This window comes from Ascidiella aspersa, chromosome 1, assembly GCF_963924565.1.
Source record: "Ascidiella aspersa chromosome 1, kaAscAspe10.2, whole genome shotgun sequence".
Lineage (NCBI taxonomy): Eukaryota > Metazoa > Chordata > Ascidiacea > Phlebobranchia > Ascidiidae > Ascidiella > Ascidiella aspersa.
In genome coordinates this window covers 36,563,053-36,677,770 of record NC_139447.1, presented here as the reverse complement: position 1 = coordinate 36,677,770, position 114,718 = coordinate 36,563,053, and the positions used below count along the sequence as shown (strand labels likewise).

General features: G+C 38.3%; 5 protein-coding genes across 6 annotated transcripts; 1 reads left to right on the top strand and 4 right to left on the bottom strand.

Moving 5' to 3' along the window:
• Positions 1 to 32,951: 32,951 nt before the first annotated feature.
• LOC146170326 (ribosomal oxygenase 1-like) lies at positions 32,952 to 44,577 on the bottom strand. Its single transcript, XM_083388284.1, has 16 exons — positions 44,425 to 44,577; positions 42,376 to 42,577; positions 42,012 to 42,123; positions 41,862 to 41,929; positions 41,611 to 41,699; positions 40,699 to 40,917; positions 40,106 to 40,248; positions 39,226 to 39,439; positions 38,582 to 38,688; positions 38,064 to 38,206; positions 37,277 to 37,455; positions 36,607 to 36,711; positions 35,730 to 35,871; positions 34,873 to 35,074; positions 33,822 to 33,954; positions 32,952 to 33,038 (listed from the first exon to the last, which is right to left on the bottom strand). Exons 1-16 carry the CDS (start codon positions 44,518 to 44,520, stop codon positions 32,952 to 32,954), a joined length of 2,241 nt encoding a protein of 746 aa, XP_083244410.1. The 5' UTR covers positions 44,521 to 44,577.
• A 1,312-nt stretch (positions 44,578 to 45,889) lies between these two features.
• LOC146170325 (broad substrate specificity ATP-binding cassette transporter ABCG2-like) lies at positions 45,890 to 60,475 on the top strand. The gene is made up of 17 exons (XM_083388274.1): positions 45,890 to 46,284; positions 47,439 to 47,648; positions 48,390 to 48,449; positions 48,516 to 48,630; positions 49,391 to 49,543; positions 50,330 to 50,487; positions 51,211 to 51,362; positions 52,028 to 52,234; positions 54,317 to 54,500; positions 54,769 to 54,844; positions 55,375 to 55,457; positions 55,720 to 55,815; positions 56,508 to 56,629; positions 58,463 to 58,617; positions 58,909 to 58,998; positions 59,763 to 59,911; positions 60,325 to 60,475. The coding sequence occupies exons 1-17, from the start codon at positions 45,890 to 45,892 to the stop codon at positions 60,473 to 60,475; spliced, it is 2,556 nt and encodes an 851-aa protein (XP_083244400.1).
• Positions 60,476 to 61,051: 576 nt separating this feature from the next.
• LOC146170324 (zinc finger protein 711-like) lies at positions 61,052 to 66,098 on the bottom strand. 2 transcript variants are annotated; one of them, XM_083380668.1, is made up of 7 exons: positions 65,581 to 66,098; positions 65,391 to 65,433; positions 64,907 to 64,997; positions 64,392 to 64,476; positions 64,211 to 64,330; positions 62,873 to 63,079; positions 61,052 to 61,861 (listed from the first exon to the last, which is right to left on the bottom strand). In XM_083380668.1, the coding sequence occupies exons 3-7, from the start codon at positions 64,968 to 64,970 to the stop codon at positions 61,732 to 61,734; spliced, it is 606 nt and encodes a 201-aa protein (XP_083236794.1). In that variant the 5' UTR covers positions 64,971 to 64,997; positions 65,391 to 65,433; positions 65,581 to 66,098; the 3' UTR covers positions 61,052 to 61,731. The 2 variants fall into 2 exon arrangements, with proteins under 2 accessions (XP_083236794.1, XP_083236801.1); XM_083380675.1 differs by lacking the exons at positions 65,391 to 65,433; positions 65,581 to 66,098 and having other exon boundaries at positions 64,907 to 65,151.
• Positions 63,651 to 66,957, bottom strand: LOC146170323 (syntaxin-7-like). Its single transcript, XM_083380658.1, has 2 exons — positions 66,123 to 66,957; positions 63,651 to 63,676 (listed from the first exon to the last, which is right to left on the bottom strand). Exons 1-2 carry the CDS (start codon positions 66,925 to 66,927, stop codon positions 63,651 to 63,653), a joined length of 831 nt encoding a protein of 276 aa, XP_083236784.1. The 5' UTR covers positions 66,928 to 66,957.
• Positions 66,958 to 69,312: 2,355 nt separating this feature from the next.
• On the bottom strand, positions 69,313 to 92,742 carry LOC146170322 (atrial natriuretic peptide receptor 1-like). Its single transcript, XM_083388264.1, has 11 exons — positions 92,638 to 92,742; positions 88,246 to 88,391; positions 86,462 to 86,658; positions 83,923 to 84,078; positions 80,211 to 80,394; positions 75,847 to 76,018; positions 75,181 to 75,342; positions 72,186 to 72,316; positions 71,200 to 71,345; positions 70,336 to 70,430; positions 69,313 to 69,966 (listed from the first exon to the last, which is right to left on the bottom strand). Exons 1-11 carry the CDS (start codon positions 92,698 to 92,700, stop codon positions 69,313 to 69,315), a joined length of 2,106 nt encoding a protein of 701 aa, XP_083244390.1. The 5' UTR covers positions 92,701 to 92,742.
• Between the last annotated feature and the right edge of the window lie 21,976 nt (positions 92,743 to 114,718).

The following is a 114,718-nucleotide window of genomic DNA, read 5'->3' as shown; positions in this document are numbered from 1 at the left end:
CGGTGACACAACACGTAACGAAAATATGCCATTAACAGCAGCCGACGAATGCAAAAACACATTTGGTAGTGCGTACGTTAAGCAGCTGGTTGCCGATAATGAACACCTGCTTGTGCCCCTTTAACTAGAGATTGATCGACGTTTTCGACTAAGACCCCAAAGCGCCCACATTTTGGCCTACTTAAACATGACTGGTTGCCATTAATCTTCCAATCCTGGGGTCGGAAACCTTTTTATCTAAGGAAGCCATAAAAGCCAAAAATTCTTAATTGTATTTCCATGAAAGCCACATAGTACTTTTTGTCGCGAGCCATAGGTTCCCGACCCCTGTTCTAGTCAAAGAATTGAAGCAATCGGATTGGTAAATCAATGCACTGACAGCTGCTTCCTTTTCAAGCGCAATCTCTCCTGCATTGACAGCTCGCCTTCGAAATCTGGGACTTACCCGATCTCCGGGGTCGCTAGGGGGGGTCGGACCCCTTTTTTTTATTAGATGTAGCCAACTTATGTTTGATTGCGATCGACTGGTCAGTAAAAAAGTCACAAGAACACTATTAAACATTTTAAGGCGTTAATTGCATTCCAAGCCAGCGATGGAGGTTAATTTGCTACCTCAAAGAACGCTTAACAAGGCTTGTCCAGACAACAATTGGTAATTTTAATGTTCCGCTTTTGTGCGACAGCTACTGTGTAATGACGTAACACATATTCGACGCGATCGGCCAGTTAAAATGTGACAATCGGTTGGCTACCCCCATTGTTTATATCAAAGCTTTGTGTTTTTTAATCATAAACGATACTGAGGGAAACTAGTAAATACAGACAAAAGCAAACAAAGCGTTTATTTTGTTTTACTGACTGCGGTTACTGAGCCGTCACACCCAACGAAACCATCGCCCATTGTGATCGATCAGTTGCGCAACAATGCACCATTCTGACGTAACATCGGCGCGGATATTTTTTCGCCAGCTTATCACCGAACAGCCGTCGCCTTTCAGTTATTTAGTTAGCAAGGCAAGAAAAGAGGCTCTCTTAGCCCCTGTCGACCTAATGACAGCAGCCATCCGCTGCGCTAATTGAATATAAGGCGTCACTCTGACAGTACGACCCCGCAGAGTGCTGCAAAAGACCAGCGCTGGCCACGCAATGGGATCGACTTGCGTAGACAAACTGCCAAAAACGACCAGAACGAAATGTCACATCAACTCGGGACCCGCTTTGCGTCAGCGAATATTCGATTAGGTGACTGCTGTCGTTAACGCCTAAAGGGAAGAAAGAGCTGAATCACGCATTAGGATGTAAAATTGAGCGCCACCTTATAAATCAATCCCATATCTCGGCAATGGCTTGTTTCTACGACGTGTCGGCCTGTTTTTTTTCCCTGAGGAATCAGACCGACGTCATTCGACAAAGTGCAGTGCCATTTGCTTGACACATGACATAAACCACGTCGTTCTCAACGGTCGATTGAAAGGCGGCACATACTCCTAGACTCCCTTTTGCTACCAAGAGCCAATTTAGCTGGGCTAAGTTGCAGCCAAGGCCGCGACTGCGAGAAATTTTCGTTCAGCAAGCTGCAGCAGTTGTACCATTAAATCGAGTACAAACTAAAGGTTGGGAAAAGGGGTACTTTACCAAGAACCGGGCTGTTTCTTTTAACAATCCTTCCGCTCCATTATTTGATGTTCTTGGGAGTTTACAGAACCGCTTTTAAGCAGACGTTTCTTTTGCCCACCTTTTGTTAAATTTATGGTTGAGATTGTAAAGCAATTTTTTTCACCGCTGAATTGGGAAGTAAATCGTAGCCAGCTGATGTTAACTTGGCGTTTAACTGGTCTGGACAATCAAAAAACAGTCAAAAACTGGCGTTTAGACGGTTAAAAAAGAAAAATTTGGGTGTCAAAAATTCTTAGTGAGATTCTCATTGATGGCGCCGGTTGGCTGGTGCCGGGCGCACATTTCCACAATTCTAAGCGCAACTCAGTGATGTCTGTCGCTAACCCCGACCTACCGTGGCTTCCCAACTGACTTCCTATCGATTGTTGGAGTCGACGAAGTGCGCCGTGACGCGTAAGTCACGTGACGTGTGACGTCAAGCCAGCAAACACTCTCGAAATCTCATCAACCGCCCAGACACCGCCGCACTTAACTCACAGCTCTAGCGAGATTCCCATTTAAATCTATGCGCAAATACACTCACTGAGGTCGTCACTCTTTGTCGGTATTTCTTTAATTCATAAAGTTTTTTTTTTTTTGATCTCTTACATGAAGTTCCCTGTCTTGCAAATTATAACCTACAACTGTTGCGGTTTTAGCCTCAACATACGCCTAAAAGGTCGAGTCATATTACAGGTGTACAACGTTTTTAAGGTGATACAAGGTGATATTCCTTTCGAAGGTTATATTCGATCAATAAATTACTATTCTTTTAGTTGTCAATTGAACTGCCCCATAGACGTTTGCATCTTATACCTTTCCAATAAAATTTATCTTTAAAAGAGCAGATCTTCGTCGATTAATTATCGCTTAATATTCCACAGATGGCAATTTAGTTTTACGTGCGAAACCCCAGTCAATTATTTAATATCTCAAAAGCAAACTGATTTAATCCCCATTTGGAAAATTTTCACACCTTGACATTTGACATATAGTGCAACGTTTTTCACGACCTTTTTTATTTGATAAATCTCAATTCACAAATGATGATTCAAATCAAGTCACTTTTTATCTCTTTTTCCTCAACTTACATAACCATAACTAACACCAAAGCCCATACAGAAGTAGGTAGCATTTTGGACGTTTCGAATAAACCTTAAGATAATGGCTGGAGGTTGTAGTTAAACGTAGAATAAATATCAAAGCCCATACAGAAGTAGGTTATTCGAAACGTTCAAAATGACCCTACTTCTGTATGGTCTTTGATATTTCTATTATGTCTTATTGCAACCTCCACCCATTATGCTCCATAACATTACCCTTAAGGAAAACTGTTGCCATTTAAGGCACAAATTCTTTTTCTGGCCAATATACCTTTTATAAAAAAAACGATTAACTTTTCGCTAACTACTGGCTAAAACAGAAAAAACACCTTTCAAGTGGCTGTAAACTTAACCAGCGAATACACAACAACTCTGACTCTCCTACGGAGCCCTCAAGACGTTGACAAAACGCAAAGCTATTTGCACGGCAAAACCTATTTCGGCTCGACTATCCTTCATTAAAAAACTATCCTTCAGTAAAAGCTGACTACTGTTGACTAAAACAGAAAAAAAACACCCCTTTAAAGAGTCAGAGTTGTGGCTGGTCAAGTCCACGGCCATTGAAAGGAGCCTTCAAGACGTTGACAAGGCACAAAACAAAACTATTTGTACCGCAAATACCATTTCTGTCCCAACTTCCTAACATTTCGCTGACTAAAACAGAAAAAACACCTTTCAAGTGGCCGAGGACTTGGCCAGCGATTACACAATGACCCTGACGTTTCAACGGAGCCCTCAAGACGTTGGCAAAGCGTAAATTAAAGCTATTTACATGGCAAGCAAGCAAGAGCCGCCAACCACGCTGCCAGCAAGCTCGCCTGCCTCAGTCGACTGGTCGCGGCCAGCGCGAATTGCTTTCTTCCACCTAATATCGAATTACAACCCGCAGCCCCGGCTCTGACGCGTTCTGTCAATGCGCATGACGTCAGGCGCCGATTAGTGCGCGACGCGATAAGGCCGCGCGTCGCGTGGAAAGAGAACGACCGGAGGCGCGCGCACGGCCGCCGCACACACGCAACAAACGTCACGGGAGGAGTTGGCGTTTGGCAGGCTGAGCTGAGCTGAACTGGAGAGGGCTCGTCCACACAAGGGTTGCCAGTTGGGATTTTTTAGGCCAATTTTGGAAATTTAGGCTTTTTTTAACCCACTTTGGAGTTATTTTTTCAAAAAAAAATCAAAATGAAATACAATTTTGCGGCTTTTTTGAGGCTTTTGAGGCTTTCTTTTGTTGAGACTTTTATTGTTTTACTCACAAATTTATTGTAAGAGAGATCAAACTAACACAAAAAGAGAAAAATTGCCAAAAACATCACAAAAAGAGAGAAATTGCCAGTAAAAATTTACAAAAAGAGAAATTCAATGTACCAACATGACCATTCATTGCATTTTTGATGTATTTCAGGAAAAACATAGGCTTGTTAGAGTTTGTAGTAGATTTTGCTTTTTTGGAGGCAAGTTTGGCTGTTTTATTTTGGCCATCTGGCAACCCTGCCACTCGACACAGCACGCGAAGCCGCCCGCGCTCAGTGCACATATTTTTGCGATATTCCTGCCGCTATTTACTGCTGTAGCTGCTGCTTCCAGCGCGTAAACATCGCAGCGGTAGCAGTTTCTGCTTGTTGTGCTTTGTTGCAACAGGCGAAAAGCCTCAAGATGTTTTTTGTTTGGTTGAGTGAAAAACGCCCGGTTTGATCTCATTCGTAGGTCGGCCTTCTTCCTTTTTGGGACATGTGTGGTCGGTTGATGTAGAGAGGTTGTATCGGTACTTTTTCGAAGAATCAAAGTTTACCAAAAATTCCCAATGCAAAAACAAATTTTGACAAATAGCATGAAAAATATTTCCTTTCTACATTTCAATTTATCAATATTGCTTACTCTGCATTTTTCGCATCGAACGGGCCAACATTTTTCTCAAACTTAGGGTAGCGGTATAGGAATAAAACGCGATCACCCAACCCTATAATAGTATAGAAAGAAAAGTTTCGTTTTTCGTCATTAAATTGTTTTCGATCGCCTTTTGACTGTTAGAACCGCGTTTATCTATATGTTCCTACAACAAGCGCGATGTTTTGGGCTTTGAGTGGCTGCCCGATGAAATGCCAGCATATTAAAAGCGCCACATCAAAACATATTATAGGTCCGCGAATAACGACGTACAATAAGCAAGTTGAGATCGATTAACGAGCTGTAATTAATCTTAACCATTAGGTTCCAATTGGCTGCGAATGAGGGAAGACGGTGATTAGACTAAAATAACCTGCTAACTTTAAATCGTTGTTACTACTTAGCTGCTATCTTCACTGTCGAAATGTCGATTTTCGAGTTGTGGGCCAAACACGTGCACAACTGCGTATTTGCGCAGCATTTCACGATGATTAGCGCAGTCAAATTTGATCTCGCGTATCTCTATAACTAGCTATTGATCAAGATTCGCCAAATAATCATGACACAGTAATGAAAACATGTATAAGTACAAAAAAAACAGATTAGGCCACGTACATTAGGTGAGAAAAATGTTGGTAATTTTTATACTAATTCACAAAGTTTGTAATTAATTTAAAATGCGAACTCAGACTTAAAATTCTAATGCTTACCAACATAAGCTCTGTATGAAAATTTCGTGAAGAAAACACTGACCAAAGGACTTTATTAATATTGGGTGGTCATCGATGCTACATACTCACTCAATATCATGAGATCGGCTCCGACCCGATATTATCGAATACCTGTAGCAACGATGCCAGACTTTTCTGCAATCGCCTAATCACGTGTATCTTGGCGGATAAATACTGAAGGATTTTTCAATTAATTATTTATTGGGTATTTTATTTTTGCGCCCCAAAAATCCCCATTTAGTTCGCGATGACAAACAAATCAAACCGTTATAAATATTTACAGTTTTAAACAAGAGGCCCAATTGACATCTTGGCGAATAAATATTGATGGAATGTTTAATCACGGGCTTGAGACGAAGCGACGACTCGATGCAAAAAACATGTAACTCGAACCCAGATGACAACCCTCGTCATAATTGGCTGACGACATCTTGAAGACCTTGTTTACGAGGGTAAGTCTGTCATTTACGCAAAGGCAAAAGGGGTGTGTTGTGGGAGGGACACTATCGGTTGTGAATGGGAGTTGCTAAAAGCTTCTCACAGAATGAATCGAGTACTCAGACTGGGCACGAGTATTACACTATATCAATACTCGATTTATTTATGTTTTTTCTTGGATTTTTTAAACTTGGCCGAATTTTTTTATTTTATTTTTTTTGTCTCTTTTTTATACTTGGTCGACTTTTTTCGTAGTGGTGTAATGTTGCTGTCGTATCGCAGTTCTTTTATAACTTATAATTACATGTGAAAGAGCAACAGTATGGAATTGAACACCGAATAGTGACGTTATAGGAAGTTGTAAGAGGCAAATAATTATTCCTTGAATAGAGTCTTGATTTTTTTTCGTTTTACATTTTTATATAGCCAGCAGTGAGGCGGCTGGGCGAAACCTACACAGCACCCATTGCTATATGCCAGGAAAGAAAAATGCACGCGGTTTACATTTTTTGTACCAAGTGTAATTTTGACATAGAGTAAAAATGTACATCTGCGCTTTTTTTCGTTAAAGAATACACACTAAAAGCACAAAAACCAAACGAAAATTAAACGAACTTCAGCACGGAAATTCGTAGCGAAAAGTGAGTGGCCACGAAAAACACGCAAATAATTGTGTGCTTCCAGATGCTAGCAATCAGGGACCTCTCTGGTCTCTAGTTAAGGCATCGACGTGGCCTAGTTATCCGCTGATGAATGCCGTTTCACGAGAAACGACGTGTTTTTGCCGACATTCGCATTTTCTGCACAGGCAAGCGCGAATCACGTAGACACGCGAGCGAGGGTTCCGAATCTCGATCGCGTTTGTCATCGCATTTACACAAAGTGTATTGTGACGTCAATTGCGCCGAAAGTCGCGCGACGCCGCGTTGGCCGATGTTTTGTTTCACACTTCGCCCGCTGTTACGCAGCAGGAGAGCGCATACTCTCGGCTTCTTCCGACAACAACAGTCTACTCTCTCAGCAGCTGGCGGTTGTAAAACAGGGGATTACCCCAGGCGTCGCTTCGGTACAGGACCAACGCTTTTGTCGGCAAACTTCGCGCGAAAAAGCGCGACTTTTGCAAAGGACAATGGCACCGTTCTCGATTCGTTTGACGCAGGCACGACTTGATTGACCCTGCCGCGCGTAACTGGTTTTCCTGTCTTTTTAACGGCACATTTTTGTTTCTGACGTCTTTAGACCCGCACGTATGGTGTTACTGGGCGGCGACGCACAACAGATAATCAACCTATGAAGCCAATGCTTGCATAAAAGTAAAAAAAACTCGCACTGCTTAACAAGAAAGTCATATTTTTTTGTAAAGTTCGTTAAAATATGTTTTTATTTAAAACATAAAAAAACAGCATAATAAAATGTGTTATTGTTCGACAACTTGAAAATTTACCGGCGCCAGTTATTAAAGTAAACTCTGTAATTCGCAAGTGAAGGATAAAAAGAAGTGGTGTTAGTACACCAATACGCTAGTCTAGTGCTTTGGGGTGGTACGCGGATTAAAAAAATCGCTATGCGCATAACAAACGTCGTGCGGATAAATGTGCACATGAAAGTGGTGGATATTATTGTTTTTCATTATATGCAATACAATAATCGAATAATCAGGTGCGCCAACTTGTGCGTTACGGGTACAGTAATAGTAATACAGTCTCTCAGTGGTTCAATGCAGCTTAGGCGCTCCATTTGATATCGGACTCACGGTTGTAACACACAAACCCTTCAATTCTTATTTCACAAATAGGGAAAACTAGTGCGAACTTACTTTTCTTGTATCGTGCGGATGAAAATTTTTCGAAATAGAAAAGTGCCAACGGTTCTTTTAAAGGTTGAAAAGCACTGCGCAAGTCGGTTGCAGATGCATTGCTATCCTAGGGTAATGTAATCTTTGGCAAAAGGGCAAAGCCTTTGCTTGTGGATACATCAGACCGCAGTGCTCAGCGCAGCTGTTTGCAAATGCATTGCTGGACCAAGGGTTGCAATGCCCTTTGGTGTTAGAATGCAAAAATGCAAGTGCGAACGCGGTTGTCATTCGCTGCTGGCGACCTTTCAATGCGCGAGACAAAGTCGACGCACGATTCGTGACGTGACAATGCGGCGTTTGTGACGCAGCGGACGAGCGGCGCACGAAATGTAAATAAAACGATTGCGCCAAACGGAAGGTTGAAACGCACCGGAGACGAACCCTTAACCAACGACGCGATAGAGACGATTTAGAGCAGTGGTTCTCAACCGTTTTTCTTTCGTGGCCCATTTACGGTGCAAAAAAATTCTGTGGCCCAGTAGAATTTTTATGAAAGAAAAAACTTTATAATAGGTTTAGAACAAAAAACCCACCAGTGAGCCATGACCCATTGGTTGAGAACCGCTGATTTAGAGTGTAAAGGCCCGTTTACACTATAGCTGCGCTGAGCTAAGCAAGGCGTAATTTGCATTTGGATTCTATTGTGGCGAGCGTTTCACACACTTTGCTAAACTCAAGCCCCGTGCAGCTCCATAGTACAAAGGCAATTGCATCAAGCTTAGCTCAGCGCAGCTGTAGTGTAAATCGGCCTTAAGCAAGGGGTTCTTAAACTGGACCCCCCGTGAAATAGTTTTATGGGGTCCATGACGGCCTAATTGAAACGTTACAGTCTAGTACCGTGGTCCACGCGAAGCAAACAAAAAAAAAAGTTTAGGAACCCCTGACCCAAGCGATTGTTAAACTTTTTCAGCTGGCGAACCCCTTTTGCTTTCTTGAGGTAATGAAAGCACTATCAACTTTCAAAACATGAAATGTTAAGGATCAAGGTAATATGAAACCTGTTCTCAAAAGACACACACTCACACACATATAAAGAAGTATTTAACCATCACGGCATTTATCTTAATCTATACAAATCACTTTATACAACAAACCACACTTGCTGTAGGCCTACATAAGCTTTAAAATGAAAAAAAAATGTTGTTTAAAACTCCTTCCCAGACCCCAGTTTGAAGACAGCTAAATTTCTGGGTTCATAAATTGAAAATGAATAAATGTTTCTCATGCGGACAGATGCAGATTGATTATTTGATTAGTGCAATAAAATAAAACAGATAAGTTGAACTGCTTCTGCATCAAACTGTCTAAAAGCACACAAAAACGTCTTTCAGTGTTGTGATACTTAAAATACACGTTCTAATCTGAATTTTCACAAAAAATGTTTTATTGCTATTAATCATTTTTACTGCTCGTTGGCATTAATATGAGTTCGTTGCGTGGCAAAACGGAGTTTATGGGGGCGAATACGACCGCCGTCCAGCATCTACGCGTGCCATTTAAATATCACGCAATGACGCCGTTGTAAAACACGCACGTTTTTGATTAACTTCCTTTGCAAAGGTTAAAAGGCTTTGAAATGTAATAGACGAACGTGGAAAGGGCAACCAGACGCGGTCGTAAAATGCCCGACTGAGCTCATTTTTGTTTGACGAAGCTGTATAGCGATTTAGGCATTTACGCCAAATGTGTGATTTAGGGTCTGGGCCGGGGTTTTATCATTAGAATGACGCGTTTCCAGTTAGCTGCTGCGACCCTTTTTGCGGCGGATTTGTCAAATCGTTAAAAGGGATTTGGAGCATAAAGGTTAAAGGTTGCATTAGTAAAGATATCTAAGCCCATACAGAAGTATACGGGTATCATTTTGAACGTTTTGAATATCTCTTTTTTCTGATGTTGCAAATGAATAAAGAGATGTTAAAAATTAATGAAGAAATGTTGAAAATAAATAAAGAAATGTTGCAAATGAATAAAGACTTGATTCGAAACGTTCGGACCTTGCACACAATTACCTTTGACCTGATTTTAATGCATGCGCGTTTCATCCACGGATTTACAAATTCAAAAACTTTAGTGCAGAATTGGTAAATAGCTGGGATCAAATTTATGAAAACCCAAAATTGAAATTAAGCAACACGACTTTAAATAAATAAGAGAAAAATATAATCGATAAAGAATGCTGCAAAGTTTGGAAGATTCGATTAGACCCCCGTGTGAAATCTCGACTCAGCTATACAAGTATACATACTCAGAATGTGCGTTGATTTTATAATTATTTAAATGCTGGGAAAAAGCTCAAACTCGGGTGGGCACAATATAATTTCTCGTCCAGGGTATTTAGGATTGTTACGTCACACATTGATGTATCAGGACCTAAATCGTTTATATTTGGGTTAGGGTGCAGTTTAGTAAACGTAATCTTTTTATGCAGATTTGTTAAGTCAAATTAGTGCATTGTCCAAGACCTCAAGGTCTAAAAGTCAGACTCTCCTGCCCTTGGACGCACTTGTCGTAGACCTTTTTGCTTAGAGCTCCACTAATTTCTGACGGATCAGGTGCATACTCCCAGCTTTGTCTCGTCTACAGCGCCGACTGGCCGTGTAGAAGCGTGCAATATAAAAAGCTAAACCTCTAAGCTGCACACAACAATATTTGCTTTGCGGCAACCGCTACGCCGATCCGTTATCTCCTACGCAAAGAAAACGCACTAAAGCATCGCTCCGAAAACAGTGGCGCCAAGCAAGGTACCGCGAACTTGTCATCTTCCGTCACCATTGGCAGACTTGAACAACTATAGATACTTCTAGTTTTCTAATTTAATGAATTAGAGCAAAATGCATCTAATTCAAGTTTTAATCTAATTCGATGTTGAAAATGAATAAAGAGTTATTCGAAACGTTCAAAATGATACCTACTTTTGTATGGGCTTTGATATTCTTATTACGTCTTACTACAACCTCCAACCATTATGCTCCAAAATCTGATACGGATTTTATCAAAAATTCTACTTTATCCAACGGCATTTTTGGTCTCCTATAGTTAAAACAAAGAATTTCAATTAACACTCTTTGGTTGGAACGACTTGTATGTAATTTTTACAGTCTAAAAAGCATAGGAATTAGCACACACATATTTACCATTCACATTTTTTTTTGGAATGATTCGCGATTTAATTTAAATTGATTGTGAATAATTTAATGTAATTCTAGTTTAAATTTGATTTTTTAGGAATTCGGTAATTCTAATTCCGATCTAATTTGAATAAACTCAAAACGATCTAATTCTAATTCCAATCTTATTCGGAAAAACTAAATAGCTCTAATTTTAATTCTAATCAAATTTAAACAGATAAAATAAATCTAGTTGTCCAAGTCTGACAACTGGGGGGCAAGTCGGCGAAAGATTTAAAGCCATCCCGTTACGTCAGAGATCGTATCGCAAACGCGAAAATGCGCAGGAAAGTTCGAAGCGAGCGGAGGAAATACCGCTCGTCGTTTTCGCCCGACGGAAAACCTGCGCTTGACGTAACCGCGCGATCAGGTGCTTTTCGTAAAGTACGATACCTCCGCTGCGTTTCGCATCACGAGACCTAGGCGCTGGAAGTGGGCTAACTGCGGGGCGAAGCGGTCTCAGGTCAGCGCGCTGTGGCCAACACAAACAAGCCGCGTGCCTTAAAAGTGACGTGGGCGCCGCACGTAGGCAAAGAATTTTGCTGCGGTAACGGTAAAACGAAACGCGAGAAAAGGAACTATACGTTAAGGGATTAAGACGGTGTTTCTCAACCGGGGTGCCGCGGCACTCTAGGGTTACATTTTTAACGCTCAAGGGTGCCGATAGGTATTTGAGAATTTTTAGGAATCTGTTTTTTGCTCAATTGGTATAATCTTCTTGATACAACTATTTGTGTATCATTAAAGACCATTCTACCAAATGACGTTTTCCTACATGTTTTAAGATGATTGTGATGTTCCAGTTCCATTTATATAGTGAAATTTCGGTAAAATACTCAACAAAAAATCCATTCGGGGTGCTGAAAGTCTATTTAATATTTAAGAGGGTACCGTAAGCCATAAAAGGTTGCCAAACAATGGATTAGTGATGCGAAACCTAAAAATTATTCGAAAAAAGTCCTACAATTTCCTAAACGCCTGTTGGAGAAGGGGTCTTGAGCGGCAAAGGATAAAGGAAAGGTGAAACCCATTCTCAAAAGACACCTATAACTAAAAAGGTGAATGTAGAATTGATTTAATGCTGCATTTTATCACTAAGTAAAACTGTGCGCAAGCTTTTGACCATGCTTTGAAAAGAAAAAAAAAATATTATGTAAAATCTGTAGACCAATCTATGTGTTTGATAACGCTATATTTTACTACTGCCTGTAAACAATGTACTAAAATTTGGGAAAAGAGTCTGGGCATGTATCAGCACGGGATATAGGCTGTTTAGGGCTTAACGCCCTTTCTTAAAACTATAGAGATTTCAGTCCCATCCCCCACCTTATCCTACACGCAGGGCAAATAACGTGTTTGGTTGAAGCCCAGAACCACATAAATGTGACTACTAGCCTGTCCACGATCAGTTTTCGTGGGTATTTGGTCTGGGAAGAAACAAACAACAAATGTGTGGCACCTTTGTATTTCGCGGGTGTACTTTAGGATGGTTTACACATATATCTGATACACATTGAAAGGCCCTTGTCTTGGCAAAAAACTGCTACATAAATCTATTAAAAATATAGAAGAAGCGTACAACGTTACCAAACATATAAAGTATGTCAAAAATATTTCCAAAAAACTCATCGAAGAGATGACACGGTAATTTCCGAAAACATTTGAAGTGGATTGTTCTGTTTTTTACATCTTTAAAGCCCCTAATCATATTTCTTATAATGGAAAACACAATAAACGACCTGTCAGTAAAATTGAGGTGCACACTAACAATAATGTAATATGCACAACAGAGCGACTCGATTTGCTGCATTTTATAGGGGTGACGTTTATACACAAAGTTAAAGTGCTACAACAGTTCCAACTATCAATAGACAGGAATCGCTCTCGTGGTGTAAACGAAGTATAAACTGGTTTCGGCAGCTGATACCAGCTTCGTTTACATCAGAAGAGCGATTTTTATCTATTGATATGGTGGAGCTAACTCCACTTTTAAGTTTCAACTATGTTTAATGGCGCCGTAGACGGGAAGTGCCACTCACGACCCTAACGCACATTAACGCACGAGATATTTGTATAGGCAAAAACTTAGCCATAATGGAAAAAGAGTAATTTCACGCGTTGTGTTCCAATGCTGCCTAACAAGTCCGTCGGGAATTTAAGGTCAAGCTCAGCACTTACCGCAACATGCAGAATTTACGCTTAGCGCGAGCCGAAATGTCAACGCGTGGCCGTTCACCTTTCGGGAATAGATGCGAGCAAAGTTTCGCCGCCTCGTGACAAATATGCACCTGTGTCCTACTGCGCGTCACTGTAAACGTCGTCACGAGTGCTACTTTTAAACGGCCGTAAAATATGCGGTTACAACGGCGAGTGCGTTAGCGCGGCGACCGGTCTATCTTTAGACACCGGCGTCCTTAAAAATAGACGCGGCGCGCCTGACGAAAGTAAACCAGGCCCCAAAATAGACGCTCGCAACGTATCTATAACCGGACGCTTGATCGTCGGTTAAGACAATCTCTCTCCTTTCGAGATTTCGCAGCCGAAAGCGAACCACTGTTAAAGAGAAACTGCATTTCTATTTAAAGCCGAAATGCCGAATATACGTGCTGTTACTGTTAAACTGCGCTTTAGATAAAATTTGAACTTCCAGACAACGTTGACGTTACCAACTCTATAACACTAAACACACCCATATGCGACAATGGAGTTTGCAGGTACAGAACAGACTTGGACAACTATAGCTAATTCTAATTTTCTAATTTAAGAATTAGGGCAAAATGCGACTAATTCTAATTCTAATCTATTTTGTGAATTGCTTAAGGGCTCTAATTTTAGTTCTAATCTAATTCGGATTTTACCAAAAATGCTACTTTGTGCAACGGTTTCTTTAGTCTCTAGTTGTCCAAGTCTGGTGCAGTATACCTCTTCTTTATTACAAAAATTTAACACATTGCACCAAAAGCACAAAATATAAGCGTTAATCAAGCGAAACCATGTTTTAGTTGAAATTAAATCAACCACGGATTTTCATTGCAAAATACATCATAGTTAACTTGAAACATGACTTCGAAAAAACGGCTTAAAACTAACAGCGTATGGATACAGAAAAATCCCTCATTTAAAAAGAGTCCTAAATTTCTCGCACACACAATCAGCTCATTGTCGTGACCTGCAAGTTAAGATGGATTGAACAGAGAATACTTATGGCAATCCTTTAATTAAACAGACGTCAATTCTGGGTATCGTTAAACCAGAATATGACTCTGCGGTCACGTATGGGCTTAAACGGATTTACCCGAGGTTGGGAGTGCAAACAGTTTGAAAACTACTGATCCCAGAAATCCGCCGAACCATTCCTTTTAATTACTCAGCCATACGGAAAAGCCCCGCAGCAAGCCCTTTCCGACCTAAGTGACTTTCTTAACATTAACGTTATCAACTCTTCGGATGGTAAACACTTTAACTTGGTAAAACTGACAGTGGGAAAGACGAATTCATATGCCAATTTATATGTTAAAGTTGCTTAAAGCTTAACTAAAAGTTATTTTATTGTTATCATACCAGTAAATAAAAAATGTTTTAGCAGCAGTCTATGAATTTGTCTTCCCCAATTTTAGTTTTACCAAGTTAAAGTATTGACCGTTAAACGTGTGGGCTTAACGGCCTTACACGAGGTTGAGAGTGCAAACAGTTTGGAAACTACTGATCCCAGAAATCCTTTTAATTACTAAGCGATATGGCAAGCCCTCTTCCACCTAAGTGACTTACTTAACCTTAACGTTATGAGCTCTGTGGATGGTAAATACATTAACTTGGTAAAACTAAAAGCGAGAGAAGACACGTTCATAAAATGCTAAAAAAGATTTTAAGTTATTTGTCTGATAACATTAGGCACATAATATTTATTTAATATAATATTTATGCCAGTTTAAATGTTAAAATTGCTTAAAGCTTAACTAAAAGTTATTTTATTGTTATCATACCAGTAAATAAAAAATGTTTTAGCAGCAGTCTATGAATTTGTCTTCCCCAATTTTAGTTTTACCAAGTTAAAGTATTGACCGTTAAACGTGTGGGCTTAACGGCCTTACACGGGGTCAAGAGTGCAAACAGTTTGGAAACCAATAATCTCCGGAATCCGCCGAGCCATTTCTTTTCATTTCTAAGCGATACGGAAAGGCCCCGCATTAAAAGCAAGCCTTCTCCGACCTAAGTGACTTTCTTACTATATTTTTTACATGTTTGGAGTTGATTGTGATTTTTGTTGTTCTAGTTCCGTTTATGGTGTGACATTACAGAAAAACACTTACTGAAAAATCTATTATGGGTGCCACAACCTCATTATTATTTTGAGGGGCGTTGTAAGCCATAAAAGATGGGAAACCACTGCCTGAAGACAACCATAAAAAGTCTAGCGATTTTAATTTTGATGCAATAATGGTTGAACTCGTGGATTCCCTAATAAAGGGTTCCTACATTCAAAGGCCAAAGAAAATTTGTAGGCTTTCAAAGGTATTTCGCAACCTTTATTTGCAGAGTGGTTGACTGTAAGGTTACAACAAACGAGATTGAAACAGCACATTAACTGTACAACAAGGTTGAAAAAACCTTTCTAATTATTTGCACTTTGATCGTATATAAAAAATTAAATCAAGAAGCTTACCAACAGAGCAAAAATTGGAATCGTAAAAAATTTGAAATATCTCTCGGCACCCTTGAGCGTTAAAATGGCATGAGTGCCGCGGTACCCCGGTTGAGAAACATCTAAATCATGTAGGTTGAGAAACACTAAAGCATCTACCTAAAGCATGTAACAATGCCTGCTGTGGAACTGAGGTCGTTATCAGCTCTGTGGATGGCGATCAAAGTTAGGGAAGTTCCCTGTCGTGCCTAGCTTGCACTTAACGTGGCGATCGAGGGAGAAAGTCAAGCGAGATTAATAGATGGAATGTGTTCTCCCTGTTTTTAACCGTTGCCATGTGACAGGCGGTAATTTGTTTGGTGACTTGATCGCCATAATTACAAAGTGCGTTAACTCGCTGTAAATACAATGTTTACTCGTCTATTCTATTAAGAGGGATCTTTGTAAACCTGTTGGTAACCTTGACATGATGTAACACAATTTAAGAGGATTAAAATTTCCATTGTTTTTGCATTTTGATAAAAGTGCTCATGAACAAAAAGTATCTTGCACAAATCTACTATTTTGGAAAATTATATTATGTTGGTATTACGTCATCATAGTCCGTAATTATACTATTTTTGAAAAATTACGTGGCCGATACAGGAAAATCGACAATACATGGCGAATTAAAATTATCCAGATTTTTCTTTTCCGAGGTTTTTATTAAGATTCTCAACATTTTTTTAAATTTGGGTTCATTACGTTCAGGTTAGGATTTAAACAAAAATCAGTTTTTTTCGCACAACTCCGTTTTTGTGCTCCTTCATGTGTGTGAAGCGCTTGTTAAACCTCCCAGGAAAAATGCCCTCGCCCTGCTGCCCATTACATAGTAGCCTTGCTATCTGACCTAGTTGCTTTTATGTGCCAAATCGTGCCTTTGAAAAGAATAGACTGGCCCCTATCCAACCTGACTATGTAATGGGTCTTTCGCTAATTTGAATACGCACTCATAAGGAAACCATAAGTGTAGTTTTTCAATCCTACATTTTCAAAGCGATTTGATATGCATGTTTTGTGTAAAGGCAAAAAAGAACAATTGTTATCTTGCCGCAGTAGCGTATTTCTGTGTCTGTTATCAATTTTCTATCGAAAAGTAAGCCGAAGTTTAGGCAAGGCATTCACCAAGGCCAGTAGTTCTCAAAGTAAGGTTTATTCACCCCACCGAAGGGGCCTGGCAACGGTGGGGCTTTGATATTTTTGTAACGACAAAGCGAAAACATATTCTTACCGTGTTTAGTAGATTTGGTGGATACAGCCAAGTATCGGACGATACTATTATATGCTACATACCATAGGGTGTCGATCCGACACGGTATTATCGGACATCGCTACTGATGATATCTCAACAGCAAGTCTGCGGCGAAATTGTTCACGCACACACACGCACGCACGCACGCACGCACGCGCACGCACTTGCACACGCAAGCGCACGCACATGCACACACATGCACACACACACATACACACACATGCACACACACACATACACACACACACACACACACACACACACACACACACACACACAAACACACAAACACACAAACACACAAACACACAAACACACACTTCAATTTAAAAAAACAAGTAGTTCGAAAAGAATCACCGGTCGAGATATTTTATCATTATCGCATTTCCGAGCCGTGACGTTATCCGACCTTACACGTGCAGTATATGACACCTCGTTAAACGGCTCAATTAGGTTTGCCATACTTGACAGCAGGTCATTGAAATGACCGCGGTGTAAAATTGCGTTTCCGTTTTTCTGACGCTTTTGTGCACATCGTTATCTGTTGGTAGTTAGTTTAACAGATTTTGGTAATTAATTTTGCAAGATGGTCAACATTTGCTTGGTCACGTTTTATTACAGGGGATGATTACTTGTTTTACGTCACGTTTTAATGCAACAAGGTTACAAGGGTACGGCAGTCCTGTAGAAATACATATCATACCAACTTCGGTGTTAAAATTTTGACATAAAAATACTCACTCACAAATCATGAAATAATCCGTGCAACACTATACATGCCATCTCTTTGGTTGGCTTTAGTCTCGCAAAATTGGATTATTTTTCTCATGGGCCCTACTTTACGAATGACTGGGCCACTATATTTATTGCTAAATCCGGAAAAAAATGTTAAATGTGCTGGTTATCCCCCTTTTAAGGCATACGGCTTTCAACCAAAATCCAACTTTTTGCAGCACCTTTTGGTGCTTTTAGTTTTCCGTTTAAAAACGCTGATTTGTATTGTGAAAAATGACTATGAAAATGACAGGATTTGTACCAAAGTTTTCCATGCACAGGTGGAAATCTTCTGCACTTGAGTTACAACAGCACGTAGAATGAGAACTACTGGTCTTGAGCAACAAATTTCACGGGAGCGTGTTAGGCCATCCCTAGATACACACCAGCAATCCAGCATACTTTCATGCCCTTTCAATCATCATCGAAAAGTGCGTAGGCGTTAAGAAAGCAGCCCTGGTGTGCTGGACCCACAAGCGTGACGTTTTTGCCTTTTAATCCCAGTTGAATCATGCGTATTGGCTCGAGTGTGCTCCGATCACAGCTTGTCATTGGTGGTAAATGCGCCATTCACACTTTTACGCATTAAAATTTACGTAAACGCCAAATGAGAGAAAGTGGTCGCAAAAAGTCGTTTTGGGCAGATTAAAACATCGAACGCATTAGCTCTATGTCATCGGAAAATCACACATGCGTGACAAAAAATAGACCCGGCCAAAATTATCTGATTATTCAAAGTTCAGTTTACGCGTTAACTGTAAATTTAGCTGACTTGCCACAAATGGAAACGCCGCAAATACATTTTACGATGAACTTCGGTGAAACGTCAATGTAGTGCTGGCACAAAAGTTTAAATTTAATTAAAAAATATATATTTTTAATTATTAGGGCAAACTACCTAATTGCTGTCAAGTATATTTTTAGAGGTTTATAACAACAAATTTGGCTGAATGAAACATCGCTGCTATAGAATCATGAAAAATTTATATTACTTTTACTAAGTCTGCGAAATCAGCATATGTTTAGTCGAAAAGCAAATGATTTAGTCTTAACAGCAATATGCGTACATTTCTTGTCAGACTAATATTGATTTTTTAAACTTTTGATAAAAATCTTTGAGAGATTCGCGAGTCACAATGAAGGGTTTTATTCGTTAAAAAGACTATGACTGGCCTGGAATTTTCTATATTTAATATAATTTTATTAATATCTATAGTGTTTTGTGACACAGATCCTAAATCTTAGGTTTTAGGACTTGAAGCGCGTTATACACGGGTTTTCGTATGCTGGCCGTTTCTGTAAGAATTTAATCTTCAAAAAATGTGTAACGTTGCCTTTAGTTATTTTCCCGTATTGCAATTTTATCGATTTAATCTTCACCGCAAGTTACTGCCGATTCTTGTAAACGGTCGATTTTTTTGGGTCTTCTCGCTTTTATTATTTTATTGAAATTATAGTTTTAAGCCCCACAACAAATAGCACCCCGAATCACGGTATGTCTATACGATTACATTCTATTGACATTTAATACTCAAAAAATTGATGAAATCACAGTTTGTGACGACGATAAACTCACGTTAAACTCGCCCCCACAAAAAAAAACGTTTCTAACACGTTGCGTACACTTCAGGTCACCGCGCACCATAAATACCAAAGCCATCGTCAAACTGTTTTCCAGCAGGGATTTATTTAACCGGAGCCGGATTTTCTGCTTATTGGCGTGAATCACCTTACTGACGTTATTTTCCGATTTCGCATGCGAGCCAAAGGAGGGGGGGGGGCCCAACGTCGGTAAGGCTGAGTCACGCGACCGTGTCTGTGACGTCATAGTTGATGCGGGAGCGCGGCCGCTTGCTCTCGACTTAGTATGCAAATATCCGGGTGCAAAGAGGCGGCGATATGAATTATGCATGCGATCGCCTTGCCTTATCTTCGTCGCAGGCGATAAACGACAGGCAATGCAAGCCGTCTCTTGTTACTCTGCGTCGTCATCATAGAGCTTTGCCTTAATCGCCAAAGTTGCCCGCCCGCGCGTAGGTTTAATAAAGGAAATTCGCAACTTTAGACACTAAGTTTGCTATGGGCGCTTTGAACTGTATTAAATTGTTATAATAAGATTATCAAAGCCCATACTTTATTCATTTACAACATCAATGAATAAAGAGTTATTCGAAACGTTCAAGATGATACCTACTTCTGTCTGGGCTTTGATATTCTTATTACGTCTTACTACAACCTCCAACCATTATGCTTCAAATTACTATAAATTATGTAAAATAAAGGGCATTTTCTTACCCCATGGCGATGAAGCTGGGATTTTATAGGATAGGAAATTCGACCTTGATACGGAAAAACCTTTTAAAAAGGTAAATTGATTTGGAAATAACTGACCTTATTTTTTCGTTTGCAAACTAGTTCGCATTTTCTCTTTATAAAACGTTTAGTTAGGAAAATTTGATATTTTGCGAAAAAATCGTAATACTTTGCGTAAATTAACATTAGTCCACAACAAGTCTTTGATGGGTAAATTTTGCTACCTTCTGGCTCGACACTGTTTATAATTTTCCGTTCAACAATAAGCATTTTTTTCAAGTTTGTTTTTAGGGGTAATCTTTTTGTTGAAGGTGTTTTGGACCAATGAAGTAAAGACCCAGTAATAGCATTATAAAAATTGTTTCGTTATTTGTTGCCAAACCGGTGTAGTGACCCTAACCATTGCAATTCTTAAAATTTGTTTTTACAAGGCGCTTCAGTTTGACTGAAAATCAACAAAGTTTACCACATTATACCACAGGCTGCAAGAGATCGTATTTTTAACAAAGTCGGAAATAAATTGCCAAACAAACTATATTTGTGAAACCTATAGTGTTACGTACAAGCTTTTGCAAGAATGTAAATTTTTCAAAATTGACTTTAAACTTGCGCTAGAGAAAGAAAATTAACAAGAGATGAAAACTTTAAACTTGTGCTTGAGAAAGAATATGACACGAGATGAAGTCGTGTTGCAGTTTGCGAATAATAATTAACTTGACGGCGATAGTTTATAGCGTTTGTCACGATCAAACTGAAACCAAATGAAGCGCGTCGTAAAACTAATTTGATTTTTGATTGTTTTTCATGGAAAGTGAGACAATACGCGAAACGCGAGTTTAGTCATCTTAAAGCATTTGGCTTTGTCTAGACATGCTGTTATTCATTAGTCAAGTTCACTGTTTTAAGGGCGAGACAATATCTATTAATTACAATTCAGATCTGTACAATAATGTCGAATTTGGCGACGGATGCATCGTAAATTGGCGACTATGTTTACCTAACTGTCGTGCCTCGCTATGTAATATATGCATTATAATTTAATGTGGCTGGCATAAAAAATTTAAATATTCGAAATTCATTTTTCATTAATACTGTTGCACACCCCTGGTAAACGCAAATGTACATAAAGGATATTGATTAAACATGAATGAAGACAAATAATAAGAGATTAGGCTACAACAAGGTAAATTAAATGCTTTTTGGTTGTAGTGATATAGATCCGCAGATGTGGTGAGTCTGCGATGGCTTTGGTGTACTAATGATACGTAAGCCGTAATTGTGTCCCAAAAGCAGCTTTAGAAGGGCTAGATCACAGTTGTTACCACACTAATGTGTGCATCTTTCATTGAATATAGAGAAGGATTAAGCGTTTTGAAGAACTAGCTAACGGCGGCATTGTGTTGGTGAGTAGGGTATTTAAACCCCTGACCACAGATTTGGGCAACTCATTTTTTAACGTTTCTAACTAGGATAAAATTCGTGCTTAATTTTGACGTGTTTTCCCAAATTAATTAAGTATTAGCGAATACGTAAAGCTTAAAAATCAATAACAAGCTTAAATTACGCTGGACCATATGAAGTTTAATCACGTAGTTTATCCCCTCAAGAATTTTAATGGCGAAATGTTCGTATAAATCCATTTTCTACTCAAATTACAGAATTCAAAAAGCATATGTGAAATGAAGTTCAAGCTGAATACTAGAACACAAACTATACAACACTAAAACCACTTCAAAAGACGGCAGTTTACATTCTTAACATAAACAACAACATATGTAATTTTCAAATGCCTTGCGCGATTGCACATCTCTGCAAAGTCCCATCACGGTCCAATCGCCGCTAATGCGGTTTAGCGACAAAGTCTTAAAAATCGATGGACGGGCGTTAAAGCGTTGGCATTAACAGGGGAATGGAATGTTCCCGAACTTCGTCCCTCAGGCAAACCATAACCACGAAAAAATCGAAAGCAAAGGGTGAAACAGGGTCGCTGTTGACGTAGGATGCGGTCGTTGCGGCTGCTTTAGTGAACCTATAGCGATAGTGTGTTTTTGCTTTATGTAATCCTGCCTGTTAGGTCGGCGGAATTTCGGCTCTCCTTGCTTTAAAACAGGCCTAACCATCCGCTATACTTACTGCCTATTTATTTTGATGGATTAGTTTTGGTGAAAACGCCACGTTTTCTGAGTGGACCAACGTTTCACTGGGTATTTTAATTAGAGATTTGCCAATAATATCGGCCGATATTTGGCTTCTACCGATATATCGGTATCGGTAAATGTAGGCCGATACTTTTGCTGATGTTTTAGCACGAAAATATGACATAATTTTTCCGGTACAACAAACAATTTACCCTATTTTTTGATAAAAAAATTAGGTTTTAGCATCACACCAAGTAATATGCAAAATAATAGTTTAATAATTAATAAAGGTATATAAACTAAAACATTATGGGGTATCAGTATCGGTCCAAACAAGTGATATCGGTCGATCTCTAATTTTAATTGCTTTATTTCCAGTAAAAAATGCCGTGTGTTTAGCAAAGTTTTTAAAGTTGTCTCAAATGAGACGAATGCTGCAGTCTCATTGTATTGAAATCGCCATGAAAACTAAACTGCTGTCACGTAAATCACCGTCTTTGCGCGCCAAAGAGCCTGGATTTCGGCGGATTTAATTTCGCCCGAGTAAGTCGCGACCCCGATTGTTGACACAGCGCACCACAATGACGTCACAGACGACGCAGGCGCCCGTTACAAGGGATTCTGGTTTCTCGTCGAAAGTTCGGCGAAGTGGCGGCGGTTTTTGGGGGAAAGGGCGAAGCGACAATCGGAACGCCGTGTCATGTAAACCAGGCTATTGTGACGAAACAATAGCGGCCGCGCTTATCTAAAGCGTTGTTACGTCACGTCGCTGTCAATCTGCATTTACGGTCACTTGGCGAGTTGAGCGGTGAGAATCAGGCATTTTTGCCAGAATATTTGGTGTTGTTTTTCAAATTTCGATTTTAATTTCTTGTGAAAAAAAAATTATCGTACGGGTAGTGTAAAAATATATTTTTGGTTACTGAGTCAAGTTACCCGTATAGTCCAAACTTTAAACCTACAGCGTATTATCGGGGTCATTTACTAAGTTTTTCCACTTCCATGTATCTCGGGATTCTGGGATAATATTTAATTCAGTTCAATCTTGTTTTTTGGACAGACGTAGCCCTTTTTGGGGCCTGGTTTTTGCTAAGGTGGACCTTTGAAGGTGTCTTTAAGGGGCTTGTTTAAAGGGATGGGTTTTTTTGTAACTTGGGGCAACTTTATGGGGGTAGTGTGACCCATGATTTATTCCGCCGTGCGAATTTGAGGTCTTTAACACCTAAATCGGTTTAAACAATTGAAAGACGAAATCATGATTCTTTTTTATTGTAAGGATTTTTGTCGAAATTGAAGTTGTGGTAAATTGTGAACTCCAATATTGGGATCAGTGGCATTTTCCAATAAGGCTTAAAGCGCTGGAAAAACACCCTGGGAGAATAATTGGCTTTACCACTCTGCAAAGCCTCCCTTTTTAGGGGCACTGTTTTTTCTAAGGTGGAACTTTGAGTGTCCACGCAAAACTGACCAACGCGAAAAGTCACGGAAGCGTGAAACTAGAGCCCTAACGTTTTATCGAAATGAAACTGTAAACTCCAACATTGGGATAGGTGGCATTTTTCTATAAGGCTTTAAGAGCTGGAAAAACATCCAGGAAGAATGAGGCGCTGAACGACATGTATATAGGCTTTTCAATGTGTGCTGTTGTCGATGGTCAGTGTACGGCTTCATAGGAGCTTTATCACAGAATATACCCATTGCGTAGATAAAAAGTTAGATTTGAAATTACAAGCTGGATTGAATTTTGAACAAAAGTCGCGTTACTTTGTTTAGCCTACCCGTCGCGGCGCAGAGCGGCATGTAACACGGATTCTAGTGGACGGCACAATGTGTGCCGTTGTCGTTGGTAAGGATATGGCTTCATAGGGGCTTGATCACAGATTATACGCATTTTGTAAATTAATGTTTCAGTTTACAAACAAGCTATTCTTCACAAAGTATGATGGAAATTTAAACAATAGTCACGTTGCTTTGCCCCTACTAGCCGCGGCACAGAGCGGCGTGTTAGCGGAAAACACGGACTGGTGCATAACAGAACTTTCAGCTTTATGCACACGGGTGTGCGCGCGTCATCGCTACACTGTAGAACGGACGATTCTCGGAACAGCGGTAAAAACAACACCGACAGAGCTCCTTGTGTGTTTTCCACGCCGCAGGAACAAGCCGTTGACCCCCTTCCCCCTCCCCTTCCTCCCCACGCGCTAAACCGCATAAGATTTTCCCGCCCAACGCGATTTGACCGCTAACGTGGGCGTTTATCAACCTTTTGTTGCGGTTTGCTAAAGCTCATTGAGATTGCTCAGCTTTCCGTGCTTTCGCTATTTACCTTTGTTAACTAAACTTATGACGTAAATTCGACTTTCCAGGACTTTGTTAATTTAAATCAGCGGTTCCTAAACTGGGGTCCGCGGACCAACCGGGGTCCGTACAGCAGTTTCAGAGGGTCCGCAAGGAGAATTAGTCGTGAATTATTTTAAAATTGGGCTTTAGCGAATGTTTTCAAACATTAGTCTAGGTTTTAACCATCAGTCATCATTATTGTCTTTATATATGCTTTATTATTCGATCATATAGCGTGTTTTATGACGTCTTTTGTGAAATCATAAATCATCTATTAGGCTGTACTACCTGCAATCAGCGAATTTGTCGCATTAGTTAGAAAGTTGAAACATATGTACACACATATATGTGTGCTTGCATCATTGATCGACAGATTCGGTGAGTCTGCAATGGCTTTTCGGTGTAGTTAGAAAGTTGTTACATTACAAAAATCGTGACTGCAGTAGTGTACTACGAGAAACATGGGTCAAACTGACCTGTCTATTTTTTTAGGGACGCGAAATATCAAAATAATAGCAACGGGTCCACCAGGCCAATTTTTTAGAAAAGTTTGGGAACCGCTGATTTGAACCATGGCCCGCGACAAGAAAATATTTCGCACCTACGTCACCCCTTTTGTTAACCGAGATGACGTCACAATTCATGATCAGGTTTTGGGGGTGCATAGCGATGAAGCCTTGTACGATGCGATACCTGATATTTTTTTTATAGTTAACCCGATATTTTAGCTAGAAGGTACCGCGAGCCGATACCAAACGACATTTGTATCGTCGAATAGGCAAAATTTATCAAATTAAAACAAGCAAAGGTAATATTTTTCGAGTTTTTAAGCAAAAACAAATTTGCGTAGGTAATACTACTTCAAAAAAGTTGCCTTCTAAATGGAAAACAAGCAGTTTAACGCAAATCATGGAAGAAATTTTCCGATTTGGTGTCGAATCGGCACGAGTTTACTTTACTATCGGGCGTATATCGATATCACTACTTGGTATCGGACATCGGCTCCGATCTGATATTATCGTACATTTCTATTTTGTGTACGGGTTAACTGAACATAATGTACCGCCACTTTGTGCATACATAACAAAAACGACAAAATCGAGTTTAACTGGCTTATAACTAAAATTACGTATGCCCCCCGCACATTAATGTCGGCTGGTCTGTTGGCATATCCGGTGCTACGGGCCCGCCAGACCTTACGTAATATTCGCTGCAATACCTCCGAATCCCAATAAATAGTATGCTTATTTTCGAGCAAAAAAGGACCAATCTTGGAAAAAATTAGAAACAAGTGTTTCTCAACGGATTTGTATCTTTTGGGGTCTACATATCAACCAAAAAAAAGTACCTCCGAATCCGAAATAAATAAAACAATCCTCTTAAACACACAATCCTCGTGCCATACCTGTTTTATTTTGCAAACACAGACTCGCCTAACCTCACGTTACAATCGGTGCGTATGCCCCCCCCCCCCCCCCCCCCCCCCCCCACACACACACATCAAGGGTTACCACGGTTGAGAAACGCTGGTCTATTGGCATATCCGGTGCTACGGGCCAGCCAACCTTACGTTACTGCCAAACCTCCAATTCCCGACAACAAACCATTGACGCGGATTATTCACCACCGATCCACGCATCTCGCGTGCGTAACGCAGCGAACTTCCCTCAGTGTTTTGTTTCGCCGTTTCCGCCCCCTGGGTGATTATGACGTAGGGTGGGGTCGGGTGTACGTTCCCGTCTCGCCAAAGGTAGCTGGCGTCAGACGCACGTCCGTCCCTCCGTTACGCACGTGAGCGTCGAACACGCACGCAGAGAGAACGTGACGCAGCTGTGTACATTGAAGCGTAAAAGTTTCAGCACGCCGCCTCGTACGGGATACGCAAGAGTTAAAGCAGTGGTTCCGAACCAGGGTGCCTCGGCACTCTAGGGTGCCATTTTTAATGCTCAAGGGTGCCGAGAGATATTTCAAATTTTGTAGGATTTCAATTGTTTGTCTATTGATAGGCTTCATGTTACAATTTGTTGTGTACGATAAAAGTGTCAAAATTAAAAAAAAAAATTTCAACCTTGTTGCACAGTTAATGTGCTGTTTCAATCTCGTTTATTGTAATGCTATAGTAAACCACTCAGCAAATATACGAGCAAGGGTGCCTAGTTATAATTTCTGTAGGTGGCCGCAAGCCAAAAAAAAGATTGCGAACCACCGAGTTAACGCTATGCGAAATCAGTAGATCTTAAAGGTTTTATATACTTCAAACATAGTTCAAGATGTTTGATATTCGCTTTCTAGGTCAAAAAAACAACAAAAACGGGACAAAATTCACACAATTACCTAATTTTTACTAACTAATGACCTGCTGATAAACACCAAACACCAATTCGTTCATAAAGGTATGCTAACAAACTTGTTTTTGTTAGCTCTAATCATAAACAACCCTTTCATTTAATTTTAAGATAATGCCTTCATTTACATACAATTTAGTAATTACAGAATTTCACTGCTGCCTTTTGGTGTTAGACCATATGGTTACTGAACTGCCTGAAAATTAGATCCAGCTTCCCAGGGGATATGATGTCCCGGTTTCCTATTAGTTTTCACGCGAAAAGGCCATCTGTCCGTTTTAAGGGGAAAAAACTCTTTCAATCAGTGGACAGCCGTTTGAGTTTGGTGAAAACTATGGACAGAGAATGCTACTCTGTCAGCAAATAACATTGCTCGTCGGTTGAAGCGAAATTGTGTAACTCGATCATCCAAAACCCGATAAAACTCGGATCTGTGCCAGCAAAAGCGAGGGCTTATAGCTATAGTTTAAACTAGCACTTGGCGAAACCCCATTGTATTTCACTTAATCATCCGTTCAATATAATATATTTTTGCAAATATTCGTTCAAACTAAATCCCAAATACAGAAATGTCAAAACCATGGCTGTATCAATAGCAAAAGTTTTATGGTGGGCTATGGTGATTTTAGTACACATCGTTAGAGCAACACACATTCAAAGCCATAAATACAATTTATTGCAACGACGTTACTAGGTTGACCCCGCGTTAATTAAGTTTTTAAATCAATTAAAAAAATGCATTTGTTACAGCTGCTGATGTAATGGGCATAGTTAAAAGTGTTATAACAACAAGGGGTGGTTATCGTTATCTTTAAGCTAAAAAATTGTTCGATCCTTATAAAAAGCAAACCAATTTAATTTTGGATGTGTGACCTGACAAACAAAAAATCAGATTTACCACACTTGAGCGCGGAATAGGCTAATACGCCGGCTATAAGAATTTAACTTGACAAGAAAACTGTAAAATTCGTGTGAAACAAGTAACAAACACATCAAGTATAGGCGTAATTACGCCTAATAAACAACCTCCAACCATTATGCTCCAAAATCAGGTATAGTTTCACTTCTAACATATCGATATGTGACAGCCATTAAATAGCTGCGTTTTGGCTCATATCATTTTCGTGTTGTTTTTAGGTGATATATTTATACAAGTTCTGGACACTAACCTGAACCGATGGCCGCAGCTTTCTGCGACCTATTCACTCCTGTAGCTAAACACACGGCGTACTTAAAATACTGCCGATGTCATACGCCAAGCCTAGACTGAACTATCTTTGACCTTTCGGTGAAATCCTGACCTTTTCATTACTGAACATAAAACGGTCAATATTGTACGATTAACACAACTAAAGCCCACAATTATGCTTTGTTATTGTTCCATTCTATTGTTTTGTAAATAATCGTACTGGAGAAGTGTTTGTGACGTCACAAAACTCTCCTTCCGTCGTGTTATGATTCAAGTTGGACAAGCCCGGTTAAAAACGTTTCCGAGAAACGTCAAAATAAGCACGGATAGTGGTGGGCATTGTGCCTAAGTTTACTGGAAATTTCGTTTGACTAAGTCGATGAATACACCACGTTCCGCCAAATTTCCGAAAATTAGACCAAGGAAAAACACAGGGTTTAGCACTTTATATTTAGGCTTGATTTAGCTTGTCTATTTTTCTAACTTGGAAACTTGCGATATATGTAGAGGTGGAATAAATAGCGTTTCACTTAAAAAAACGTGACTTTAATTAATTTACGAGGTGTCATCTCCGGACACCACGAACAAATAAAATTTCGTGAACCAAAAACAACAAAAAACAGACAGACAGCCCAATCCAAGGATTCAACAAACATGCAATCCTTGGTGCACACCAGTCTATTCAAACAGCCAAAACGGCCAATTATCTTGTGTATCTTCAAGGCAATCTAGTTCAAAAAGTGATCGGTCACGTCATTCTTAAAACAGGCTCCCATGCTTTCCAAACCTCAATCAGTAAAAGCTGTCGATATGTCTTACTTTGAAAATGCGTAGAAACGTATAACATATAACTTGACATAGTACACTATATTAAGCAGAAATATACAAAAAAAAACAAGTTTAAACGGTAATTTATTAATGTAAACAACAGCCTGATTCAAGCTTGTTTGCCTAAAACGATGTTTGGCCGCAACTTGCTGCCTGTCTCTGCAACAATTCGACTGATACAGGAAATATTTAAAGCAGCTATAGACACTTTTAACCAGCACAATTTGACGATTACTATAGTAAAAAACAATAGCACCTGTAACACACTAAAATATCCCCTGCAAATATAGTACCAACCCTTTGGCATGCTATAGTACCAACCCTATGTGTTGAGCATGTCAAAATTCCCGACCAAACGTCTTCTACCACCAAACGTTAACAACTGTCATGGTCCTCCACAACAAATAAGTATAGTGGTAATGGTTGCGTTGAGGTGCATATTTTCTAGATTAAAAGTGGAGCACTATATATCACAGAGATGAAATAATAACACTTGATTTATAGAAAAAGCACGCCAGGCATTAAGTAACGTGAACACACAAATTGTGTGTATGCTTCGTTGTGTGTGCATCTAGTTATCATCTTAAAACATTGAAAAGTTTGCACGACGCATCTTATGTAAAGGTGGAACATTTGGGGCATGGGAACCAAAGGTGGGGCGGAAGGTTTGTGATTCCAATGCCATCATTATAACACTACTCGGGAGTCGGACTCGGGACTCGGGTTTATTTATTTGTTTAACCGGAGTCGGACTCGGGTTATTTTTAACCGACTTTGCAGCCCTTCTGCAAAGGCATCTCTTCTGCAAAGGCAACGCTTCTGCAAAGGCAACTCTTTGTGTTTTATCGTTTCCTTGCAGCCCAGTTGCACGTTGCCGCCATATGTAATGTGCGAATGGAACCGATGACACTCCATCGCTCGTCACTCGTTAAAAGACCCAGGCGCACCAAATCTCGCCTCCCGATCGATTTTCGCGCGCGTCATACCGATGTCCGTTGTCACTGGCAACCGACGTTTCCATGGCAACGCGTGCGTAGGCGGGCCTGTTGCGCAACGACGGTAATTGCACCCGGCCTTTCGATCGCTCGTCGTCGCCTTTGTTTTGTCGAATTTTCGCCCGTTTTTTTTGTCGAGTTCCGTTGAGGAAACTACGGCCCGGAAAGGATTCGCAATCGTTGCAAAACCGATGTTTTTAACCAGAGTTAACAAAACACAATTTTTTTTTAGTTTAAGCCCTTATTTACAAAAATCAAAACACGTTTTTTTAAGCCCTTGAAAAACGATCCTAAATATTTTTGGATTTCCCAATGTAAATTTTAATGCTTCAAAGAACCCTCTCCAACCGTTACCAAAAAATTGAAATAGATAAATATTGAGAAACAATGTGAATCCCCTTGTTATTTTCGAAAACGCTTTAAATTGCCACTGTTTATGATAATGATGAGACAGTGACTTATACGAAAAAAAATTAAATAAAAACAACTAAAAATACTCTTTTAGACTTAATTCTGAGTATTTTTAGATGAATCGAATATCGAGTGCAAAAACGTTCGTGATTTCAAACGTCGAATACACAGAACCATCAGCAATTCAAAACCTTACCGCCCTTGCTTCATTATGGAAACGCTAAGCACTAAGTACATTTGCTTTTGTATAGAAATCCTCTTATACACCACAGCTGCGCTGAGCTGAGCAAAGCGTAATTTGCATTTAAATTCTATTGTGGCGAGCATTTCACGCTTTGCTAAACTCAAGCCCCTTGCAGCTAAAAACGCAACGCTTTTAAGCGACTTTCACACTTTGCTCGACTGCCATCGAAGCGTGAAAGTAATTTTTCTCAGTCTGTTACGCAGCCATAGTACAAACGCAATTTCACGCCCAGCCCAGCTCAGCACAGCTGTAATGTAAACTGGTCTTTAAAATACGTTTATTTGGCAATTTGGATTTGCGTCATTGCAAAAAAATCCACCTCCCCAAACACGTTCTTTGTAGAAAACCTTGCTTTTGCACTCCCGCTTACCGCCATTGCTTTATTATGGAAATGCTAAGCACTGAGCATTTTATACAAGTACACATTTAAATGATTTTGTTGCTTTCAGTTCTAAGTATAAACCCAACGGTGTAAAACTCGTATACCAAGTTGGAATATTTCCGGCTATACACATTACCACAGTGGTTCTCAACCGGGGTGCCGCAGAACCATGGTGTGATATTTAATGCTCAAAGGCGCCAAGAGATATTTAAGAATCTTTAAGAATTTGATTTTTGGTCAACTCTTAACTTTTCTGTCAAGATTAGAGTGGAATAAATCCAATTGTAACTTCCTACGTTGTGTAGAGTTGATGTGTGTTGTTCCAGTTCCGATTATTGTGACACTATAGCTTGTAGGAGTGCCGCAAAAAAGTTATTTCTGAGAGGTGCCGCAAGCCATGAAATGTTGAGAGACACTATATTACCATATTAAAAATCAAATGTCGTCGGACTCACAAATCACCTTAATTCGTGGAAGAACCCCTTTTATTTTATATTTATGGTGACCCTTTTATTTGCGCAACAAAACACGTCATACAATTGGAATGGCGGGGTTTAGTAGGCCTCGATTAAGGTTCATAAAATTTAACGCCGTTTTGCAAACATCCATCGTGCACGTCATTCAAAATGTCACTTTCCTGTTTTGGTGATGGCTGTTTACCGAGGATAGATTGTTTTATCGGTGCGCACACGTTTATGTGGTTTCGACAGAAAGCGCTGAGGTAATTGCTGAAATAATTAATTGGCTCTGAATTTCGACATAATCAAATCCGTTTGGCAAGAGTTAAATCCTTACGAAACAGGTGTAAAAGTCGAATAATTTTCTTCTCACCGGAAAGATGATAGGTTTCTTTTCTATAATACTTGCGATGCACTTAGTCCTACTACCAAAACGGCGAAGTCAAAATGAATAGCGTGTCTGCGACGTTGTTTGCATTCTTTCCAAACACCTACTGACCATGCTTGTCCAAACCGCATGGGCGCCCAAACAGACATTACGCGTTGCAAATAGTAAATGCCTGACATTAAGCGACCATAGTATAATACTTAATCGACGCATCAAAATAAAATTTTATCATCCTTAATTGGTCGGTTGACTCGCTGTTGTGCCCATGCAATTGCCGGCGTTTTTATTATTATTTTTGCTGACTTTATTACGAGATAATAAGTTACACGGTGGAAGATAAAAAGCACCTAATAAGAAGCGACAGTTATACGTTTACAGACTGGCCCATTTTACTCGGAATGCTACGAGATTCTTAATTCCTAGCGAAATATGGTATTCTGATTGTGTCACCGTTTTTACCGTGTTTTGAACATCATCAAGGAAGGCAAAGTTTTGGCGTATTTACATCAACAATCACAAATCAGTAAACAGTAAGGAATTACAGGCTTTAATGAAATACGCACACCGGTATGGCAGTGACATCTAGCGGCGTTTTATGTCGATTTATTGCGTCCTTTAATTTGTTTACTCCACGCCAAGATATTTGGCAAATCAAATCGTTACTGTCAAACCGGGTCATATACAAGCGCCCAACAGTATTTAAATCGGGAGTTGGCCAATTATCCGACCGGCGTCTTTTTTATTTAAACTGGACACAAGGCCATTCCTTATATTTTGGGGCATTTCAACTACGTCAGTGCTTCTCAACCTATGGTTCGCTGTTTGATTTGGTTGGGTCGCCAACCGCAGTAGTTTATATGTTTATTAAGATTGGTTCTGAGAAATATTTCTGAATTAAGAAAATTTAAGGAAGCAATACAAATAATATCTTATAATAATGATTAAAATTCGAAATTCTTTATGCCAATGCCTATGTTTTGTTCGCTTACAAGAATAAACAATTGGGTCGCCAAAGCTTAGTCGCCATACTTACGCTTAATATTTTGGTCGCCGCGAAAAAAGGTTGAGAAGCACTTTTTTTTTTCAACTACGTAAACACAATTTTAATGCGCTTTAAACCTTGTTCCTGCATCGAGTGTAGCATGTAATAAGACACCTTTCAATTGCAAATTCGAGTTCGACTTCGACTCCGCAGCCCTGCTTTTAACTAACTGTCTATCAATCCTTTGTATATGTAATATAAGTGTTTAGTTTGTACTTTGATATGACAATATCAGCCGACGACTTTCACAATTGCATGCAGCGCATTTATTTCGTATTTTACAGCGGCGCGAAAAAAAAATCACAGTCGTCTTCGGTCCTAAGAAGCGTGTGTTACGTCACAGAAGCTGGTTTCGGTTCATCATTTTTGTTTTTGCTTCCGTCATAATGAGACCCTTCTCGAACAAGGAGCTGGCGAGAATTACCTGCGGATAAGGTTTGCAGCATTTACTGTGGATGCAGATTCCTTAAAAGCAGCGGTTCTTCAACTTTTTTTTACCGCGGACCACTAATTTTTTTTTTGCTTTGCGTGGACGACGGTAGGCGATAAATTTCCAGAGATAACGTTATAAATTTACGTAACAATACACTTAAAAAATCTGCTGATTTTGGTCCAAAACGTGTAAAAGTGAAATGGAGTCTAAATATATTCAGTGCAAAACCGTTTTATGTTTAATTAAACTCATTTCTTTAAAAATTGATAACTTCTTACATAACACAAATATTTCACTTTAGCCTTCATGGACCCCCTAAAACTAGTTCACTTACACCCAAGGGTTCCATGGACCTTACTTGAAGGATACCTGCCTTAAAGGTTATGTATTATAAACCTTTCTAATGTCCCAGGAGACCCAGAGCAATTTTCTGCACTGCACTTAAGTCACTGTTTTTAAACGACTTAACTTGACTTGGGTTAGAGTGAAGTTTATACATCAAGCATTTTTTGGTAAACTTGGGTGGGTTAATTATCTTAATTTTTGCACAGAAAACAATTTACTTATCTGTTTTTAACGGCTTATTCTCATGGCAAGGACTTAATAAAATTTGACTTGATCTAACTGTGATTTAAATAGTATTTGACTCAAAATGAAATTATTTTACGAATGATTTGTCGGACTTCAAAATGACTTAACAACACTGGCAAACTTTATACAATATGTTAAAACTATCACATTGTTTTTTGGTAGGTGTTTGTAATAAGGATCTACCTTTTCTTCGTCTGATTTCAGCGGCAGACTACCAACTGTGACGTAGTTTGGGTAGCTGTGGATGAGATACTCGACTGCTGGGGCACAATCAGGTTCCATCTCGAAGAACTTTTTCTCTTCCTGGTGATAAGTTCTGTCGAAAATAAGACGTAAGTTCTTTTTAGTTTTTTTTCAAATGAGATAAGAATTAACGAATTCTAAAAAAAACGAATTTCAAGTGTATAATTTTAATAAAATTACATTGAATTATTCACAGTTGATTTAGTTTGAATCGCAAATTATTCCAATAAGAATGTGTATTGTGTGTGGTTAATATATGTGTGCTATTTTTATACCGTTTAGTATAGATCAGGGGTCGGCAACCTACGACCCGATGCCCGCCAAAGTAATTCATCCGGCCCGCCGCCTCTTTGACAAATTAGACACGAGTCCATTTCACATACTTTTTAACTATTTGAAATACGTAAGTGCGAAAAATTTTTGCGCTTCGCGCGAATGTTTATTCTACGTCCGGTTTGTTTACGTTTGAAGCTGTATTTTCAACTAGATCAGCGCTTCTTTACCGTTGCGCCGTGGAAGGCTGCCAGGTGCGTTGCGGAAAAACGGCAAACGTGTTTTCACAGAACTTGTTCTACTATTTTAATAACAACACTCTTTGTTAAAATTTTGTGCGGCCCGCAGAGACCTTTCTGAGTTTCATTTTGAAAAAAAAGGTTGAAAAAAGGTTGCCGACCCCTGGTATAGATCATGCTTTTCAGACAGTAAAAATCACCTACAAGTCTTTTCGACCAAAGAGTTTTATTTTAAATTCTTTGTTTTAATTGAGAGACTAAAAATGTCAAAGTAGCATATTTCGTAAAACCAAGTTGGATTATAACTAGAATTGCACACAAGCAATTCACAAATTAGATCAGAATTTGTCGCATTTTGCTCTAATTCACTGAATTAAAAAACTACAATTATCTAGTTCTACAAGTCATGTTGTGTGTCACAAAACGACGTTAAGCTTACGTTCAAGTTAACTATATGTCAATCGTTTTACAAACCGTACCTCGGATTTTGTACGCTGTGGTAGACTCTTGTGCCCAAGTTGTCGTTGGCATCCGTCACCTGATTGGCTGCGAACAGTCGCAGGGCATTCTTACGTAACACTCGGATGCGCGTACTGGCGTCGACGTCACAGAGCCACGAGCCAGGACACCCTGGCGACACCATGCGGATATTGGCGCCGTTTATCGAACGGGCTAGCTCGTCTGTAAGAATATGTTGGTGTTAGGGTGCAATCCTTTTAATTTTGTTACCCGTATCGTTAGAAATATAATAAAGACTTAGACTCGACAGTGCTTCTCAATCTGCGGTCCGCAGGCCCCAGGGGTTTGGTGAGACTGTTTAAAGCAGGGTTTCTTAAACTGCTGGGGTCCATGGACCCCTTGGGGTTCCGTAAACTAGTTTTAGGGGGTCCATGATTGCCTTGAAATGTTGCAAAAACTTTTATTTATTTTTCAAAAACAAAATTTCATTAACAAAATAAAACGTTTGATTACTGAATGTATTTCGGCGTTTTTTACTGATCGCAAAAATCCAGAAAGTTTGTAATTATGTGTCGCCTTGAAACAAACTTTACAAGCTTTTTCTAACCTGCCCTGCTTTCATCATTGATCGACAGATTCGGAAAGTCTGCGATGGCTTTCGGTGTACTAAATATACCTAAGCCGTAATGGTTGCCCAAAAAGCAGCTTCAGAAGGGTAAGATCACAGTTGTTAACACACATACTTGTGTGCATCTTTCCCTTACTTGAAGGAAATGCGAGATTAACATGTTTTTACACTAGAAGTGTGTCGAATGACTTTAACGGGTCCATGAAGAAAAATAGTGATATGACACAGTCAAACAAATGGGGGTCTGACCTTCACTGAGCACCGGAGGCAGGGCATCGTGAAGGAACTCTATCGCCCTCTGGTCGACAGCGGCGTCGACGTCGATGTGGTCGGCCAACTTGCGGAGGTACTGGCTCACTTTACCCAGCATCTCGCTTCTCCTCGGAGCGTCCTATCAACAAAAATCGTGACTCTAACAGGATGAATGGTTCACCCCAGGGTGAATGAAATTTTTGCAGGGGTGAACCAACCAAAAGGGGTGAATAAGGGTGAACCGTCAGAAATTGATGATAGCCTGCGAAACAAGGCCATTTTGTGCTGTTATATATAGACGAGATAGTTTTCATGAGACAAGGGTGAATGAAATCTGGAGATAGATGCTAGGGGTAAACAAAACTAAAAAAGTTTGAGAAGAACTGCTTTAGACCAGGACGGATAACTACAAAGATCAACGATCGCTGGCCGGTTAACTGTGAATATTAAAGGTCGCGGGCTGGGTGTAAAATTTTGCATTGATCTTATTTGACTCAAAAAAATTATTATTAAACGAAGGAAAAACAAAAAATATATACCAAAATATACATGGAAGTTTTGTAAAAATTGTCGTTTAGTTGCAGTTTTATGGAAATTTATCTTAGTTTGGCATCCGACAAAATCATTGCTAGTAATAAACAATATATTTTATATATTAATAATATTTTTAGGAAATATCCCGCGGGCCAAAAGTATTAAGACGGCGGGTCGGATTTTCAGTCGTATACTACCCCCCAAAAATATTTAACCAATATTTTTGTCAAAACCCCTAAAAAAATGTTTTTTATTGTTACTTAAAGGTGAAATACTTACCTTGACAAGTTGCCTTAAGTTAAAAAGCTCCAGATCGCTACACGCCGTTATTCTACTTTACCTTGTCACAGTTCTGCACACCAAGAAACGTGAGGTAGTCGAGGGGAAGCCCCTTCCGAAATTCCACATCTTCGGCGATCGCTTTGTTGAGACCGTTCGAAATCAGCTGCGGAATTAAGTAACACCTTTAGGTATTCACTAATTTTTATTGACCAATGTAGTGTTGAAAAGTGAGTCTACGGAAAACTCTTAAACGGGAAAATGTCAGTACAACAATCAATATGGCTGTCATTTATATTTCTCGAATTAGTTTAAGATGTTTTTAAACCAGTGTTTTCATGTTTTGAAGCCGTAATTGTCGAATATCACATTTAATGGGGGATCTAAACGAAATCACCACAAAAACAATTTATGTGCATTTTAAATGATTGTGACTTTAAATAAATTTTTGCCTCCACAGATATTTTTTAAAATCTCCAAAGTTTATTGTCAGCTACATAATTATGTTTTTCAACTTTTGACGTCTATATTTTTAGCAAGCCACTAAAGCAGGGCTGCCGAATTGATTGAAAGAGTTTCATCAGCTATTGAAAGCGACCATCTTTTTCAGCCATAAGGCAACAGGTATATAGATCCGATACCTTAAAACCCTATTGCTGTCATGGCCTAATGATGCTTTTAAACTTTTGCCGACGACGGTGATGTTATATATCACTGAGGTTGTGACGTACCTCCTGCAGGAGGTCTCCCCAAGTGTTACGTTGGTAGGTGGAGATGGTGATGTGTAGGGAGTGCGAGTCGGGAAGCGATCTTGCCTGGTGGATGAAGCCACGAGGAAAATAGAGGAGGTCTCCTGGCTCCAGGGTCGTGGAGAAGATTTCAGAACCGATCTCGTCCGGGCTGAAGTTCTCTGTGGATTGGATGACGGGGTTGTGCGAGGTTAGTGTGAGTTACAAGTGTGCTTCAAAGGTCACACTGGGTGTGTGATATTGAAAAAAACACTATAACATTCACTGAAAAAAAACAAGGTCTTTGACCTTTTGGAGAAAGGCAGGTTTTTTATCAAAAATTTATCGCATATACTTCGAATTCAGTCGTATCGTTTTGTGTTATTTTTTGCAGTTTCAGCACAAAACAGGGCAACAGTGAGTTTAATAAAGTGATCTTTGAATTTTTCGAAAAAGCTTTTTACATCTACCATAACGTGATTAAGTAGAGAAGCATACCCAAAAACAGAAGACCTAGAGTTTTTTTTAGGGGCAATGTTACCTCGATAGAAGAGCCCCTTTCAAAAGTCTCTAACGTGCGGGATACGATGTAACCTGGTCCACCCGATAGTTTGTTAGGCTGGGAATTTCTGCTATGATAAAGATTCGACCTGTACTCACGTAAGTAACGAGGTATTGGTACAAAATTAATCTTTTTTTTTTCATTTCTGTCAGTAGGGTTATGTGAAATCGAGTCCACTACCTGCAGTAACTTAAATAATAAAAAAAACACAAGTAGCTGGAACATTACCGCTTGAAAATCGCGGCAGGGTTTCGTGCTTGTTTCTGGGGTTGTAAAGCGACCACTGCTTCTTTCCCTCTAGTTGCAGAACGAAGGCTTCTATGTCGTCATAATGGGGCGCGAAACCCTGGTTACCGGCGGGGGTGAGATATCTGGAGTTTGAAAATTTGAATTTCAGGAGTCACTATTCACTGGGAACGTAAAACCGCGATAGTTCTGACTACCAACCATTCATGAAACATGCTTGGCTCAATTAGATGTGCGTCAACGCGGTTTATCGATTGCGACATTCTTTATCGATCAAATCGATATTAATCTTTATCGATTGTGACGCTGTATTTGCTTTTAATTAGGAATGAAAGTTCATTTTGCTCACGTCATTCTTGTCTTAAATTTAATTCACTGCAGCACATTTGCAAAAAAAACAATATTCCAGCGGAATTGTTTAGCCTTACAATTATAACGGTCGGGCGAGCATATTTAACAAAATAACAACAGCATTCAATTTTTATAAACAGCAAACTTACATGTTGGCTCCCACCATGCTTTTAAAATATTCCTGCAATGTGGCGCAGAGCCTCCAGACTGGCTTCGAAAACGCCTGAGGATTCTTGATTCGCACAGAGCAACCATTCTGTTGAAAAACGAGTAAAGTCTTATTTAGAGTGGTAGATATGACACTTTACAGCAGGCCTGCGCACTTCAAATGGTACAAGGGTAGCAACAAGAAAAAAAACTTCGCGGGTGGCATACTGAAGTTTATACACCTATTGTAACGTGTTCTCGGGCGAATTGGTTCGCTGCTATTTGAAGCTGAAATCCTGTATAATCACGCATTTGGGCTATTTGACATGCATTGGTAAAAACAGGATGTGGCATGAAATGGTGTCATGTTTGTTTCGCTCCAGTGTGAGCCTGTATAGCTCAGTCGGTTGGGCGACGGTCGCAGTATGGCCGGAGGTCGCGAGTTCGAACCTCACTGCGGGCTTATTGTTTTTTTAGCCTGCCCTGCTTCGAAAAATCAAAACCATTATTAGCACAATTAAAAAGCAAAAAAACAGTAAAAATATTAAAACAACGCTCTTTGTAGTAATCCCAGACCACTTACGCGGCTTTGCCATTACTAGCACAACAAAAAAAGCAAAAAACAGGAAAAATAAACAAAACGCACTTTGTAGTAATCCCAGACCACTGGCGCGAAGGCCCGACCCTCTTCATTCAAGGTCTCCCTGATTCCGTTCTGATAAGTGGTCACGTCAAGGTTTACGGAAAACCGCACGTTGCACTCAGTAAGTATACGGTTGAGGTCCTCGGTGTTGAAAAGGCCGTCGGCATAGTGAGGGATGTGGCGTCGGATCAGGAGAGGTTTCGTCTCCCAGATCGTGCTGTGAGGATTGCAAGAAAACGGTTTGAAGAAAAAGTGTTACTTATATAGTAGAAATATACGTTTTAGGAATTATTAAAGGTCAGACAGAAGATGTCCTGCGAGGTTTGCAAAAAACGGTAGGACAATCGAAAAAAAAAATAAACTACCAACTCGTACAACTAGGCGTGTAACAGGCAGTAATGTAGTGTTTCGCAACCTTTTTTGGCTTGCGGCACCCTACAGAAATTATAAATAGTTCGCGACACCATTGCTCGTATATTTGCTGAGTGGTTTACTATAGCATTACAATAAACGAGATTGAAACAGCACGTTAACTGTGCATCAAGGTTAAAAGCACATTTTAATGTTTGGCATTTAATGTTTTTTATCGCACATAAAAAATGCATCAAGAAGATGGCCAATAGAGCAACAATCTCTCTCGGCACCCAGCGTTAACCCCCCCCCCTGGGTGCCGCGGCATCTCGGTTGAGAACCACTGCTGCAGTAATGCCTGAATTTACTAAAATGAAGAATAATCTGGAAATCAGATGGTCAGTGTTTTTTTTAAGGTGTTTTGGGGGACCGAAACGGTCCTGCAGATGGCACTCATTAACGACAAATTGTAGTAAAATCAATTGAGATGACTTTGACATGTACTTGTACAGTTTCAGCAAAAAACACGCACTTGAAGAACTTTTTGGTGGAAAAGGGGTGAACAAGCCACTCGAAAAGCGCATGTCCGTCCTTCTCGCAGTCGCCTGCTGGTTGCGGCATCTTGGGAATGCTCGAAGCCTTCTTCGATATCGTTGTGAACGAAGATGACGAAAGCTGAATATTAAAGGTTTTTATGATCTGCTGATGAAACTCAATTAGAAACAACAATTTTCGGTATATACATTTATTTCGCTCTCAATCAGGATTTTTAATGATGCATAACGCAACACCATTGTACGGTAACTGTTTATTTTAACAAAGTTTCTCAATGTGTTGTAATTAAGAACCTAATTGTTCAAATGCCCAGAAACAAATTATTTCTACAGAATAATTTAAGACCAGATTGGAACTGTTTGCGCGACTGTAATCATCTTTCTTCCCATTCAAATTTAAAGTTAGTTATTCTCATAAACCGAGATTGCAAAATAAGAAATGTAGTTTGTTTTTTTTGGTCATTTTTGTTTTACAAAGTGAAAACCTTTCATTTCTATATACACTTACTAACCTATTAAAATATTTTTAAGCCATAGTAAAGTCAAGTATAAATTGCAGCTGTAAACTTACTGTGCTTTTGTTTGGCGATTTTAGTTTCTTCTTTTTTTCCACGGTTGGGGGGTTGTGCGCTGAAGCGTGAAGCTGCATTTGTTCATCATCCTGTTCCAATGTTTTGCTGTCATCCGCATTAGTGGCAGTTAGCACTTCCATGTTGGAAACACGCACCTTTTTTTTCGGTGGGCGAGAAATTCCGCTTTGTATCACAAGATCAATGGCCATGCCTTCATTCTAAATTGTTTACAGAATTATTATTCAAATGGCAGTGTTAAAATGACCTAAGGCAGTGGTTCCCAAACTTTTTTATTCCGTGGCCCAATATTTTTTTACAAAAAAAGATCGTGGCCCATCGTATTTTTTCACCTTTAACAATGACTGTTGCATATTGATTAACAAAAGTTTGCCAATATTATAAGGAATATTATTCCCTTGCAACAAATGGAGCTTAAATAAGTTTCCAGTCTGTCAAAGTTAAACAACTCGCACGCAGAGTTTTCACAAGATATTTTCCATATGCCAAGAACTATTTTAGTAAGTCTTTTAGACAAATGACTTGGGTTAATATGATGTTTTTATTATTTATTTTATCGTAAAATTTGGTTATTTATTCTAATTTTTGCACATAGAACAATTTGCTTGCTATATATTGCGTTTGTGTTATTTTTTAGTTAAGTTATTGCTCACATTCGGACCAAAATTTAATAACTTACTGTGTAGTTTTTTTGACAAGTACTTGATTTGTAATTGACTTGCTCTAATTATGATTGGACTGGGACTTGACTCGGACTTAGTTGTTTTACAAGTGACTTGACTGGTCATTTCAAAATGACTTGTTTGCAACACAGTAAAATGGTAAACCTTAACAGCATTTTTATCGCCTCAAACATTAACAATATATTATTCTATGATTAGATTAAAGGTCACCTTTGCAGGTTTTCCTGCGGATTTGGTTTTGTCATCATCTTCTGCACCCTCATTTATACTTTGACTTGTCGACAACTCAATGCTGCGATCTTAAAACAATTTTTTTGCCAAAAGAGGACTTGAACAAGAGCAATGTCTACTCTTAATTAAATCAAAAAACAGGGGAACACTCTATAGTCAGTAAGACCCCTAGTTATATTCAAACTTAAATTGCAAATGCTTGCAAATATTGCCAACTAATTATACCCTACCTTCTTTGAAGAGCGGTTTCTTTGCCTTGAGTTTAGGCTTTGGATCCAACTGGCCATTTTCAAGTTTGCTGGAAATAAATAAAACAGAAAATTATTTTTTATCTTGATTGATAGAAAAGTTATACGAATGTATACAGTATACATTTTTACCTGGAAGCACCTGTAAAAGGCAAAGGTGACTTTTCACATGCAAAGTTTAGCATTGGGCTTTTACCATAAGCCTCATTGGGAATGCAAGACGGTCTCCAATGTGTTGCTGGTTCTATGAATATCCAAAAAAAATTAAAATACTTGAATTTTTTGGGTATAACTATACAATTTATAGGTATTGTGGACATTGCAACATATTTTTGTGTTACATTTTACTTTGGCAATGAGTTGTGTTGTCATTCTATCCTAAGTGGTCCTTAGTTATTTATAAAAAAATAATTTGGGTGCAAATATACAACCTATTACATTTATTTGGTCAAGGTAGGTTGAATTAAGTTATATTTAATCACTTTGAGTGACTTACGGTCGGTCGGTTTTCTATCTTTTTTCTTTCTCTTCATTGATTTTCTTTTAAACGAAAATGCAGCCTTGTTTGAAAAGTGCTTTATAAACGAGGTTGATGTACCAGAGCCCTTTGAGTCTGTGGTGCCTTCCAGTTCTGCATTATAAGGTGCAAAGGAGAAAGTTGGGTCTTGGATTGATGTTGAACTTTCAACACGCCCTCTCTGCAACATAAAATATTTTTTTAAACATTCCAAATTTTCGGTTACCTGTTGGCCTGATTACTTCCCTTTACCTTGACCGATATTTTAGTACGAGATATGATATAAATTTATCCTGTAGAACAAACATCTTACACATTTTTCATCAAAAAAATTTGGGTTTTAGCATCACGCCAAGTTAAAATACAAATTAAGAGTTATTAATTAATAAAGGTGTATAAAATAAAATGTTATTTGGATTTTATTTTTAATTAATTCAAGATTTAAACTTTTCCCACGTATATAAAAAATCATATCGGGTATCGGTTGACAAAATTGTAAAAAATTGGGTATAGGTATCGGTCCAAAAAAGTGATATCGGTCGATCTCTACTTCCCTTAATGCTAAATATCTTGGAAACTATTCCAAACCCCACTGGTAATAATAATAGGGGTGTGCATTTTCAAAATCTTTAATTAATTTAAGCTGCAAAACTTCCAAATTCGTCATTTTTGATGGCATTAAGTAGTGATTCTTAAACTGTGTGCAGTGGCACACTAATGTAGTTTAAGGGATTCTCAACTGAGCTGCATAAAGTTTTGCTGTTTCGGAAAATAGCCTATTTGAATTGCAAATAGACATGCAAGTAGATGGTGGTAAACAAGTCAAGTCTAAGTAAAGTAATTTGCAAATAATAAAAAGTCCCAGTCAAGTCATAATAAGACTAATCGTTAACTAAAAAATAAAATCTTAAACAATTAAAATCGGTAAACTCGTCTAAAAATGGCAAACATTGAGATAAATAACCCAATTTTGTTAAAACACATTTAATAAAAATATCTAATTTTAACCAAAGTTATTTGACACAATAACTTATGTCTAAGCTAAGGCAAGTCATTTTGTGCTTGTCAAGAATCCTTTCACTTTTTTAGGTACAGTAATTAACCCAGTCTTTAAAATTGAAATTGAAAACTTGGATAAATATAATAACACTTTACCCATCCGAACCCAAACGCTAACCCGCACCTTAACCCAAATAATGTGCATTGATTTTCTTTGCAAATCTAGACCAGCACCAATCGTTTTTCCCAAATGATTTAATTTATTTGCAAAAAGTTACTTAAGTCAAGTTCATTATTGGCTAAAGTCATTACAACACTGCAAGTAACCATGCAGGATTTATAAGCACACTAATTTAAAATATATATTATCACCGCATTGGCGTACTGCCTTGTAATAAATTAAGTGTCATTTTATCAGCTTGTGAAAGTATGGTTTTGCAAAAAGTGTGTCGGATTTTTTTTTGTTTTACTCCACAGCAGGCTGAAAAAGTTTGAAAACCACCTAAAGTCATTAAATAATACAGTCTGTTGTACGGCAATGCAAGTTAGGGCACTGGTCTAGAATCCCACCACATTTATTTTAACAGTAACGAATTGAGTTGTCAAAGGTAAAATTGCAATGAAGGCATAAATATGATTGTTGGCAATACAAGCCACTGGACGAAAATATGGTAGGATTTTAGACCAGCGCCCAAGTTAAAGTGCAAGGAAGGGAATATGTAAAAATAAATATAATAATATTACTTCACCTGCCCAAACCCTAACTCTCACCCTAACCCAAATACTGTTAGCAATAAAAACCCAGGAAAAAATATGGTAGGATTCTAGACCAGCGCCCGGGGTCGGAAAGTAAGGCATGCGCGGGGGATTTATATATTAATTTGCAGCTGCAAAATCGTCTCCCTCGCGCAAATTCCAATGTTTACAATGTGGTCAACGCCCCAGTTAGTCCTATTTTAAGCCACTTGTTTTCACGAACACTGGAATTAGGAATCATCAACCAACATGCGAAACATTAACACGTGTTACCTTTGTTTTTCCAACTGCAGATTCGTTGTTGTACACTGCAAACGCAGAAACTGTTGGTGCGTTTGGGTTTTTTGGGACGATAGGTCTCTTACCCATCTTTTTTTTAATTGTAAGCTCGTGTTTTTTTAATAAAGAACACAAGAAAAATCAGTCAAAAACATAAAACAGAATTTCACGTGCGTTGGTTAAGTCACGTACCTAAATAACAAACGAAGTCATGCGTAACCATAAATACAACCCGCGGAATGCCAACTCAACCTTGACTTAACGAAAAAATCAACCCATTTTATAAATATTGCTAACCTATTTTTGAAAAAATATTTTTCTAAACGTTAAACGCAAGATAAAATATAAAAGTTCGTTAGTTGCTTTTATGGTGTTGGTAAAGTCCGCTGCGAAACAACACAAATTTCGAATACGTGACTTGTTGATGTGCTTAGCGTTTTCCATTAGGGTAATTTGAACATTTGGCAAAGAATGTGTTTAAAAGAATAGAAAAATGCAACACTCGCTTGAGTCGTTAAAACTGCCCAACACGTGCAGAGCAGTGGTACACTTAGCATTGGAGCATATGCCTAAAGGAGTTCGCAATCAAATGGAGTTTTCGGAGCGTGTGTGCGCGAACTCACAGCACAACACAAACTGTAACTACACGACGCTGTTGTTTCACCGGATCTGCAGTTAGTTTTGTAGTTCAGCAGTCAGCCTTTTCCGGTAAGCTTCTATATTTCCTACACGGCGTAGGCTGTGCGTATGCTAGTAAAGGACGTTTTGGGTTTCAAGTTTAGGAATTAGATTTAAAATTAAAAATGCTAATTAGCTTAGAACGACAAATAAAATCACCGCATCATATCAGCATATTTAAAATAAAAAAAAATTTCACGTTTATAGCATCTCCTTCGTTTGAAACAATGATTTACAGTTACGTCTTGGCAGCTACTCGAATTAAGAGCTCAATTTGTGATATGTAAAGATATTATTTCTCTGCTTTTATTATAAGATTTTGCCTATATTAATGTGTACACAGAATTGGGAGGCACGCAGTTGTAGCAAGCAGACCTTAGTTGCAACGTTCATTTCATTGGGCCTACTTTATTTGTAGTAAAAAAGACAACGTGTAAGCTAAAATAAACTGACCAAAGTAATTACGGGTATTATTTTATTTAACCAGGGTTTTAATTTAAATCGATATATTTTAGTCATCAAGTGGTTTTATATTATATTTATAGATTACTTAACGGTTCGCAAAAGCATCATAGTTATACCCGAGGTAAAATGCATTTCAAATATAATCCACACAGATGCAGCCCCCGCCCTCGGGCATTCAACGTTCTTGTGGGAAAACCGCTTGCGTTTGCAAAGCTAGAACTTTACAGGTTTCGTACAATCTACCAAAACTATATTGTTCGCAGATTATTTACGTTCCTTTATTTTTCCATCCTTTATTTTTGTTTGTTTTGTCGAAATGTCGTCGGACCACACTCCCTCGGTCTACATAAGCCTCAACAGCAACCAATCTTGCTCGAATCTCGAAGGCAAACTCTCAAGTCACGACATCAGCAACAACAATCTCCCCGACAAAGTTTCGCCTCAGAAATACGTCAAATCTGATGACGTCACAGTCACAGCTCCTATGCAAGCCACGTCATCGAGCGTCGGCAATGACGCAATACTTACGTCGACGCCGCACGTGTTTGCCCACGTCATCGGTAGTGATGACGCACTAGATGGAAGTGTTCGCAAACGGGAGAAGCTGATGTCGGTCGGCGGAATATCGAATATACCTCCGAAAATATTAGTGACCTCAGCAACTAGGAGCATTAACAATCTGGCTTCTAAAAGTACATCGTCGTGCCCAAGGTAATAAATATTTCCCAAAACCTAAATAAACCTGATTAAGTTCCGGTTTAACTACATTGTAGCCTACTTTGTAAATAAAAGAGACTAAGAGACTTTCCAGGAAAACTGGCTCTATTATTTGTGACATTATCATTGCAGTTTGTCAATGCCATTAGCCTTTGACAATTTTTGAAAAGCATATAAATCCGCCAGAGATTTTTTTCGTGATTTTCGCTTTAATTATACTTTCTCGCTTTAATTATACTCTGTATAATTTGGGCGATATGGCTTAGGTTGTGAGTTCGAATCTCACCCTTTGCCTCAAAATTGCAGTTTTTGATTATGCGAAAATCTTGGATTCCTCTAAAATACTATCCAGGGAAAACTGGCTGTATTATTTGTGACATTATCAGTGTAGTTTGTAAATGCCATTTTCCTTGTAAATTTTTAAAAAGAGAGATTCTATTCTTGAAAGTTTATAAACCTTCTGTAGTGTTTGTTGCTCGCCTAATCAAACCAATACGAACCTTTGACAATCCTACACCAAAATTACGAAGCTATTATCAACATACACTAAAATCTTTCTTGAAACTCTGGCATAAATCGATATTAAGTTCGTTGTCGTTTAATTTGCCTTAACAAGGTTATGCTGGACCAAGAAAATGCATCATTGAGGACATTTAACCGCGACAGCGGCAGTAAAACACTTTCTCAAATTTCTTTGTCGATTACTTTGTATTTTGACCTGAAACCGATTAAAAACGGCGTGCCACTACGTCATAATTTTACTTAAGTTTGAAATAAAAAGACAAAAGAAGATTTTAGATTCGAGAAGATGGCCTTTTATAGAAGCAACTTAAATAAGGATCCCCTTTAAATGGCTTGGAGTTACATTGACAAAAAAAGTTCTTATCAAAGCACACAGTAATTACTACACCGAAAAGTCATCGCAGAATCACCGAATCTGTTCATCTATGATACAAGCAGGGCAGGCTAGGAAAACAACTAGCCCGTAGTAAAGTTTAAACTCACGACTTCCGGTCATACCGGTCAGAAAGCAGCTTCAAAAGGGATAGAAATCACATTAGTTAATATATATGTGTGCGCATCTTTCACACAGTAGTTACTCGTAAGTGCGGCGCTGTTTCCTATTTTCTCACACTTGCTTCTTGCAGATCCGACAGCAAATTCGACATGACCACTCGCTCGATCCGTGACGTGATCGACGTCACAAACGGCATGACAATAAGCTACCATGACGTCACGTACAGCGTGGACATGGTACCTTCGGTGATGGATGCGGTGAAGGATTGTTGCTCTGAACGACCCAACTATTCTCCTCCGAGCCACAACAAAGGTTACAAGCGGATCCTGAGAGGCTTGAGGTGAGTATTTTTGCGTTCAGGTACTGCTTGATAGTGTTGTAATGACTTAAGTCAATAAGTGAACTTAACTGTTTTCAAATGACTTGACATAAGTCGTGTTCAATTATTGCTCCATGGAACAAGTTTTCCTTTGTCATAGTTTATGTGTTTTATTTTGATCAGTGATTTGACTTGGAGTTGACTTGCTTTAATAATAAATTGACTGGGATTTGATTTAGGCAACTGATAACTTGGCTTGGTAATTTATTTGCCATTTTTTAATATATATATTTTTTTTAATTTACTTGTTTACAGCTATCCACTGCAGATGGATAATATGTCCTGTTATTTAAAAGTCCCCCCAACATTGTATATTGTAAAGTTGAGATTCGTTATCATAAACATACTTCCATATGTAGGTTCCATATCATGACATATACCTATGCATACATAAACTTGTAGGCAGTGCAGCTTCGCAAATTTACTTCACGTTCAACGTCTTCGCATTGAACTCACTCGCCATCGCAAACTTATACCTAAATAAATAATCAAGTATAAATCAAATGACTTAGCTTGACTTGAATGGATCAGACTCAAGTCATTGAGGTAGTTTGATTACGTATATTAGCGTTTGTGAAGGAGATTGCTTGCAATATGTTACGTTTTTGTTGCTTGCAAATCAAAAAATTGCTCTTGATTGGAAGAGTTGGCCAATTTTACTAACTTATTATTTTCAAAACCAATATATTTGTGTATTTTTAGCGGTATATTCCCACCTGGTTTGAATGCTATCATGGGTCCATCTGGCAGCGGAAAATCTTCGTAAGTAGCGATTGACAGCTTTCGTTGTTCTAGGTATCAATATTAACCTTGACTTTTTGTCGTCAGACTTTTAGAAATTATATCGGGTCGACAAGACAGAAAAACGTTTCAGGGCTTGCGATTGGTCAACGAACAGCCAATGGCAGAGCACTTCGCCCGGCTGGTCGGTTTTACAAGCCAGGTAAATTAAATCATGCTTTAAAAATACAAAAAAACAGTGTATCTTTAGCTGAATTTCAAACTGCATTTAATTCAATTTAGTATGGACACAATAAACCACATAGAATATTCTATAGTACTTAAGTTGAAAAACATGTTTTAGTATAGATTTTATAGATTTCATTTTACAAAAAAACGCTATGACATTTTGCAAAGATATGAAACAGGGGCACGTGTGTCGTTTTACGCTCTTTTAATGGAGCATTTTAGATCACGTGGGCAAAATATTCGCGCTTAACAAACCATAAATTGCGTTTTGTGATACTTTGTAGCGGAAAGAATGAACGTTGAAATGACACAAATGTTTACTCGTTGTTAATTTTTTTCACAAAAGCTCTCTAAATCTACTAACAGCAAAAACTTCCAGGAGTTATAGAAATTTGTATAAATTTGCAAAGCCAAGACGGTCAAAAATTGTTTAAATATTTCAATCTGTAGGAATTTAATTAATGAATACAAACGATTCTGATTGCACATCAATTGACAAATTACAAACCAAGTCCAAAGCGAAACCTAGAAAACCTTAATCTTGTGGTTAGGGCTAGGGACTGATGGAAGTGTAACCCAGGGAATTGATGCAACTGCACTTCAAAATATTGCTTCCTAAATATAGGCTAATCATAGGAGCCGTATTACATTTTAGCCTTCAATTCATCTGTAAAATTGCTTCAGGTGAAGCTATCACTTCTTCGTGCGAGTCTTAGCTTTGTTCTCGATTTCAGGACGATATTTTAAATCCAAATCTGACAGTTCGCGAGCATCTTTATTACGCGCTTGTACTGCGCGGTCGTGGTTCACTTAACGTGGCGGAGCAACTAAGCCGTCTCGAAGAGCTCATCAACGATCTCGGACTTAAATCTTGTGAAAACGTTAAGGCAAGTAAATAATGAGATACACATGCAGACCAGACATTATAAGTCCTAAAAGCGCCTGACGTTTTTAATATTTTCGTCACTTCTCAATTTGCACGATCGCTTGTAAGGGCAGCCCTAACAGTTTTGGTTTCTCCCTTTTCGTTTGCTATTTTCAATAAATGTTACAAATGTAAAGCCTGCATCGGGACTATTAAATTTGCTATGGAAAACACTCAAAACCCTAAACGAACAAATAACTACCACAAGAACTTATATATAATTATTATTTTTATTGATACTCACTTAACTAAAATACCTTTCCTATCTTCCTTTACTGAAACCGCAGAATGCTATTCGTTATCATTCTATGTCAACAAACGTGCTTTAATAAACCAGGGCTGGGAAACGGACTCGGGACTCGACGGAGTCGGTTTGTTTTGCTGGAGTCGGACTCGGGACTCGAGTAAGACCACGTAAAACTACCCGAGTCCCGAGTCCGACGTGCGCATGCGCAGTACAAAATTCCGAAACTGATATTGCCGCTAACCGTAAAAAATAAAGGTGGAATGGAATATATGGTTACATATTTCCAATTCTGTATTGTGGTAGAAAGAATTACATGACACCTCTGTGAGTGGATTGCTGATTATCGACCTTAACTAAGTTACGTAAATGGGTAAAATAGAGGCTGTAGAGTCGGACTCGTGACTCGGACTCGGGTTTATTTTTTTAGCCGAAGTCGGATTCGGGACTCTGGTTTATTTTTAACGGCTCCGCAGCCCTTTAAACCAGTCACGTGGCTTACAGGTCGGTGATTGGTCGAGCCGAACCATATCGGGTGGCGAAAGACGAAGAACGGCCATCGGAATGGAAATGGTTGCCGCGCCCAAGATCCTCTTTCTGGACGAACCGACCAGCAAACTGGACTCGACCACCTCCCGGTCCATTGTCAGGATACTTAGGAAGTAAGCCGGAGCTGTATTATAGCTGATAATATTTCTAACATTGGAGTTGGTTTATATACAGTTTTTCGAGAATTTATATTTTGTTTTGTGTAAACAAATTTAAAGTGGCATAAATGGGTAAAGTAACTACATATTTGAAGTTCTTATGTACTGAACTTGTGGGAATAAAAGTTTTTGTCCAACTGCGAAAATGTTTTATAAACGAATGTATTGTCAAAACAAGATAACACACAGAAAACACTTAAACATGCTGTATAGCGAATTGTGAGGCTTGCAACAGGAAATGGTGGCACTTCAATCTTCTTTTATGTGTTAAGTTTTTTGGAGTCAACAAATGACGCGTTTGCTGTTTTCTATATACATAATTCAGTAAATGGCCGATCCCTGGGTTGAGATTTTTTCTGAGCTCCGACTTTGTATGTTTTTGTCGAGATTTTCATGATAACGCAGCAAACAGTATAAACATCTTGACTTTTTTATAATTAGTTTTATAATTAGTTTTTACCTCGTTTTACCAATTCCGTAACTATCGCGGTTAATTAAATCGCAGAGGAATGATACAAAGAATATGTTAGAAAGTTATTGAGAAAACGATTTAATAACCCCTAATTCAAGTAGCGTTGCACTAATTATCTTGTGCAAAACAATTTTACCTTTTAACCCGCAAATTATTGTTTTCTTATGGGGATAATCAATATGCTTCTTTTAATTTCGTTACATGAGACTGGCCGACAAAGGTCGCACCGTTGTCATTACAATTCACCAGCCCTCGTATGCCATCTACCGGATGTTCGACACGTTGACGTTGGTCGCACAAGGGAGCACTATTTACCACGGAAAGGCTGACAAGGCTCTGGAATATTTCGATAAAATTGGTATGGCGAACGCTTAAATAAAAAAATTCTTGGAGAACAGCTCGTTATAACATTGATAATAACAAAATATAATATAAATATTTGAAAAATGCTGTTGCTGCCATGAATTGTTTCACTTGTAATATTGTTCTTCCGGCAAAATTTTCGACCACAATAGTTACCGGGTAACCCATCGCTGTATCATATACCTTTTTACCAACAGGTCAAGTCTTGAATATTTCGATAAAATCGTTATGGCAAGCGCTTAATAGGAAAATGGCTTGGGGAAAAGCTCGTTATAACATTGATAATAAGAAAATAGATATCAGAGTAGTATCAGATGTAATTTGTAATTGTAGTGTAATTGAGGCATTTTCATTCTGTGTAAATTGTAGTTTGCTAAAAATTTTGGCTCAAACTGAAGAAAAAATTTATTTTCTTTGGCAAGCGATTAGACATAAACTGTTTTTCATATTTCAGCCGCAATAAAAAACTTAGTAAAGTGCAATATAGGCTGAATCTTTGTATTTTTAAAATATCTTTGTAATTGTAATTGAGATTTTAATGTAATTGTTATTGTAATGTATTTGAAACATTTAAGTGAGTAATATTGTAATTGTAATCAATCTGAATTAACGTAATTAATCCAACTCTGACAAATATAAATATTATCTTATGTTTCGAAGGTTACAAATGTGAGAAGTTCGAATCCCCCCCCAACTTTTTCATCGACATCCTTTTCTCCGCGTCTTTGTCGCCATCTAGCGTCCTAGCAACACCCCAAAATCGATCCGCTAGATCGCACTCTCTCCGTCGAAGCGCGATGCGCAACCACATGGTCACACTTTCACCCTATGACGTGTTCAACGCAACCGGGGTGTCTTCACCAACAGGTAAATCATTTTACCTGACGGTGGTCTTTAACCGGATCACTGTGGGGTTTGTGTCCTGGCATTTTTTTACTGGGTAACACCGTTTTTTTGGCCAGTGAAATATTAAACTTATTATTACTAGGGCCCGCAAAAGTAAATAAAGTTAAAATTTTTTAAGGACCTTGTATGTCAACGAATCAAACAATAAAGTTGTTTTTAGCACCTAGGGGACTGTTTCTAAGAAGTTTATAGGTTAAAATAAAGTTAAAATTTACAATAAAGTTAAAATTTTTTAATAAAGTCAAAATTTTTCAAATTCTGTTTTTTGCCAAAGTTTTTGTGTTTCTTGAGAGGAATTTTTGTAAAAATCGTCGTCGAAGCATTGTAAATCAGGAACTGCGACACAACTAAACCATATTAAGCCATAAAAGCAGGAAAAATGTCACAATTCCCACTTGGATCAGCAGTAACTTTTATCGCAAATTGCCAATTTTTTTATTTATTGTTACGTATCTTCATAAACGCGGTCTTTTCGAAGATCAGCAGTTTAGACTGACATTTTTCAATACAAAAATGCCTAAGCAAGCTAAATCTATCGCCAAAAAAAACGACGCACTTTTTATAATCCATAAAACACCTTGACTTTGCGACAAAATGTTACGTTTGGGTCTGAAATCGACAAAATATTATGTTTTTGAGTAACTGGCATCAATTCAAGGAAGAACTGTGGCCTCTAGAAACAAGCAATTTCGTTGTTTGACCCTACCTCCAAGTGGCGGCACCATCTCCCTTTGGGAATGGTTGTCCTGAGGACTGGGTCTGAACCATTACTGACACTTAAGACATTTCCGGCCTCCTTTTCAGCCAATGGGACGAAGAAGCCACTACCCCTTTACCATTTACTTACTTTTACTTTATTTACTTTCGTTTAGAAAAAAAAATAAAAAAAAGTCAAATACCATAGCTTTGGCATTAATTCTTCAATTACCATAGCTTGGGCATTAAGACTGTGAACTGTAACCAAAAAGTATTGATGTCCGTTAATATCGGATCGGGGCCGATACCTGATGATAAGTTGTAGAATCGGCACTAGCCGATATTAAAGCAATTTTTGGTCTAATAAACTGAAAGAATTACATTTGAACGTTTAATTTTTATGTTATGTGGAAAATGAACAAAGACTAATTCGAAACGTCCAAAATGCTTCCTACTTCTGTATGGGCTTTGATATTCTTATTACGTCTTACTACAACCTCCAACCATTATGCTCCAAAATGTTATATTATTTGCTTATTTGAGTAAATGACGTCATAGTAATGACGTCATATGGCATCGGATCGGATCGCGATACTTTTTGTCCGAAATATATCGTTATCGGAGTAAAATGTCAGTATTGGACATCCCTAGTGTAGTTTATTTCAATCTTGCTGCACAGCTGTTCGTTATAGGCGAATGCGTATTTTTAACGAAAAAAAAGCACGATCTGTCAAAGTGACCGCAGGCAAATGTAATGCTGGCCAACGGTATAACGAATTTCGGTTCAAATTCGCAACAACAAAATGCATCCGATTAGACGGCAATAGAGTTTGCACACATTTAAGACTTACTTTTGAACAAAATATTCGGCAACAACAAAGTCTTTATTCGTACACCAAACAAACAACATAACCCTACACATGATATAGTTTAACAGATTTTAATTTTTTGGAACCGAAGTACAAAGTGATAAGAAAATTACAGTTGTTTGTTCCAGGACGCAGCAAAAAACGTAAGGTACATCGAGTCAACTGCACCCTGTTTGCAAAAATTTCTTTAGAAAAAAACAAACATTTTATACACAACACACAAGTAAAATCGATACATTGAAAACACAACAAATGTAAGATAAAAACGAAAAATCATCTGCGACAACGCAAGTTTAGTGTAATACATTACTAACATGTTACTTGGAAACCAGCAGACGATTACCACGATAAGTTAAACAAAAATATTTTAAGACAAAAACAAAAGTTAAAAAAAAAATTAAAATTTCTGGTTTTAAGTAAAAAAAAAGACTAATTAACGAGGTTAACCACCCTTTTTGCTGAATTTCTTATTTTCCAGCTTTTTCCAACGCCATGGATATAACCACAGTCGAAGGGGCGAAAGAGCACGTGGAAATTGTGAAGCGCCTCAGACAAGCTTACTCGAAGTCCGCCCTCCGACAAAAAAACAAGCTGCTACTGGAGAAGATCAGGCGTAAAGCGCTGGTTAAAGGTATTTTGTTGGCGAGGCTGCGTCTTTTCATGTTACCTCGCTTATTTGGGTGATCCATTTATTTTTTGAGAAAATGTCGATTCGGAAAAAAATGTCGTATACTTTGGCGAGATTGAAAATAGCGAAGTTGCCCGAACATTTTCAACAATTTGACATATGGGACGCCAGGGCTGCGAAGTCGGAGTCGGGATTTGTTTCCTTTTTTTTAAATTATTAAAAACACAGTTGTAACAGCAGCATTTTTTTGACGGTTAATATTTTTTTAAAGATTTTCTCACGGAGCTGGAAGGACACAGAAGACTTCCCTTTCTCACAGAGCTGACAACTTTAACGCACCGGACCCTTAAATGTTCGCAGCGGACATTTGTTGCCATTGTACGTTGTCCAGAATTAGCTATATCAGTGTTGTTAGCAAATCATTTTGAAATGACTTCAGTTCCAGTCAAGTCAATTGAAAAATAACTCAATTACTCAGAAGTCAATTTTTTCAAAAAAATAAGTCCCAAGTCATTATTAGCACATCAACGATAAGTCATTACAAGACTGGTTTGTAAATCAAATAAATTAACGACAAATTTTAAATTAATTGACATGCTTATTACTTATTTTATTATTATATTTTGTTCTTCATAATAATAATCAAGTCAATTGAGTTGGACACAAAATTTCTATCTGGCTCTTACTAAATCATACGTTAAGCATCAGAGGGATTAATACTACTATTTACTCGCGCTTTCGATGCGATACAGACGTAGGAAGAGTGATTGCCATGAAAAAGCCGATTCTCCCTCTAGGCGTGTTTACTCCGGCAAACTGTGTTTATTTTTAGGCCTTAATTGTCTGTCTTCAGAATATATATACGATAAGTGTGGTTCATGTTCGGCTGAGGTTTGTGTTTTCTTTAGACCCTGATGAACTTGGTGGTCGGGCTTCTCTTTGGAGTTTTGTATTTCCAGCGTGACGGAAAGGAATCAAGCGTGCAGAATCGGTAGGTTTCGGGGATTGCTATGTATGAACAACACCTTTGTATTACAAATTAAAATTAGTTCTGAAAAATTTAGAATTTCTTATTAATAAATTATTAAGAATTCGGTAATTCTAATTCTAATTTAACTTGAGAAAACTCAAAATGATCTAATTCTAATCTCATTTTGAAAAATTGAAATGCTCTTAATTTAATCCTAATCTAATTTTGTAAAACTAAAATATATCTAGTTGTCCAAGTCTGCCCAAGCTACATCTTTTTCCAGGCTCGGCATGTTCTTCTATCTTTCCGTGCACGGAGTCATGGTTCCTGCAATGATCACCGCCAAAAGCTTCGTGGTCAACGAGAAGCCGCTCTACATGTGAGTGTTGTTCAACCCAAACGGCCCCGATATGCCCGAGTACGTGAGTTCGAACCTCACCGCAGGCTAGTTATACAAACAGGATGTAGAAGGCAATGTACTATGGTTGTTTGACGACTTGCTCCCCTCTGAGCCTATGTAGCTCAGTTGGTAGAGCGACGGTCCAGGTATGGCCGGAGGTCGTGAGTTCAAACCTTACCACAAGTTAGTTGTTTTGTTATTATCAGCCTGCCTAGCTTGCTAAATTACAGATTTGGTTAGCCTGTAATGGATTCTCGTGTTGTTTAACCGCTCCGGGGTTGTTGACAATATGCATAGCGGCTTGATGGACTGTTTGTGCAGTTGTTATACAAAGATTTTTTGGATTTATTTCTTTTTTCTCGTTTTTAAAAGGATACAATTAGTGGGGAAGCTTTTAAAAGGGTACAATTAGTGGGAATGCGTCAAAAAACCTTCTGGCATGCATACGTTAGGTAGACGTGAGATTTTTGGTCTTAAACAAACCAGAATGAAAAATCGTTTCTAAAAATATATATTTTCTTTAAATTTTATGATGTATAATTTTAAAGTTATTGCTATTTATCGTTTGGATGACGTCATCGCTAGAATGGGATTTTTTGCTTATTAATCAATATATCACTTGACTGTACTTATTTATTTTTATTTTTTGGTAATGTTTTTCATGATTTCAGCCACGAACGGAAAAGTGGAATGTACAGCGCTGTCACTTACTGTCTGGCCCGTTTGTGCTTAATCCTGTGCACCAGGGCTATGTCGGCTGCTGTATTCTCATGCGTTGTTTACTGGGCAACAGGTAAAACCACAGACATCGAATTAGGAATAAAACGTTTTCTTTTACAGATTTTTTTGAACAATGCGTTTTGTTATTCCGCACCATAAAAATAAGCTTAGGAACATGTCACCTCCAGTGAAATCGGAAAACAACAGCAAAATAATTTATTTTTAATATTTTCACAGATTCTTGTTTCGCATCGTATAGTATGTAAAATTTCGTGTTGGTAAATTTAATCACGTTTTATTGCAGTGTTTTTCGACCGTGTTTTGATTGCGATCCAAATGTCAAGCATATAGGTTTACTGCGAGTCTTTTAACCGAACGCAAGATATTAGCATAACGTCACGCTCATAACCAAATTGCCCAAGTCTTGTTTTACTGATTTTCAAAGTTTTTGATTCAGTCACTTCTTGCTACCATCCCCATCCATAGAAAAAGTGCTTGGGTCATTTTTAGGTCTTTTCCCACTCGATTGTGCAAAAAAATGACTTAGGCACTTTTTCTATGGATGAGGATGGCAACAAGTAATGACTTCGGCAAATCTTTGAAAATCATAAAAAAATGACTTAGGCAATTTGGTTATGAGCGTGACGATAAATATGTTCGAATTTAATTACCGTGTTGTTTATGCAATATTTTTAAATTTCACAGGAATCTTGCTCAGAACAAATCTCAATAAATCTAACGATATAAAATTACTGCAGTCGGCGACCCAACCAAATCAACGGTGGCCCTAAATTTTTTTGGGGTCGCCACTCATGGTTGAGAAACACAGCTATTTAATAAATGCAAATTTAATGAATATTAGCCACGCCTTCGTATTTTCTTAAACTCTTACTGAGAACAAATCTCCATGAATCTAACCATATAAAACCACTGCAGTCGGTGACCAAACTAAATCAAACGGCCACCCATGGCCTAATACAGTGCTTCCTAAACTTTTTTAGTTTCGTTCAGCATCTATCTCCAGATTTCATTCACCCTTGTCTCATGATATGATAAAACTATCTCGTCTATATAAAACAGCACAAAATCACTTAGTTTGTTTGGCAAGCTATCAGCCATTTCTGACGGTTTACCCTTATTCACCCCTTTTGGTTGGTTCACCCCTGCAAAAAATTTATTGACCCTGGGGTGAACCATTCACCAGATAAAGAAACACTAACTTAAGAAACCGTTCTTTATTGGTTCACCCCTGCAAAAAATTTATTGACCCTGGGGTGAACCATTCACCAGATAAAGAAACACTAACTTAAGAAACCGTTCTTTATTGGTTCACCCCTGCAAAAAATTTATTGACCCTGGGGTGAACCATTCACCAGATAAAGAAACACTAACTTAAGAAACCGTTCTTTATTGGTTCACCCCTGCAAAAATTTTATTGACCCTGGGGTGAACCATTCACCAGATTAAGAAACACTAGCTTAAGAAACCGTTCTTTATTGGTTCACCCCTTTTGGTTGGTTCACCCCTGCAAAAATTTTATTGACCCTGGGGTGAACCATTCACCAGATTAAGAAACACTAACTTAAGAAACCGTTCTTTATTGGTTCACCCCTTTTGGTTGGTTCACCCCTGCAAAAATTTTATTGACCCTGGGGTGAACCATTCACCAGATAAAGAAACACTAACTTAAGAAACCGTTCTTTATTGGTTCACCCCTGCAAAAAATTTATTGACCCTGGGGTGAACCATTCACCAGATAAAGAAACACTAACTTAAGAAACCGTTCTTTATTGGTTCACCCCTTTTGGTTGGTTCACCCCTGCAAAAATTTTATTGACCCTGGGGTGAACCATTCACCAGATTAAGAAACACTAGCTTAAGAAACCGCGCTTTATTGGTTTCACAGGTCTACGAAACGACTCTAACGCATTTCTGTTCTTCGCGTGGACTTCTTTCTCCAGCGGGATAGCTTGTGATGCCCTGTGCTTGCTGGCTGCAGTAGCATTCAGCTCCTTTAACACTGGAAGAACGTTCATAGTCCTTTACATGTCTTTGACAGCTGTAAGGATTTGAATCCTGTTTGTTAAGCCCATACGGTTCACGCAACGTATATTATATTACGCCCTACGAACAATTAATATTAACCGTAACAAACGGTTGTCAACTTAGCATATCGGCCGATAGAAAATACAAAAATAAAAATTATTGATGTTGAAAATGAATAAAGACTTATTCGAAACGTTCAAAATGCTATCTACTTCTGTATGGGCTTTGATATTCTTACTATACGTTGACTAGGACATCCAACCATTAATCTCCAAAAATGATATTACCTCTTGTTGTTTTTTGCAGGTTTTCGCCGGTTATCTCCTTGATCTTGAAAGTGCCTTTCCCTGGCTATCCTGGGTAAAGTACGTGAGCATTACAAGATACTGTTATTTGGTGAGTTTGCATTTGATTCTTACTTCACCGGATAAACTAGCTGTTGTTTAACAACTAGAACATTTATTAGCAAATGCGATTTCAATGAATTTGCCTTGAGAACAACGTGAAAATAGACTTGGTTTAGTATAGGAACATGCAACAAAAGCATAATTCAGGGAAATCAAATGTAGGCCTTTATGAAGAGATCCTTGTTAATCCCTCATATTAACTAACTATTGTAGGCATGAAAATCGTAAATTTTTTTCGACTCGCTTGTAATCTTTCAGTTCATCCGGTTTTGTTTAAATTTCTATATTCTAAACTCCAACCTGGGGGAACGACCCCTAAGGGGGTCACAAGTGGTTGTTTGGGGGGTGTAGTATTTAATAAAAAAAACTTGACTAAGTTAAGCAGCATATAAGGAACAAAAGCAACCGCCAGTCTAACATTTGTGTTTGTGTGGCTTTCGCTGCTGTGAACCAGTCGTGTTTATGACGTCACATTACACTTTTCAATTAATGAATCAAGCGTAGCTTCAGTCCAGTAAAAATGAATGGACGCTCAAACCGTAACTTTAGCATTTTTAGCCAAATTTCAATACAAATCGGTCTAGATTTTTTTCTGGTTTTATGTATCATACACTATAATGGGTTCGCGCAAGTTATCGAAAACTCAATAGGGATCGCGAGTCAGAAATCCAAACCCAACAGTTCTGTTTCTGAAAACAGTCTTTGGGGGCTCGGAGTGACACAATCTATTTGTGTGTTTTTAAAATTCAACAGGCTTGGGTCCTCAACGAGTATTCCGGTGCTTTCCCTGTCCCCTGCCCGGGAATGGTGACTCCGGCGCGGAAAACGCATGCGGTCAAGGTCATGTCACGCATCGCTAACGTCGGGAAGACCGGTCGTTTCAAGGTCAACGTCACCACGTGGTAGGCCAATTTGAAACCTTGTTTTGTGTGTGTGTCAGTTTTTGCTGAAAAAAGAAAAAAAAACGAGCAATACTATATTCGTGAATTCGACGACGAAAAAAATATGATACTGGTCAGGCTATAAGCCTTAGGCCCTGGAAAAATTCGGCTACTTAATTTTTTTGAGGTTAAGATGTTAGTTAGAGGTGTCGATGACATCATTCATACGTTTGCTAGCTGAAAGGCTAGGAAAATAGGAAAACTTACATTCAATACATGTTTTTATCTTATTGTAGTTGATAATTTCAATTTGTCATGTATGTATTTTAATTACTTTTTGTAGCTTGGTTTGCAAAATTAGCCATTTTCTTGCAGATAGCCTTAGGCCCTTAAACAGCAACATGATTCTTTAATTGTATATTATTGACAATTAGCACCTTCAAGCCTGGTGACTCTTTGCTCCCCCAAGTGGTTGGAAAAGACCAGTTCCTGATGACGTCACCATGGCTCAACAACGCCATCATGATCTCCATGGCAACCCTTTTGTTTCTGCTTTCTTTTCGCCAAATGAGCAAGTTGAAATGACTGTTTTGAGAATCGAATGAAATTAAATAGCTGTACAAGAATCTGTTTAGTTACGTTATGTCTATTTATGAATGTAGATTCAGTTTTTAGATATTGTCAATTTTTTTTATATTACTGGACTTAGTTCAAATCTTACCAGAGCGACCAAATAGGATTTATTGCAAAATTGTCTACATTTTTACACGTCGTAGGCTAACATCGCAAAACCTCTCGAACAAACTATCGAACGGAATCTGGGATGATACAGCATTATTACGAAATACCGTTTTCGGACAATTTACGTGATTTAAAACAGTGTCAAGATGATTACGTCGTGCAAGCCTATTCTTATGCATCATCGTATTTAGTTGGAAATCAACACCAAATGTAGGGATGTCCGAATCTTTGTGTTATATTTCGATAGCGATATCCATTTTTGAGGTTAAGATGTTAGTTAAGAGGTTCAGTTCGAAAACTACAGCCGTCCCCGATTTGATGCCAGACTACGCATTTTTTGTGGCGAGATAACCAGGGTGTGTTTATAATCAAAGATATTAGGCATTATATTTTAAGTTTTAAAAAATGCGACACATGGAGTCCCCAAAAACGGCAGAATTTTATTTCTTTTGGTGAGAAAAGCGGTACAAAATATAGAAACACAAAACGCGGCAAATAATCGAGAAACAAAAGCACCAGATTCTCCCAAACAACTGCCGAAGCAATGTCCAAAACTTTTTTTTTAATTAAAATGCACAACATTCTGCGAATTTCGAATACATTGCAACAGAATGCGGGGGTTTGCTTGGATCCAAATATCCAACAACAATTTTAATCGCTATGTTAAACATTTGCTCTTCAACAGCTGCAACTCTAATCCAGGGTTAACCAAACTTTTTCCATAAATGGCTAAATTATCGTAGGTCCTGGCCTTTTTGGGGCGGATATCAGTTAGGACTTGCGATCGCGGAGCGGGTAGAACGTTTTCTGTCAAACTCTATTAACTTGATTATCGTTGAAAAAAGGAAATATAATAAATAGCACAATGAAAACTGTGGATAGCCCTAATAAATAGTTTCACATTGAGAATTTTCTTAAATGTTAGGTTTGAATTGTGTTGAACAACAGTAAAACCGTACTTCATCTTCATTCAGAATTTCGCGGGCCGGATTAATTGACCCGACGGGCCGTACTTTAGTGACCGCTGATTTAAACCATTTCCGCTGTTCTCTAAGGAAACTGAAAAGAGTGTAGACTGTAGAGAGTGCCCGAGATAGATTTTACGAAGTCGACTCTTGGCTTGCGCTTGAAACCGGTGTTGGCTTCTTCTTTTTTTTGGTCTTCTTAAACCTAAAGCCTTTAAAATGCTTGCGGATCGTGTGATGCTTTATCCTTTCCTCGCTGTCTGATCTATAATTGTGGTAAAAGTATTTAAATCCACCAAAATAGATGTACAGTAGAAAAATGTTGGTTCATAGCCGTATTTGTCTAATTCTAAAAATCAAGTGGCACTGTTTACCGACGGAGTGTATTAAAAGCTTGACAAGCTTTTGCAAAATTGTGCTGTGTGAGGTTTTTAACATTGCCTTTTTTTCGTTACACAGAGCTACCTGATTTTCTAAAAGTGTAAACCAATATGGAAACATGGAAGAATACTACAAATTCACTTTATAAAAGTGTGAATAGATACTTTGGCAATAGAATATATTTGGAAACCCAGTTGTTCTGACAAGTATTACTATAAAGCAGTGTTTCTTAACCTTTTTTACTCGGGGGAGCACCTAGAGACGTATAAAGACATGGCGGCGCACCTTGCGAGCGAAGCGAGCGCGAAATTTTTTAGGTGTACCCGTATTTCTCTTGAATGGCTTGCAATTTTTTTATTATATGGGTTTTATAGTTGCATATTTTTAAAGGGACTTCAGCCTTCAAGACTAAAAACGATATTTTGTCCATTTAAGACTTATTCCGATTAATTTTGGACTTGTTATGACATGTTTAGGTCTTATCTAGACTATTTTAAATATTATTCTGTCGTGGTCATTGATGTGAATTTGGCGTTATTATGTCGCTGGTCTTAATAGGCCTACTACGGTAGCCTATTATAGATTAATTATCTGATTTAGATATTGTTGCTTTGTAGGTCTTATTGCGTTTTCTACTTTAAAGGCTTGTGGAATCAATAAGCTAAGCTTAATAGGAAAGTAAAAAATATATGTTTTATACAATAGGACCGACGTTATTTTTTCATTTTGCTTGCGGCGCACCTGGCAGCCTTCCATGGCGCACCAGTTGAGAAACGCTGCTATAAAGTATAACGTAATGCTATATTATAGTTAATGCTAAAACAATTTTTCCTGCCCCGTGAAAATTTCAACACTTCGAAAAAAGTATTAAATATGCGACAAAGGCATCGCTAACCTGAAACCACAAATCCCACACACAAAGGCATTTGCTTCGTTGCAAGGGCCAATATGCTCTTCCAAAAGTCGGTTGTCTGCGAACGACTTGGAACACTGGGCGCATGTGAACGGCTTATCACCAGAGTGGGTAAAATTTTTGTGTTCCTTCAATTTTGACTTAAAATAGGTTGAAAAGTCGCAGCTTGCACATTGAAGTAACTTGTATCTGCACAGAGAAAATCGGGTCGCATTTAGTGTGTGACAAAATAGCTTCTTAAAGGTACAAGTTGGGTGCAGAAGTGAAATCGCTATTTTAGGTAGTTTCTATAAAATAACGGCAGTTGTCATAAGACAGGAGTCACAAACTAACGCCTGCGGACCAGATCCGGCCAACCTATTTTTCTTTCAAGTGGCATGCTTTCCAAATAATCCTAAAATATTGTAATTAAAACGTTATTAACGGAAAATTTTGGCCGTTTTTTTTTTTTTGTAAAATTTAAAGATTTTTTTTTAAATATTTGTTTTATAATTCTCTTGTTTTATAATAATTAAGTCCAATTAGCTGAGTACAAATTTGTATGTCTGGCCGGCGACTGCATGTCGTTTTATATGGCTCTTTGTGAAAACAGTTTGTTGACCCGTGTTCTAAAACATAGATTTGTCTAAATTAGTTGTCCATAAAAAATGCAATCATAACATGGTTAATTTTTCTTCAACAGAATAAACAAATCAACTTGGTCATCTGTCTTTACCCACTAAAAAGAACATTTTACCAATACTACAAGACTAGAAATATTTTAATTTAAAGCAATTATAACAATTACTGTGTCATATATTATCATGACTTGACATGGTAATATACACCAAAAACAGCTCCTCTGGTAATTGTAATTGTTAACCAACGTTTCGGCAACCTATGCAAGCCTCCGAAACGTTGGTTAACAATTACAATTACCAGAGGAGCTGTTTTTGATTTATATGACTTGACATGTTAATAGCTTTTTATGCGAAAGGCGTATTATAGTAGAACAGTGGTTCTTGACCTTTGGTAACCTGTTGTACCCCTATGTTATTCTGCAAGCGTTCGCCGAACCCCAAATTTTCCCTCAGTATTAGTTTCTTCCTCCTAGCAGCTGAAACTAGGCATAATCAAATTATTAACTTGCACTTATATATGTTAAATTGGCCAAATCTCAACTCGTAACTTTACATGACACCACATGAAAAAAGATTCAAATATAGCTTGAAATAACAGCATTTATGTTTCGATTTCGTGGAACCCTTAAAACAGCTGCGTCGAACCCCAAGGGTTCGATCGAACCCTGGTTAAGAACCACTGTAGTAGAAGGTTACCTACTTAGCAGGTATTTCTCCATGCACTTTGTTCATGTGCAATAAAAGCAAGCTTTTAGTTCGCCTGCTTGAGTTGCATTTCTTGAAGGGACACTTATGCTGGGCCACAGTGTAGTGAAATTTTCTGAAAATGAAAGAATGTCACATAAATTGGCAAAAACACAGGTAAAAATAAACCAACTTACAAGATATGAAGGCGGATATGTTCTGGTGTTCGACTGGCATATCCACAATGGTGGCATTTTATTTTTGGTCGCACTTCTTTAATCACTAAAACAAAGATTTAAATTAACACCAGTGTTGTAAACAAGTCATTTTGAAATGAATTAAGTCTCTGTCAAGTCATTGGAAAAATAACTCTGATCCAGGTCAAGTGTATTGTAAATAATACAGTACAACACTTTGGTTGCCCAAGTTAAGTTCAATCAAGTTTATTAAGAGCATTTCAACCTCAAGTTAAGTCATTAGCATAGAAATAAAACAACTAAAAAAAAAATTATTTGACAAGAGGAGTTACAAGTCATTTGCCAAAACACTTAAATAAAGTCGTGTCATATTGCCCGGTAAAGTCATTGACTGACAAGTCATTACAACACTGATTAACACACACACACAATATATATATATATATAAAACATTGATATATTAAACAAATGTTGTTTTATAACTGCATGAAAATAAACTAGCACAACAAACTTACTACTTGGATAAACAGTTCCATTATTATTTGAAACAGTGGTAACATCAATATACTGGGACTCCATTCCATCCAGAAAACAAGCTCACTGATTCTGGAGTAATTTGTAAAAAATAGTCAATTTTAATGGGTAACACTAATTTACGGAATGATGAATGGTCGGAATGCTCACAGTATTATTATTAAATATAATAACACTTGATCCACCTTCACCCAAACGCTAACCCCACCCCAACCCAAATATTCTGCGTTGGTTTAATAATTGTTTTAATGGGGTAACACTTAACTTAGTGAGCATTCCGACCATTGATCATTCCGTAAATTAGTATTACCCATTTTAATTCAGTGAAGCAGTGCGCATTTTTTTGGAATAAATCTCATTTAAATTAATAAAACCCTGCGTTGTGTAAAAAAAATAAATTAAAATACACATTGTTAAATATGTTATAAAAATTTGTATTATGTCCTACAAATACATCAAACATACCTTAAATTTCCCACATTGTCGACAAACACCCAGCATTACAAATCTTTAGCAACACAAAAATACAAGGTAAGTTTTTATTTTTTTAATTCATTTATTAGCCTTAGTACATTATTGCTTACATTGATAGGGTTAATTATACAGATACCATAAAAGTACAACTTGTATTTTTTAAACATTCTCTTTAAAGTACCTAAAGAATGATTGGCAGTTTCAGGCAACAGGAATATGAAAATATACATTTCTTCAGGATGTCTGCACAAAAAAGTACAATTGCAAACACACAAAACAACATGATATTATAGCCACAACATTCAACAACTATTACATTAAATAGTAATTTTACAGATTATGTAATTATTATTGAAACAACAAAAAAATTACAAAAACAAATGCACCTAAAGTCATGATTTAAAAGTTATTCATGTTAAACTTTGTATTGACACTTAATGGGGTGGCAGATTTCATTGGTAAGTTGTGGTTATATTGCTGAAGTCGTAAAAACCTTTGCTTTGGTAGCCAACTTAGCCTATGAACATTTTTTCTACTTTGTGGCAAGACAACAATGCAAAATGAATTTTAGATCTCATATCGTTAAAAAAAATGGGCCATTGCAAAATGAAACGGGTTAGTACAAGTATGTATAAAAATGGTAGTATTTGTTCAGCAAACCATGCATAGCATTGTAATACAACCAGACAAAAATCACTTAAAAACTTAAACCAATGGCAAGACCTATAATTGCCAAAACAACAATCACAATAACAGCGCAAATGATCTTTTTTTTCCTGGACGAAGATTGTTTTTCAGCCGCTTGTACAAGCTGAGTGTTTGCATGCACAACTCTTTCTTCAGTTTTAGTAACATTGGTTTCAATGCTGTCAATCATTTCACCTTGCTCCTCCACCATTGAGGCAAGATCTTTGAAGATCTGATTGACATCCATGATGTCACTTTCTAGCTGTCTTAAAGCGTCTTCTCTTTCTTTAATGTCCTCCAGCTGTGCAGCGGACATATCAGCTTGCTGCTGTAGTTGGTGTGTCTCCGAGGTGTATTGCAGTGCCTCACCACCGGGGGAGTACTGTCCACTGCTTTCTGCGCGTACCTTTGCCACATACTGCCTTTCTTTTTCCATAGCATCAGTTTCGGCAGCTCGAAAGGCATCAAGCATACCTTTAAAATCCGAAGTCAGACGGTCATTTTGTATTTTTTGCTGCATTTGCTCTGAAGAAGGGGCGACTGCAACTAGATCTCGAAGCTTTTTTAGGTTTTGCGCTGTTGTTTTTGCCAGCGTGCTTGTCGCTTTATTTTTTTCATGAAGCCTGTCCCTGATTTGTGGCGTGTCTTGTGCTGTTCCAAGCTGGTCTGTGGTTCGTTTGATGTCTTGAACATTGATGCCAATTTTCTTGATGTTGGTTTTTGCCACATGGGTAAGCCTAGTGTAGTCAGCTTGGGAATATTGCACTGTACTTGTCATTGCAATGTCTTCTTCTTGGGTTAGACCTTGAGTTTCCTGCAGATCGCCATGTCCATAAGACATTGTGTTTTACCTTAAAAGTCTACCCTGCTAGGATCACAAGCTATTTAGTGTTAAACAGATTTTATAGTAGGCTTTAGCATGTCAAATTGTTAATATTTACATTCAGCAAATATTCTGACATTGCTACCAGGCAGAGTATACTAAAATTAATTTCTTCTGGTATATATTTGTTTGTCCAACATTTTTGGCTTTTTATGTGTGTCATTCACTGATGAAGTCTTTCTGAATAGTTAGCCGAAACAATGTAATAAATAAATCACAAAATTGGCTTTCGTTTAAAGTTAGTAGAAATACAAGTGTTTTCACTGTGGTCTATATCAGGGGTAACTAAACTTTTTTTACATAAAGGGCTACAAACTGTAAAATATGACCACCCCATTTTCTCTAACTTAAATAACTTGAGAATCGTGAAGTAAACAAAATATAGTTAACTGTGCAAAAAATAAATTTTTGTACAGTTTAAAATTTAATCACAATTTAGTATAGATTTCCATCTGACGAATTTTAACTGGACTTCATCTCCATTAAAAGATACCTCGGCATCTTTCTTTAGTAAAAATATCTGGCACTGGTCTAGAATCCTACCACATTTTCGGGCGCTCTTTCATTATTGTACGTAAAAATTAATAAAAAAAAAATTTTCCGCAAATGCCGCATACCACAACACATATTGTTTGGGTTAGGGTGCGGGTTAGCGTTTGGTTTAGGGTGGGTCAAGTTATTATTAATAATAAACATAATATTACTTGACCCATCTCACCCAAACGCTAACCCAAACAATATGCGTTGTGGTATGCGGTATTATTATTTTTTTTTTTGCATAACTTTTCACGTACAATAGTGAAAGAGCGCCCATTTTCGTCTGGGGCTTTATAACATTATGTGGGTTGGGATGCGAGTTAGCGTAAACGCAACCTTGGGTTTGTGAGGGTCAAGTATTATTAGCTCCAAGCATTCCTGTTTAGGTTTTGATTACTGACATGTTACGAAACACTGACATATGGAATGACACCAAGTTGTTTACCAAATCGGTTTTAATTAATTACAACCAAGAGTAACTAACGCCCTGAGGACTGTCATGCATGAACTTTAGATTGAAAAAAGGCTCCGAATTTGTGCCGCCATTTTTTTTTTTTTAAACACGTATTTGGATATAATTTGTGACTTTTTTTAAAGATATAATCTTGACAAAAAAGACGTTGGGCTAAATAAAACTTGTAACGAACTTAAGGGTTTAATGAAACAATAATTCTATAGAACTACATTACAACTTGAATTTGAATGCTTGACACAAAATGGCTACTATTTAAGGCTAAAATAATTAACAAAAGGTAATTTATAAAAAAAAGAAACAAGATAATCAAAGAATCAATTTATAGCTTGTCGCTGGACTCGAGACAACTTCTTATTCTAAATATAACCTACAGTTTTTGTTAACAAATACATTATCGATCAATGTTCGATAGAAGGAATATGCTGCCAATGTTGTTGGATTACATAAAGATATACTCCACGGAAACTTCATCTTGGACACCAAGCCTTATTTCCTCGATTCCAGCAGATTGTAAGTTTATTCTTCTTCCATTTTGTTGTAACAACTACAGTTATGTGCATAACTTTTAAAATGGTTGGCTTTATAGTTACACAAGACCGACTTTATGTAAACTATGCCTATTTTTAAGCATTGTGGACCATAGCCCTTTCTCTGTTAGCTGACTAGCTGTAGGTCCTACCTCTAAACCACTGGGTAAAGGAGTGATTCCCCCAAACTGTGTGTTCGAGACATTGTCAAGTGTGCCGCGAAACTTTTTGTAATTTTACAAAATAAGTTAGTAGGGCTATAACCTATAAACATACGCCCAAGCATTTTAGACTTAAATACGCATTATCCATTACAAATTTTATACTATGGGGACATTTACATATAGTTTGTCCTGTGTTAAGGGCAATTGTAAAATTATTCTATTGTTGTTCTGTTGAAACTTTGCCGCGAAATATTTAAGATTTTTAAGTGTGACCCAAGCTAAAAAGGTTTGAAAACCTCCGGTGTAAAGCATAAATTTGCCTGGAACATCAAACGCTGCCGATTTATCAACGCGCGACGAAATCATGTATTGGCAAGAAAACAATTTCGCGAACAAAAAAAAACACGAAAAGACGCCGCCGAAAAACAAAGTCACGATTGCGCAATAATTACACTTGCCCGGCGAACGCGCGCAAAACAAAAACCAACTCTTCAATATTATATTACTCGGTCTGCGTTGGCGCACACAGTACACGTGGCGTTTGGCCTGGAATGGACGGGAGTAAAAACGACAACGAGGTTGCATAGATAAAACAGCAATGGGCACGCGGGAAGTCAACATCAACAGCAGCAGAATTCAGTCACACTTTGTCGGTCGCGTTTAAAGCGTCTTCTTCGGGCGAGCATGCGCCGTTATCGAAAGCCAAATAGATGCCGCTGTCCCTGCCCAGCGACAGCCGCTCAGCCGTGACTTGTTCGGCTCCGTGGGTCTGCTGGGCGCCCAGTTTTCGAACGCGACGTGCGGCGTCCGGGGGACCACAGGCTTCCTTGCTTTCCGTTTCGCATTCCGGCTCAAATGGCCGGTAGCCTGGACTTGGGCTGCCGGGTACAAAGGGCAGGCCTGGCAGCACTAGAGTAGGCCTTACAGTCATACCGTTGCGCCGCTGTTTGTGCTGGTTAGCGTTGACCGAGGCGCGATAACGCGGTGGCGCGGTGTAGAGGTTCGAGCGGGCGATCGTTGGAACTTGCGCCATGCCGCAGACGCTTTGGCTCTGGCGCATTGCTTGCTGTTGTTGCGGTTTTTCGTTTTCGAAGGTGAACACCGCGTCGATAGCGCCCTCTGGTGTGCATGCGGCCGAGCTGTTGAGTGACGATCCTGTTGACGCCATCCGCAGCTTGGTAGGGCTGTCAACGCCACTGTCGCGTAGCGGCAACGTCACTGCTGCGGTCGCACCGTTTTCGTCTACTCGCGGCGTCTCACCCGTCAGCCACCAGGTGTCGCGCTCACCGATGCCCTGCGCAATGAAAAATATATTATATTAAAAAAAATAAAAAATAAAAAAATAAAAAAAGTAAACAAAAATATTACATTTTAGACTTGTAAAATGGCGTTTTGTGCACTTTTATAGGTTTATATTTAAGAGCCTATAGTGCTTACCATACAAATTGGACAAATAAAAAAAAGATAACAAACTTTAAGAACTACTGATCTAGAGACAAAATACAAAGTTACCAACTGTGTATAAAAAAGTTGTTCCTAAAAATGGCAGTCGCCTTCTGTTATGTAACTATACATCAGCTGCGAAGTTGAAATCGACTACATTCTGCTGGCATTTTTCTTCTATGCTTGCACGGGCATTAGACAATAAAGCCTTTTTCCTTACCTTTAATACGACGCTGTCTTTTCGCTTGGTTAACTGAAAAGTGCCGAATTGATCGAGGATTTCCTTTGTAGTTGACGAGACGTGTAATTGAAACTCTGTGGATTAACGAAGTTGTTTAACGTTTTTGAACCAAAGTTTATCAATTACAATAGAAAAGTCTTAAAAAAGTATGGAGAAAAACCATCGAGATATCGCATTTATATCCAGGTTATAATTTCCTATTATGCATTACTTTATTATTGCTTCAAACACACGAGGGCTCAATCATCTTAGCCCTTTAATTTAGTTCGGTATTATGGCATGAAAAGCTCTTCAGTAACCGATAGGTTTTTTCTAGAGCGCTTGGTGGAATCTTGTGCTTTTCGTAGAACAGAAACGCGATCAGATATTTTGTTTTCATCGGTTTAATTAAAGTTTATTTTGATTTACACAGGTATGTTGATTTCAGGTGATTTACTTGTACAGAAATCGACAAAAAATATTCACTCTTTAAAAACATTAACCCTCGTTTTCCCGAGTGGTTCAAACTTTGCCTTGTTCAAGTAAAGTTACGTCGTGTTGGTTTGTGTTTTTTCACGTCAAAATTATATGCTTGTAGCAAAATTAACGGCGCTGGTCTAGAATCCTACCACCTTTATTTTAACACTAACGAAACGAGTTGTCAAAGTTAAAGTTGCAGGAAGGCATAAACATGCAAGGATAAATATAATAATATCACTTTACCCACCCAAACCGAAACTCTCACCCTAACCCAAATGTTGTTAGCAATATAAACCCCCGGACGAAAGTATATTAGGATTCTAGACCAGCGCCAAATTAACTCCTAGTAAACAGGTTAAATTAAACGTCAAATAACGGTCATACCTTTTCCGTTTTGCTCCATTCGCGCTGCGGTGTTGACAGTGTCACCGAACAAACAGTACCTCGGCATCTTTAGTCCCACAACACCCGCCACCACCGAACCCGTGTGAATTCCAACGCGCAGACGCAACTTAGTGACCGGCATGTTCCTAAAAAAGTGCGGCAAGGATGTTAGGCTTGATTTTAGACTTGGGCTTTCATTACAAATTTGAAATGCTTTAGCAACGAGTTTTACGTTTTTTGACTTATGAAAGGGATTTTTGATGCTAGAAATCACTATATTTATGTCAAACGGTTTATAAGTTATAGAATTTCAATGTTCCTGAAAAAGTGCGGTAATGTTAAGCTTGATTTTAACTTGGACTTTCACAACAAAACTCGAAATACTTCAGCAGCGAGTTTCCAGTTTTTTCTCACTTATTAAAGTAATTTTTGATGTTAATTATCACTATATTTATGGTAACCGATTTTAAACTTTAAATTTATAAGCCATAGAATTTCAATTTTTCAAATTTATTATCTGTATATAGTTATTTTGAATAACTTTCGAAAATCACTTTTGGTGTGGTTTTTCGTAGCGCTTCAGTGCATTTTTGTTTTGTAAATCCTGAAACTCTGATTTCCCGATTTTGAAGGTTACACTTTTGTTGGATAGAAAAACACATGTTATTTTCAAAAGTACAGTCGTGGTGTTGATTAAGGAGCCACAAATCAGTTAAACCAAAAAATATTTTTTTAGTCAGTGTTTCCACCAGAATTGCTGCTTTACTTTGAACGTAATTGATATTTTTTTTAATTATCGTAAGTTCTGACGTTATTGTTCTGCTCAGCTAAAATTATATCTATTTATTCAAATATGAAAAGTAAAGTCCCCGTAGCAGAGTTTTCTAGGGTTGCCATGTTTTGCGCCAGGTATTTATACTTGACAATTTAGACGTGGTCACTTTTCAGATTGGGTTTCTTTTCGTGTAAAGCTTTGGTATACTCACTGTATCTCGAAGTGGTTGGTAACTTTGTCGAGCAGTTTCAGAGCCATCCTCGCAATTTCCCTGGCGTGAAGGTTTCCGTTGCGATCCGGCAGACCTGACGCCACCATGTAAGCATCGCCGATCGTTTCAACCTGACGAAAACACCATTTTTAAGATCATAGTTTATCGCTCATCCTTTTCTTCTGTGTTGGGAATACGGCGACAAGTTTTAGCTTATGTTATGCTTGTAGAAAACAGATGACTTCGATTTGCTTCGGTTTCTGAACGAAGATGACAGTAACGTACGTTTCCATGTCTGCTTAGCAAGCTTTGAATCGAAAATGTTTGAATTGCAAGCTGCTTTACACAAGTGTTTGGCCATTTAGTCGATGACTCATTTAGAAAATAATCAAGCTTGTGGAGCCAAAATATTTTCGGTAGCAAAAAAAGTAGGCGAACCACTCCTTTTAAGCAATGACGGTTAAAACATTTTAGTCTTTCTTGTCTAATAGGGAAAGGTCTAGAATCCTACCACAGCGTTAAATCAACTATTAAAGCAACGCACATTATTTGGGTTAGGGTGTCGATTAGTGTTTTGGTGACGGTTGGTCAAGTATTATGATTATTTAATATTATTACATATTCTATACCCAAACCCAAATGCTAACCCGCACCCTAACCCAAATAATGTTCGTTGTGGTAAGATTCTAGACCAGTGCCTATTTTCCTATTAGGCAAGAAAGAGTTAGTCCCGGTAAAATGCTTTTATTATCATTGCATAAATAAAGGGTGTGGTTCTCCAACTTGTTTTGCAAACGGAGCTCACTAAAAAAATTAAAACAGTCGCTCAACAGATTCTGCAAAACAAATCGCAATTCTAACTTGACAGTCACCCTCAGTACACGGGATTGCATCAAGAAAATAACATAATTGTACCAGTTATTGAATTTTATATCTTTCCCAGTTATTGTGTTTTATTCTCCGTTCGAAAACATGTTTTGTTAAATACAAATTTCCACGGAACACTTAATATAATATATGGAAGCGCATTGTTATACAGTTTGGGAAACACTGCTTTAAATGTTATATATAAAAATATAAAAGCTTTTGAGAAAAATCTATACTGCATGTTGTAATATTGGAGATTACATAATTTGTCTTGAGGTTATCATATCAAACGTAGATTGCATTATTACTTCACGTTATTGTAGGTGCCAACGCCACCTTTAGATTTTACCACTTAACATGGACGATTTTTTTATCTGGTGGGCAATTTGTTTCTGCATTGCTGAAAGAGACAGAAGCAGTCTGGCAACTATATACGACTTTAACTTATAAGGTGTTGAGGCCGACATTTGGCTGCAAGGTTCAAGCAAATTTTAAATATCTCACATTGAATGCAAAATTGTAAATGGATGCTATGACTCAAATTCCACTCGAAACTTGATCACTAAATTGCGGTACAGCGCAAAACTGACAAGAAAAATGGACCGAAATGGGTTAAAGGCGACCGACCGTAAGACGCATCTGAGTTACTTTTGGTTTCCGTGCGTAAGCCGCGACCGCGTGGCACTTACGCCGTGGTTCTTACGCGAATATCACAGCCTCGTTGTGGCGAACTAGGCCTATATACAGCGCACTTTGTTTCACGCGCGCACGCCGAAACACTTGTTTTCTTAATAATTAAGGTGTAACAAATTGTTCCCAAGAACTGCAAAGGTTAATCGGTCGATTACAGTTTGTTTTATCGACGCCCGTTTGCCCGTTTAATGTTGGTTTAAAGTTCAGGGCTGTCACGGCGCAGGCGTCGATAGCAATAAAATGCTCGCCCCGCAAAGGATCGATACGTCAGTTTTGAAGTGGCGAACTTTCGTCCCTGTTAAAGCGCGTGGCCTGATGGATAATTTATCTGGATTTGCAAATTGAGAGCGGTTTCGTTGGTTGCTTTCAAATGGGAGTTTTTGCAATACGTTTTAACATTTTTGTCGATTTACCAACAGAAAGCACCGGGAGAATAAATTTGGAAAAAATTTGCCTCAATAAATTTTGCAAAAAAAATTTGCCTCAAAAATTGCAAAAAAAAAATACAAAAAAAAATAGTCTAATAAGTAATAAGATGTTTTTATTCGTTTCTACATTATTGAAAGAATAACTTATAAAGGCTTGATGCGTTAGTGCTAACTGCTTTAATTATTTAGGTCGTTTTGTCAAAAAAGGACAATTTGTAAAATTTGTTAACATAGGTTCGTCATGTTTTTTACCGCGTCGTATTGCCAAAAATCTATAAGATTATGGGTTCTATTAGGATTAACAGTGAGCTTGCTAAACCGCATTCTGTTTCTGTTTTATTAACATTGTTTTGTACTTATTCTATTTGAATAAGGAATCCACTTGTTTAAGCCTTTTCGTTTTTTAATAAATTCCTGTACGTGTACACTGATAAAGACTTCAGTATCGGATCGGATCTATTAGTTTGCAGGTCCCATTTGTCCTTTGAAATGCTTAAATCGGTTTCTTAACACGCTTATAGTGCCCCTAAATAAGTGGTTTCCAACCGGGGTGTCGTGTCTAAAGCTAATCAGTGGCCAGGGATTTTTAAATTACTTTGGATTCTAATTGTTGCTATTGAAAGCTTGTTTATACAATTTGTGGTGGAGTGCAACAAATACAGAATGTTTTTTCTGCCTTGCACGCAGTTGATGTGTACAGTTTTAAGTTACTTTTTTTTACATGTCGACATGTCAGCCACTTGTCGAAAGTGTTAATGAGGGTGTCGCGAAATCTATATATATTATAAAATGTTCCGATAGTCCCAAAAAGATGGGAATCACTGCCCCAAACCTTTCCAAACTAAAGACTGAAACAAACCAGAAATACACTGTAGTTAATTTTTAAATAACGCAATTATTGTTCGCATAGGGTCACTAGTTCTGCGTGTGCCCTTTTACGTAACAACTGTAAAAAAGGTCACTACGATTCCTGGATAAAATATAAAATAAAGGCGTCTTAATGTTACCTTGTAAACGTCGAACTCCTCAATTGTTTGGTCGAACATGGTATAAAGGTCATTGAGCATGTTCACCACCTCCAGTGGCTTGCTGTTGTGGCAGATCTCAGAGAAACCGACGATATCACTGAAGTAGACCGTTACGCTCTCAAAGTATTCCGACTTGACGTCCTGTGTGACGTAACAGTTGGCTTTAGTGTCGTTTAAATGTTTTTTCGAGTTTGCAAATTTCGCCAATTGTACCTGTCTTTCGATAACCCTGTGAAAACTGTTCCAGATTTAAAAAGTGTAGGGCGTCGTAACCTTAGCGTTTTCATTTTACCGCAAAGTGGCATTATAGAGCAACTATAGCTTCGAACAAAATTTGATGCCGCCGAAGTCTAAAATTTAGAGTCTGTAAGGCAACACTACTTAAAATTCCGTTTTCCCGTTAACCCCTATCGAGTATTATATAGAACACTGCGCCATTTTCGTTGACATGTATGCCTAACTTTTTTATATTAAATATACCAGCACTGTTGTTAAACATTAGGGGTGTATGCAGAACAGCGTGTCTCAAATTATCAATACGATATTGAACAAGGCATTTCTGACGTATTTTGATGAAACGATATCACACTCACAAAAAAAAAAACTTGCAATTGCAACGAATTAAATGACTGAAAGCGCGCATACCGTGTTGAGTTTGAGTCGCTCAGCAACTGGACGCGGCAACATCTGGTAGAGCAGACTGTCGGATCGCTCCTTTTCCCTTTTGTACTGCTCCGTCTTCTCCTCAACTTGCTCTTCAAGCCGGTCGCTGTATTGTTGCAGGCGCTGCAGGAGGTTGTCCACCAGGTTCGAGTCTCTGCGGAACATAACGCATTAGCTATAGGGACCAGTCAAACATGCACAGTTGCACACACATATGTATGTTGACAACTGTGAACTAGCTCTTCTGAAGCTGCTTTTTGACCAACTATTACGGCTTGCGTATCATTAGTTTACCAAAAGCCATTCACCGAAAGATGACTGAACGAATCTGTCTATGAATGATGCAAGCAAGGCAGGTTAAAAAAACAACTAGCCTGAAGTGAGGTAAGAACTAAAGACCTCCGGTCCCGGTATGACCGGACACTCTACGGTTACATGCGCGTTTTGAAATATTGTGCGTGGTCCCATACAGACTGTTTAGAAAAAATGAAAGTTTCCCGAATTTTCGCGGACCGCTTCTGTTCAGTCTTGAAAGACGCGAACCAAGTTTTTTCCCTCAGAAAAACACGCACAAAGTCCAAGAAAATTCACCCCATAAAGCAAAGAAAATGCCTTAAAACTAACTTAAGGTGAGATTTTATATCACGACCTCGGCCATTATGAGAACGTTGCTGTACCAACTATTAGTTGCGCCGAAGGAAAGGATATTTAATCCACTTCTTTGAAAAGCATTTTGTGGTTGAAATAATAACACATTGAACGCACGACGAAACGAGCCTAAATACAGGCGTTTAAAAATAATTTTTGCCACGTATCCAAGCTTCGCCTGCCGTATGCTTAGTCACGACGCCGCCAGTCGCCGCAGTAAAGAGGCATCCTCTATGTCCTATACAGGAGGATCCTTTTTTGTCGCAAGAGGCTAAATTCCAACCGCAGTCTGTCAGGCGACCGTCAATTTCGTTCTTTTTTGAAGCGATCCCGAAACCAACAATTACATCGTATGTCGACGATTCCGAAAAAAGATTGTACGCGAAACAGCAGGGCTATGGTACCGGCCTTGGAACGCAAAGCTGCCGCGCGAATCGGGAGAAAGTCTTGCGGATCGCGTGCCAGCCAGAAATGGGTGCGACCCGAGTCAAGTGGGTTGAAATGCGAAAAATATTTACGGCGGCCCAAAAGGCTTGTTGAACGCTTAACAATTGACCGGAGCGCACTACGACCGTATGTCCAGCGGTGTCCAGCGCCTGTAGGCGCAAGTTTTCGATGTTAAGTTTAAGTACTGCGAACGACTGAAGTCGGTAGGAGAAGCCCTATTTTTAAAGCCCTATTTTTAAACGGAATTAAAGGAAACCTGTTTCAGCACCCGAAAGCTTGGTTGAGTAACGTAATTTTTAAATATTTAAGCAGGAGTTTGGCGACCTCCGTCGCTACAAAAAGTCGACGCACATGTGGTTTTCGCGTTATTTCCAAGCGTTGCTCGCGTTGATAAACCGAAACGTGATTAAAAAATTGGATTGCGAGCGTCCTTGAGGAGACTGCGCTGGCCGTGAACGCAGACGCGACACGAAAACAGGTTTTTGGAATCATGTAATCCGGCGTGTAGGCGCCCGATGAGGCCCAAAACACTTGTAGCTTCTTTGTTCGGCTGTCGCAAGACAAAGTGAGACGTTCCATCACTTTTGCGACTCAACGCGCGACGTTCGGAGCGATTTTCCTGCGCACTTGTAAAATCTTCCCCGCCCAAAGCCAAGAGCAAGCATCAAGCAAGCAGCGAGCGATTTCTCCAGGGCAAACCACGCTCGGCCATGATGCCAGTCGTGCTGCGGTAAAAGCGTACACGAGGCCAACCAGCCTTACCGCTGCCTTAGCTATTGGCAGAATTGGACAACTAGATTTATTTTCGTATTTTAAAATTAGATTAGAATTAGATCATTTTCGGTTTTCTCAAATTGGATTTAAATTAGGGCCACCGAACTTAAAAAAAAACGAATTTGAACTAGAATTACCTTTAATTATTCACAATCAATTTCATTTAAATCGCGAATTATTCTAATAGGAATGTGAATGGTAAATATGTTTGCCCTATTTTTTTTGCCTATTAGAATGTAGCATATGCTATTGAGAGTGTAAGTATGGTCCATAAGTCGTTCCAACCAAAGAGTTTTAGTTTAAATTATTGGTTTTGACTAAGAGACTGAAAAAGCCGTTGTACCATTTTAGACAAAGCAGACAAATTAGCATTTTCGGTGAAAAAATTTAGATTAGAATTATAGCCCACCAGCAATTCACAAATTTGATTAGACCAAGACTGGCTTTTGGAGCACTTGAAAGCACCGCGCCTTTGAACCGGCCCAGCGACATAACTCGTCTTTGTGCCAGTGATAATTGCCAGGTGCTGGCAGCGGCCAAAATAGCCTCGTTCGTTGGTGAGAACACAGCTCCGATTTTCAGCGCGCTTCTGTCGATATATGCAGCTTGTTTTCGGCACAGATTAAAACAGCGACGCCCGTAATTTGGACAAGTGTGGTTGGGTTCGACTGTTGTGACCGTGGACCCACCCGCTCCTTTAATGGACCCGCCCAAAAGCCGGTGGTGGCCGTGGTCGTGTTACAAATAATCGCCGGTCAACGATCAAGTATCCGATCCAAGAAACAAATCAAACAAACCCGGAATCTTAACTCGCCCTACATGGCGACTTCGGGCTCAAAAAAGGGTTCCACGCCAAAGTTTACTTTCAATGGCTGGGGCCCCACACCCCTTAAAATCACCTTGACGTGTTTTATATTTTTTGATACAATCTGTATAGTCGCTCAATGAAAAAATGTTCATTGGGCCACAGTTTCCTGTTTGCGATTCAATTTCGACACTAATGTTCATTATGAATAATACAATGGCCATAAAAACTAATCAAAATATAAAATTTCAGCCCTAATTGCCGGTGGTTAAATTTCCGTCAACGATCCAGTATTCCGATCCAAGAAACAAATCCGGAATCTCAACTCTCTCTGAACTCCCTGGAGAATGTACGCGGAAAATATCCAGTACTACTGGAGCTCCCGGCTTTCCGCTTAAGATAACTTGGCAAGAAATCAAATGTCAAAGTGGCGTGATTTTTGGGCGTGGTTGTGACACGTGGAGAACTAAGTGACTCTTAATCTTGTTGGTAAATTCAATCATGGCGTAACAAAAAGGTGTATAGTTTAATTTAATCACTGGTCAACGTGTGATGATTGCTCACATTTGCTTCTAAACTGCGGATATTCCAAACTTTTACCGCACTGTTCTTCAAAGACTCTGGAAAACTTCAGTTGGTATATGAAAGGTCGAAAAGATTTACTTTTCTCCTCATGTAACTTGAATTAAAATCACTTACAGATTCGGGAAAATGTTAAAACGTTTAAAAACCTCACGTGTTCATCTTAACCTTGTACTTGCAAAATCACACAATATCGCCACGTAATTACACTCTATAGCAGGGGTCGGCAACTTTTTTACACTGCGGACCGGTTTAAAACTAAAATTTTGTCGCGGACCGGCCTTAAAAAAAACAAATGTTCTGTAAAGGAAATTTATAACAACTTTTTTCAATGTCCCAATTAAAATGCATGCGTTTTTTCGAAAATTTTCTGTCTGAACATCAACATTGCTTATAAACATTGTTTGCATGATTTAATTCTATTGCACTTTAGGGTGAACACGCTTGAACATCAAAAAACATTATATATGGCCCGTTTTCGATATATGGTACGTACGAGTAGTTAGATTTTACAATAAAAAAATCGGGTTTTGATCAAAATGTCATCTGGAAACCCTGCTACGGACCGGTAATGAACTCCTCGCGGACCGGCTATTGCCGACCACTGCTCTAGAGTCTCTCTATACTTGTTCATGTTTGTATTAGGAAAACAAAATTTGTGGTGTCCTACATCGTATCCCTAAAATAATTAAGATAGTCATTGTCCCAAGTTCGAGGCGTCCAAACCCAGGCCTTCGAACCCAGGCCTTTAAATCACTGATTTCCATACTTTTTAAGCCAAGGAAAACAAACTATAACTAAGAACTAAAAAAATTCTAATATAAAAAGTTAGATAGTTTACCAAATATAAAATAAATATCAGTAAAGGGTTGAAAGACTTTCTTAGCATTCACGTAGTTTTTCCTAGCGTTCATCTATTATCCTGGAACTGATCTATTTTTTAGCACTCATTTATTTGTTAGCATTTATCTACTATTTTGGTGCTAAGGTAACCAGCACAAATGCTATACTGGTCCCCGAAATGCTAACACTCTTGGACCATGCACCCTGGCTAAAATAGGCATACAAAAAACCAAATATCTCGACTCACTTTTGAAGTATGGCTGCGGTGTCGTAGATCTCATTGAAGGCCGGGCGATCTTTGGGTCGCTCCGACCAGCATCTCCGCAAAGTCTTCCTCCAGATCGAGTTGATCACCACATCGTCGTCGTCGTCAAGACACGGCCGGAACCATTCCGCCTCCGACTTGGGCGCCGAAACGCGCTGGACGATTTCTGGAAGGGCAAAGTTCGTGTGAAACTTGTTTGAAATGAGGCTCTAGGACAGTGGTTCTCAAACTTTTTTAGAAAAATTGCGCAACGGTCCCTCGGCAACTTTTTAAATTGCTCACGGTCCCTTAAAAAGATACACAAAATAACATTTGTTTTTAATAGTATCAATGGGATGGGTGCACTTGCTTATTTGCTATCAGCTCGGCTATGTTACCTCTTACGAATCACTTTTTTTGTGCGAAGCAATCACGAACAGTTTTAAAATCGTGACCGTACAGCCCACAGTGACAGCGCAGCAAGCTGTAAAAACGTAACTCTCATTAGCACAATGCAATATTATGACGTCACAATGGACAATTCAAATCAAAGTGTACAATAATGTGAATGAACAACTAATCAGCTTGCTATGGAAAAGTAAGTTTCCTAAATTTTTTTGCACAAGAGGATTTCTTCTTCAGGAGCGTCGGTTTGATTTTTTGTTAGGTGCTTCGCTTCGCTACTACCGTGGTTGCAAAATTTGTATTTGATAAACGTACTTGGGTGAGCATTTTTTAACTCGAAATCACGAATTGCCTTTATTGATCTGTTCTAACTAATCAACTTAAATGTTGACTTTATGTTTGCTGCAAAGGCTTTCTAACGCTAAAACAAATTTTACAATAATACTTTTAACAAAAATCAAACCTTGCGTGGTTTAAATTCACTAATTTATTATTGTTATTTCCTTGACTAGTAACGTTATTTGGCATCGGACGGCCGTCCTTTCAGCCCAATAAATATCGCGTATCGACTTTCCTTGCCGCAGTAAATTTCGAAGTAATCCCAAGCAAGATTAAATGAAGTTCTGCACTTGTTTATTTGCTATCATTTATGTGTTAGCAGAATCCTTTGTTATTTAAAATAGAATTCTGATTATCCCGGTCAATTTCGAATTTTTAATGATGCAATAATGCGGATGCTGCCATAGAAAGCAAACGGTAGATAGAATTCAGAGCTCGTCGGACGCTGTCGCGTAATTAGACGCCTTTCCTTTGTAGCACGTTGGTAGCTGGCGCGGTTTCGAACTTGGCCAATCGTTTGTTTATCGCGGCGCAGTTTTTGCGGACCGATCAAGTGTCTAATTGCGCTCGATTTATAAGCGGTATCTGAGGAACGGCGCCGGAACCGTGTGGGCTTAACTACGCTTAAACGGGCCAGCTGGCGCGAGCCGTTTTCCTGTTATTTGTTTCGGCGCGATTACAGCTTTAAACTTGGCACGAGCCAAAGCGGTGATTTCACTGGGAATTTCCTTCATGGAACAAAGCGGTTTTCTTTGCGCCTGATGAATACACACTCGGGCTAACAAGTCTTTGCTCTTGGCTTGAGAGGATGTTCGCTTTGTTTGAAGGTAAATGTCCTTTAATTGTTTGTTTGTTTTGGTCGGTACGTGCGAAGTAGAACAACGGTGTTTTCAAAGTAGAACAACCAACGCAGTTTTTCTTGGTAAAATGCTTTCCTTGCCTATGTAGGTTATAGGTTACGTGGATATTTTGGCATATTTTAATTCTAATTTAAAACAAAATCAAAGTAAACTGTAAATGTAAGCGTGTTGATAAATTTGAGGTCACTTATTTAAGCTTGCTATAGGCATACACCTGGCAGGGATACGATGGACACTTTATGTTTTAGACGGAGAAGCATTTTATTCATGTAGAGTTAAGAGAATAAATCTTACGAGGTTTATCGTGAATAACTAATAACTCTTTATTTGTGCTACAATGCGAACACAGTAGCAAAGTAGCAATTTTGTCGCTTTATAAGAAATGTGCCTTCAGTGATATGTCATTATCCTGACGCTCGGTTATACAGTAGCAAAAGGATCAACGAAGAACCCCAAAATAGTTATCGAGTAAGTTGACCCTGAATAAAACCCCTAAACACACCGTTCTATACTTTACCAGATCAACGTCAGAATAAAACACAATTCGGAATAAGACCAAAATAGTACTAATACCTGTCCTATAGTCGTAGTACCGTTTAAATCGGAATAAGTCCCAGATCCGTCGGAAGAAGACCTAAATGTTGAAAATCAGGCCTAAATAACACTGTAACTAACCCCAAACCCCACCCCTAAGTACATCACTAACTCCCATAATAAGTTTAATCTAAACCAGGGATGTCCATTGTCCAACCTGCGGTCCGACTGATGTTTACGTGCGCCCAAGGTAATAGATTTGAATATTGTTTTAAAATGGTTGATTTTGTTTTAAATTTGAGAAAAACTAAAACAACTAAACGCAAACTTTTATATTCACTAATTAATCCTTTGCATAAAATGAAAAAATAATCACAATTATTCGAGGAATTATATCATGACACTTTAAAGTGCCAGAAATCTTCAAACAGGTTCTAACTAAAAGTTTTGTTGTTTTACTTAAGCTAACGAAAGTTTAACCAAACTGAGACAAATTTTAAATTTCCCCTTTGGCATATTTCTAGGCTTCAAATGATAATCTATCGACATCAATATAAAAAACGATATTTTGCCAAAAAATAAATAAAATGTCTCTCGTTCGATTTCGAAATTTAAATCTGTGTGACATATTAGATCTCGTTAAGGTGACGTGCGTTTTTAATCGGGCGCTTTTGCACTTCATATTCCACTCTCAATGAAACAACAACGACCACGCAAATTAGCGCGCCCGACAATGTCCATCTACTTAGGAAGAGCGCCTCAAATTTAATGAGCTGGGAATCGCATTTTCGCAGATTTCTTCCCCGGTCATCATTAGCTCGAAAAAAGCGCGACAAATAGTCTTTTTATTTTAACCACAGCGAAAAGAATCAGACCCCGTTTATTAACTATGGCTTTATATCCATTGGACATATTTAACAAAGCTGGAGTAAAACAGTACCTCTTTTACCTGCTAATATTGTACTAAATTGTAATAAAAACAAAGTTATAAAGAAACGATTGTTTATAAGGTAGAGCTATACAAAACAGGCCAGTGGCGGAAAAATGTGCAAAAAACTTGTTGAAAAAATATAATCTGGCTTTTAAACAGAGCCTATATACGGGGTCCAGTTGAATTGTTCTGAAATGCAATCCAAAACTAAATTTCGATAAAATTATAAACTGTTTGACAATTTATGAAAGCTCACTACAGCTTTCGTTGCATAAATATTTATACTTCGATAATGAATTGCAAAGCCAAAAATGTCGAGTAGATCGACATTATCTCGATTATTAAGACGTTTTGATACGAACTTGTATCATCTTCTGTTAACGTGACATTAACTGTGACATTAGTCTTAATAATCGAGATGATGTCGATCTGCTCGACCATTTTGGCTTTGCAAGTCATTATCAAGCTACATTACAGATCCCTGCATAGTGGACCCAAGTATATTTATATTTCCTTGGTTTTATATTTATATTTCCGTCGTGTTAAACGCATACCTTCTGGAAAGCATTCTTTTTGTTGAAAAAAAAAACAGTCTGGCTCTCAAACAGAGTCTATATATATATTTGTATTTCCTTGGCACACATACCTTCAGGAGAGTATTCGTCTTCGCGTCGATAGAAGGGCCCGCGCTGATAAAGGATTTCCTGCGCAATTATGGCGAAGCTGTAAACATCCCCCTTCTGGCTGCCTTCGTTGGGGGGGATAATTGACCGGAGCAGCTCGGGCGCAGTCCAAAGCTTTTCTGGAAGGAAAGGAATGCAACTATAAGCGCATATGTGTCATCAGGTTTCGAGGGTAATTAGTGGCGTTTGGTTCGAGCGCCGATTATTTGGTTTTTCTTTTTGGCTTCAAATGGCCTTCTTTGGGCGGAGATCGCACTTGTCGCTTTGGAAGCGTTTCGAACTATTTCAAAAAAGGAAAACCATAGGTCTAATATCTATTTCTATATACATTAGCCACATTTCAGTTATGTTACGAGATATACAACTATCGGTTCCGAGCCTATAGTAAAAATAGCTGCCCTGACTTCAAAATGAGTTTATAAATAAATGTTAGTTAAATATGAAAATATTTGCTGCAGAAAACGCTACTTGGATAACGCACTTTATCGAAATAAATTTAGCTATTTGAAAGCTGAAAACAGTTTATCCTCTCAACGTTTGTGCCCCTTGCTTACGCTTTAAATAAAATCATATAAATTATCATGAAAACCACAAATTTGAGTTTAAACTTGCGAAAAATTGAAATAATATACCCCCCCAAAAGAACTGCTTTGTGACCTTACAAAAAAGAGTGCCGTTAGGTGCGAGCGCCAATTATTTTGCTTTGGAATCGTTCAACCTATGTTTTCGCTGCGTTTTCCGGCGTTTTGTTAAAGTAGACTCGCAAAGCGGCCCATTGGAATTGGCGCGCACGCTCCGGAAAACAAGCGGACTGCGGCTATTTGTAGATGCAAATTATTGCGGTTGCTTGCGACCGTCAAGGGCCTTGTTATTCCTGGTATGGCGACGCTCTTTGCTGCGCCCTGAACTCGGCGAAGTTCAGGTTTTTTTTTGTCGAATGCCTGGTGATGTGTGTTATATAACGACGCCGAAAATAGGGTAAACCACTTGTTGAGAATTCAGTACAGTTTGTCTTTATATACTACCATCTGATTACGCTATATCAGGTGCAGAAATCGTTACGGTGGTTTACCAATCTTACCTAAAATGCCAAGACCAAATTGGCAAATAACCGGCATTGATACCATTTTATTTATCTCGATATTCTCGGTGTATGAAGGATATAGTTTTGAATTGAGCTAACATTATTAGGGGATGATTTTTCGCCTCATGATTTTTTTTAAGATTGACTCCAAAAAAAGTTGCGTTTCACCTTATATGGAAACTGAAATTAAATTTCGCCCGACTTTGGTGGTACGTTTTGTCTTTTTTTTGTTTAAAAACAAGGAAAATTCCTATAAACGAGTAATTAAGTTTTTGCTATTTTCGAATTAAGGTTGTATTATTAATATCAACCTTTATTAGTTTATATTAAACTCGATTGTGATGCCTATATATACTGGAATAAACGCAAACGTAAATGCATTAGGAGCTTGTCGAATTCGTAATCGTAGCTGGTGATAAAAGCCCATTTGACTATTGCATAACAGCGATAAATTTTGTTTTTTTTATTTGTTATGTTTATTAAAATTATAAGAAAAGCTGTATATTGTGTTCCAAAGTTTATTGGTAGCCACCACGGAAACAAAGTAAAGCTAAAATTAAGGTCGATTTTATCCAATATTATGGCTTTATCATTTTATTGAAATCACACAGAAAACCCGTGCATTGTGTTCCAAAGTACATTTTGCGTTATATTCATGGAATTATCTCCAGCGTTGTATTGACTTAAGTTAAAGAATTGACTTAAATGCACTGAAGTCACTGTTTTTAAATAACTTACTTGACTTAAGTCTTCAGGGCGAAATGACTTTGGTTAAAATTAAGCGTTTTCTTAAATTATTTTGTTCATAAATTGTGCTATTTATCCTAATTTACTTTCTATATGGTGCGTTTTTCTGTTTTTTTAGTTCACTGTTTGCTCATATTGGAACAAGCTTAACAATTCCAATGGTTTAACTTTGTATTTTTATGACAAGGACTTGCCTTGAAATTAACCTGCTCTAAATATCACTTAACTGGGACTTGACTTGGGCAAGTGATGACTTGGACTTGGACTTGACTTGTTATTTATTCAAAATGACCTGACTTGGAATTAAGTTATTTTACAACTGACTTGGCTTGGACTTTAGTCATTTTAAAATGACTTGTTTGCAATACTGATATCATTAAGTCAATTCAAGTCATTACAACAGTGCTGCATGCATTGCCAGACCTAAGTGCCGTGCTTTTCTAATTGTGGTTTCCTAGAGAGTTGTTAAAGGTTCAGATCCTTCCTTCCAACTACTTGGGATTTCTTGTTGTTGTAAAACTATATTTTGTTTTCACATTCTTTGGACCGAAAACAGCAGATTTCTCAGGTCTATCTTCATGACGTCACTTTTATGACGTCAGCTTTAAAAAAATAATGCCCACCCTGGTTCAGACCAACCAAAAAAATAATAAAAGTCTACAAAAACTCACTGTAAAACGGATCTGGCGCCTCTTCCTTGCTTTTTCGCGACCCTTTAAGCCTTTGACCGATGCAGCCGAAGTCAGTGAGTTTTACCATAAACCTGCTGTCTATAAGGCAGTTGGAGGGCTTGAGGTTTCCATGCGATTGAACCGGGCTGCGGTGCAGGTATATCATGCCCTTGATGATGTCGAAAATGAGGGAGTTTCTGAAACGGGATTACGAATAGGATTAGAAACGAAATGAATAGGGTTAGAACTTGTGAAAATATGAATAAGATTAGAACCGAAAGAGAAAAGAAAAAACTGTTAAAACAAAATGCAGTATAGGCAATTTTTTTTACTTAGTCCTGATGGATGCTCAAAGCTAAAAATTGTAACTCAAAGCTAAAATCCAATACACAGCAAATTTGCAAAACACAATTTTATTTTGTTTATTCCACATTATAACTAAGTGTGCGTGAAAGTTTTAATTATAGTTGGTTTCTGTTAGCTAGGGTTGTCCGACAATATTGGATCGAAGCCGATACCTGATAACATGTGGTACACCAGGGTGGTATCGACGTTCCGATAGAAAATTAAAAATGAAGTATGTGCTTTTAAGCGTTTCGGAATTATGACATTTGTTCGCAGGTTTTTCGCCTGATGGTAGCACTCCTACTCCTATAATGTGTTCCGGGTATTTAGTCCCTTATAACTTGCCAACACTCCATAAACCTATTATCACCAGTCAACAACTTGATATGAATACATGCTGCTATCTTGTACCGCATTTTAAATCACCCGCGTTTGTAATTCCCATTTTGTTTGGCTAACTCGGTGTTTCTCAACCCATAAAACTTTATAAACATATTTTATAAAATGACAGCGTTGAGTTTTTAACTTTTTGTCATTTTATAAAATACGTTTTTTTTTCAGTGCATTTTGTTTTTAACAATTTTTCTTTTCTGATAAAAAGTCAAAAACAGAAAACGCTTAAATGTTAAAAAAATTAACCCACTTAAAATAAATTATTATTGAAACGATGAAGTAAAAACTTACAATGCGCTGAACAAACAGTATTTGTCAATACAGTAATTGTGACAGTTTCTTTGCAACAGTTTTACCCAATATTTGTCGCTAAAAATAGTTTGGTATATACTCATATCTAATCTATATTGGAACTTGATTGGTGATTCATGCCCTTAATGTAACGAATATTGATTTAAACGAATCGCATTCCCTAATGCATTGAGATCCCGCTATCTGGGGGATAATCCCATGGGAATTGTCCTGTCACCAAGCATGTCCGTTTTTAATGTAAAAACTCGGGTAAACGAAATATGAAATTTAGAAACTTTCAGCAGTCAAGTTGCCATATTATTATGCAAGTAGGCTATGAAGCTCTGGATATTTTTTTGATATTTTTCAGACAATGAAATTTTATTCTGAAAAGTAGAAAAAAACGAAAAAAAAGGTGGAAAAAACTTTGATCTGAAGAAGCACGGTTGTTTGAAAGCTTGTCAATGAGTTTCATACATTTTGTTGTTAAACAGTGCAACCTGAATTCCTGATTTAGAATTATAAAAATAAACAGCTACCAACAAAGATTTGAATTTAATTGCACAGTAGATAACACCTGATTACCCTATATCGATGCAGAAACCTTTACGTTGTTTACCAACCTTACCTGAAATGAACAAATCGGCAAAGAACTGGCATTATAATCAACTTAGTATCGAAACGTGAATCGATACTCACTCGCTGATAATCTGCGGTTTGAAAACATCTGACACATTCAGTTGCAATATACTCACTTGAATATGTCGTCCCACTCTCGATGATCGCTGAGCAAATCCTGCAGCGATCCCCGCGTGCAATATTCGGTGAGCAGAGTGACGTAGGTGCCTTCGTAGTGAGCCCCGTAGAATTTGCACACGTGCTCGTGCTCCAGCATACAAATCTGGGAAGTGTAAAAGTGTGGTTGACCGCATAGAAAACAGAAAATACGAAATCGAGGCAGGACGCAAATTGTATCAAAGTGCAAAAATTGCTCCATTCGCAAAAAAATAAATGTATAACTCTTTACATTTATTAACTAAACCTAAATAGCAGTTAAAACCAGAAAACATAATTTAAATAAAAAATATGGAAAAACTTTAAGTAAAGTGTTTTTCTAATGTTCTGCGTCAGGGGTCACCAAATTGCCCGTGGGTCAGATGCGATTAATGAAGTTTGACACTAAATTTTAAACTCTGCCCAATATGTTTGGTGACTCGTAGCCCCGATGATTCGATTGACTAACTTGTAAGATTTGTTGTGTATGTATACGATTTTACATAAATCCTCTTTGACATATTGAAATACATGAATATTTATTCGAAACTTCACACAATAATATTTACTTTTGGGTGCTTGCCATTAATTAATTGCAAACGTTGCGTTATCAGCCCTTGATAAAATTAAACAAAAATAGCCGTTTTTAAACGGTGTTATCGGCCGGCAAATTCTGGCTGTTCAAGGGAAATGACTCGTAACCCTGCAGAGTGTACGCGAATTATACTGGTATAGTCAGTACCTGATGGTCGATATTTCACATATTTTTCTCGTTTTCTTTTGCTAAAGGTTGCGACCTTATAAGGCGGCGAGTCGACCCATCAGAGCGTTAGAACAGATTAAGAACTAGAGTGGTTCAAAGTCGAAATTGTCGTAACATTCCTACCACGATGATTTAATTGATATCCTAATGGATTATTGTGCGCGTTCGTAAAGTAACGAAGGCCCTTTTGAAGTATTTCGAAGCGTCTTATTAACTGCTGCTTCTCGCAATAAATTTTGCCTTGAAAATATGATAAACAACTGTGACATGATTTTTGGTTGACAAAGCATGATCCAATCCACCTGTTAGCAGTGTTACTGGATTTACAATGACATCAGCAGTTTATAACCTTCAACAACCATCCAGTGATTTATTCTAATTTTGTGACATTACTTCCCGTTTCCAGGATTTCCCTGTATGTCCAAAATAGGAAACAGTTTGTCGGCTTTGTGACAGCAAAGTTCTATTTCTGGCATTCTTTACCTATATCGTAAACCACTGGGAGTGTATGCAGCTTTAACATCCGCTATTACAAGCGAGATAGTTACCGGCGTTTTATTTTTGGCCCGGTCGTGCACAGTTGCGATTGATAATGTTTATTGTGATTGCTTTTTGTTTATTGCTATATCAGAAACGCCTCGATATTAAAACTAGCGCGTTCGCCTTGTTCGATTTAAGCCAGGTTTCAGGCGAGATTTGGCAAGTTCAAGTGTCGGCCAGTCGACGTATATTGCCTTTTATAGTAGTGAGCTTGCTATAGGTCTCACCCCTACATCATCCTATTATAGGGCGTTCGCCTTATTCGATAGATTTGACAAGTCCAAGTGTCGGCCAGTTGACGTATATAGCCTTTTATAGTATAGGCTTGCTATAGGTCAGCCTCTATGTATTACCCTATTCGGGCATTTGACTTATTCTTGTCTGATAACGGACACAGTAGCACCGAAAAACTTAGTTTAACGAGGGTCTCTCATTGTGTGTCGTATACAGATCAGCTTTTTTGTAGCTAATCGTACCATGTCCATGGCCCCGCTCAAAAGCTGTGGCAAGCTGCCCTGTCCAGCTTGTTTAAGCTCCAGTAAGGGGAGATAGGACGCGTACCGTGTGATAAGAAACTTCTGTCAAAATGCCCATGTAAACACGCCCGTGATAGCAGTGGGTACGGGATGTACTTTTGACAAAACACACGCCCACCTTGCCCACCCAGCGATTGTGTACATTACGTGCGTGGCTCGTTAAACTACTGCGCCTTGTACGAGCAAAGTAACAATGCGAGAAATTGGTTTCGTGGCCTGATAGGTTGGATTGTATCTTTTCCGAGCACTTCTGCCACAAATAGCTGCACAAGATATCAAAAAATCATATTGTTTTAGGAAAATATATTTTCCGACAAGGCCTCTCCTCAATTAGCAAAAAGTTGTTTCATCCAAATCAGCTATGACTGAAAACGCTTATAGCAGTATTTAATCCCACAAATCATAAGACTTGAAAGTGTAAAACACCTAATCAACAAAAAAATTGTACCGTCATTTACCGTAAAAACCCGTGGAACAAGAATAATAAAAATAAATCCATTGTTGCGTCACAAGTTGCTATTTTTACCCACGGCAAACTGCAACCGGCGATTTGACCCAGTTTTGAAATTTGCTCGCTAGTTTCCGCTTCAGCACCCGTTATTTATAATCCCCCTTAAAAAACAAAAAAACGGACCCTATTTTAATTAAAAAGATGAAAAGCATTGCTTCCACACTACTCTTTACAAGATGTTTTTTTAAATTCACCCTATTTAATTGCCCAAGCGATGCTAAAGCAACCCCTTGGTTTTTATTTTATTTTTGTTATTTGAGTGTTTGAGTAACTCATGAATAAGCGTTGGCCTATTTCGACGGTCAGATCTCGACTTGTTTTTCGTTATTTTAGTGGAGTTACTCTTTTATGTTATTTAGTCATACGTTCGCACAATTTACATATAGACATAAAATTTGCATATTGTTTAGTGATTTTTATTTAGTTTTTAGGAGTGTTATAGTATTATTTTTGGAGCGTTATAGTTTATATTACAGATGTTTTTTTATTATAATTTATTATTGTCAACATTTATTATTAGCACAGTACTACATTTCACATTAAAGCGGTGAAAAGATTATTTTATTTATTCAAATTAATTACTGGCGCATTACTGTGAAAACAGGTGACAGTCGAGGACATTTTCAACGGTCTCGCCTTTGAAGCGGGAAAATAAGTTCGGTGTAAAATCGTATGTAAACATAGGCCTCGTGTGACCTCGCCTTAACTTTTGGTGTTTTGTGTGTACGTGGCTTATAACGTTGCCGAAAACAGCTTGCAGCCGGCTATGTCAGCGCTGAGCGCTCGCCGAGAATTAGTATTGTAATTGCACAGTGTTAAATCACGTTGTCCCGGACAGGCAGCCGGTCGTTGCAAGGTCTTACTTAATCGTTGTGGAGAAACAATTCGCTTGGCGTGTCGAAAGGCTTAATGGAAACCGCAGCAGCTCGTATTGGATCGACCATCGCCTGGTCGCCTGTCGATTTCCGATAAAAAGCCGCTTTAACGTTCCGGGAATTGTGCGCGCGAGAGGGCCAGATCAGTTTGCGGGGAATTAACAGTTGATTAAAACCGCCATTTTCGACGGGCTTCTCTTTTTATCGACTGCGCAAAACACACACATTGCTATTCTGAAAAAAAAAACTCGCAGCTCATAGAGTTAAGCGGGATGGCCTTCAGCCCAACCTGTCGCTTCTCGATAGGTGCTATTTTTTATTCTCGTCCGTAGGGCAGTATAGCCGGTAGAACGTTGTTATTGGAACACGTCATGACATTTTTCGTTAACTCTTCCAATGTGAATGTATTTGCATTCAGAATGTTTAAATATTTTGACCCCAAGATCTACTTCAACATTATTATTTTAAATATTTTAACGGTGCATTTTTGCCGTTATTACGTGGCAAATTATTGCCTTTCATAAAACCCCGAGTATTCTCGTTCAATGACCTCCTGTGCCAATTAGCGAATCTGTCCCTAAAATGTACTTTGGTAGAGTATGATGCTAAGGTAATAAATTTTTCACTATACGTAACAAATATGGCCGTTACTGAAAAAATACGGCCTTACGATCCGTTATCAATTTGTTTAGGATCTAATTACCAGATAAGTTTTAAGTATTGCGGTTTGAATCGGCACCGATATATGCGACCTGACAAAGTATACCGCACGTATATTTTATATAGATAGTTTGTGCTGTGAATTGCTAAATGAACATCATCAGACATCCCTCGTTATAATCGTAGTTAAAAAAAGCACATTGGACACTATACAAACAACTTTTCGTACTACAATATTTCCATAAAAAACTAAAACGTTTTTACTAAAACACGCTGAAATAACTGACCTTGTCAATCAATGTCGAAGGAGGTAAGTTTTGCAAAATAGAGTCTGCAACTTGTAATCGTAGTTAAAAAAAGAAAAAAAATATATATAATTTCCAGTGAAAAGATAAAAGGGTGGAAATTTGTGCCTACGTCAATTAGCTATGAATTTCTGACTGAACCAACGTGCATCACACAACCCTCGTTACTCCCACACCCTATACCTGGTCCATGTCGACGATACTTGGCCTCTCCAGCGACATTCGTCTTGATCTTAGGCGTTTCATGGCTACTGTTCGATCCTTGTAAACCCCTGTGTGTGTGTGGTGGTGCTTGGGCCGCTGCTTTCCCGCGTTGTGACGAAAACCGTACAACGCACAGTCTCCGCCGGCCACCTGTGTGAAAAGAGAACGTTAACGAGGCTAATTCAACTGCTTGCTGCTTTTCTTCCATATTAGGGATTAGTATGGTAGAAGCTGGCGACTTGGCTACTATGTGGGACGAAAAATCAGCCAGAAAACTGAAGAAATTGGTGAAAAAAAAATTATGAAAAGGACCAATTATAAAACAAGATCCATTAAAAAAAGATCGTTAGATCCACGGAAAGATGAAGTAGAGTTTTTTTTCGTTAAATCGTATATATATTCTGCTGACAAATATTATACACAGTTCTAGTAGCAAAACTGAAATATTTAGAATATGAAAGCCCATACAAAAGTATGATAGCATTTTGAACGTTTCGAATAACTCTTTCTCTTGAAAGATGAAAGATAACTACATCTGATATTGAAAATGAATATAGAGTTTTTCGAAACGTTCACAAAATGCTTCCTTCTTCTGTATATATTCTAAATAATTTCTTATTACGTCTTACTACAACCTCTAACCATTATGCTCCAAAACTATATTGAATTGATCACAAGTTTATTGGCTTAATTACAGTTGTTAAAAATGAGAATAGGCAAATCAATTGTTAATCTGAAGTAATGCTCATAACGAAGGTTTACACAAAGTAAAAGCAAAGCTACTGCGTTTTTGCGGCGAAAGGTCACGAGTGAAAGCACAAAGGACTGTGGCCGCTTTTGGTTAATCCATCACAACTGTCAGATGCGATTTGGCTTTTGCACCTGCTAGCCGTTACCGCGTCGGAATGTGCTAGTTCGCATTAGGCCGGGACCACTTTGAATTGCCCGGCACAATTATTTTAAACGCACTTGTATATAGGTATTTTCTTTTTCGGGCAAATTTTCTATTAAAGTCATAACTGATACCCGATGACAAGTGGTATCGTCGCCCGTGCGATACAACGGTTATATCGATACCGATACGATACCAAATTAAAATAGGAATTCGAGATTTGTGAACCAACAAAGTGATTTATCTCTTAAAAGGCAAATTATTCAGGCAAATATGTTATCAACTGAATGTGACTAAACGTCTCAACGCTAAATCCAATTTCACCCTAAAAACCCTAACAATGCATTTAAACGTCCCAAATTCATCTATTTTGCGTATTGGATCATAGTTACGACTTCATTTAGTATAGTGCCGAATATTTTTATTAAGTTTATAGAGTCGGTCATTTGGTATAGGTTTTTCTGCAAAACACAGATATGAGAATAAAGTGTCAGATATAGGAAATTCCTACTAAAATATAGATACTAGCTTCTGTTTTAGGTGACAAAGTACCCTGGCCGTTTTTGCGAACATACAGCGTTTGTAATATGGACTCGGCAACGGTTTAGCCACCACTTTCGCAAGCTCACATTCCGTTCATTACGTGTTTGCCGGCAGCGCGTGTGTCCGTTGGTTATTTGAGGGCGGCGTGTGTGTTCTCAAACCGACAGCGGCAGCAGCAGGTGACAAGATCGCTCTCCAAACCGCTACGATTCCATATTTGTCGCCCAGCCCACGATTAAAGGGCAAATATGCTTAAGTTTGAGCGATTTGCCGCAACATGTGCTTGATTCAGGTTATCTCTGCCACACAGGGGGATTTTTGCTCTCCGTGTGCCAGTTTGTTGCAATATTTATTACTTTTTTCCACTAGGCAAACAAACAAATGTCCATACGCAGAAACACACTGTTTTTGGCTATAGGTTTGTGGAAAAGGGAATATAGGTCAGTAAATAAGTAATATTTTTATTACGAAATAAGGAAACAGTCCTATTTTTGGTAAAGTATGGATCCCGATCCGGCACCGAATAAAGATAAATTGAAATAATTCACTCAATTCCCCCAAAAACGAAACAAATTAAAATCGAATTGCAAATAAAGCTTCACAGTTCCAGCGCTAAAGCTTGCGTATAGTTGAACACTCAACCTTTCTGATTAAGGTCAAGTTACGGTTTTTGTTACAACCTGTCTACCTGGGCTATCTGCCCACGCCTTATTTCAGACTTTAATCCAACCGGTTCGACGAAAGACGGTTTATTTTGCTGCTAACAAGGCGACGGCGATTTATTTGTGTTTCCACTTTCGATATCATTGTTCGAGTCGGCTTTTAATCGGATCTACGCAAGGCGGTCCCATCGCCGCCTATACAGCCTCGTATAATGACGGCCGCTATTCGAAATCGGCCGCTCAATTTTTCCGAACCAGCTTCTCCTATTTTAATCGAGTCAAAATGAGTACAGGTGATGGCCGTGTCGCATCCTTGTATATCAACCATATATTGAGGGATTTTTTCATACTTTGTTGATTTTTTGTCAGCCACATATTGCGTCCCGAAAAGTCCCGAAAATGCTAAATACCATGGAATTATTTTCTACCTTTTTTGGTGTAAATAAGCAGAAACCAGTGGTTAACAAGAAGTATAGTAACGTTAGGACAGTGGTTTTCAACGCCTAACAAATCCAGGCAAGCTTGTGAAGGTAAATTTCTGTGGGTGACAAAACGTCGGCTTTTAGCCGCAATATATAAACTGACCGGGTGGAGTAGAGGTCACAAAACCACGAATCAAAACGCAACCTGGCTTTGTTCGAAGTGGCCATTTCAACTGACCTTTAATGGTCTCCGCCGTTTACAAGTTTAAACGTAAACAAAAGCAAACGCGGCTCGTAATTGGACGAAGTTAATCCGCACCTATCGAATTAGGTTTCGCACCATATTTGGAATAGCGCCCATATTGCTATTTATATAGTACAGCGATTGCGTACTTTGCGTGACGTTGTCGTCTTTGACGTAAACGTGACGTCAGACGATGGTCTTAAACAGAATAGAATTTAAACTTATGTTCTTTAACAAAAAAATAGGATTTCGAAAGCAATGCAGTATCAAAAAGTATTTACAAAAAGTCAGACAGAAAAGTTTTTTTTTAGATTTGTCGAGTGATGATGTAAAAAAGCAAAACCAAAGTGGTTAATGCCTCAGCAGTATATATACACTTATCAGTGCCTTTTTACCATGTTGAAAATTAATAACGATTTATTCGGAACGTTCAAAATGCAACCTAATTCTGTATGGGCTTTGATATTCTTATTACGTCTTACTATACAAACTTCAACCATTGTCCTCCTTAAGTTGTATTGTTCTTAGAAAAAAATTTAAAGATAATTCTAGACATAAATCTGCTATTATACAGTTGTGCTTATATAGGCTCACTGTATACCGGCTTGTATCCCGAAACCAGAAGGTTACGTATGAAAATATAAATAAACGTCTGATGATTGGTTTCTATTTTCGGTGGCTTCTCTATTTCCGTGCCGGTATGTGCACCGTTTAACGATTATTTGCCCCGTTAAACGATTCCATACCAATTGCTCTTTAATGGCTCGATAAACCGAACTGGCCTTATAAGTCTTTTGCGATTGCAAATCCGCGGTTACTCACAAGAGGTAATAGTCAAAGGCAATAGGGCCGTAATGGCGCAAATACACGTTCGTATGCTGATTATAACAACAGGTATTCGCGGTCCAGGGGTGTGGCTATAGCGGTAATCGACGTGCATCGCCTTTTCAATTGTTCGCTAGGCCACTTGAAACAGTTCCAGTGCGGCGCGGGCGAAATGACCGAATTTGGAGGCGTCCTGGCATCGCCTAACTGCGCACGCGCCCTTCATTTGGGTTGGGGCGCGATGTGAAATTGCGCTCGATCATTATTGTCTTGTGTCGCGCGCGGCGATTACCAAGCGCTTTTCTGGCGGCGCGGACGTCGATATTCCCGGAAAGTTTAAATGCGCGCGCACATAGCGGCGCAATGTCGTAAGAGCGCGGTAATTATTGCAACGAAGGCACGTCGCCACCTATATATGATTCAACAGACAATTGCTTTGCTGGGAACAGGCTTAAAATACGCTATTGAACGTCACTCAAAGGCATGTGTGTTAAAGGCGCACGACCTTATAAGTAGCTTTGAATGGCGGTAAAGTTGTGAATAATGGGGATGTAATGTGCCCGGCTGAAATGCACTTACAGCGAGGTATTTCAAGAGAAAAAAAATTGAAGGTTGATGTAGTTTTCGCAGGATAAAGGTTTAGGGCAGTGTTTCGCAACCTTTTTTGGCTTGCGAAACCCTACAGAAATTATAAATAGTTCGCGACACCCTTGCTCGTATTTTTTGCTGAGTGGTTAAGTGTAACGTTAACATAAGCTAGATTGAAACAGCAAATTATCTGGGCAACAAGGGTAAAAAAAGCTTTTTAATATTTGGTACTTTTATTGTACACACAACATCACATGAAGAAAGCTTACCAATAGAGTAAAAATTCGAATCCTAAATAATTAAATATATCTCTCTGCACCCTCAAACGTTATTAATGGCACCTTGAAGTGCCACGGCACCCTGGTTAAAAACCACTGGTTTTAGGTGTCGTAGAATTCCTCGTAAAATATTTAATGTACGACCTACTGCATATATAGCTCTCGGAAAACGAACGGTAAAGAGATGAATTTTTCAATGCAACTATTATACGCTTGTATGGTGTAGATGGTTAGGCTTAAGTAAGAGTTTATTTCATATATAGTCAAAAGAAAAGCGCACTACTCACCGAGCACTGAAACTGATTGTTGTCGACAAAAATGTCCTTCTCCTTCACTTTCCACATCGTAAGGCGTAACTTCTGTTCTCGCTTGTACATCCTAAAACAGTTCAAGTAGAAAACTTATCAAAAATTAAGTTTATTTTTTATAAAAACTTAACGCGAAGCAAAAGTGTGTGATTCGCCGTGGTGTAAATTTGGTTAAATTGAAAAAAAAATGCGATTTAATATAATGCTTTTGTTTTTTTAAGCTGGTATCAGAAAAACAATTTAAGTTAATATGGAATACTTTAAGACCAATATTTGATACAAGCTATTAGTAAACGCACGTTAAATATCTGTTCACTTACTGTCCCTTTTTCAATTAAGCTCACAATCTACTTTTATTTACCCCAAATTACTCCCTATTGACTGCACTATATTGATCTGGTTAAAATTACCTAACAATTAGTGTAGCCAGTTTTAATTTAAAACGTTCTCATTCGAATCACGTATTTAAAAAATGTTTCTACAAAAAACTTGCCACTTATTTGTCACAGTTAAACTTCGGCCGCGAAAATTTAGAGCGCGATCTGACAGTTTCCCATGTAATCTCATTCATCCGAAATTGAGGTTACACCGGGACATGAAATCATGAATCAGAGCAAAATTCAGTTCCAACAACACTAAACCCTTTACTGTAGCTCAATACAGATGCGAAACGAAAAGTAAACCTCAACTTTCAGTCCTTGTTTTTGTGGATTAAAGCTCAAAAACGGATACGCGGAATTATACGGTCCAAGTTAACTCGAAAACGGCGACAAAACAGGCTACTACTGCTGCTGGTGCTTTACTAAATAGATACGGGATTTCTCACGTATCAATTAAGGCATTATTCGGCGACAATCCGCGCCATTGTTCGCTAATAACAATCCCGCCAGTTCAGTTCTCACCTGTAGAGGATCAAAGAGGATCCGCTGAGAGCTACGATGACCAGACACAGCGCCGTTATGATGTAATAAAGCTCTGCGCGAAAACAAGATGAACAGCTTTAGCATTGAACAAGCATTAGCAATAAATATCCTAAACCGGACATTACGTTTCTTAAGACACATTTTATCAAGATACAAAAGTGTTTTACATTTTATTGACTTTGGTTACACCTGCAGTTACAAATAACACTTTACATGACTATATTCAAAACTTGGGTACACTATGCACGGATCTGTAATGTAGCTTGATAATGAATTGCAAAGCCAAAAAGGTCGAGTAGATCGACATCATCTGATTAAGACGTTTCGATACGATCTTGTATCAATAACTGATGATGATACAAGTTCGTATCGATCTACTCGACCTTTTTGGCTTTGCAATTCGTTATAAAGTTTTATTCAAATATATATTGAACTTATTTTATCATCCAAAGTGTGTCTATAATTTCGTTTTTACACTTCACACTTTTATGTCGCAGTAAATATCAATATATTTTTCTTCAAGAAAAACGTTATGTTAAAAAATACTATCAGATTATAAGATGCAATATAATAAGATTTTTTATCGAATTTCGAAGACCAATATGTTTATTAATCGGCCTGTAAAAATATTTAACATTATTTTTAGCCAAAAAGTATTTATGTGTAAGATCATAGCCTAATTGTTCCAGAACCAGCATTGTAACGAAGCGAATCTTTTAAAACAGTGCTTCCCATTGGTGGGTCGCGAAGCATTTCTAAATTTAACAGTTTTCTATTAGATCAGGAAATTAGTGCATTTATTATCATTACGTAACATTTATGCAACAATGTAAGAAATACGTAACAATTAGATGTGTGATCTGATAATATCCAATATGCATGCTCAAGTTTCGCTAATTGTTTATTAATTTGTTTTTCATTCGTTTGGTCATATCTCATTATGGGTCGCACAATAAAACTTGCATTAAAGTAGGCCGCGAACTGTAAAAGGTTGGGAAGCACTGCTTAAAAAATAAACAATGCGGTAAATAATACGCATCATGAACAGTCTGACGCAATCCAATCAATATGGCGCGGTGCGGTTTTTTGTTCTGCTTTTGTTGACAAGAACCCAAACGCCGTGGTTTACATTGCCCCTCGCAAATCTGCGCATGTAAACTTGTTGTTAATAATTACAGGCGTCTTAACGCGACATTATAGTTCGACCGAGGGTCGAGAGGCACTTTAGTGAAGGAACTTTAAACTGTAAGTCTGCAATAAACTACTAAAAAAACGTGATTTCAACATCAATGAAAATGCTTGCACGCTAGATTGTTAAAACGGCATTGCAACTTGAATAAACCCGACTTTTAGGCGACGTAACTGTTTGTTTTCCACAGTTGGCTAAAAGCTATTGTCTTTGAAAAGTGTTGTTCGGCTAAATTACGAGAATTTCAAGGCGAGAATAATTAACGACAAACCTAAGCAAAGCTACGGGATTTTTTGTTGTATAGGCGTATCATTCGCCTTAATCGATTAAGCCAGCAACTCTAAACAGGTAAAGGTAACTTGAAACATATTTGAGGATCGGTATTGATACAGCCCTCTAGTTGGATACAGGTCAACGCTATTTTTTGCAAGCTTTCACTTTCCGCAAAAAAAAATGAGGGCCGAATTTTTCCAGGACCTAAGCCTTGTTGTTTTAGTAGCCTAGTGGACGTTTCGATACGAACTTGTATCAGCTTCAGTTAATGTGATGATACTAGCTCGTATTGAAACGTTTTAATCAAGATGATGTCGATCTACTCGACCTTTTGGCTTTGCAATTCATTATCAAGCTTCATTACAGATCCGTGCATGGTGTACCCAACATTTACCTATTTTTTTTATCATTTTTAACTTAACCTACCGGTGTTCAAACAGGATCCGGTGCAGCAGGCTTCCTCACACGTCTTACAGTCCATCGGGGCGGTGTCGACGAGGTTTGCAATGTGCCCTAGCATCCTTTGTTTGTGCATATTTCCTTTAAACGCTCGATCAGGGCGCGATTAAACGTGAGTGAGCATAACAGGCGCGCAATTCGGCCGACCTAAACACAAAGAGCCGTTAGATCAGTGTTCCTAAAACCCCCCTAATTTTTTGGGGGCGTCGCGTGGACTACAGTAGACAAAAAACGGGCAATTTTAACCTCATAAAATAACATGACAAGGCAAATAGACTTTAGAAATCTGCTGATTTCGGTCAAAAAATGTGAAAGTGAAATTGAAATTGAGTGTAAATACATTCAGTGATTATTTTTTATTAAACTCCTTTCTTTGTAAAATTGATTACTTCATAAATATACCATAATATTTGAATTTGGCCTTCATGGACCCCCTAAGACTAGTTCACGGAGTTTAAATTCCTGTTTTGGATATTTTGCAGCCTTTTTGTTCTCGCGACCCCTTTTAAGTTTTCGATAACTTGCGCGACCCCCAATTATAGTGTATTATAATACCCCAGAGTTACAAAAAAATATTTAAAAATTTAAATTAGGAAAAAATCCTAGACGGATTGTGTCAAAATTTGCAGCTTTCGGTGAAATAATAACCGCTCTTGAATGTTTCTTTAAAAGCTTTCTAAAAAATATTTACTGTTTAAAGATATTTAATTTCAGCACAATATCGACTGTTTTCAGATTGCGGAATTCGGCTAAATACTGATTTTTTGACTGTTATTTGATTTTCTCTTTGACTGTTATTGGATTGCGGTATTCGGGAAAGCTTCCCCCTTTTTCAGATTTATAATTTCGGCGAAATACCGACTGTTTTCGAAATACTGAGTTCGGCCGAATATTATCTGTTTTCGGGTTTCTATTTTTGGCCAAACACTGTTTTCGGATTGCTGCTGCCGCGCATTTCTGCAGAGCGCTACTTGGTCACAGATAACGAGCGCAAATCGATTTTAAACGGAGAGGAGCGCTTTTGTTAATGGCTTGCGGCCTTGAGCTATCTCGTCCGCTTTTTGTCTTAACGCTTTAATTGCTTTGCCGCGATTTAGCGTTACTTTGTGTTCGCCACTGCGGTAAAACCACTCTGAACGAATCGGCGCTTGACTAAATCTTCCCTTTGTTTTAACAAAAGGGAAGCTTGTAGCTTAAAATTTCATCGTGTAATATCTCCGGAAGTAAACAAGATATCGATCAGAAATAGTTAAACATAACTCAAGGCAACCTAACTTAGCCAGCAATCAGACATTTATCAAAAAAATACTAATATTTCATATTTGTTTTATGTGTCGGCGATTCACATCTAGTCAAGGTAACATCCCGAAAAATAATCTGCCAGAAACCTTCTTGGATTCTTAATTTCACGACCAAAAATCAAAACAAAAACTTAGGAATTGTTACATCCGCCATTTATAAAAACTTTTATTTTTCGCCTTTGAAAAAAATGTAATAAAATGGCACATTGCTGTATAAAACTCAAATGAAAAAGTTTAATTTGTTGAAGGCGAACGGAAATTATTTACAAAGTTTACACACGATTTTAAAAACGAAAAAACAAACAATTTCTTTAATTTCTTAAATTTAGCACTGGTATGGTTTATGAAACGCTGCCTACCCCACTACCAAACATTTGTTTTCCAAACTCTAAACAATTCAACCTTCCTGCGCACTTTGTTACTCCATATTTCTACGACCCGCATAATCCAACCCGGGCGAAATAGCGCGCTAAGATTGTTTTGGGGCAATAACCCTGAAAGTTGTAACGTTACAAAGTTTATACTTTTTACATAGTCCTTGTATTGGCAACACCTTTCCAGCAAATACACATTTAGCGAAAAATATTTAAAAAGAGATTCCAAGTACACCAAGGTCATAATCCACTACAGTTGCGGTGCTTAGGTCTCAAAACTAATAGATCAACAATATCTCGCTTAATCACTTAAAATCGAAACAACAACAAAAACAGCAACAGCAACAACAACAACACCAACACCAACAACTCGCCCTATCTCAACTCCGACTCGTATAGTAGCGCGCGCGCTTAAACTAAACCTGCGGCCCGAGTTTACACAGCAACAACGGATTAGGCAAATCCGGGCCGACAGACCTGAACTCTACCGCGCACCAAACGCATGTGGCCGGCTGGGCAAGGCAGGCACCTGGTCTTAAGTTCGCTCCAGCCGCCGCCACCGCTCCGAAAATAACTTTTAGAATTTTTTTGGGAACGCCTTCGTTCTCTCTCGGGCCGAGAAAAAGGTGCTGGTGCTCGCGGCCTGAGCTGCCAAGGTCGATCGGTTGCCATTTCAGGTTGTTTTCCTAGTATTCGGGGACTTTGCGAGAGCAGTTCGCGGCGTTTTTACACGATTTTTCTAGCGAAATTATTGGGTTAAAAGTGTTCAACTTTCAAAGTTGGGCTTAATTCCACTTAGCTTCAAGATAAGTATATAGTTGAAAAACACAACTCAAAAATAAGCACGTTTCTTAACATAAGCACATTACTATTTTGTAAGACAATGTACTCAAAAATAAGCACCAATCTTAGAAATAAGTACGGATTTTTTGTCTCTCGCCGAGCCGAGAAAAAGGTGCCTGACTGCCCGTGCTTGCGGCCTGAGCGCGCCGTTGCCAAGGTCGGTGGCCATTTCGGATTGTTTTCCTAGTATTCGGGAACTTTGTGAGAGCGGTTGTCGGCGGCCGAACCATTCATCACAGTTTCGGGTGTCAGGCGTTCTTTTCTAATTTAAAAACTGCCCCGCTTTGACCCGTTTAAGTCTCCCTGCTTTGACACTGTATAAAGCGCGGTTGCGCCTATCCTATATGCTTGTCAATTTTTACTATTACAACGCTGCTATACCCTATTTTTCGGCGCCTTATTTTTTACCAGACATGTACACCTGTGAAACGACCCCTGGATCCAGTCACCATTTGTTCACGTTGCAAGCAAAACGTTTGTCATTGATTTGACGCAATATTTGTTCAGCATTGTTGTTTTGAGTGAGCTCGATTTGCATTTAATGCACTGAAATTGAGGTTACTGTGAATTGGAAAGTTTCCCGCTGTGTAATAGCTTTACTTTATTTGCCGTCAGACTTGTGTACTTAAGTTTCGATAGCTGCTGGATTCACAATTTGTCGGTTAAAATGGACGCAATGTTTGTTGAGTCAAGTGCAATTTCTTCCCAGTGCCTTTTGCATTTATTGCACCAAACAGAAGTTAGAGTCAATTACAAAGTTTTGCTACTGAACTGTATTATTTGCTTTGTGTCAGTACTGTTGATTTTGACGAAATTACATGCGGACCATGTCGGCAAATGTTTGCCATTTGATCTACAAATTAAGGTGTGGTGAAAACCAGGGCAAATACATCACCACCTTTATAATAAACATTAAATCACGGCCAACATAACTCGACAAGCGAAAAAACATTCCGTAACCGGTATAACACGTTCTAATCTAATTGTTGGTATACATATCCTAATATGCCGAAAGGGGGGTTTTTTCCGCTCATATGCCCGAAAATGGTTCTAACTTCTGGAACTAAGGTGTTTTAGGCCGTTGACCTCCCTATATGAACGCAACTATAATTGAGAGCGCGAATTGAGTCACATTTGCGTGGGTAAAGAGCAAGCTTGCAGCGCTACAAACATCTCCGTGTAAAAGTCGCATTTGACATCGTCCAAGGTGACAATTTACGCACGGTGCCTTGTTTTGTTGAAGACCCGGGGCGTGCTATGATCCTATGGCGCTGAATGTTCGGTCAAAACTCTTTGTTGGAACATCGCGAAACGTTTATTGCGCCCGTCGCAATTTCAGCGTGTACGGTTTCGGTAAAGAGTCGGTTTGCCCAAGTTAATATCGGCGTTCGCTCGAAAAATATTTCCCCCCAACATACCTCTACATAACAAGCATGCAAGTTACAGGTGCCCTGCAAAAACGTGCAAGCGTTTTTTTATTTCGAAATTTGTTTGTGTAGATTTTTGTAGGTTACATAACCATTTATATGATTCGCATGTCCTCCAGGTGTAAATGCAAATGTGCGTAGCTTTTAACCGTAAAAATAACTGTTTTTCCATAAAACTTCGAATTCAGAATTTTAGCTTTAATGGCTCTTTTTAGGTGAACCTTTGTGTTTTGCGATATATTTTGTGAACCCATTATTCGGAAATGTTTATTAATTCTGCAGCCTTCCGCCATATTGATTAAGCGAAGAGGTAGAACCAGACGAAATCATAAAAATTTGATTCCAATTTCCAAATCGATAAAATTGTCCTTCGTCCATTAAGCGTTAAGATTGCCATCGATTCCACCTTATCGCGTTATGCGATTTTCAATATCTCGACGTTTACTTTCCCTAATCAATATTACTGCCGATCGGTTTTTCAACAGGCTGTGTTTGTTTTTGGGAACTGATTAAGCCATGGGTTCCAAACAAGGGACAAATTTTCCCTTGTGGTAAATTTGATTTTTTGGAGTTGGGTAAATTTTGTGAGCAAGTTATTTTTAAACCTTATTTTGTGTGCGTTCAAAGTATTCAAACCTATGTATTTTTGCGAAACCATCTGTTTTTCACAATTGGCAAATAAACCAGAATTTATATGTTTAATATACTAGTACCAAGATTACCTAAAATTGGGGACAAAAAAACAACCATAACACTACCACTTTAAATGAACGTTTTTTTAATTTATTACTTTGCTTTACCCTAGTGTTTTCAAGTCAGTAATTTGTACAGATATATGTACTACATTCCGACCCTTTGTCTTGTAACACAATTGCAAGTAAGCACGAAATGCGTGGGCCAAATCTCGTCATAAAATACAAGGGTTAAATGGAAGAAAAATATCTTGAAACCCTTGGTTAAAGTGGGACTGTCGTTTTTCAATTCATGTTGAAACGTTGTGTCTCTTTAGTAAGGTTAATTGGCACCTTTAATGACCTAATCCCGTTAAACGTGCCCTTATTAATCTGAGTTGCTCGATACAATGGCCACAGAGACGTCAGATATGTGACCCAACCCCAAACTTGAACCTTGTTACGTCACAGTTAAAAAAAATCCCTTTGCATCGTTTAAATACTGGCTGGTAAACGAGGCGCTTGACCGGCGTTTTTCGTGATTGCTGCCGAGTGCTATCATTGCTCCAAACAATGTTCTTTTCAATCGGTTTAAGTTGTGGGGACGAAAAGAGTTCGCAAATGGGCGATTATATGTATTTTCGTATACGCTTATCAATAAGCCTTGATGCGGTTTGCTCTAAAGTTCACTTGATATGCCGCCAACTGGTCGGACTGCTTCGGAATAGCCAATCTAATATGGCGCCAGATTCGGTATTTATTCGTGGTTTGATTGGTGGGCGTAAGACATAATGTCGCAATTAACTATTACTGCTAAACAGACCCCTAGACTTGTTTTTAATACAGCTAGTCCTATCCCATTTTGCGGCCCAGCGCTTTGAAGGATCAGCAGTTTAATCAAATCACGGCCTTTAAATTTCTTTCAATTAATCAAACGACGCTCGAAACTTGAGTTGACCTTATGTCAGTGGATTTTGCTCGATGTCACGGCCTTGTATCGATCGACGATGAGTCCTAACGCTATTCGAAAGCTGCCGTAAGAATTAAATTGATTTTGTTGCCGAACATCAGACTCAAACTTCGCTTACGCTATTTGCCCTGTAATGAGTCACCTTGGCTAGATGCCCGATACGCATTGGGACCTTACGAAAAGCTCAGTCGACAGGCTAAACATCGATTTTTTGTCTTTCGTTTCTGCTCTGATTGTAGCACTTTGGATTGGGTTTCAACGCTCGTGTTAAGCAAATAGAATATGGGGTTACCACCATTCTTGAACAGACGGAACCTCCAACACAATGCTCTTCAACCGCTGTGCAGGGTGCATTCTTGGGTGCACCAACATATGCATGGGGTTCACCAGTAAGAAAAGGTATACATGGGTACATCACAAACTTTTATTGAACTGTTAATATTTGACATTCAGGATATTAGAAAAAAATATGTAAGTTTGTTTGAATGCTGTTTTAAAACATACAATGGTGCTCGTAAGCAGCCTCCAGCCATAATCGAACTCTCACCGATAGTGTGTAAAACTTCGAAAGCTCCGCTCGGTTTAACTGACATGATGATATTTATATGCATAATGGTTTTTCATATCGCTTTTTACCTCAGTTTACCTTTTAAGTAAACAGAGGGCATGAGTTCGTCAAAACAACTTTAATGTTTGACCACACCAAAAAATGTTGAAGAGCACTAACACACATTCTTAAAAGTCACCATTACTATCTATCCACTTAGTTGATATTAAATTGCAATTGTCAAAGAAAAGTTACATCAGGCAACGACTCAAAATGATTTCAACAGTTCTTTGAATATATTTTGCACATGTCTCCTCTAAACCGAACACCTGACCCTATTATAAAAAAATCGATGAAAACCACAGCCTGGCCATTCCAACAGCCCGAGAAACCGACAAAAAATATATTGGCAGTTTCGCGAAATTCGCAGGCCCCACCCGTCGCTTTCCAGGAACGGTGCTGCAAGTCGACCCTCCAATTAGCGATCTTAAATAGCGCCCTTAAACCACCGCAGAACCGCGTTCCGGCGATATTTCGAGGTACGGCAGATAAAAATAACGCCAGCCGCGACTGAACGCCCGCTACTGCTGGTCACACTTACTGTGACTTGCACTGCGCGGAAGGCCGGACGGAATTTTACCGTGATGCTTGCCAGTTTTCTTCTCTGATGCTAGACAGCAGGACTGCTCGACTACAGCCTTAAAAAAACGCCCGCGCAGATCCGGTCACTGCAGTTTGCCGTATAAAAGCTTGATGATTTTGACGCTTTTTATGTTTGTTTTTATGACCAAGTCGATAAAACACCCTGAGTATATCTGTGACTTAAATTCTAAAAACTCGCAGCTCATAAAGTTAAGGCCTTTAGCCCAACCTTTCGCTTCTTGATAGGTGCAATTTTTGTGTTCTCTTCCGTCTTTCATTTTGTTGTTTAAGTGTAATAAACAAATGCACTGCGCGGACGGCTGGGCGGAATTTTGCGGCTCGACTACCGACTTAGCAAAGGTTCAGAAAAACAACGCCCGTCTAGATCCGGTCACTACGTTTTGCCGCATAAAAGCCAAATAATTTTTCTTACATTTTCTTTGATCTTTGTCGTATATCATGTTTAGAAAAATCTGATACGTGTTACTCATACGTCATGTGGGTAGCCGCTGTTCAGCCTGGAAAGCTGGAGTGAATTAAAAAAAAGAAGAAATGGTTTGTTATTTTATCAGCGTTACGCGGAAACCCCTTAGTTTTTCTCTGAATATGCTGTTGCTGCCAGGCATTGTTTCACATGTTAAATTAAATTATTCTTCCGGCCAAACTTGATTATAAAGTACCAGCGTTTCGACCATTTATTCGGGCAATCTTCTTCAGGCAACATAGTTGCAACTATAGGCGAAGAAACTAATATATCAGACAATTTTTTTCCCGCTATTTTTCCTTGCTCCTAAAATTTTAAATCGCAAAAGAAACTGGGCTGAAATAGACACCGCGAGGGGACGGGTTGAATTTTTTCCTGTAAATCTAAAAGCGACTGGAAGCTAAATCTCCCTTACTTTGTTATATTCATGCGTGCGCCACAAATTTTATTTGATCCAACGTATATCAAACGGTCACGACAAACTTGTGGCCGTTTATTTTCAATATAAACGATAAAATACAAGTTAAACCAGATTGCTTACCGGCTTCCTTTTTAGGTATTTCCCAGTAGTTTAAGAGTGAACAAAAAATTGTTTTTTCTCCCTAAAGGCTATCAACTTATTACCTGGATTCATCAAAACCTGTATTGGTGCTGATGTTGCCTTTCTCTAAGACTACATTTCACACTCGCCTTTTCTTGAACCTGTCCACTGTTTGCACATCACTTGCCTGTAAGCCTAACTCCACTCTTCTACTTACAAGCGAACATATTCACCGCGAATCTCGTTTACGCCTGCCACTGACACTGATGGTTTTGCAAGGCACCCGTCCAATTGCTGGTAATTGCTGTAGGTGCCAACTAAACATACCTATACCGTCAGTACAATTGGCCTAATTGGAAATCTCGCAAACCAAACTTTGAAACCTCGGCGTGCGCTAGACCCGTCCACCATTGTATAATCTCCACCGCAAAAAATGTAACCTTCAAGTATTTAATGAACGGTGCCGATCTGCTCAACATTTACATACAAATTTTCCCGGCGAAAATCTCAGCCATAATTCGCGAGTGAGAAGGAAGTGTTTTAAATCAGCGCCGATGTATTAGGAGTATTATAATATTAACACTATATTTTGTATCTTAGGTATATAATGGGTCTTACGTGTAAAAATGGGGTCCACAATAAAATATAAAAAGTTACCATTATTTCATTAGCATTCGTTTCAGGAATATATACTCATTCCTAAAAAAATAATAAAATGTGTTAAATTTTTTTTCAATGTTGAAACTTCCAATTTTAAATATACTTCTTAACGCGATTGTACTATTGTTAGGCAGGATTAATAACTTCTTGCGATCACACACTCTTTCAAAGCGTTAAAAATAGAGAGCCCTTTTAACCAATGCTTCAAAAAGCTTAATAAGTGCCATCCAACCTAAGTCCATTTTCATAAATTTTGTTCACGGTAGCCGCTACCATTTTTAATCTTAATATTATATATATTTTGTAATCCAAAACAATTGGCAGCAGGTTTCTACTTATCGATCTTTTTCATTTAGGGTTGAAGGTTTTTGTTTAAATATTGGCAAAATATTTGATTATCTAAAACCTGTCGAACACAATTTCCTTACAAGGCAAAGATACGTTTTGAAACGTATATCGCCCAATAATAGACGCATATTGGACCACTATTTTTATGTGATCGACCGTTCAAATTGCCTTGTTTCATCTGCTAAGTACAGACCTTTGGGTGCGTTTCACAACGTGGTTAACAAAAGCGATTCGGCATCTTTAGGCTATGATCAGAAAAGTGGTTTGGTAATCCCTTAATAATGAATTCTTGGTGTTCATAATTTTTGTGCGGTATTTTGGTAAAGCAAAAGTAAAAAAATGTGGTATTCACAAAATGTAAAAAAAGCGAAATGCATCGAGTGTACAAACTATTTGTAAAAATTTATAATAAATATAAAAAATACCCAGGCCTTTTGAAAACCATACGCATTTGCAACATTTTGTAATTTGTTAATTAGGTAATTTCATATACAGTTTAAATACTGTATATCTTGTTAAACTAGTAAATTAGGCTTAAAGGAACATATAGCCTTGTACTTTGGCCAAGAATTAAGCGTCACAGGTTGTTACTTGACTGTTTGATTAGTTACAGTCTTCCCTTGTGACTTTACCCACGTAAGACCCTTAATAAGCCACAACAATGTGGCCCGCCATAAATATAGTGACGTTTCAGTAGCTTAATGTTCCTAATAGCTATTACACGCCAATATGCGCGCCCTCATAATTAGCGAGCAAATATTTGCGACGAAAGCAAATCATGAGACTTCATGACGCAAACCAGTTACGCTAAATAAATGTCTCCTTTCAACCATATAAAACTGAATACAGGCCTACCAAAAAAAAATAGATTTTTTGAAGTCAGCAACACAATGCTTCACCAAAAGGAAGATTTTCAACAACTAACTTTGCCACAAACCGATTTTAAGTCTACTGTTACAGTCTATCACATCTACCACACACAATCATGCATAAGGTGATTTCAAGCAAAAATTAGCTTTAGATCGAGACTACAATTAAACTATTGAATATTCGTCGTAGTGATTTTATTAGGACTAATACAGGCTCAAAGTTTTCCAATATTTACACGCACGGCTTCCGCGTTTCGCCATAAAGGTGTAATCAGTTTCTCACTCAAACAAATCCCAGGACCGTAACGCTTAATTTAAATCGGGCCTCTTAATTATCTCGCTGCGAAAGTTGGTTTTGGCAAATGTCAACCGTGACCGAAATCGCAATCACAACCTTGAATTATATTCATTGCGCAAGTTTGACGCCGTATAAGACGACGATTTTTTTACTTTCTTCTATCTACTCAAGGAATTTTATAGGACGCCTAACTTTTTTTTTCTGATGTGGGTTTCACTTAGTAGCAGCACGAATTAACCAAGTTCAAGGGTTCATTGTTTTCGAGGAGATACAAAGCAAAAATTTAAAACTTGAAAATTAAGATTATTCACTTAAACGAAAAATAGCTTTGAAGTCTCATTTTTTTGCTTTGTTAGCTGTCGGTTATTTTAGAAACGTCGGTCTTTTGGTCTTTTTTTTGTTTTTTGTTTTTGGCCAAGCTCGTGCCAATCGTTTCAAAAAACACCTTTATGGCAAGAACAAATATGATGTTGCGAATAATACAAAATAAAAATAATACAACACTAAAAAAATAATACAGATCATGTTTAGATTTAAATAAGCGTGCCTTTACTGATTATAAACCTTTTTAATACATGTAATGTGTGCAGAGCATGTTGGTCACTAGAGTGCTTGAATTTAAATCTAAAATACTATACGGCTAAAATTGGGAAAACAGTCAATCTTCTAAGAGGCTGCCACATACGCATTAAACAATAAGTCACGCAGCGAGAGAGTAGTACCTGAAAATATTGCGCATGTATATGTTTATCGATTGGGCGTCGAGCTACGCGTTGGTCGCGTTGGTTGCGCGATTTCCCATAACAAATGCATATTAATCAAACGTATAAGACTCGCCAACGCTCATATCGTCCTTTAACGCCATGGTAGATTTTTACTCTCGATGGCCTTGCTTTAGCTCTACCTCCATGCGCTACATTTTTTATCTTGTCTAGTTGCTCGCCAAACAACCTTTTCACAAGACGGCATTTCGTTCACTATATAGGCCCTTTATTCGAGTTAAAAGTTAGACAGTTATATTTCTGTTTAGAAAGTTCTAAGTAATTGCGCGTGGGTACACTGGGAATGGCTCACGGTGGCAATTATTGACAATCTTTTGAAACTTACCGCCTTTGAAAACGACTTATTTCTGGCGTCGCTTCCCCGATTAGAAGCAAGTTTATATTTTAGGGAAATATTATAAGGTCATTTATTCCTAATTCGCTTTTGTTATTTCCCGATTTGTACTAAATATATCAACAGTGATTGAAATCCCTCTAATTGTATTGATTAAAATCTGAATACGATTTAACATTCCAATTGCTGGAACAACTATAAGGCAAAATTGTCACAAGAAACGTACAATTTTATTTAGCCTTATCCAGTATAGCACTGTGGGAAATAGTAAAAAAATTACCAAGACACAATATTGACGGCAAATGTTTTGAAGCACTGGAAAAAAGTAAAATAACTTGATCCAGAATATCAAATAACCCTTCATCATATTCAAATAACCCTTAGTCATTATAAAACATATTGAACAGACTGAGAAAATACCTATGGTGTATGATATTGCATAGTTATTTATTTAGTAGGGTTACGGAATTGTTTTATTAAAGGTATATTTTGGAACGATATTTGTTTCAACTTAAGCAGTCATACGTCTTTTAAAAAGATTTGTCCTCTTTCCAAAATAAAATTGAATGGCCATCCGAGGACACTGAAAAATACCCGTCCCCCATTTTGCATTTTTTGTTTTCTTACTTATCTTTTTTATAGCATCATGTTTTCATGTGACTTTACGGATTGAAACTTAAGTTTGGTTAAATGCATTTTTAGCGACAGACAGAGTTCTATTAATTTTTCATATCAAAGTTTCCCATTAAAAAATTACGGGAAACACTAAATATACATGCTTTGAATCGGTCAACAAATTGTGTCTTGTTTCTGTGTCATTTTTGTTTTTACTTTTGCTGAATATGCAGATTTAAGACCCAAAGTACAACTCCATTTATAATGTACTTTTGTCCTCTTTGTGGGCAATAAAAATCTGGTGGGCCTATTTTAACTGCGTTACACACAAAATTGTATTGGGGAATGTGAAAATATTAATATAGGAAACTAAAGATTATTTTATAAGAACTATGGTTCAATTTTGTAGATAAATTTTAATGTAAAAATTTCATTGTAGAAATTAAAAGGAATTTTTATTGGGCTATTTTAGACTTGCTAATAAAAGGATTTATACATTGTATGAGTAGAACTCTCCTTACTTTTTGCTGTTCTTCTACTAATCATGGTAACAACTTTTATTGATAATAATTAAAGTGATTTTGAACATTTGACTACTTTAATAATACACGTTTCAATTTTCATTTAGCCAAGTATCAGCATGACTTCATATTAATCATTGCAATTTAAACGTTATCCACCACCTTTTTTCCTCGACGGTAGCTGAAATGATCACAAACCAACATTTTGTTAAAATAATTGCTCTTCTAATTCTACGCGACATGTTCAAACATGTGGTAATGAACGTAATATACCAATCTGCGATATCAATATATACGGCATTCGCCCATAAAAATATTGTGATTAAGTGACAGTAGACTTAACCCACCGCAACGACTGCTCAAACAACTGATCTAGCAAAAGCTTACAAAAGCTAAAAAACTAAGTAGTTTCACATGCTCTACCTTCCTAGAAGTTTCCTTCTACATTATCTCAAGCTTTATGACACACATTGATAACCTTGGCTATTCATCAAGATACTCTGGTTTTGCGGTTTTAATACAAAACTAATACAGATTCCTAAATGCTCCCTGTAATGCCTCCGTGCTCGTTTGTCTCATTAAAGTCAACATAAGGTTGCTTCTTTCGTGTTATACTACAAAATTGCGAAACGTTATTTTGCTACCGTACGTTTTCATCGTTCCAAATCAGTGGAAAAATGGCGCTACTATAGCAAAATCAGGATTGTTAGATTTATATTAGGATCCTCTAACCCAAAATATATTTCCCTTAAAAGCCCAAATAAATATGTGTGAAAATATTTTTTTTTTAAATGTTTTTTCGAAATAAACCGATATAATTTGCTTCCTCGTATAAAGGATAAGAGGTCTTTGTAGATGTTTTGTAAATACAAAGAACAAATACAATCATTTGGCATTAACAATCATTAGAATTTGTCAAAACAAAACCTCCGAGGATTAAGATAATCCTAAAGATGTTATCCTAAAAATCCCATACCTTATGTAGCCAACCCAATCACACAGTTAAAATTATAAAGAAACTTGTATCTGGACGAAAGTGATGTCGGGGGAAAACTTTCAACCTGCGCGTTATTCGTGTGATTACTTGGTCCCTGCATGCTTGCTGCCAATTACGGGCAACCTTTGTACGAATAATCAAACCTAATCTTGCCCGACAAGTACTGGAGCGGTGGACTTTCATTTCTCATGTTTTGACACGTACATGTCCTCTTGTCCCGGCCTGGTTAACAAGCAAGGTTGAGTTGTTGGCATTTGGCCTGCCGCAGCGGCCGAGCAAACTCCCTTCGTTCGATTCGACGAATTTCTAAGTAATGATTCTCTAGCCACCCGGAGTGTTTGTCAAGCCACTTGAAAGTTATCTTAACAGTGTTGATGTTTGGCCGAACCATGTCGGACAAGCCCCGGCCATATTAAGGCGACGATAATAATGGATGCTCGCGTCGACGTTTGCTGTACAGTTAAAAGCAAGGGCGGAATGCCGTTAATTACCCTCATACGTAACATTACGATCGACGTCGGGTCAAACAGTCAAAAGTATAGGCGCCCGGAATGTGGCGTTTACGTATGCTCGCTTATCCAAAGGTCGCACCCGTTCGTTACGTCAGCAGTTTAACGGTATATTTCTGAGCTAAACATACCAACGGTAGTTGACGCAACAGTTTTTATTTTTTTTACACGTATTCGCTTCGACAACAAAAAAACTTTGAACCAGCTCAATGAAGAAATTTAGTTGTAAAAACAATAACATTGAACCAAGTTCAAAATAAAGTTAGCTCCACCAGGCAACATAACAATAGAAATCGCTCTTCTGGTGTAAACGAAGTTCTTTCTCGGTGTTTTCAAGACACAATACAAACTATATACACTTTTACAAATTTCATACTCAATACAAAAAAACACTTAAAAACACAAAACAACTTAAAGTGCAGAAAATTTTCGACGCTTTTAGAATAAATATTCCGGTAGGGAAAAATACACAGTATATTGACATTGGGCCTCACCGCCAGCGGCTCAAAGTACAAATCTCCAGCAAGCATCGCGGGTGCATTGAGTAGGTGTTTTTCTGGAGTGCTCGGGTCACAAGACGCGAAAACCATTACCGATTAGCACACAACGCGGACAAGCCACTGCGGCGGGCAACGGTCGCATTACATCTTGAAAAGCCCACGGCCGTCGCCATTTTAAATCCATTTTACACTGGAATCGGAAACTTAATCAAGAGCACGTA

Excerpts from the sequence above, each read along its gene's own strand:
- LOC146170326 (XM_083388284.1), bottom strand. The coding sequence starts at position 44,520 with ATGGGTAAGAGACCTATCGTCCCAAAAAACCCAAACGCACCAACAGTT. Across the intron at positions 42,578-44,424 it reads CTGCAGTTGGAAAAACAAAG|AGAGGGCGTGTTGAAAGTTC; the intron begins GTAACACGTGTT and ends TTTATGTTGCAG. Across the intron at positions 33,955-34,872 it reads CACAGCGTACAAAATCCGAG|AACTTATCACCAGGAAGAGA; the intron begins GTACGGTTTGTA and ends TATTTTCGACAG.
- LOC146170325 (XM_083388274.1), top strand. The coding sequence starts at position 45,890 with ATGTCGTCGGACCACACTCCCTCGGTCTACATAAGCCTCAACAGCAAC. Across the intron at positions 51,363-52,027 it reads GGAATATTTCGATAAAATTG|GTTACAAATGTGAGAAGTTC; the intron begins GTATGGCGAACG and ends TATGTTTCGAAG. Across the intron at positions 52,235-54,316 it reads CGGGGTGTCTTCACCAACAG|CTTTTTCCAACGCCATGGAT; the intron begins GTAAATCATTTT and ends CTTATTTTCCAG.
- LOC146170324 (XM_083380668.1), bottom strand. The coding sequence starts at position 64,970 with ATGGAGTCCCAGTATATTGATGTTACCACTGTTTCAAATAATAATGGA. Across the intron at positions 64,477-64,906 it reads TGGAACTGTTTATCCAAGTA|TGATTAAAGAAGTGCGACCA; the intron begins GTAAGTTTGTTG and ends TCTTTGTTTTAG. Across the intron at positions 61,862-62,872 it reads TGTGGGATTTGTGGTTTCAG|ATCAGACAGCGAGGAAAGGA; the intron begins GTTAGCGATGCC and ends CCACAATTATAG.
- LOC146170323 (XM_083380658.1), bottom strand. The coding sequence starts at position 66,927 with ATGTCTTATGGACATGGCGATCTGCAGGAAACTCAAGGTCTAACCCAA. Across the intron at positions 63,677-66,122 it reads TGTTGTTTTGGCAATTATAG|TAATTGTTATAATTGCTTTA; the intron begins GTCTTGCCATTG and ends TATATGACACAG.
- LOC146170322 (XM_083388264.1), bottom strand. The coding sequence starts at position 92,700 with ATGAAACGCCTAAGATCAAGACGAATGTCGCTGGAGAGGCCAAGTATC. Across the intron at positions 72,317-75,180 it reads AGGAGTTCGACGTTTACAAG|GTTGAAACGATCGGCGATGC; the intron begins GTAACATTAAGA and ends TGTTTTCGTCAG. Across the intron at positions 69,967-70,335 it reads AAGACAGCGTCGTATTAAAG|GGCATCGGTGAGCGCGACAC; the intron begins GTAAGGAAAAAG and ends TTCATTGCGCAG.